Source organism: Equus caballus, unplaced genomic scaffold, assembly GCF_041296265.1.
Source record: "Equus caballus isolate H_3958 breed thoroughbred unplaced genomic scaffold, TB-T2T haplotype1-0000016, whole genome shotgun sequence".
NCBI classification, from domain to species: Eukaryota; Metazoa; Chordata; class Mammalia; order Perissodactyla; family Equidae; genus Equus; species Equus caballus.
In genome coordinates this window covers 6,679,948-6,816,839 of record NW_027222391.1, presented here as the reverse complement: position 1 = coordinate 6,816,839, position 136,892 = coordinate 6,679,948, and positions in this window count along the sequence as shown.

Sequence of the window (136,892 nt, the reverse complement as noted above, 5' to 3'; positions counted from 1 at the left end):
TCCAGCAGGTGGTTCTGGGGAGTGGATCAGGTGGTTCCGGCATACTCGGCAGGTAGTACCGGCGTGTCCGGAACATGGTTGTGGCAAGTCTGAGAGGTGGTTCCGTATGCCCGACAGGTGATGCTGGAGTGTTCGCCTAGTGGTTCTGGCGTAGCCGGCAGGTCATTTTGCATGTCCGGCGGTGATTCCGGCGAGTCGAGCCGGTGGTTCCGGCATAGCCGGCAGTTGATTTTGGCGTGTCCACTAGGTGGTTCTGGGGAGTGGATCATCTGGTTCCGGCATACTCGGCAGGTGGTACCGGCGTGTCCAGAACATGGTTCTGGCAAGTCTGAGAGGTGGTTCCGGCACGCCCGACACGTGATTCCGGAGCGTCCGCCAAGTGTTTCTGGCATACCCGGCAGGTGATTTTGGCATGTCCGACAGGTGTATCTTGCGAGTCGAGCAGGTGGCTCAGGCATGCTCAGCTGGTGCTTCCGGCGTCTCTGGCACGTGGTTCTGCTGTGTCTGAGATCTGGTTCTGGTATGTCCGGCAGATGATTCCGGAGTGTCCACCAAGTGGTTCTGGTATACCTGGCAGGTGATTTTGGCGAGTCAGGAAGGTGGTTCCGGCTAGCTGAGCAGGTGGATCAGGCGTGCTCGCCAGGGGGTTCAGGCGGGTCTGGCAGGTGGTTTCGGTCTGTTCGGGGAGTGGTTCCGGCATCTCAGGCACATGGTTCTGGCACGTCTGATACGTGTTTGCGGCCGGCCCGACAGGTGTTTCCGGAGTGTCCGCCAAGTGGTTCTGGCGTAGCTGAAAGGTGATGTTGGTGTGACCGGCAGGTGGTTACAGCCAGCCCGGCAGGTGATTCCAGAGTGTCTGCCGAGTGGTTCCGGCGTAGCCGGCAGGTGATTTTGGCGTGTCCAGCAGATGGTTCCGGCGAGCTCGGCAGGTGGTACCGGCGTGTCCGGAACATGGTTCTGGCACGTCTGAGAGGTGGTTGCGGCCGGCCCGACAGGTGTTTCCGGAGTGTCCGCCAAGTGGTTCTGGCATAGCTGGCAGGTGATGTTGGCGTGACCGGCAGGTGGTTCCAGCCAGCCCGGCAGGTGATTCCGAAGAGTTCACCAAATGGTTGTGGCGTAGCCGGCAGGTGATTTTGGCATGTCCAGCAGGTGGTTTTGGCGAGTCAAGCAGGTTGTTCTGGCGTGCTCGGCAGGTGCTTCCAGTGTCATTGGCATGTGGTTCCGTCATGTCTGAGAGGTGGTTCCGCCATGCCCGGCAGGTGATTCCGGAGTGTCCGCCAAGTGGTTCTGGCATAGCCGGCAGGTGATTTTGCATGTCCGGCAATGGTTCCGGCGAGTCGAGCCGGTGGTTCCGGCATGTCCGGCAGGTGATTCCGGCATGTACAGCAGGTGGTTCTGGGGAGTGGATCAGGTGGTTCCGGCATGCCGGGCAGGTGATTCCGGAGTGTCCGGCATGTGGTTCTGGCACCTCTGAGAGGTTGTTCTGGCATGCCCGGCAGGTGATACCGGAGTTTCTGGCATTTGGTTCTGGCACCTCTGAGAGGTGGTTCCGGGATGCCTGGCATGTGATTCCGGAGTGTCTGCCGAGTGGTTCTGGCGTGTCCAGCAGGTGTTTCCGGTCTGTCTGGCAGCTGGTTCTGGCGTGTCCGGCACGAGGTTCTGGCACGTCTGAGAGTTGGTTCCGGCATGCCCTACAGGTTATTCCGGAGTGTCGGCCACGTGGTTCTGGCGTACCCGGCAGGTGATTTTGGTGTGTCTGGCAGGTGTTTCTTGCAAGTCGAGCATTTGGCTCAGGCATGATCAGCAGGTGCTTCCGGCGTGTCTGGCACGTGGTTCTGGTGTGTCTGAGAGCTGGTTGTGGCATGTCCGGCAGATGATTCCGGAGTGTCCACCAAGTGGTTGTGGCATACCCGGCATGTGATTTTAGCGTGTCAGGCAGGTGGTTCCAGCGAGTCGAGTAGGTGGTTCCGGCGTTCTCGGCAGGTGGTTCAGGCGGGTCTGGCAGGTGGTTTCGGTCTGTTCGGGGTGTGGTTCCGGCATCTCAGGCACATGTTTCTGGCACGTCTGATAGGTGGTTCCGGCCGGCCCGACAGGTGTTTCCATGGTGTCCGCCAAGTGGTTCTGGCATAGCTGGCAGGTGATGTTGGCGTGACCGGCAGGTGGTTCCAGCCAGCCCGGCAGGTGATTCCGAAGAGTTCACCAAATGGTTGTGGCGTAGCCGGCAGGTGATTTTGGCGTGTAAAGCAGGTGGTTTTGGCAAGTCGAGCAGGTGGTTCTGGCGTGCTCGGCAGGTGCTTCCGGTGTCATTGGCATGTGGTTCCGGCATGTCTGAGAGGTGGTTCCGCCATGCCCGGCAGGTGATTCCGGAGTGTTCGCCAAGTGGTTCTGGCGTAGCCGGCAGGTGATTTTGCATGTCCGGCAATGGTTCCGGCGAGTCGAGCCGGTGGTTCCGGCATGTCCGGCAGGTGGTTCCGGCATGCCCGGCAGGTGATTCCGGAGTGTCCGGCATGTGGTTCTGGAACCTCTGAGAGGTGGTTCCGGCATGCCCGGAAGGTGATACCGGAGTGTCCGGCATTTGGTTCTGGCACCTCTGAGAGGTGGTTCCGGAATGCCTGGCATGTGATTCCGGAGTGTCTGCCGATTGGTTCTGGCGTAGCCTGCAGGTGATTTTGGCGTGTCCAGCAGGTGGTTCCGGCGAGCTCGGCAGGTGGTTCCGGCTTGTCTGGAACATGGTTCTGGCACCTCTGAGAGATGGTTCCGGCAGGCCCCGCAGGTGATTCCGGAGTGTCCGGCATGTGGTTCTGGCACCTCTGAGAGGTGGTTCCGGCATGCCAGGCAGGTGATTCCGGAGTGTTCGCCAAGTGGTTCTGGCGTAGCCGGCAGGTCATTTTGCATGTTCGGCGGTGATTCTGGCGAGTCGAGCCGGTGGTTCCGGCATAGCCAGCAGTTGATTTTGGCGTGTCCACTAGGTGGTTCTGGGGAGTGGATCATCTGGTTCCGGCATACTCGGCAGGTGGTACCGGCGTGTCCAGAACATGGTTCTGGCAAGTCTGAGAGGTGGTTCCGGCATGCCCTTCACGTGATTCCGGCTTGTCCACCAAGTGGTTCTGGTGTAGCGGGCAGGTGATTTTGGTGTGTCCGGCAGGTGGGACCGGTGAGTCAAGTAGGTGGTTCCGGCGAGTGTTTCCTGTGTTTCAGGTCTGTCCGGGAGATGGTTCCGGCCTGTCCGGCACGTGCTTCTGGCACTTCTCAGAGGTTGTGCCATCATGGCCAAAACATTATTCTGCCTTGTATTCAAAGTGGTTCCGGCGTAGCCGTCAGGTGATTTGGGCCTGTCCAGCAGGTGGTTCTGGCGTGCTCAGCACGTGGTTCCAGTCTGTGCAGTACATGTTTCCAGCTTGTCCGGCAAGTGGTTCTGGTACGTCTGAGAGGTGGTTGCATCTTGTTGGGCAGGTGTTTACTCTCTGTCCCGGAGGTGTTTCTGGCATGTCTGTAATGTGGTTCTGGCACGTCTGCGACGTGCTTCAGGCAGCCGGGCACCTGATTCCTGGGTGTCCACCAAGTGGTTCTGGCATCACCAGCAGGTTATTTTGGCATGTCCAGCAGGTCTTTCCTGCTTTTTGTGCTCGTGGCTCTGTCTTCTAAGACAGGTGTTGGTGGCATTTCTGGCCCCCTGTTCTGACATACTCCACAGGAGGTTTCACTGTTTCTGGCACCTGTTTGCGGCATATCCATCAGGTGTTTCCAATGTGTCTGGCATGTTGTGCTGCGTTTGGAATCTGGTTCTGTCGTGTCTGTTGTGTGCAGCTGGCATGTTGAAGAGATGGTTCTGCAGTGTCAGAATTGTTGTTCCACTGTGTTCAGCAGGTGGTGACAGGTGGTTCTGACATGCAACGTGGGTGCTTCTGGTGTGCCTGTTGGGTCGTTCTGGCATGAATGTGTGGTTCTTTGAGAGTGTGCGGAGGGTGTTTTTGGCATGTCTCCCGGGGTTTTCTGGCATCTAAGGGTCATAATTCCTTTTTATGCGTCAGGAGATTTGGTTCTCAACTTCCTAAAGAGATGGAAGAAATATGGTCTGTGGCTTGTCGCCCCTAGAGGGGTGGAGACAATGCATTGTGCATTCCGCGTCTAGAGCAATGGAGGGCAAAACTGAGAGGAAAGGGGCCTTTCTGACATAGGTGTTTTCTGACACTCTCTCCACCAGTGGTCAACTGTGGTTGGTGAAAAGTGTATTGTCTCTCTCCTGCTAAACACATGGTTGCACAATCATTTGGGACTCAGCCCAGTTGCTTAAGGGGAAGATGTAGGCATTTTGTCTGAGCTGGGTTGGCAAGGTGGAATTGCGGCAGAAGCAGAAGTTCTAAAGCTGCGAGTTAAGGGCTGGGAAGAAATGCCATTTGAGCTGCCTTTGTATGAGAAGTTCCCCGGTCTGCTGTAACAGGACTGTGGCAAGCGAGTTGTTTGTCAGCTTCCTAAAGAGCTGGAGGCAAGACAGTTTATGGCTTGTCTCCCATTGAAGGATGGAGGCAGTGCTTTGTGCCTTCCACCTCTAGAGCAATGGAGGGCACGGCTGAGAGCAAAGGGCCCTTTCTGACATAGGTGCATTCTGACACTCTCTGACCCAGTGCACAATGGCGGTTTGTAAAAAGCCTATTGTCTGCTCCTGCTTAGCATGTGGAAGCACAGTCATCTGGGCCTCGTCCCCGTTGCTGAAGGGGAAGATGTAGACATTCCGTTTGAGCCGGGTTGGCAAGGTGGAAATGTGGCAGGAGCAGAAGTTCCAAATCTGCGAGTTAAGCGCTGAAAAGAAATGGCATATCAGCTGCCTTTGTATGAGATGTTGCCCGGACACAGAAAGAGCACTGTTGAAAGCGAGTTCTTGCTCAGCTTCCTAAAGAGATGGAAGGAAGATGGTCTGTGGCTTGTCGCCCCTTGAGGGGGGGAGCCAGTGCATTGTGCATTCCACGTCTAGAGCAATGAAGGGCACGGCTGAGAGCAAAGGGGTCTTTCTGACATAGCTGCTTTCTGACACTCTCCAGCAGTGCACAATGGTGGTTGGAAAAAGGCGTGCAGTCTATCGCCTCTGTAGCACGTGGACGCTCAATCATTTGGGACTCAGCCCAGTTTCTTCAGGGGAAGATGTAGGCATTTCGTCTGAGCCGGGTTGGCAAGGTGGAATTGTGGCAGAAGCAGAAGTCCTAAAGCTGCGAGTGAAGGGCTGGGAAGAAATGCCGTTTGAGCTGCCTTTGTATGAGAGGTTCCTGGTATGCTGTAACTTGACTTTGGAAAGCGAGTTGTTTGTCAGCTTCCTAAAGAGCTGGAGGCAAGACAGTTTATGGCTTGTCTCCCATTGAAGGATGGAGGCAGTGCTTTGTGCCTTTCACCTGCAGAGCAATGGAGGGCACGGCTGAGAGCAAAGGGGGCTTTCTGCCTTAGGTGCTTTCTGATCCCCTTCAGGGGTGGTGCCAGTGCCTTGTGCCTCCTGCCTCTAGAGGAATGGAGGGCACGGCCGAGAGTAAAGGGCCTTTCTGACATTGGTGCTTTCTGACACGCCCCCAACCATTGCTCAAAGGCGGTTTCTTCAAAGCCTATTGTCTGTCTCCTCCTCAGCATGCGGAACCACAATCATCCGGGCCTCGTCCCCATTGCTCAAGGGGAAGATGTAGGCATTTCTTCTGAGCCGGGTTGGCAAGGTGGAAATGCGGCAGAGGCGGATGTTGCAGATTGGCGAGTTAAGGGCTGAAAAGACACGGCGTTCAGCTGCCTTGGTATGAGATGTTCCCAGGACGCTGTAAGAGCACTGTGGAATGCGAGTGCTTTCCCAGCTTCCTAAAGAGCTGGAAGCAGGACAGTTGCTGGCTTGTTTCCCATTGAAGGATGGAGGCAGTGCTTTGTGCCTTCCACCTCTAGAGCAATGGAGGGCACGGCTGAGAGCAAAGGGCCCTTTCTGACATTGGTGCTGTCTGACACTCCCCCAACCATTGCTCAAGGGCGGTTGGTTAAAAGCCTATTGTCTCTCTCCTACTAAGCAGGTGGAACCACAATCATTCGGGCCTCATCCCCATTGTTTAAGGGGAAGTTGTAGGCATTTCGTCTGAGCCGGGTTGACAAGGTGGAAATGTGGCACATGCAGATGTTCCAGACGGCGAGTGATGCGCTGGAAGAAACGGCGTTCAGCTGCCTTTGTATGAGATGTTCCCTGGACGCTCTAAGAGCACTATGGAATGCGAGCTCTTTCTCAGCGTCCTAAAGAGCTGGACGCAAGAAGGTGTGTGGTTCGTCTGCCATTGAGGGGTGGAGCCAGAGGCAGTGCATTGTGCCTTCCTCCTCTAGAGCAATTCAGGGCATGGCTGAGATCAAAGGGACCTTTCTGACATAGGTGCTTTCTGACACTCTCTCCACCAGTGCACAACCGTGATTGTAAAAAGCCTGTCTCTCTCCTCTTAAGTATGTGGAAGCACAGTCATATGGGCCTCGTCCCCGTTGCTGAAGGGGAAGATGTAGGCATTTCGCTGGAGCCTGGGCAGCAAGGTGGAAATGTGGCAGGAGCAGAAGTTCCAAATTGGCAAGTTAAGGGCGGAAAAGAAACGGCATTTCAGCTGCCTTTGTATGAGATGTTCCCTGGACTCTGTAAGATCACTGTTGAAAGTGAGTTCCTTCTCAGCTTCCTAAAGAGATGGAAGCAAGGTGGTCTGTGGCTTGTCGCCCCTTGAGGGGGGAAGCCAGTGCATTGTGCATTCCACGTCTAGAGCAATGGAGGGCACGGCTGAGAGCAAAGGGGTCTTTCTGACATAGCTGCTTTCCGACACTCTCTCCAGCAGTGCACAATGGTGGTTGGAAAAAGGCGTGCAGTCTATCGCCTCCTAAGCACGTGGACGCTCAATCATTTGGGACTCAGCCCAGTTGCTTCAGGGGAAGATGTAGGCATTTCGTCTGAGCCGGGTTCGCAAGGTGCAATTGTGGCAGAAGCAGAAGTTCTAAAGTGGCGAGTTAAGGGCTGGCAAGAAAGGCCGTTTTACCTGCATTTCTATGACAGTTTCCCCAGAGGCGGTTCCCGGGAGTCGAGCAGGTGTTTCCAGAATGCTCAGCAGGTGGTTCCAGTCTTTCACGGAAGTGGTCCGGGGCGTCCAGCACGTGGTTCTGGCACATCTGAGGGGCGGTTCCGGGATGAATGGCAGGTTATTCCGGAGTGTCGGCCAGTGGTTCTGGCGTAGCCGGCAGGTGATTTTGGTGTATCCAGCAGATGGTTCCAGCGAGTCGAGCAGATGGTTCCAGCTTGCTCGTAAGGTGGTTCAGGCATGTCCAAAAGGTGGTTCCGGTTAGTCCGGGAGGTGGTTCCGGCGTGTCCGGCACGTTTTTCAGGCACGTCTGAGGGGTGGTTCCGGCATGCACGGCAGGTGATTCCGGAGTGTCCACCAAGTGGTTCCCGCGTAGCCAGCAGGTGGTTCAGGCGGGTCCAGCAGGTGGTTCTGGGGAGTGGATCGGGTGGTTCTGGCATGCTCGGCAGGTGCTTCTGGCATCTCCTGCACGTGGTTCTGGTACGTATGAGAGGTGGTTCCGGCACGCCAGGCAGGTGATTTTGGAGTGTCCGGCAAGTGGTTCTGGCATAGCCGGCAGCTGATTTTGGCATGTCCGGCAGGTGGCTCCAGCGAGTCGAGCAGGTTGTTCCGGCATGCTCAGCAGGTGGATCCGGCGAGCTCAGCAGGTGGTTCAGGCGGGTCTGGCAGGTGGTTTCGGTCTGTTCGGGGTGTGGTTCCGGCATCTCAGGCACATGGTTCTGGCACTTCTGAGAGTTGTTTGCGGCCGGCACGACTGGTGTTTCCGGAGTGTCCACCAAGTGGTTCTGGCGTAGCTGGCAGGTGATGTTGGCATGACCGGCAGGTGGTTCCAGCCAGAACGGCAGGTGATTCCGAAGTGTTCACCAACTGGTTCTGGCGTAGCCGGTAGGTGATTTTGGCGTGTCCGCCAAGTGGTTCTGGCATAGCCGGCAGGTGATTTTGGTGTGTCCGGCAGGTGGTTCTGGCGAGTCGAGCAGGTGGTTCCGGCGTGCTCGGCAGGTGTTCCGGTGTCATTGGCATGTGGTTGTGGCTTGTCTGAGACGTCGTTGCGGCATGCCCAGCGGGTGATTCCGGAGTGTTCGCCAAGTGGTTGTGGCGTAGCCAGCAGGTGATTTTGCATGTCCGGCGGTGGTTCCGGCGAGTCAAGCCGGTGGTTCCGGCGTGTCCGGCAGGTGGTTCTGGGGTGTCCTGCACGAGGTTCCGGCACGTCTGAGATGTTGTGTAGGCATGCCCTTCACGTGATTCCGGCTTGTCAGCCAAGTGGTTCTGGTGCAGCGGGCAGGTGATTTTGGCGTGTCCGGCAGGTGGGACCGGTGAGTCAAGCAGGTGGTTCCGGAGAGTGTTTCCTGTGTTTCCGGTCTGTCCGGGAGATGGTTCCGGCCTGTCCGGCACGTGCTTCTGGCACTTCTGAGAGGTTGTGCTGGCATGCCCGGCAGGTGATTCTGGAGTGTCCAAGTGGTTCTGGCGTAGCCGGCAGGTGATTTTGGCGTGTCCGGCAGGTGGTTCTGGGGAGTGGATCAGGAACTTCCGGCATTCACGGCAGGTGCTTCCGCCGTATCCGGCATGTGGTTGTGGCACCTCTGAGAGGTGGTTCCAGCATGCCCGGCAGGTGATTCCGGAGTGTGCGACAAGTGGTTTTGGCGTAGCCGGCTGTTGATTCTGGCGTGTCCAGCAGGTGGTTCTGGCGAGTCAAGCAGATGGTCCCGGCGTGTCCGGCAGGTGGTTCCGGCGTGTCAGCACAAGGTTCTGGCACGTCTGAGAGGTGGTTCCGGCATGCCCGGCAGGTGATCCCGGATAGTCCTCCAAGTGGTTCTGGCGTACCCCGCAGGTGTTTCTGGTGTGTCCGGCAGGTGGCTCTGGTGAGTCGAGCAGGTGGTTCCGGCGTGCTCGGCAGGTGGTTGCGGCAGGTCCGGCAGGTGTTTGCCGTCTGTCCATGACGTGGTTCTGGCATGCCCGCAAGTTGATTCTCGAGTGTCCACCCAGTGGTTTTGGCCTAGCCGGCATATGATTTTGGCCTGTGAGGCAGGTGGTTCCGGCATGTCCAGCAGGTGGTTCCGGAGAGCTCGGCAGGTGCTTCCGGTCTCTCCGGCACGTGGTTGTGGCACGTCTGAGAGAAGGTTCCAGCATGCCCGGCAGGTGATTCCAGAGTCTCCGGCATGTGGTTCTGGCACCTTTGATAGGTGGTTCCGGCATGCCCGGCAGGTGATTCCGGAGTCTCCGGCATGTGGTTCTGGCACCTCTGAGAGGTGCTTCCGGAATGCCTGGCATGTGATTCCGGAGTGTCTGCCGTGTGGTTCTGGCATAGCCGGCCGTTGATTTTGGCGTGTCCAGTAGGTGGTTCTGGGGAGTGGATCAGCTGGTTCCGGCATACTCGGCAGGTGGTACCGGCGTGTCCAGAACATGGTTCTGGCAAGTCTGAGAGGTGGTTCCGGCATGCCCGACAGGTGATTCCGGAGTGTCCGCCAAGTGTTTCTGGCGTACCCGGCAGGTGATTTTGGCCTGTCCGACAGGTGTTTCTTGAGAGTCGTGCAGGTGGCTCAGGCATGCTCAGCTGGTGCTTCCAGTGTCTCTGGCACGTGGTTCTGGTGTGTCTGAGAGCTGGTTCTGGCATGTCCGGCAGATGATTCCAGAGTGTCCACCAAGTGGTTCTGGTATACCTGGCAGGTGATTTTGGCGTGTCAGGAAGGTGGTTCCGGCTAGTTGAACAGGTGGAGCAGGCGTGCTCACCAGGGGGTTCAGGCGGGTCTGGCAGGTGGTTTCGGTCTGTTCGGGGTGTGGTTCCGGCATCTCAGGCACATGGTTCTGGCACGTCTGAGAGGTGGTTGCGGCCGGCCGGACAGGTGTTTCCGGAGTGTCCGCCAAGTGGTTCTGGTGTAGCCGGCCGGTGATGTTGGCGTGACCGGAAGGTGGTTCCAGCAAGCCCGGCAGGTGATTCTTGAGTGTCCGCCAAGTGGTTGTGGCGTAGCCGGCAGGTGATTTTGGCGTGTCCAGCAGGTGGTTCCGGCGAGCTCGGCAGGTGGTAGCGGCGTGTCCGGAACATGGTTGTGGCACGTCTGAGAGATGGTTCCGGCATGCCCGGCAGGTGATTCCGGAGTGTCCGTCATGTCGTTCTGGCACCTCTGAGAGGTGGTTCCGGCATGCCCGGCAGGTGGTTCCGGAGTGTCTGCCGAGTGGTTCTGGCGTAGACGGCAGGTGATTCTGGCGTGTCCAGCAGGTGGTTCTGGGGAGTGGATCAGGTGGTTCTGGCATACTCGGCAGGTGGTACCGGCGTGTCTGGAACATGGTTCTGGCAAGCCTGATAGGTGGTTCCGGCATGCCCGGCAGCTGATTCGGGAGTGTTCGCCAAGTGGTTCTGGCGTAGCCGGCAGGTGATTTTGCATGTCCGGCGGTGGTTCCGGCGAGTCGATCTGGTGGTCCCGGCGTGTCCGGCAGGTGGTTCCGGTCTGTCCGGCAGGTGGTTTTGGCGTGTCCGGTACGAGGTTCTGGCACGTCTGAGAGTTGGTTCCGGCATGCCCGACAGGTGATTCCGGCGTGTCCGCCACGTGGTTCTGGCGTACCCGGCAGGTGATTTTGGCCTGTCTGGCAGGTGTTTCTTGCAAGTCGAGCATGTGGCTCAGGCATGCTCAGCACGTGCTTCCGGCGTGTCCGGCACCTGGTTCTGGTGTGTCTGAGAGCTCGTTCTGGCATGTCCGGCAGATGATTCCGGAGTGTCCACCAAGTGGTTCTGGCATACCCGGCAGGTCATATTGGCGTGTCAGGTAGGTGGTTCCAGCGAGTCGTGTAGGTGGTTCCAGCGTGCTCGGCAGGTGGTTCAGGCGGGTCTGGCAGGTGGTTTCGGTCTGTTCGGGGTGTGGTTCCGGCATCTCAGGCACATGGTTCTGGCACGTCTGAGAGGTGGTTCCGGCCGGCCCAACAGGTGTTTCCATGGTGTCCGCCACGTGGTTCTGGCATAGCTGGCAGGTGATGTTGGCGTGACCGGCAGGTGGTTCCAGCCAGCCCAGCAGGTGATTCCGAAGTGTTCACCAAATGGTTGTGGCGTAGCCGGAAGGTGATTTTGGCGTGTCCAGCAGGTGGTTTTGGCGAGTCGAGCAGGTGGTTCTGGCGTGCTCGGCAGGTGCTTCCGGTGTCATTGGCATGTGGTTCCAGCATGTCTGAGAGGTGGTTCCGCTATGCCCGGCAGGTGATTCCGGAGTGTTCGGCAAGTGGTTCTGGCATAGCCGGCAGGTGATTTTGCATGTCCGGCAATGGTTCCGTTGAGTCGAGCCGGTGGTTCTGGCGTGTCCGGCAGGTGGTTCCCGTCTGTCCAGCAGATGTTTCTGGGGTGTCCTGCACGAGGTTCTGGCACGTCTGAGAGGTTGTGTCGGCATGCCCTTCACGTGATTCCGGCTTGTCCACCATGTGGTTCTGGTGTAGCGGGCAGGTGATTTTGGTGTGTCCGGCAGGTGGTTCTCGCGACTCCAGCAGGTGGTTCCGGCGTGCTCAGCAGGTGTTTCAGGCGTGTCCAGCAGGTGGCTCCGGTCTGTCCGGGAGGTGGTTCTGGTCTTTCTGGGAGGTGGTTCTGACATGTCCGGCACGTGCTTCCGGCACGCCTGAGAGGTGGTTCCAGCATGCCCGGCAGTTGATTCCACAGAGTCCGCCAAGTGGTTCTGGGATAGCCATCATGTGATTTGGGCGTGTCTGGCAGCTGCTTCCAGTGAGTAGAGCTGGTGGGTCCGGCGTGCTGTGCAGGTGCTCCCGGTATCTTTGGCACGTGGTGCTGGTATGTCTGAGAGCTGGTTCCGGCATGCCCAACAGGTTATTCCGGAGTGTCCGCCAAGTATTTCTGGCGTAGCCGGCAGGTGAGTTTGCATGTCTGGCGGTGGTTCCGGCAAGTTGAGCATGTAGTTCCGGCATGTCCTGCAGGTGGTTCCGGTCTGTCCTGGACGTGGTTCTGCCGTGTCTGGCATGTGCTCCTGGTACATCTGAGAGTTTATGCCGGCATGCCCGGAACGTTATTCTGGCTTGTATGCCAAGTGGTTCTGGCATAGCTGGCAGGTGATTTTGATATGTCCAGCAGGTGGGTCCGGCGAGTCAAGCTGGTGGTTACGACGAGTCTGGCAGGTGGTTCCGGTCTGTCCAGTAGGCGGTTCTGGGGTGTCCTGCAGGTCCTTCTGGCACGTCTGAGAGGTGGTTCCGGCATTCACGGCATGTGATTCCGGATTGTCCATCAAGTGGTTCTGCCAGAGCCGGCAGGTGATTTTGGCGTGTCCGGCAGGTGGGACCTGGGAGTCGAGCAGGTGGTTCCAGCGTTAACGGCATGTGCTTCCAGCGACTCCAGCATGTGTTTCTGGCACGTCTGAGAGGTGGTTCCGGCATGCCCAGCAGGTGATTCCGGAGTGTCCGACAAGTGGTTCTGGCAGAGCCGGCATACGATTTTGGCATGTCCGGTAAGTGGGTCCTGCGAGTCGAGCAGGTGGTTCCGGTGTGCCCGGCTTATATTTCAGGCAGCTCCAGCAGGTGGTTCCGGTTTGTCTGGTAGGTGGTTCCAGCGTGTACGGCACGTGGTTCTGGCACCTCTGAGAGGTGGTTCCGGCATGACCGGGAGGTGATTCCGGATTGTCCACCAAGTGGTTCTGGTGTAGCCGGAAGGTGATTTTGGCGTGTCCGGCAGGTGGTTCCGGCGAGACGAGCTGGTGGTTTTGCCGAGCTCGGCAGGTGCTTCCAGCGTCTCGGGCATGTGGTTCTGGGACGTCTGAGAGGTGGTTCTGGCATGCCCAGCCTGTGATTCTGGAATGTCCGGCAACTTCTTCTGGCCTAGCCGGCAGGTGATGTTGGCATTTCCAGCAGGTGGGTCCTGGGAGTCGAGCAGGTGGTTACGGTGTGCTCGGCAGGTGGTTCCAGTGTGTTAAGGACGTGGATCTTGCATGTCTGGCACATGGTTCTGGTACGTCTGAGAGGTGGGTCCGGCATGCCCGGCAGGTGATTCAGGACTGTCCGCCACGTGGTTCTGGCATAGCCGGCAGGTGATTTTGGCGTGTCCGGCAGGTGTTTCCGGCAAGCTCGGCAGGTGCTTCCGGCGTCTCCTGAACATGCTTCTGGCACATCTGAGAGGTGGTTCCGGCATGCCCGACAGCTGGTTCTGGAGTGTCCAGCAAGTTGTTATGGCATAGCTGGCAGGTGATTTTGGCATGTCCAGCAGTTGATTTTGGCGTGTCCGGCAGGTGATCCCGGCAAGTCGAGCAGGTGGCTCCGGCATGCTTGGCAGGTGGTTCCGGCGTGTACGGCACGTGGTTCTGGTACGTCTCAGAGGTGGTTGCGCATGCCCAACTGGTGATTCCAGAATGTCCGCCACGTGGTTCTGGCACGTATGAGAGGTGGTTCCAGCATGCCAGGCAGGTCATCCCGGAGAGTTCTACAAGTGGTTCTGGCGTAGCCGGCAGGTGATTTTGGCGTGTCCAGCAGGTGGTTCCGGTCTTTCCAGTAGGTGGTTCCGGCGTTTACGGCACGTGGTTCTGGTACGTCTCAGTGGTGGTTGCGCATGCCCAACTGGTGATTCCGGACTGTCCGCCACGTGGTTCCAGCACATCTGAGAGTTGGTTCCAGCATGCCCGGCAGGTCATCCCGGAGAGTCCTGTACGTTTTTCCAGCTTGTCTGTCACGTGGTTCTGGTACGTCTGAGAGGTGGTTCCGGCATGGCTGGCAGGTGATTCTGGACAGTCCCCCAGGTGGTTCTGGCATAGCCGGCAGTTGAGTTTGTCCTGTATGGCAGGTGGTTCCAGTGGGTCGTGCAGGTGGCTCCGGCGTGTTCAGCAGATGGTTCCGGCATGTCTGGCAGGTCGTTCCGTTCTATCCTATAGGTCGTTCCTGCATGTCCGGCACGTACTTCTGGCATGTCTGAGTGGTGGTTTTGTCATGCCCAGCAGGTGATTCTGGAGTGTCCGGTAAGTAGTTCTGGTGTATCCGGCAGTTCATTTTGCTGTGTCCGGCAGGTTGGTCCCGCAAGTCGAGCAGGTGGTTCCGGCATGCTCGGCAGGTGGTCCAGGAGGGTCTGGCACGTGGTTCCAGTCTGTCCAGGACGTGGTTGCAGCGTGTCCGGCATGTGACTCTGGTACATCTGAGAGGTGGTTCCTGCATGCCCGGCAGGTGATTCTGGACTGTCCGCCAGGTGGTTCTCACATAGCCAGCAGTTGATTTTGGCATGTCCGACAGGTGGTTCCGGCGAGTTGAGCAGGTGGCTCCGGCGTGCTCGGCATGTGGTTCCGGCATGTCTGGCAGGTGGTTCCGGTCTTTCCGCTAGGTGATTCCTGCGTGTCCGGCACATGCTTCTGGCACGTCTGAGTGGTGGTTCCAGCATGCGCGGCAGGTGATTCCGGAGTGTCCGCCAAGTGGTTCTGGCGTACCCGGAAGGTGATTTTGGCGTGTCCGGCAGGTGTTTCTGGCGAGTCGAGCAGGTGGCTCCGGCATGCTCGACAGGTGCTTCCGCCGTCTCCGGCACGTCGTTCTGGTGTGTCTGAGAGCTGGTTCCGTCATGTCTGGCAGATGATTCCGGAGTGTCCGCCAAGTTATTCTGGGATACCCAGCAGGTGATTTTGGCGTGTCAGGTAGGTGGTTCCGGCGAGTCGAGCAGGTGGTTCCGGCATGCTTGGCAGGTGGTTCAGGTGGGTCTGGCAGGTGGTTTGGTTCTATTCGGGGTGTTGTTCCGGCATTTCCGGCACATGGTTCTGGCACGTCTGAGAGGTGGTTCCGGAATGCCTGGCAGGTGATTCCAGAGAATCCACCAAGTGGTTCAGGCATAGCCTGCAGGTGATTTTGGCGTGTCCGGCAGGTGTTTCCGGCGATTCAAGCAGGTGGCTCCGGACTTCTGGGCAGGTGCTTCTGGTCTTTGGCACGTGGTTCTGGCATGTCGGAGAGGTGGTTCCGGCATGCCTGGCAGGTGATTCCAGAATGTCCGCCCTGTGCTTCTGGCTTAGCCAGCTGGTGATTTTGGCATGTCCGGCAGCTGGTTCTGACGAGTCGAGCAGGCGGTTCAGGAGTGCTCGGCAGGTCGTTCAGACGTGTCCGACATTTGGTTCCGGTCTGTCCGGGAGGTGGTTCCAGCGTGTCAGGCACCTGGTTCTGGCACATCTAAAGGTGTTTCCGGCAGGCCTGACAGGTGAGTCCGGAGTCTCCGCCAAGTGGTTCTGACATAGCCGGCATGTTGTTCCGCCGTGCTCCGCAGGTGGTTCAGGCATGTCTAGCAGGTGGTTCCGGTCAGTCTGTGATGTGGTTCCGGCGTGTCCAGCACGTGGTTCTGGCATGTCTGAGAGATGCTTCCGGCATGCCCGGCAGATGATTCCGGAGTGTCCTACAAGTGGTTCTGGCGTAGCCAGCAGGTGATTTTGCCATGTCCGGCAGGGGGTTCCAGCGAGTCGAGCAGTTGGTTCCAGCGCGCTCGGCAGGTGGTTCCGGTCTGTGCTGGAGGTGGTTCCGGGGTGTCCGGCACGTGTTTCTGGTACGTCAGAGAGGTGGATCCTGCATGCCCGTAGGGTGATTCTGGAGTGTCCTGCAAGTTGTTCTGGCGTAGCTGGCAGGTGTTTTTGTCGTGCCTGGCACGTGGTTCCGGCGAGTCATGCAGGTCGTTCCGGCATGCCCGGCAGGTGATTCCCGATTGTCCACTAAGTGGTTCTGGCATAGCTGGCAGGTGATACTGGCAAGTCCGGCAGGTGGGTCCTGCGAGTCGAGCAGGTGGATCCGGCATGCTCGGCAGGTGGTTCAGGCGCCTCCTGCAGGTGGTTCCATTCTGTCCAGTAGGTTGTTCCGGCGTGTCCGGCACGTGTTTCTGGCACGTCTTGAGAGGTGGTTCCGGCATGCCCGGCAGGTGATCCCGGACTGTCTGCCCCGTGGTTCTGGCATAGCTGGCAGTTGATTTTGGTGTGTCCAGCAGGTGTTTCTGTTGATTCGAGCAGGGGGTTCCGGTAGCTGGGCTGGTGGTTCAGCTTAGTCCAGCAGGTGGTTCCTGTGTGTCTGGGAGGTGGTTGTGGCGTGCTCAGGAGGTGCTTCCGGCGTCTCTGGAATGTGCTTCTAGGACGTCTGTGAGGTGGTTCTGGCATGCAAAGCAGGTCATCCCGGAGAGTCCTCCAAGTGGTTCTGGCAAAGCCGTCAGGTGATTTTGGCGTGTCCGGCAGTCGGTTCTGGCGTGGTCGGCAGTTGGTTCAGGCAGGTCCGGCAGGTGGTTCCGGCATGGCTGGCAGGTGATTCTGGACAGTCCCCCAGGTGGTTCTGGCATAGCCGGCAGTTGAGTTTGTCCTGTATGGCAGGTGGTTCCAGTGGGTCGTGCAGGTGGCTCCGGCGTGTTCGGCAGATGGTTCCGGCGTGTCTGGCAGGTGGTTCCAGTCTGTCCAGTACGTGTTTACAGCTTGTCCAGCACGCGGTTCTGGTACGTCTGAGAGGTGGTTCCGGCATGGCTGGCAGGTGCTTCCTGACTGTACCCCAGGTTGTTCTGGCATAGCCAGCAGTTGAGTTTGGCCTGTCCCTCAGGTGGTTCCAGCAAGTCGAGCTGGTGGCTCCGGCATGTTCGGCATGTGGTTCTGGCACCTCTGAGAGGTGGTTACGGCATGCCCGGCAGGTGACACCAGAGAGTCCTCCAAGTGGTTCTGGCGTACCCGGCAGGTGTTTCTGGTGTGTCCGGCAGGTGGCTCCGGCGTGCTCGGCAGGTGGTTCAGGCAGGTCCGTCAGGAGTTTGCAGTCTGTCCATGACGTGGTTTCGGCATGGCCGCAATGAGTTTCTGGAGTGTCCACCAAGTGTTTTTGGCACAGCCGGCATATGATTTTGGCCTGTCAGGCAGGTGGTTCCGGCATGGCCAGCAGGTGGTTCCGGCGAGCTCGGCAGGTGCTTCCGGTCTCTCCAGCACATGGTTGTGGCACGTCTGAGAGATGGTACCGGCATGCACAGCAGGTGATTCCGGAGTGTCCGCCAAGTGGTTCCGGCGTAGCCGGCAGGTGATTTTGGCGTGACCAGCAGGTGGTTCCGGCAAGCGCGGCAGGTGATTCCGAAGTGTTCACCAACTGGTTGTGGCGTAGCCAGCAGGTGATCTTGGCGTGTCCAGCAGGTGGTTGTGGGGCGTGGATCAGGTGGTTCTGGCATACTCGGCAGGTGGTACTGGCGTGTCTGGAACATGGTTCTGGCAAGTCTGACAAGTGGATCCGGCATGCGCAGCAGGTGATTCCAGAGTGTCCGCCAAGTGGTTCTGGCGTTCCCGGCAGGTGATTTTGGCGAGTCCGGCAGGTGTTTCTTGTGAGTCGAACAGGTGGCTCAGGCATGCTCATCAGCTGCTTCTGGAATCTGCGGCACGTGGTTCTGGAGTGTCTGAGAGCTGGTTCTGGCATGCCGGGCAGGTGACCCCAGAGAGTCCTCCAAGTGGTTCTGGCGTACCCCGCAGGTGTTTCTGGTGTGTCTGGCAGGTGGCTCGGGTGAGTCGAGCAGGTGGTTCCGGCGTGCTCGGCAGGTGGTTCAGGCAGGTCCGGCAGGTGTTTGCAGTCTGTCCATGACGTGGTTCCGGCATGCCCGCAAGGTGATTCTGGAGTGTCCACCAAGTGGTTTTGGCATAGCCGGCAGGTGATTTTGGTGTGTCCAGCATGTGCTTCTGGGGAGTGGATCAGGTGGTTCCAGCATACTCGGCAGGTGGTACTGGCGTGTCGGGAACATGGTTCTGGCAAGTCTGAGAGGTGTTTCCGGCATGTCCGACAGGTGATTCCGGAGTGTCCACCATGTGGTTCTGGCGTAGCCAGCAGGTGATTTTGGCGTGACCGGCAGGTGTTTCTTGCGATTCAAGCATGTGGCTCAGGCATTCTCAGCAGGTCCTTCTGGCATCTGCGGCACGTGTTTCTGGCACATCTGACAGGTGGTTCCTGCATGCGCGTCAGGTGATTCCGGAGTGTCCGCCAGGTGGTTCTGGTGTACCTGGCAGGTGATTTTAGTGTGTCCGGCAGGTGTTTCTGGTGAGTCGATCAGGTGGCTCCGGCATGCAAGGCAGGTGCTTCCGGCGTCTCCGGCACGTGGTTCTGGTGTGTCTGAGAGCTGGTTCCGTCATGTCCGGCAGATGATTCCGGAGTGTCTGCCAAGTGGTTCTGGCATACCCGGCAGGTGATTTTGGCACGTCCGGCATGTGGGACCGGTGAGTCGAGCAGGTGGTTCCAGCGAGTGTTTCCTGTGGTTCCGGTCTGTCCGGGAGATGGTTCTGGCCTGTCCGGCACGTGCTTCTGACACTTCTGAGAGTTTGTGCTGGCATGACCGGCACGTGATTCCGGAGTGTCCGCAAAGGGGTTCTGGTGTAGCCGGCAGGTGATTTTGCCATGTCCGGCATGTGGTTGCAGCGAGTCGAGCATGTGGTTCCGGCATGCTCGACAGTTGTTTCAGGCAGGTCCGGCAGGTGGTTCCCTTCTGTCCGAGAGGTGGTTCCATCATGCCCGACAGGTGATTCCAGAGAGTCCACCAACTGGTTGTGGCATAGCCGGCAGGTGATTTTTGCGTGTCCGGCAGGTGGTTCTGGCGAGTCGAGTAGGTGGTTCTGGCGTGCTCGGCAGGTGCATCCGGGGTCATTGGCACATGGTTCTGCCATGTGTGAGAGGGGGTTCCGGCATGCGCGGCAGGTGGTTCCGGCGTGTCCGGCAGGTGCTTCTGGTCTGTCCGTAAGCTGGTTCCGGCATGTCCGGCACGTGGTTCTGCCACGTCTGTGAGGTGCTTCAGGCCTGCCCGGCAGGTGATTCCTGGGTGTCTGCCAAGTGGTTCTGGCGTCACCGGCAGGTTATTTTTGTGTGTCCGGCAGGTCTTTCCTGCTTTTTGGGCTTGTGGCTCTGGCTTGTAAGACAGATGCTTGTGGCATTTCTGGCCCCTGTTCTTTCATACTCCTCAGCTGATTTCAGTGTCTCTGGCTCCTGTTAGTGGCATATCCAACAGGTGTTTACAATATGTCTGACATGTCGTTGTGCTATGTTTGGAATCTGGTTCCGTCATGTCATTGTGTGCAGCTGGCATGTTGAAGAGATGGTTCTGCAGTGTCAGAATTGCTGTTCCACTGTGTCCGGCAGGTGGTTACAGGTGGTTCTGGCATGCAACGTGGGTGCTTCTGGTATGCCTGTTGGGTCATACTGGCATGAATGTGTGGCCCTTTGAGAGTGTGCGGAGGGTGTTTTTGGCCTGTCTCCCAGGGTTTTCTGGCACATAAGTGGCATGATTCCTTTTTATACGTCAGGTGAGTTTGTTCTCAGCTTCCTAAACAGATGGAAGATAAGATGGTCTGTGGCTTGTGGCCCCTTGAGTGGTGGAGCCAATGCATTGTGCATTCCAATCTAGAGCAATGGATGGCATGGCTGAGAGCAAAAGGGTCTTTCTGACATAGCTGCATTCTGACACTCTCTCCACCAGTGCACAATGGTGTTTGGAAAAAGGCTTACAGTCTATCGCCTTCTGAGCAGGTGCATGCTAAATCATTTGGTACTCAGCCCAGTTGCTTCAGGGGAAGGTGTAGGCATTTCGTCTGAGCAAGGTTGGCAAGGTAGAACTGCGGCAGAAGCAGAAGTCCTAAAGTGGCGAGTTAAGCGCTGGGAAGAAATGGCGTTTGAGCTGACTTTGTATGAGAGTTTCCTCGTATGCTGTACAGCACTGTGGAAAGGGAGTTCTTTCTCAGCTTCCTAAAGAGCTGGAGGGAAGACAGTTTATGGCCTGTCTCCCATTGAAGGAAAGAGGCAGTGCTTTGTCCCTTCCACCTGCAGAGCAGTGGAGGCCATGGCTGAGAGCCAAGGGGGCTTTCTGTCATTGGTGCTTTCTGATACCCTTCAGGGGTGGTGCCAGTGCCTTGTGCCTCCTACATCTAGAGGAATGGAGGGCAAGACCAAGAGTAAAGGGACTTTCTGAAATTGGTGGTTTCTGACACTGCCCCAACAATTGCTCAAGGGCGGTTGGTTAAAAGCCTATTGTCTGTCTCCTCCTCAGCATGTGAAACCACAATCATCCAGGCCTCGTACCCATTGCTCAAGGGGAAGATGTAGGCATGTCATCTGAGCCGGGTGCACAAGGTGGAAATGCAGCAGAAGCAGATGTTGCAGATTGGCGAGTTAAGGGCTGAAAAGACAGGGCGTTCAGGTGCCTTTGTATGAGATGTTCCCAGGATGCTGAAAGAGCACTGTGGAATGCGAGTGCTTTCCCAGGTTCCTAAAGAGCTGGAAGCAAGACAGTTTATGGCTTGTCTCCCATTGAAGGATGGAGGTGGTGCTTTGTGCCTTCCACCTCTAGAGCAATGGAGGGCACGGCTGAGAGTAAAGTAAAGGGGTCTTTCTGCCATTGGTGCTTTCTGACACTCTCCCAACCATTGCACTTGGTGGTTAGATAAAAGCCTATTGTCTCTCTCCTCCTCAGCATGTGGAACCACAATCATCCGGGCCTCGTCCCAATTGCTCAAGGGGAAGTTGTAGGCATTTCGTCTGAGCCGGGTTGAAAAACATGGAAATGTGCAGGATGCAGATGTTCCAGACGGGGGGGTGAAGTGCTGGAAAGAAACGGCGTTCAGCCTCCTTTGTATGAGATGTTCCAAGGACGCTGTAAGAGCACTGTGGAAAGGGAGATTTTTCTCAGCTTCCTAAAGAGCTGGAAGCAGGATAAGATGTGGTTTGTCTCCCATTGAGGGGTGGATCCAGAGCCAGTGCCTTGTGCCTTTCACCTCCAGAGCAATGGAGGGCACGGCTGAGAGCAAAGGGGCCTTTCTGACATAGCTGCTTTCTGACACTCTCTCCAGCAGTGCACAATGGTGGTTGGAAAAAGGCATGCAGTCCATTGCCTCCTAAAAGCGTGGAAGCTCAATCATTTGGGACTCAGCCCAGTTGCTTCAGGGGAAGGTGTAGGCATTTCGTCTGAGCCTGGTTGGAAAGGTGGAATTGTGGCAGAAGCAGAAGTCCTAAAGCTGCGAGTTAAGGGCTGGGACAAAATGGCATTTGAGCTGTCTTTGTATGAGAGGTTCCTGGTATGCTGTAACAGGACTGTGGAAAGCGAGTTGTTCGTGAGCTTCCTAAAGAGCTGGAGGCAAGACAGTTTATGGCTTGTCTCCCATTGAAGGATGGAGGCAGTGCTTTGTACCTTCCACCTGCAGAGCAATGGAGGGCTCGGCTAAGGGTAAAGTAAAGGGGCCTTTCAGCCATTGGTGCATTCTGACACTCTCTGCACCAGTGCACAATGGCAGTTTGTAAAAAGCCTATTGTCTGCTCTTGCTAAACATGTGGAGGCACAATCATCTGGGCCTCGTCCCTGTTCCTGAAGGGGAAGATGTAGGCATTTCGTCTGAGCGGGGTTGGCAAGGTGGAAATCTGGCAGAAGCAGAAGTTCTAAATCGGCGAGTTAAGCGCTGAAAAGAAATGGCATATCAGCTGCCTTTGTATGAGATGTTGCCAGGACACAGAAAGAGCACTGTTGAAAGCGAGTTCTTGCTCAGCTTCCTAAAGAGATGGAAGGAAGATGGTCTGTGGCTTGTCACCCCTTGAGGGGTGGAGCCAGTGCATTGTGCATTCCACGTCTAGAGCAATGGAGGGCAGAGCTGAGAGCAAAGGGGTCTTTCTGACATAGCTGCTTTCCAACACTCTCTCCACCAGTGCACAATGGTGGTTGGAAAAAGGCATGCAGTCTATCACCTCCTAAGCACGTGGACGATCAATCATTTGGGACACGGCCCAGTTGCTTCAGGGGAAGATGTAGGCATTTCGTCTGAGCCGGGTTGGCAAGGTGAAATTGCTGCACAAGCACAATTCCTAAAGCGGCGAGTTAAGCACTGGGAAGAAATGGCGTTTGAGCTGCCTTTGTACGAGTGTTTCCTCGTATGCTTTAACAGCACTGTGGAAAGCGAGTTCTTTCTCAGCTTCCTAAAGAGCTGGAAGCAAGACAGTTTATGGCTTGTTTCCCATTGAAGGATTCAGGAAGTCCTTTGTGCCTTCCTGCTCTAGAGCAACGGAGGGCACTGCTGAGAATAAACGGGTCTTTCTGCCATTGGTGCTTTCTGACACTCTCTCAACCATTGCACTTCGTGGTTACTTAAAAGCCTATTGTCTCTCTCCTCCTCAGCATGTGGAACCACAATCATCTGGGCCTTATCCCCATTGCTCAAGGGGAAGATATAGACCTTTCGTCTGAGCCGGGTTGGCAAGGTGGAATTGTGGCAGAAGCAGAAGTTCTAAATTGGCAAGGTAAGGTCTGGCAAGAAAGGCCGTTTGACCTTCATTTCTATGACAGTTTCCCCGTAGGTTTTTCCCGGGAGCCGAGCAGGTGTTTCTGGCATTCTAGGCAGCAGGTTCAGGCATGTATGGCAGGTGGTTCCAGTGTGTCCAGGATGTGGTTCCAGCGTGTCTGGCATGTGGTTCTGGTATGTCTCAGAGGTGGTTCCGGCATGCCCGGCGGGTGATCCCGGAGAGTCCACCAAGTGATTCTGGCGAAACCGGCAGGTGATTTTTGCGTGTCCGGCAGGTTGTTCTGGCGAGTCGAGCAGGTGGTTCCGGTGTGCTCGGCAGGTGCTTCGGGTGTCATTGGCACGTGGTTCTGGCATGTCTGAGAGGTGGTTCCAGCATGCGCGGCAGGTGATTCCGGAGTGTCCTCCAGGTTGTTGTGGCGTACCCGGCAGGTGATTTTGGCCTGTCCGGCAGGTGTTTCTGGCGAGTCAAGCAGATGAGTCCGGCATGCTCGGTAGGTGCTCTCGGCATCTCTGGCACGTGGTTCTGGTGTGTCTGAGAGCTGGTTCCGGCATGTCGGGCACATGATTCTGGAGTGTCCGCCAAGTGGTTCTGGCATACCCAGCAGGTGATCTTGGCATGTCAGGGAGGTGGTTCCGGCGTGCTCGGGAGGTGGTTCCGGCGTGTTTGGCAGGTGGTTCCGTTGTGTCCGATAGGTAGTTCCGGCATGTCCGTCACGTGCTTCTGGCACGGCTGAGAGGTGGTTCTTGCATGCCGGGCAGGTGACTCCGGAGTGTCGGGTAAGTGGTTCTGGTGTAGCCGGCAGTTCATTTTGGCATGTCCGGCACATGGGTCCTGCGAGTCGAGCAGGTGGTTCCGTCATGCTCGGCATGTGGTTCAGGCGTGGCCGCCAGGTGGTTCCAGTCTGTCCAGTACGTGTTTGCAGCTTGTGTGGCACGTGGTTCTGGTACGTCTGAGAGGTGGTTCCGCCATGGCTGGCAGGTGATTCCGGACTGTCCCCTAGGTGGTTCTGCCATAGCCAGCAGTTGATATTGGCGTGTCCAGCAGCTGGTCCAGGCGTGTCCGGCAGGTGGTTCCAGTCTGTCCAGGACGTGGTTCCAGAGTCTCAGGCACACGGTTCTGTTACGTCTGAGAGGTGACTCCTCCATGCACGGCAGATGATTCCGGACAGTCCGCCAGGTGGTTCCCACATAGCCAGCTGTTGATTTTGGCCTTTACGGCAGGTGGCTCTGGCGAGTTGAGCAGGTGGTTCCGACGTCCTCGGCAGGTGCTTCCGGTGTAATTGGCACGTGTTTCTGGCATGTCTGAGAGGTGGTTTCGGCATGCCCGGCAGGTGATTCCGGAGTGTTCGCCAAGTGGTTCTGGCGTATCCGGCAGGTGATTTTGCATGTCCGGCGGTGGTTCCGGCGTGTCCAGCAGGTGGTGGGGCATGTCCGGCAGGTGTTTCTGGGGAGTGGATCAGGTGGTTCCGGCATACTCGGCAGGTGGTTCCGGCGTGCCCGGCACATGGTTCTGGCACGTGTGAGAGGTGGTTCCGGCATGGCCGGCAGGTGATCCCGGAGAGTCCTCCAAGTCGTTCTGGCGTACCCCGCAGGGGTTTCTGGTGTGTCCGGCATGTGGCTCTGGTGAGTCGAGCAGGTGGTTCCGGCTTGCTCGGCAGGTGCTTCAGGCAGTTCCGGCAGGTGTTTACAGTCTGTCCATGACGTTGTTCCGGCATGCCCGCAAGGTGATGCTGGAGTGTCCACCAAGTGGTTTTGGCATAGCCGGCATATGATTTCGGCCTGTCAGGCAGGTGGTTCCGGCATGTCCAGCAGGTGGTTCTGGTGAGCTTGGCAGGTGCTTCCGGTCTCTCTGGCACGTGGTTGTGGCACGTCTGAGACATGGTTCCGGCATGCCCGGCAGGTGATTCCGGAGTCTCCGGCACGTGGTTCTGGCACCTCTGAGAGGTGATTCCGGCATGCCCGGCAGGTGGTACCGGCGTGTCCAAGACATCGTTCTGGCAAGTCTGAGAGGTGGTTCCGGTATGCCCGACAGGTGATTCCGGAGTGTCCGCCAAGTGGTTCTGGCGTACCCGGCAAGTGATTTTGGCATGTCCGGCAGGTGTTTCTTGCGAGTCGAGCAGGTGGCTCAGGCATGCTCAGCAGGTGCTTCCGGCATGTCCGGCACGTGGTTCTGGTTGTCTGAGAACTGGTTCTGGCATGTCCGGCAGATGATTTCGGAGTGTCCACAAAGTGGTTCTGGCATACCCGGCATGTGATTTTGGCGTGTCAGGAATGTTGTTCCGGCGAGTCAAGCAGGTGGTTCAGGCGTGCTCGGCAGGTGGTTCAGGCGGGTCTGGCAGGTGGTTTTGGTCTGTTCGGTGTGTGGTTCCGGCATCTCAGGCACATGGTTCTGGCACGTCTGAGAGGTGGTTCCGGCCGGCCAGACAGGCGTCTGGAGTGTCCAGCAAGTGGTTCTGGGGTAGCTGGCAAGTGATGGTGGCATGAGAGGCTGGTGGTTCCAGCCAGCCCAGCAGGTCATTCCGAAGTGTTCACCAACTGGCTGTGGCGTAGCCGGCAAGTGATTTTGGCATGTCCCGCAGGTGGTTCTGGCGAGTCGAGCAGGTGGTTCCGGTGTCATTGGCATGTGGTTCTGGCATGTCTGAGACGTGGTTCCGGCATGCCCGGCAGGTGATTCCGGAGTGTTCGCCAAGTGGTTCTGGCGTAGCCGGCAGGTGATTTTGCATTTCCGGCGGTAGTTCCGGCGGTTCGAGCCAGTGGTTCCGGGGTGTCCGGCAGGTGGTTGTGGTCTGTCCGGCAGGTGGTTCTGGGCTTCCCGGCACGAGGTTCCGGCACGTCTGAGAGGTTGTGCCGGCATGCCCTTCAAGTGATTCCGGCTTTTCCCCCACGTGGTTCTGGTGTAGTGGGCACGTGATCTTGGTGTTTCCGGCAGGGTGGACCGGTGAGTCAAGCAGGTGGTTCTGGCGAGTGTTTCCTGTGGTTCCGGTTTGTCCGGGAGATGGTTCCGGCCTGTCCGGCACGTGCTTCTGGCACTTGGGAGAGGTTGTGCTGGCATGCCCGGCAGGTGATTCCGGAGTGTCCGCCAAGAGGTTCTGGCGTAGCCGGCAGGGGATTTTGCCATGTCCGGCATGTGCTTCCAGCGAGTTGAGCATGTGGTTCCGGCATGCTCGACAGTTGGTTCAGGCACGTCTGGCAGGTGGTTCTGGTCTGTCCGGGAGGTGGTTCCGGCGTGTCCGGCATGTGGTTCCAGCACGTCTGAGAGGTGGTTCTATCATGCCCGGCAGGTGATTCCAGAGAGTCCACCAAGTGGTTTTGGCATAGCCGGCTGGTGATTTTGGCGTGTCCGGCAGGTGGTTCAGGCGAGATGAGCAGGTGGTTCCGTCGTGCTCGGCAGGTGCTTCTGGTGTCTCCGGCACGTGTTTCTGGCACATCTGACAGGTGGTTCCAGCATGCCCGAAAGCTGATTCCGATCTGTCCGGTAGGTGGTTCGGGCGTGTACGGCACATGGTTCTGGTACGTTTCAGAGGTGGTTGCGCATGCCCAACAGGTGATTCCGGACTGTCCACCACGTGGCTCTTGCATGTCTGAGAGGTGTTTCCAGCATGCCCGGCAGGTCATCCCGGAGAGTCCTCCAAGTGGTTCTGGCGTAGCCCGCAGGTGATTTGGGCATTTCCGGCAGGTGGTTCTGTCGTGCTCGGCATGTGGTTCAGGCGTGGCCGCCAGGTGGTTCCAGTCTGTCCAGTACGTGTTTCCAGCTTGTGCGGCACGTGGTTCTGGTACGTCTGAGAGCGGGTTCCTGCTTGCCCGGCAGGAGATTCCGGACTGTCCGCCATGTGGTTCTGGCATAGCCAGCTGTTGATTTTGGCCTCTCTGGCTGGTGGTTCCGGCGAGTCGAGCAGGTGGTTCCGGCATGCTTGGCAGGTGCTTCAGGAGTGTTCGCCATGTGGTTCTGGCGTAGCCAGTACTTGATTTTTCATGTCCGGCGGTATTTCCGGCAAGTCGAGCCGGTGGTTCCGGCGTGTCTGGCAGGTGGTTCTGGGGTGTCCGGCACGATTTTCTGGCACGTCTGAGAGGTTGTGTCGGCATGCCCTTCACGTGATTCCGGCTTGTCCGCCAAGTGGTTCTGGTGTAGCGGGCAGGTGATTTCGGCGTGTCCGGCAGGTGGGACCGGTGATCAAGCAGGTGGTTCCAGCGAGTGTTTCCTGTGGTTCCGGTCTGTCCGGGAGATGGTTCCGGCGTGTCCGGCACATGGTTCTGGCACCTCTGAGAGGTGGTTTCAGCATGACCGGGAGGTGATTCCGGATTGTCCACCAAGTGGTTCTGGTGTAGCCGGAAGTTGATTTTGGCGTGTCCGGCAGGTGGTTCCGGCGAGACGAGCTGGTGGTTTTGCCGAGCTCGGCAGGTGCTTCCGGCGCCTCGGGCGTGTGGTTCTGGGACGTCTGAGAGGTGGTTCTGGCATGCCCAGCCTGTGATTGCGGAATGTCCGGCAACTTCTTCTGGCCTAGCCAGCAGATGATGTTGGCGTTTCCAGCAGGTGGGTCCTGGGAGTCGAGCAGGTGGTTACGGTGTGCTCGGCAGGTGGTTCCAGTGTGTTAAGGACGTGGATCTTGCATGTCTGGCACATGGTTCTGGTACGTCTGAGAGGTGGGTCCGGCATGCCCGGCAGGTGATTCAGGACTGTCCGCCACGTGGTTCTGGCATAGCCGGCAGGTGATTTTGGCGTGTCCGGCAGGTGTTTCCGGCGAGCTCGGCAGGTGCTTCCGGTCTCTCCAGCACGTGGTTGTGGCAGGTATGAGAGATGGTTCCGGCATGCCCGGCAGGTGATTCCGGAGTGTCTGACAAGTGGTTCTGGCGTAGCCGGCTGGTGATTTTGGCGTGTCCGGCAGGTGGTTCTGACGAGTTACGCAGGTGGTCCCGGCGTGTCCGGCATGTGGTTCCGGTGTGTCCTGGAGGTGGTTCCCACGTGTCCAGCATGTGCTTCTGACAACCTAAAAGGTTGTGCTGTGATGCCCGAAACGTTATTCCGGCTTGTACACAAAGTTGTTCTGACGTAGCTGGCAGGTGCTTCCAGCGAGTCTGGCAGGTGGTTCCGGTCTGTCCGGTAGGTGGGTCCAGCATGTACGGCACGTCATTCTGACACCTCTGAGAGGTGGTTCCGGCATGACTGGCAGGTGATTCCGTATTGTCCATCAAGTGGTTCTGGTGTAGCCTGAAGGTGATTTTGGCGTTTCCGACAGGTGTTTCCGGCTAGTCGAGCAGGTGGCTCTGGCGTGCTTGGCCGGTTGGTTCCGGTGTGTCCAGCAGGTGGTTCCCTTCTCTCCAGTAGGTGGTTCCCGCGTGTCCGGCACGTGGTGCTGGCACGTCTGAGAGGTGATTCCGGCATGCCCAGCAGGTGATTCCCGAGTGTCCGCCAAGTGGTTCTAGCATGGCCTGCAGGTGATTTTGGCGTTTCCGGCAGGTGGTTCTGTGAAGTGGCACAGGTGGTTCTGGCGTGCTTGACACGTACTTCCGGCGTCTCCAGTATGTGGTTCTTCCACATTTGAGAGGTGGTTCCGGCTTGACCGGCATGTGATTCCAGAGTGTCTGCCAAGTGGTTCTGGCGCAGCTGGCAGGTGATTTGGGCGTGTCTGGCAGGTGGTTCTGGCGAGTGGATCAGGTGGTTATGGCATGCCCGGTATTTGAACCTGGACTGTCAGCCACGTGCTTCTGGCATACCCAGCAGGTGATTTTGGCATGTCAGGGATCTGGTTACGGTGAGTCGAGCAGGTGGTTCCGGTGTGCTCGACAGATGGTTCCAGTGTGTCCGGCAGGTGGTTCCGGTCTTTCCGGTAGGTGGTTCTGGCGTGTACGGCACGTGGTTCTGATACGTCTCAAGGTGGTTGCGCATGCCCAACAGGTGATTCCAGATTGTCCGCCCCGTGGTTCTGGCACGTCTGAGAGGTGGTTCCGGCATGCCCGGCAGGTCATCCCGGAGAGTCCTCCAAGTGGTTCTGGCGTAGCCGGCAGGTGATTTTGGCGTGTCTGGCATGTGGTTCCGTCGTGCCCGGCAGGTGGTTCAGGCGTGGCCGGCAGGTGGTTCCAGTCTGTCCAGTACGTGATTCCAGCTCGTCCGGCACATGGCTGTGGTACGTCTGAGAGGTGGTTCCGGCATGGCTTGCAGGTGATTCCGGACTGTCCCCCAGGTGGTTCTGGCATAGGCAGCAGTTGATTTTGGCCTGTCCGGCAGGTGGTTCCGGCGTGTCTGGCAGGTGGTTCCGTTCTGTCCGGTAGGTCGTTCCGGCATGTCCGGCACGTGCTTCTGGGACGTCTGAGAGGTGGTACTGGCATGCCCGGCAGGTGATTCCGGAGTGTCCGGTAAGTGGTTGTGGTGTAGCCGGCAGTTCATTTTGCTGTGTCCAGCATGTGGGTCCTGCGAGTCAAGCAGGTGGTTCCGGCGTGCTCGACAGGTGGTCCAGGCGTGTCCGGCAGGTGGTTCCACTCTGGCCAGTATGTGGTTTCAGCGTGTCCGGCACGTTGTTCTGGTACGTCTGAGAGTTGGTTCCTGCATGTCCGGCAGGTGATTCCGGAGTGTCCGCCTGGTGGTTCTGGCGTAGACAGCAGTTGATTTTGGTGTGTCTGGCAGGTGGTTCTGGCGAGTCGAGCAGGTGGCTCTGGCGTGCTTGGCAGGTGGTTCCGGCGTTTCTGGCAGGTGGTTCCGGTCTGTTCAGTATGTGTTTCCGGCGTGTCCGGCACATGTTTCCGGCACATCTGAGAGGTGGTTCCGGCATGCGTGGTAGGTGATTCCTGAGTGTCCGCCAAGTGGTTCTGGCATAGCCGGCAGGTGATTTTGCATGTCCAGCGGTGATTCCGGCGAGTCGAACATGTGGTTCCGGCATGTCTGCCAGGTGGTTCTGGTGTGTCTGGGAGGTGGTTCCCGCGTCTCCGGCACGTGGTTCTTGCACGTCTGATAGGTTGTGCTGGCATGCCCGGCACGTGATTCCGGCTTGTCCACCAAGTGGTTCTGGTGTAGCCAGCAGGTGATTTTGGCGTGTCTAACAGTTGGGTCTGGAGATTCAAGCAGGTGGTTACGTCGAGTTTGGCGGTAGGTTCCGGTGTGCCCTGGAGGTGGTGGTGGCATGTCCGGCACTTGCTTCTGGCACGTCTGAGACGTTGTTCTGGCATGCCCTCAGGTGATTCTGGAGTATCCGGGTATTGGTTCTGGTGTAGCCGGCAGGTGATTTTGGCGTGTCCGGCAGGTGGGACCGGTGAGTCAAGCAGGTGGTTCCGGTGAGTGTTTCCTGTGGTTCTGGTCTGTCCGGGAGATGGTTCCGGCCTATCCGGCACGTGCTTCTGGCACTTCTGAGAGGTTGTGCTGGCATGCCCGGCAGGTGATTCCGGAGTGTCCGCCAAGTGGTTCTGGCATAGCCGGCAGGTGATTTTGCCATGTCCGGCATGTGGTTCCAACGAGTCGAGCATGTGGTTCCGGCGTGCTCGACAGTTGGTTCAGGCACTTCCAGCAGGTGGTTCTGGTCTGTCTGGGAGGTGGTTTCGGCATGTCCGGCAAGTGGTTCCGGCACGTCTGAGACGTGGTTCTATCATGCCCGGCAGGTGATTCCAGAGAGTCCACCAAGTGGTTTTGGCATAGCCGGCTGGTGATTTTGGCGTGTCCGGCAGGTGGTTCAGGCGAGTTGAGCAGGTGGTTCCGACGTGCTCGGCAGGTGCTTCCGGGGTCTCCGGCATGTGTATCTGGCACATCTGAGAGATGATTCCGGCATGCCGAAGGTGATTCCGGTCTGTCCGGTAGGTGGTTCCAGCATGCATGGCACGTGGTTCTGGTACGTCTCAGAGGTGGTTGCGCATGCCAAACAGGTGATACCAGACTGTCCCCCACGTGGTTCTGGCACGTCTGAGAGGTGGTTCTGGCATGCCCGGCAGGTGATTCCGGACTGTCTGCCAGGTGGTTCCCGCGTAGCCATCTGTTGATTTTGTCCTGTCCGGCAGGTGGTTTCGGCGTGTCGAGAAGGTGGCTTCGGAGTGCTCGGCAGGTCGTTCCCTCATGTCCGGCACGTGCTTCTGGCACATCTGAGAGGTGGTTCTGGCATGCCAGGCAGGGGATTCCAGAGTGTCGGGTAAGTGGTTCTCATGTACCCTGCAGTTCATTTTGGCGTGTCCGGCATGTGGGTCCTGCGAGTCAAGCAGGTGGTTCCAGCGTGCTCGTCGGGTGGTCCAGGGGTGTCCGGCAGGTGGGTCCAGTCTGTCCAGGACGTGGTTCCAGCATGTCCGGCACGTGGTTCTGTCATGTCTGAGAGGTGGTTCCTGCATGCCCGGCAGGTGATTCCAGACTGTCCGCCAGGTGGTTCCCGCGTAGCCAGCTGTTGATTTTGGCCTGTCCGGCAGGTGGTTCAGGCGAGTCGAGAAGGTGGCTGCGGCGTGCTCGGCAGGTGGTTCCAGTCTGTCCGGTAGGTATTTCCGGCGTGTCCGGCACGTGCATCCAGCACGTCGGAGAGGTGGTTCCGGCATGCGCGGCAGGTGATTCCGGAGAGTCTGCCAGGTGGTTCTGGCGTACCCGGCAGCTGATTTTGGCATGTCCGGCAGGTGGGATGGGTGAGTCAAGCAGGTGGTTCCGGCGAGTGTTTCCTGTGGTTCCGGTCTGTCCGGGAGATGATTCTGGCCTGTCTGGCATGTGCTTCTGGCACTTCTGAGAGGTTGTGCTGGCATGCCCGGCAGGGGATTCCGGAGTGTCCGCCAAGTGCTTCTGGCGTAGCCGGCAGCTGATTGTACCATGTCCTGCATGTGGTTGCAGCGAGTCGAGCATGTGGTTCCGGCGTGCTCAACATTTGGTTCAGGCAGGTCCGGCAGGTGGTTCCGGTCTGTCCAGGAGGTGGTTGCGGTGTGTACGGCACGTGGTTCTGGCACGTCTGAGAGGTGGTTCTATCATGCCCGGCAGGTGATTCCAGAGAGTCCACAAAGTGGTTTTGGCATAGCCGGCAGGTGATTTTTGCGTGTCCGGCAGGTGGTTCAGGCGAGTTGAGCAGGTGGTTCCGCCATGCTCGGCAGGTGCTTCCGGCGTCTCCGGCACGTGTTTCTGGCACATCTGACAGGTGGTTCCGGCATGCCCGAAAGGTGATTCCGATCTGTCCGGTAGGTGGTTCCGGCGTGCATGGCATGTGTTTCTGGTACATCTCAGAGGTGGTTGCGCATGCCCAACAGGTGATTCCGGACTGTCCGCCACGTGGTCCTGGCACGCCTGAGAGGTGGTTCCAGCATGCCCGGCATGTCATCCCGGAGAGACCTCCAAGTGGTTCTGGCATAGCCCACAGGTGATTTGGGCATTTCCGGCAGGTGGTTCTGTCGTGCTCGGCAGGTGGTTCAGGCGTGGCCGGCAGGTGGTTCCAGTCTGTCCAGTACGTGTTTCCCGCTTGTGTGGCATGGGGTTCTGGTACGTCTGAGAGGTGGTTCCTGCATGCCCAGCAGGAGATTCCGGACTGTCCGCCAGGTGGTTCTCGCATAGCCAGCTGTTGATTTTGGCCTGTCTGGCTGGTGGTTCCGGCAAATCGAGCAGGTGGCTCCGGCGTTCTCGGCAGGTGGTTCCGGAATGTCTGGCAGGTGGTTCCGGTCTGTCCGGAATGTGTTTCCGGCGTGTCCGGCACGTGCTTCCGGAACATCTGAGAGGTGGTTCCGGCATGCGTGGCAGGTGATTCCGGAGTGTCCGCCAGGTGGTTCTGGCGTACCCAGCAGGTGATTTTGGCTTGTCCGGCAGCTCTTTTTGGCAAGTCGAGCAGGTGTTTCTGGCGTGCTCGGGAGGTGCTTCAGGCGGGTCTGGCGGGTGGTTTCCTTCTGTTCGGGGTGTGGTTCCGGCATCTCATGCACGGTTCGGGCACGTCTGAGATGTGGTTCCGGCCGGCCCGACAGGTGTTTCGCAGTGTCTGCCAAGTGGTTCTGGCGTAGTTGGCAGGTGATTTTGGCATGACCGGCAGGTGGTTCTGGCATCCCCGGTAGGTGATTCCGGAGTGTTCGGCAAGTGGTTCTGGTGTAGCCGGCAGGTGATTTTGCATGTCCGGCGGTGGTTCCGGCGGGTCGAGCAGGTGGTTCCGGCGTGTCCAGCAGGTGGTTGCGGTCTGTCCGGCAGGTGGTTCCGGCGTGTCCGGCACGTGGTTCCGGCACGTCTGAGAGGTGGTTCTGTCATGCCCGGCAGGTGATTCCAGAGAGTCCACCAACTGGTTGTGGCGTAGCAGGCAGGTGATATTTGCGTGTCCAGCAGGTGGTTCTGGCGAGTTGAGTAGGTGGTTCCGGCATGCTCGGCAGATGCTTCCGGGGCCATTGGCACATGGTTCTGGCATGTGTGAGAGGTAGTTCCGGCATGCGTGGCAGGTGGTTCCGGCGTGTCCGGCAGGTGCTTCTTGTCTGTCCGGGAGCTGGTTCTGGCATGGCCGGCACGTGGTTCTGGCACGTCTGTGATGTGCTTCAGGCGTGCCTGGCAGGTGATTACTGGGGTCCGCCAAGTGGTTCTGGCGTCACCGGCAGGTTATTTTGGTGTGTCCGGCAGGTCTTTCCTTCCTTTTGGGCTCGTGGCTCTGGCTTGTAAGACAGATGCTTGCAGCATTTCTGGCCCCCGTTCTTTCATACTCCTCAGCTGGTTTCAGTGTTTCTGGCTCCTGTTAGTGGCATATCCAACAGGTGTTTACAATGTGTCTGGCATGTCGTTGTGCTATGTTTGGAATCTTGTTCCGTCATATCATTGTGTGCAGCTGACATGTTGAAGAGATGGTTCTGCAGTGTCAGAAACGCTGTTCCACTGTGTCCGGCAGGTGGTTACAGGTGGTTCTGGCATGCAACGTGGGTGCTTCTGGTATGCCTGTTGGGTCCTACTGGCATGAAGGTGTGGCCCTTTGAGAGTGTGCGGAGGGTGTTTTTGGCATGTCTCCCGGGGTTTTCTGGCACATAAGTGGCATGATTCCTTTTTATACGTCAGGTGAGTTTGACTCAGCATCCTAAAGAGATGGAAGGAAGATGGTCTGTGGCTTGTCGCCGCTTGAGGGGGGGAGGCAGTGCATTGTGCATTCCACGTCTAGAGCAATGAAGGGCACGGCTGAGAGCAAAGGGGTCTTTCTGACATAGCTGCTTTCCGACACTCTCTCCAGCAGTGCACAATGGTGGTTGGAAAACGGCGTGCAGTCTATCGCCTCCTAAGCACGTGGACGCTCAATCATTTGGGACTCAGCCCAGTTGCTTCAGGGGAAGATGTAGGCATTTCGTCTGAGCCGGGTTGGCAAGGTGGATTTGCGGCAGAAGCAGGAGTCCTAACGCTGCGAGTTAAGGGCTGGGAAGAGATGCCATTTGAGCTGCCTTGGTATGAGAATTTCCCCGGTCTGCTGTAACAGGACTGTGGAAAGCTAGTTGTTTGTCAGCTTCCTAAAGAGCTGGAGGCAAGACATTTTATGGCTTGTCTCCAATTGAAGGATGGAGGCAGTGCTTGGTGCCTTCCACCTCTAGAGCAATGGAGGGCACGGCTGAGAGCAAAGGGCCCCTTCTGACATAGGTGCATTCTGACACTCTCTGACCCAGTGCACAATGGCGGTTTGTAGAAAGCCTATTGTCTGCTCCTGCTAAGCATGTGGCAGCACAATCATGTGGGCTTCGCCCCCGTTGCTTATGGGGAAGATGTAGGCATTTCATCTGAACCGGGTTGGCAAGGTGGAACTGTGGCAGAAGCGGAAGTCCTAAAGCGGCCAGTTAAGCACTGGGAAGAAATGGCGTTTGAGCTGCCTCGGTATGAGAGTTTCCTCGTATGCTGTAACAGCACTGTGGAAAGCGAGTTCTTTCCCAGCTTCCTAAAGAGCTGGAGGCAAGACAGTTTATGGCTTGTCTCCCATTGAAAGATGGAGGCAGTGCTTTGTGCCTTCCACCTCTACAGCAATGGAGGGCGCGGCTGAGAGTAAAGGGGTCTTTCTGCCATTGGTGCTTTCTGACAGTCTCCCAACCGTTGCACTTCGTGGTTAGTTAAAAGCCTATTGTCTCTCTCTTCCTCAGCATGTGGAACCACAATCCTATGGGCCTCATACCAATTGCTCAAGGGGAGGATGTAGGCATTTCGTCTGAGCCGGGATGTCAAGGTGGAAACGTGCAGGATGCAGATGTCCCAGACTGGCGAGTGAAGTGCTGAAAAGAAACGGCGTTCAGCCTCCTTTGTATGAGATGTTCCCAGGACGCTGTAAGAGCACTGTGGAAAGGGAGTTTTTCCTCCACTTCCTAAAGAGCTGGAAGCAGGCCAAGATGTGGTTTGTCTCCCATTGAGGGGTGGATCCAGAACCAGTGCCTTGTGCCTTCCACCTCGAGAGCAATGGAGGGCATGGCTGAGAGCAAAGGGGCCTTTCTGACATAGCTGCTTTCCGACACTCTCTAAGCAGTGTAAAATGGTGGTTTGAAAAAGGCATGCAGTTTATCGCCTCCTAAGCATGTGGATGCTCAATCATTTGGTAATCAGCACAGTCGCTTCAGGGGAAGATGCAGGCATTTCGTCTGAGCCGGGTTGGCAAGGTGGAAATGCGGCAGAAGCAGATGTTGCAGATTGGTGAGTTAAGGGCTGAAAAGACACGGTGTTCAGCTGCCTTTGTATGAGACGTTCCCAGGACGCTGTAAGAGCACTGTGGAATGCGAGTGCTTTCCCAGCTTCCTAAAGAGCTGGAAGCAGGACAGTTGCTGGCTTGTCTCCAATTGAAGGATGGAGGCAGTGCTTTGTGCCTTCCACCTCTAGAGCAATGGACGGCACGCCTGAGATCCAAGGGCCCTTTCTGACATAGGTGCATTCTGACACTCTCTGAGCCAGTGCACAATGGCGGTTTGTAAAAAGCCTATTGTCTGCTCCTGCTAAGCATGCGGAAGCACAGTCATCTGGGCCTCGTCCCCGTTGCTGAATGGGAAGATGTAGACATTTCGTCTGAGCCGGGTTGGCCAGGTGGAAATGTGGCAGGAGCAGAAGTTCCAAATCTGCGAGTTAAGCGCTGAAAAGAAATGGCATATCAGCTGCCTTTGTATGAGATGTTGCCAGGACACAGAAAGAGCACTGTTGAAAGCGAGTTCTTGCTCAGCTTCCTAAAGAGATGGAAGGAAGATGGTCTGTGGCTTGTCGCCGCTTGAGTGGGGGAGCCAGTGCATTGTGCATTCCACGTCTAGAGCAATGAAGGGCACGGCTGAGAGCAAAGGGGTCTTTCTGACATAGCTGCTTTCCGACACTCTCTCCAGCAGTGCACAATGGTGGTTGGAAAACGGCGTGCAGTCTATCGCCTCCTAAGCACGTGGACGCTCAATCATTTGGGACTCAGCCCAGTTGCTTCAGGGGAAGATGTAGGCATTTCGTCTGAGCCGGGTTGGCAAGGTGGAATTGCGGCAGAAGCAGGAGTCCTACAGCTGCGAGTTAAGGGCTGGGAAGAAATGACATTTCAGCTGCCTTGGTATGAGAAGTAGCCCGGTCTGCTGTAACAGGACTGTGGAAAGCGAGTTGTTTGTCAGCTTCCTAAAGAGCTGGAGGCAAGACAGTTTATGGCTTGTCTCCCATTGAAGGATGGAGGCAGTGCTTTGTGCCTTCCACCTCTAGAGCAATGGAGGGCACGGCTGAGAGCAAAGGGCCCTTTCTGACATAGGTGCATTCTGACACTCTCTGACCCAGTGCACAATGGCAGTTTGTAAAAAGCCTATTGTCTGCTCCTGCTAAGCATGTGGCAGCACAATCATGTGGGCTTCGCCCCCGTTGCTTAAGGGGAAGATGTAGGCATTTCGTCTGAGGCGGGTTCGCAAGGTGGAACTGTGGCAGAAGCGGAAGTCCTAAAGTGGCCAGTTAAGCACTGGGAAGAAATGGCGTTTGAGCTGCCTCGGTATGAGAGTTTCCTCGTATGCTGTAACAGCACTGTGGAAAGCGAGTTCTTTACCACCTTCCTAAAGAGCTAGAGGCAAGACAGTTTATGGCTTGTCTCCCATTGAAGGATGGAGGCAGTGCTTTGTGCCTTCCACCTCTACAGCAATGGAGGGCGCGGCTGAGAGTAAAGGGGTCTTTCTGCCATTGGTGCTTTCTGACACTCTCCCAACCGTTGCACTTCGTGGTTAGTTAAAAGCCTATTGTCTCTCTCCTCCTCAGCATGTGGAACCACAATCCTATGGGCCTCATCCCCATTGCTCAAGGGGAAGATGTAGGCATTTCGTCTGAGCCGGGTTGGCAAGGTGGAAACGTGCAGGATGCAGATGTCCCAGACTGGCGAGTGAGGTGCTGAAAAGAAACGGCGTTCAGCCTCCTTTGTATGAGATGTTCCCAGGACGCTGTAAGAGCACTGTGGAAAGGGAGTTTTTTCTCCACTTCCTAAAGAGCTGGAAGCAGGCCAAGATGTGGTTTGTCACCCATTGAGGGGTGGATCCAGAACCAGTGCCTTGTGCCTTCCACCTCGAGAGCAATGGAGGGCATGGCTGAGAGCAAAGGGGCCTTTCTGACATAGCTGCTTTCCGACGCTCTCTAAGCAGTGTAAAATGGTGGTAGGAAAAAGGCATGCAGTTTATCGCCTCCTAAGCATGTGGATGCTCAACCCTTTGGGAATCAGCACAGTCGCTTCAGGGGAAGATGTAGGCATTTCGTCTGAGCCGGGTTGGCAAGGTGGAAATGCGGCAGAAGCAGATGTTGCAGATTGGTGAGTTAAGGGCTGAAAAGACACGGTGTTCAGCTGCCTTTGTATGAGACGTTCCCAGGACGCTGTAAGAGCACTGTGGAATGCGAGTGCTTTCCCAGCTTCCTAAAGAGCTGGAAGCAGGACAGTTGCTGGCTTGTCTCCAATTGAAGGATGGAGGCAGTGCTTTGTGCCTTCCACCTCTAGAGCAATGGACGGCACGCCTGAGATCCAAGGGCCCTTTCTGACATAGGTGCATTCTGACACTCTCTGAGCCAGTGCACAATGGCGGTTTGTAAAAAGCCTATTGTCTGCTCCTGCTAAGCATGCGGAAGCACAGTCACCTGGGCCTCGTCCCCGTTGCTGAAGGGGAAGATGTAGACATTTCGTCTGAGCCGGGTTGGCCAGGTGGAAATGTGGCAGGAGCAGAAGTTCCAAATCTGCGAGTTAAGCGCTGAAAAGAAATGGCATATCAGCTGCCTTTGTATGAGATGTTGCCAGGACACAGAAAGAGCACTGTTGAAAGCGAGTTCTTGCTCAGCTTCCTAAAGAGATGGAAGGAAGATGGTCTGTGGCTTGTCGCCGCTTGAGGGGGGGAGCCAGTGCATTGTGCATTCCACGTCTAGAGCAATGAAGGGCACGGCTGAGAGCAAAGGGGTCTTTCTGACATAGCTGCTTTCCGACACTCTCTCCAGCAGTGCACAATGGTGGTTGGAAAAAGGCGTGCAGTCTATCGACTGCTAAGCACGTGGACGCTCAATCATTTGGGACTCAGCCCAGTTGCTTCAGGGGAAGATGTAGGCATTTCGTCTGAGCCGCGTTGACAAGGTGGAATTGCGGCAGAAGCAGGAGTCCTAAAGCTGCGAGTTAAGGGCTGGGAAGAGATGCCATTTGAGCTGCCTTGGTATGAGAAGTTCCCCGGTCTGCTGTAACAGGACTGTGGAAAGCGAGTTGTTTGTCAGCTTCCTAAAGAGCTGGAGGCAAGACAGTTTATGGGTTGTCTCCAATTGAAGGATGGAGGCAGTGCTTTGTGCCTTCCACCTCTAGAGCAATGGAGGGCACGGCTGAGAGCAAAGGGCCCTTTCTGACATAGGTGCATTCTGACACTCTCTGACCCTGTGCACAATGGCGCTTTGTAAAAAGCCTATTGTCTGCTCCTGCTAAGCAAGTGGCAGCACAATCATGTGGGCTTCGCCCCCGTTGCTTAAGGGGAAGATGTAGGCATTTCGTCTGAGCCGGGTTGGCAAGGTGGAAATGTGGCAGAAGCGGAAGTCCTAAAGCGGCCAGTTAAGCACTGGGAAGAAATGGCGTTTGTGCTGCCTCGGTATGAGAGTTTCCTCGTATGCTGTAACAGCACTGTGGAAAGCGAGTTCTTTCCCAGCTTCCTAAAGAGCTGGAGGCAAGACAGTTTATGGCTTGTCTCCCATTGAAGGATGGAGGCAGTGCTTTGTGCCTTCCACCTCTACAGGAATGGAGGGCGCGGCTGAGAGTTAAGGGGTCTTTCTGCCATTGGTGCTTTCTGACACTCTCCCAACCGTTGCACTTCGTGGTTAGTTAAAAGCCTATTGTCTCTCTCCTCCTCAGCATGTGGAACCACAATCCTATGGGCCTCATCCCCATTGCTCAAGGGGAAGATGTAGGCATTTCGTCTGAGCCGGTTTGGCAAGGTGGAAATGTGCAGGATGCAGATGTCCCAGACTGGCGAGTGAAGTGCTGAAAAGAAACGGCGTTCAGCCTCCTTTGTAGGAGATGTTCCCAGGACGCTGTAAGAGCACTGTGGAAAGGGAGTTTTTTCTCCACTTCCTAAAGAGCTGGAAGCAGGCCAAGATGTGGTTTGTCTCCCATTGAGGGGTGGATCCAGAACCAGTGCCTTGTGCCTTCCACCTCGAGAGCAATGGAGGGCATGGCTGAGAGCAAAGGGGCCTTTCTGACATAGCTGCTTTCCGACGCTCTCTAAGCAGTGTAAAATGGTGGTTGGAAAAAGGCATGCAGTTTATCGCCTCCTAAGCATGTGGATGCTCAATCCTTTGGGAATCAGCACAGTCGCTTCAGGGGAAGATGTAGGCATTTCGTCTGAGCCGGGTTGGCAAGGTGGAAATGCGGCAGAAGCAGATGTTGCAGATTGGTGAGTTAAGGGCTGAAAAGACACGGTGTTCAGCTGCCTTTGTATGAGACGTTCCCAGGACGCTGTAAGAGCACTGTGGAATGCGAGTGCTTTCCCAGCTTCCTAAAGAGCTGGAAGCAGGACAGTTGCTGGCTTGTCTCCAATTGAAGGATGGAGGCAGTGCTTTGTGCCTTCCACCTCTAGAGCAATGGACGGCACGCCTGAGATCCAAGGGCCCTTTCTGACATAGGTGCATTCTGACACTCTCTGAGCCAGTGCACAATGGCGGTTTGTAAAAAGCCTATTGTCTGCTCCTGCTAAGCATGCGGAAGCACAGTCACCTGGGCCTCGTCCCCGTTGCTGAAGGGGAAGATGTAGACATTTCGTCTGAGCCGGGTTGGCCAGGTGGAAATGTGGCAGGAGCAGAAGTTCCAAATCTGCGAGTTAAGCGCTGAAAAGAAATGGCATATCAGCTGCCTTTGTATGCGATGTTGCCAGGACACAGAAAGAGCACTGTTGAAAGCGAGTTCTTGCTCAGCTTCCTAAAGAGATGGAAGGAAGATGGTCTGTGGCTTGTCGCCGCTTGAGGGGGGGAGCCAGTGCATTGTGCATTCCACGTCTAGAGCAATGAAGGGCACGGCTGAGAGCAAAGGGGTCTTTCTGACATAGCTGCTTTCCGACACTCTCTCCAGCAGTGCACAATGGTGGTTGGAAAAAGGCGTGCAGTCTATCGCCTGCTAAGCACGTGGACGCTCACTCATTTGGGACTCAGCCCAGTTGCTTCAGGGGAAGATGTAGGCATTTCGTCTGAGCCGCGTTGGCAAGGTGGAATTGCGGCAGAAGCAGGAGTCCTAAAGCTGCTAGTTAAGGGCTGGGAAGAGATGCCATTTGAGCTGCCTTGGTATGAGAAGTTCCCCGGTCTGCTGTAACAGGACTGTGGAAAGCGAGTTGTTTGTCAGCTTCCTAAAGAGCTGGAGGCAAGACAGTTTATGGGTTGTCTCCAATTGAAGGATGGAGGCAGTGCTTTGTGCCTTCCACCTCTAGAGCAATGGAGGGCACGGCTGAGAGCAAAGGGCCCTTTCTGACATAGGTGCATTCTGACACTCTCTGACCCAGTGCACAATGGCGGTTTGTAAAAAGCCTATTGTCTGCTCCTGCTAAGCAAGTGGCAGCACAACCATGTGGGCTTCGCCCCCGTTGCTTAAGGGGAAGATGTAGGCATTTCGTCTGAGCCGGGTTGGCAAGGTGGAAATGTGGCAGAAGCGGAAGTCCTAAAGTGGCCAGTTAAGCACTGGGAAGAAATGGCGTTTGAGCTGCCTCGGTATGAGAGTTTCCTCGTATGCTGTAACAGCACTGTGGAAAGCGAGTTCTTTCCCAGCTTCCTAAAGAGCTGGAGGCAAGACAGTTTATGGCTTGTCTCCCATTGAAGGATGGAGGCAGTGCTTTGTGCCTTCCACCTCTACAGCAATGGAGGGCGCGGCTGAGAATTAAGGGGTCTTTCTGCCATTGGTGCTTTCTGACACTCTCCCAACCGTTGCACTTTGTGGTTAGTTAAAAGCCTATTGTCTCTCTCCTCCTCAGCATGTGGAACCACAATCCTATGGGCCTCATCCCCATTGCTCAAGGGGAAGATGTAGGCATTTCGTCTGAGCCGGGTTGTCAAGGTGGAAACGTGCAGGATGCAGATGTCCCAGACTGGCGAGTGAAGTGCTGAAAAGAAATGGCGTTCAGCCTCCTTTGTATGAGATGTTCCCAGGACGCTGTAAGAGCACTGTGGAAAGGGAGTTTTTTCTCCACTTCCTAAAGAGCTGGAAGCAGGCCAAGATGTGGTTTGTCTCCCATTGAGGGGTGGATCCAGAACCAGTGCCTTGTGCCTTCCACCTCGAGAGCAATGGAGGGCATGGCTGAGAGCAAAGGGGCCTTTCTGACATAGCTGCTTTCCGACGCTCTCTAAGCAGTGTAAAATGGTGGTTGGAAAAAGGCATGCAGATTATCGCCACCTACGAATGTGGATGCTCAATCCTTTGGGAATCAGCACAGTCGCTTCAGGGGAAGATGTAGGCATTTCGTCTGAGCCGGGTTGGCAAGGTGGAAATGCGGCAGAAGCAGATGTTGCAGATTGGTGAGTTAAGGGCTGAAAAGACACGGTGTTCAGCTGCCTTTGTATGAGACGTTCCCAGGACGCTGTAAGAGCACTGTGGAATGCGAGTGCTTTCCCAGCTTCCTAAAGAGCTGGAAGTAGGACAGTTGCTGGCTTGTCTCCAATTGAAGGATGGAGGCAGTGCTTTGTGCCTTCCACTTCTAGAGCAAAGGAGGGCACGGCTGAGATCCAAGGGCCCTTTCTGACATAGGTGCATTCTGACACTCTCTGAGCCAGTGCACAATGGCGGTTTGTAAAAAGCCTATTGTCTGCTCCTGCTAAGCATGCGGAAGCACAGTCATCTGGGCCTCGTCCCCGTTGCTGAAGGGGAAGATGTAGACATTTCGTCTGAGCCGGGTTGGCCAGGTGGAAATGTGGCAGGAGCAGAAGTTCCAAATCTGCGAGTTAAGCGCTGAAAAGAAATGGCATATCAGCTGCCTTTGTATGAGATGTTGCCAGGACACAGAAAGAGCACTGTTGAAAGCGAGTTCTTGCTCAGCTTCCTAAAGAGATGGAAGGAAGATGGTCTGTGGCTTGTCGCCGCTTGAGGGGGGGAGCCAGTGCATTGTGCATTCCTCGCCTAGAGCAATGAAGGGCACGGCTGAGAGCAAAGGGGTCTTTCTGACATAGCTGCTTTCCGACACTCTCTCCAGCAGTGCACAATGGTGGTTGGAAAAAGGCGTGCAGTCTATCGCCTGCTAAGCACGTGGACGCTCACTCATTTGGGACTCAGCCCAGTTGCTTCAGGGGAAGATGTAGGCATTTCGTCTGAGCCGGGTTGGTAAGGTGGAATTGCGGCAGAAGCAGGAGTCCTAAAGCTGCGAGTTAAGGGCTGGGAAGAGATGCCATTTGAGCTGCCTTGGTATGAGAAGTTCCCCGGTCTGCTGTAACAGGACTGTGGAAAGCGAGTTGTTTGTCAGCTTCCTAAAGAGCTGGAGGCAAGACAGTTGCTGGCTTGTCTCCAATTGAAGGATGGAGGCAGTGCTTTGTGCCTTCCACCTCTAGAGCAATGGTGGGCACGCCTGAGAGCAAAGGGCCCTTTCTGACATGGGTGCATTCTGACACTCTCTGACCCAGTGCACAATGGCGGTCTGTAAAAAGCCTATTGTCTGCTCCTGCTAAGCATGTGGCAGCACAATCATGTGGGCTTCGCCCCCGTTGCTTAAGGGGAAGATGTAGGCATTTCGTCTGAGCCGGGTTGGCAAGGTGGAACTGTGGCAGAAGCGGAAGTCCTAAAGCGGCCAGTTAAGCACTGGGAAGAAATGGCGTTTGAGCTGCCTCGGTATGAGAGTTTCCTCGTATGCTGTAACAGCACTGTGGAATGCGAGTTCTTTCCCAGCTTCCTAAAGAGCTGGAAGCAGGACAGTTGCTGGCTTGTCTCCAATTGAAGGATGGAGGCAGTGCTTTGTGCCTTCCACCTCTAGAGCAATGGACGGCACGCCTGAGATCCAAGGGCCCTTTCTGACATAGGTGCATTCTGACATTCTCTGAGCCAGTGCACAATGGCGGTTTGTAAAAAGCCTATTGTCTGCTCCTGCTAAGCATGCGGAAGCACAGTCACCTGGGCCTCGTCCCCGTTGCTGAAGGGGAAGATGTAGACATTTCGTCTGAGCCGGGTTGGCCAGGTGGAATTGCGGCAGAAGCAGGAGTCCTAAAGCTGCGAATTAAGGGCTGGGAAGAAATGCCATTTGAGCTGCCTTGGTATGAGAAGTTCCCCGGTCTGCTGTAACAGGACTGTGGAAAGCGAGTTGTTTGTCAGCTTCCTAAAGAGCTGGAGGCAAGACAGTTTATGGCTTGTCTCGAATTGAAGGATGGAGGCAGTGCTTTGTGCCTTCCACCTCTAGAGCAATGGTGGGCACGCCTGAGAGCAAAGGGCCCTTTCTGACATGGGTGCATTCTGACACTCTCTGACCCAGTGCACAATGGCGGTCTGTAAAAAGCCTATTGTCTGCTCCTGCTAAGCACGTGGACGCTCAATCATTTGGGACTCAGCCCAGTTGCTTCAGGGGCAGATGTAGGCATTTCGTCTGAGCCGGGTTGGCAAGGTGGAACTGTGGCAGAAGCGGAAGTCCTAAAGCGGCCAGGTAAGCACTGGGAAGAAATGGCGTTTGAGCTGCCTCGGTATGAGAGTTTCCTCGTATGCTGTAACAGCACTGTGGAAAGCGAGTTCTTTACCACCTTCCTAAAGAGCTGGAGGCAAGACAGTTTATGGCTTGTCTCCCATTGAAGGATGGAGGCAGTGCTTTGTGCCTTCCACCTCTACAGCAATGGAGGGCGCGGCTGAGAGTTAAGGGGTCTTTCTGCCATTGGTGCCTTCTGACACTCTCCCAACCGTTGCACTTCGTGGTTAGTTAAAAGCCTATTGTCTCTCTCCTCCTCAGCATGTGGAACCACAATCCTATGGGCCTCATCCCCATTGCTCAAGGGGAAGATGTAGGCATTTCGTCTGAGCCGGTTTGGCAAGGTCGAAACGTGCAGGATGCAGATGTCCCAGACTGGCGAGTGAAGTGCTGAAAAGAAACGGCGTTCAGCGTCCTTTGTATGAGATGTTCCCAGGACGCTGTAAGAGCACTGTGGAAAGGGAGTTTTTTCTCCACTTCCTAAAGAGCTGGAAGCAGGCCAAGATGTGGTTTGTCTCCCATTGAGGGGTGGATCCAGAACCAGTGCCTTGTGCCTTCCACCTCGAGAGCAATGGAGGGCATGGCTGAGAGCAAAGGGGCCTTTCTGACATAGCTGCTTTCCGACGCTCTCTAAGCAGTGTAAAATGGTGGTTGGAAAAAGGCATGCAGTTTATCGCCTCCTAAGCATGTGGATGCTCAATCCTTTGGGAATCAGCACAGTCGCTTCAGGGGAAGATGTAGGCATTTCGTCTGAGCCGGGTTGGCAAGGTGGAAATGCGGCAGAAGCAGATGTTGCAGATTGGTGAGTTAAGGGCTGAAAAGACACGGTGTTCAGCTGCCTTTGTATGAGACGTTCCCAGGACGCTGTAAGAGCACTGTGGAATGCGAGTGCTTTCCCAGCTTCCTAAAGAGCTGGAAGCAGGACAGTTGCTGGCTTGTCTCCAATTGAAGGATGGAGGCAGTGCTTTGTGCCTTCCACCTCTAGAGCAATGGACGGCACGCCTGAGATCCAAGGGCCCTTTCTGACATAGGTGCATTCTGACATTCTCTGAGCCAGTGCACAATGGCGGTTTGTAAAAAGCCTATTGTCTGCTCCTGCTAAGCATGCGGAAGCACAGTCACCTGGGCCTCGTCCCCGTTGCTGAAGGGGAAGATGTAGACATTTCGTCTGAGCCGGGTTGGCCAGGTGGAAATGTGGCAGGAGCAGAAGTTCCAAATCTGCGAGTTAAGCGCTGAAAAGAAATGGCATATCAGCTGCCTTTGTATGAGATGTTGCCAGGACACAGAAAGAGCACTGTTGAAAGCGAGTTCTTGCTCAGCTTCCTAAAGAGATGGAAGGAAGATGGTCTGTGGCTTGTCGCCGCTTGAGGGGGGGAGCCAGTGCATTGTGCATTCCACGTCTAGAGCAATGAAGGGCACGGCTGAGAGCAAAGGGGTCTTTCTGACATAGCTTCTTTCCGACACCCTCTCCAGCAGTGCACACTGGTTGTTGGAAAAAGGCGTGCAGTCTATCGCCTCCTAAGCACGTGGACACTCAATCATTTGGGACTCAGCCCAGTTGCTTCAGGGGAAGATGTAGGCATTTCGTCTGAGCCGGGTTGGCAAGGTGGAACTGTGGCAGAAGCGGAAGTCCTAAAGCGGCCAGTTAAGCACTGGGAAGAAATGGCGTTTGAGCTGCCTCGGTATGAGAGTTTCCTCGTATGCTGTAACAGCACTGTGGAATGCGAGTGCTTTCCCAGCTTCCTAAAGAGCTGGAAGCAGGACAGTTGCTGGCTTGTCTCCAATTGAAGGATGGAGGCAGTGCTTTGTGCCTTCCACCTCTAGAGCAATGGACGGCACGCCTGAGATCCAAGGGCCCTTTCTGACATAGGTGCATTCTGACATTCTCTGAGCCAGTGCACAATGGCGGTTTGTAAAAAGCCTATTGTCTGCTCCTGCTAAGCATGCGGAAGCACAGTCACCTGGGCCTCGTCCCCGTTGCTGAAGGGGAAGATGTAGACATTTCGTCTGAGCCGGGTTGGCCAGGTGGAATTGCAGCAGAAGCAGGAGTCCTAAAGCTGTGAGTTAAGGGCTGGGAAGAAATGCCATTTGAGATGCCTTTGTATGAGAAGTTCCCCGGTCTGCTGTAACAGGACTGTGGAAAGCGAGTTGTTTGTCAGCTTCCTAAAGAGCTGGAGGCAAGACAGTTTATGGCTTGTCTCCAATTGAAGGATGGAGGCAGTGCTTTGTGCCTTCCACCTCTAGAGCAATGGTGGGCACGCCTGAGAGCAAAGGGCCCTTTCTGACATGGGTGCACTCTGACACTCTCTGACCCAGTGCAGAATGGCGGTCTGTAAAAAGCCTATTGTCTGCTCCTGCTAAGCATGTGGCAGCACAATCATGTGGGCTTCGCCCCCGTTGCTTAAGGGGAAGATGTAGGCATTTCGTCTGAGCCGGGTTGGCAAGGTGGAACTGTGGCAGAAGCGGAAGTCCTAAAGCGGCCAGTTAAGCACTGGGAAGAAATGGCGTTTGAGCTGCCTCGGTATGAGAGTTTCCTCGTATGCTGTAACAGCACTGTGGAAAGCGAGTTCTTTCCCAGCTTCCTAAAGAGCTGGAGGCAAGACAGTTTATGGCTTGTCTCCCATTGAAGGATGGAGGCAGTGCTTTGTGCCTTCCACCTCTACAGCAATGGAGGGCGCGGTTGAGAGTTAAGGGGTCTTTCTGCCATTGGTGCCTTCTGACACTCTCCCAACCGTTGCACTTCGTGGTTAGTTAAAAGCCTATTGTCTCTCTCCTCCTCAGCATGTGGAACCACAATCCTATGGGCCTCATCCCCATTGCTCAAGGGGAAGATGTAGGCATTTCGTCTGAGCCGGGCTGGCAAGGTGGAAACGTGCAGGATGCAGATGTCCCAGACTGGCGAGTGAAGTGCTGAAAAGAAACGGCGTTCAGCGTCCTTTGTATGAGATGTTCCCAGGACGCTGTAAGAGCACTGTGGAAAGGGAGTTTTTTCTCCACTTCCTAAAGAGCTGGAAGCAGGCCAAGATCTGGTTTGTCTCCCATTGAGGGGTGGATCCAGAACCAGTGCCTTGTGCCTTCCACCTCGAGAGCAATGGAGGGCATGGCTGAGAGCAAAGGGGCCTTTCTGACATAGCTGCTTTCCGACGCTCTCTAAGCAGTGTAAAATGGTGGTTGGAAAAAGGCATGCAGTTTATCGCCTCCTAAGCATGTGGATGACCAATCCTTTGGGAATCAGCACAGTCGCTTCAGGGGAAGATGTAGGCATTTCGTCTGAGCCGGGTTGGCAAGGTGGAAATGCGGCAGAAGCAGATGTTGCAGATTGGTGAGTTAAGGGCTGAAAAGACACGGTGTTCAGCTGCCTTTGTATGAGACGTTCCCAGGACGCTGTAAGAGCACTGTGCAATGCGAGTGCTTTCCCAGCTTCCTAAAGAGCTGGAAGCAGGACAGTTGCTGGCTTGTCTCCAATTGAAGGATGGAGGCAGTGCTTTGTGCCTTCCACCTCTAGAGCAATGGACGGCACGCCTGAGATCCAAGGGCCCTTTCTGACATAGGTGCATTCTGACATTCTCTGAGCCAGTGCACAATGGCGGTTTGTAAAAAGCCTATTGTCTGCTCCTGCTAAGCATGCGGAAGCACAGTCACCTGGGCCTCGTCCCCGTTGCTGAAGGGGAAGATGTAGACATTTCGTCTGAGCCGGGTTGGCCAGGTGGAATTGCGGCAGAAGCAGGAGTCCTAAAGCTGCGAGTTTAGGGCTGGGAAGAAATGCCATTTGAGCTGCCTTTGTATGAGAAGTTCCCCGGTCTGCTGTAACAGGACTGTGGAAAGCGAGTTGTTTGTCAGCTTCCTAAAGAGCTGGAGGCAAGACAGTTTATGGCTTGTCTCCAATTGAAGGATGGAGGCAGTGCTTTGTGCCTTCCACCTCTAGAGCAATGGTGGGCACGCCTGAGAGCAAAGGGCCCTTTCTGACATGGGTGCATTCTGACACTCTCTGACCCAGTGCAGAATGGCGGTCTGTAAAAAGCCTATTGTCTGCTCCTGCTAAGCATGTGGCAGCACAATCATGTGGGCTTCGCCCCCGTTGCTTAAGGGGAAGATGTAGGCATTTCGTCTGAGCCGGGTTGGCAAGGTGGAACTGTGGCAGAAGCGGAAGTCCTAAAGCGGCCAGTTAAGCACTGGGAAGAAATGGCGTTTGAGCTGCCTCGGTATGAGAGTTTCCTCGTATGCTGTAACAGCACTGTGGAAAGCGAGTTCTTTCCCAGCTTCCTAAAGAGCTGGAGGCAAGACAGTTTATGGCTTGTCTCCCATTGAAGGATGGAGGCAGTGCTTTGTGCCTTCCACCTCTACAGCAATGGAGGCCGCGGCTGAGAGTTAAGGGGTCTTTCTGCCATTGGTGCCTTCTGACACTCTCCCAACCGTTGCACTTCGTGGTTAGTTAAAAGCCTATTGTCTCTCTCCTCCTCAGCATGTGGAACCACAATCCTATGGGCCTCATCCCCATTGCTCAAGGGGAAGATGTAGGCATTTCGTCTGAGCCGGGCTGGCAAGGTGGAAACGTGCAGGATGCAGATGTCCCAGACTGGCGAGTGAAGTGCTGAAAAGAAACGGCGTTCAGCGTCCTTTGTATGAGATGTTCCCAGGACGCTGTAAGAGCACTGTGGAAAGGGAGTTTTTTCTCCACTTCCTAAAGAGCTGGAAGCAGGCCAAGATGTGGTTCGTCTCCCATTGAGGGGTGGATCCAGAACCAGTGCCTTGTGCCTTCCACCTCGAGAGCAATGGAGGGCATGGCTGAGAGCAAAGGGGCCTTTCTGACATAGCTGCTTTCCGACGCTCTCTAAGCAGTGTAAAATGGTGGTTGGAAAAACGCATGCAGTTTATCACCTCCTAAGCATGTGGATGACCAATCCTTTGGGAATCAGCACAGTCGCTTCAGGGGAAGATGTAGGCATTTCGTCTGAGCCGGGTTGGCAAGGTGGAAATGCGGCAGAAGCAGATGTTGCAGATTGGTGAGTTAAGGGCTGAAAAGACACGGTGTTCAGCTGCCTTTGTATGAGACGTTCCCAGGACGCTGTAAGAGCACTGTGGAATGCGAGTGCTTTCCCAGCTTCCTAAAGAGCTGGAAGCAGGACAGTTGCTGGCTTGTCTCCAATTGAAGGATGGAGGCAGTGCTTTGTGCCTTCCACCTCTAGAGCAATGGACGGCACGCCTGAGATCCAAGGGCCCTTTCTGACATAGGTGCATTCTGACATTCTCTGAGCCAGTGCACAATGGCGGTTTGTAAAAAGCCTATTGTCTGCTCCTGCTAAGCATGCGGAAGCACAGTCACCTGGGCCTCGTGCCCGTTGCTGAAGGGGAAGATGTAGACATTTCGTCTGAGCCGGGTTGGCCAGGTGGAATTGCGGCAGAAGCAGGAGTCCTAAAGCTGCGAGTTAAGGGCTGGGAAGAAATGCCATTTGAGCTGCCTTTGTATGAGAAGTTCCCCGGTCTGCTGTAACAGGACTGTGGAAAGCGAGTTGTTTGTCAGCTTCCTAAAGAGCTGGAGGCAAGACAGTTTATGGCTTGTCTCCAATTGAAGGATGGAGGCAGTGCTTTGTGCCTTCCACCTCTAGAGCAATGGTGGGCACGCCTGAGAGCAAAGGGCCCTTTCTGACATGGGTGCATTCTGACACTCTCTGACCCAGTGCACAATGGCGGTCTGTAAAAAGCCTATTGTCTGCTCCTGCTAAGCATGTGGCAGCACAATCATGTGGGCTTCGCCCCCGTTGCTTAAGGGGAAGATGTAGGCATTTCGTCTGAGCCGGGTTGGCAAGGTGGAACTGTGGCAGAAGCGGAAGTCCTAAAGCGGCCAGTTAAGCACTGGGAAGAAATGGCGTTTGAGCTGCCTCGGTATGAGAGTTTCCTCGTATGCTGTAACAGCACTGTGGAAAGCGAGTTCTTTCCCAGCTTCCTAAAGAGCTGGAGGCAAGACAGTTTATGGCTTGTCTCCCATTGAAGGATGGAGGCAGTGCTTTGTGCCTTCCACCTCTACAGCAATGGAGGGTGCGGCTGAGAGTAAAGGGGTCTTTCTGCCGTTGGTGCTTTCTGACACTCTCCCAACCGTTGCACTTCGTGGTTAGTTAAAAGCCTATTGTCTCTCTCCTCCTCAGCATGTGGAACCACAATCCTATGGGCCTCATCCACATTGCTCAAGGGGAAGATGTAGGCATTTCCTCTGAGCCGGTTTGGCAAGGTGGAAACGTGCAGAATGCAGATGTCCCAGACTGGCGAGTGAGGTGCTGAAAAGAAACGGCGTTCAGCGTCCTTTGTATGAGATGTTCCCAGGACGCTGTAAGAGCACTGTGGAAAGGGAGTTTTTTCTCCACTTCCTAAAGAGCTGGAAGCAGGCCAAGATGTGGTTCGTCTCCCATTGAGGGGTGGATCCAGAACCAGTGCCTTGTGCCTTCCACCTCGAGAGCAATGGAGGGCATGGCTGAGAGCAAAGGGGCCTTTCTGACATAGCTGCTTTCCGACGCTCTCTAAGCAGTGTAAAATGGTGGTTGGAAAAAGGCATGCAGTTTATCGCCTCCTAAGCATGTGGATGACCAATCCTTTGGGAATCAGCACAGTCGCTTCAGGGGAAGATGTAGGCATTTCGTCTGAGCCGGGTTGGCAAGGTGGAAATGCCGCAGAAGCAGATGTTGCAGATTAGTGAGTTAAGGGCTGAAAAGACACGGTGTTCAGCTGCCTTTGTATGAGACGTTCCCAGGACGCTGTAAGAGCACTGTGCAATGCGAGTGCTTTCCCAGCTTCCTAAAGAGCTGGAAGCAGGACAGTTGCTGGCTTGTCTCCAATTGAAGGATGGAGGCAGTGCTTTGTGCCTTCCACCTCTAGAGCAATGGACGGCACGCCTGAGATCCAAGGGCCCTTTCTGACATAGGTGCATTCTGACACTCTCTGAGCCAGTGCACAATGGCGGTTTGTAAAAAGCCTATTGTCTGCTCCTGCTAAGCATGCGGAAGCACAGTCATCTGGGCCTCGTCCCCGTTGCTGAAGGGGAAGATGTAGACATTTCGTCTGAGCCGGGTTGGCCAGGTGGAAATGTGGCAGGAGCAGAAGTTCCAAATCTGCGAGTTAAGCGCTGAAAAGAAATGGCATATCAGCTGCCTTTGTATGAGATGTTGCCAGGACACAGAAAGAGCACTGTTGAAAGCGAGTTCTTGCTCAGCTTCCTAAAGAGATGGAAGGAAGATGGTCTGTGGCTTGTCGCCCCTTGAGGGGGGGAGCCAGTGCATTGTGCATTCCACGTCTAGAGCAATGAAGGGCACGGCTGAGAGCAAAGGGGTCTTTCTGACATAGCTGCTTTCCGACACTCTCTCCAGCAGTGCACACTGGTTGTTGGAAAACGGCGTGCAGTCTATCGCCTCCTAAGCACGTGGACGCTCAATCATTTGGGACTCAGCCCAGTTGCTTCAGGGGAAGATGTAGGCATTTCGTCTGAACCGGGTTGGCAAGGTGGAACTGTGGCAGAAGCCGAAGTCCTAAAGCGGCCAGTTAAGCACTGGGAAGAAATGGCGTTTGAGCTGCCTCGGTATGAGAGTTTCCTCGTATGCTGTAACAGCACTGTGGAAAGCGAGTTCTTTCCCAGCTTCCTAAAGAGCTGGAGGCAAGACAGTTTATGGCTTGTCTCCCATTGAAGGATGGAGGCAGTGCTTTGTGCCTTCCACCTCTACAGCAATGGAGGGCGCGGCTGAGAGTAAAGGGGTCTTTCTGCCATTGGTGCTTTCTGACACTCTCCCAACCGTTGCACTTCGTGGTTAGTTAAAAGCCTATTGTCTCTCTCCTCCTCAGCATGTGGAACCACAATCCTATGGGCCTCATCCCCATTGCTCAAGGGGAAGATGTAGGCATTTCGTCTGAGCCGGGTTGGCAAGGTGGAAATGCGGCAGAAGCAGATGTTGCAGATTGGTGAGTTAAGGGCTGAAAAGACACGGTGTTCAGCTGCCTTTGTATGAGACGTTCCCAGGACGCTGTAAGAGCACTGTGGAATGCGAGTGCTTTCCCAGCTTCCTAAAGAGCTGGAAGCAGGACAGTTGCTGGCTTGTCTCCAATTGAAGGATGGAGGCAGTGCTTTGTGCCTTCCACCTCTAGAGCAATGGACGGCACGCCTGAGATCCAAGGGCCCTTTCTGACATAGGTGCATTCTGACATTCTCTGAGCCAGTGCACAATGGCGGTTTGTAAAAAGCCTATTGTCTGCTCCTGCTAAGCATGCGGAAGCACAGTCACCTGGGCCTCGTGCCCGTTGCTGAAGGGGAAGATGTAGACATTTCGTCTGAGCCGGGTTGGCCAGGTGGAATTGCGGCAGAAGCAGGAGTCCTAAAGCTGCGAGTTAAGGGCTGGGAAGAAATGCCATTTGAGCTGCCTTTGTATGAGAAGTTCCCCGGTCTGCTGTAACAGGACTGTGGAAAGCGAGTTGTTTGTCAGCTTCCTAAAGAGCTGGAGGCAAGACAGTTTATGGCTTGTCTCCAATTGAAGGATGGAGGCAGTGCTTTGTGCCTTCCACCTCTAGAGCAATGGTGGGCACGCCTGAGAGCAAAGGGCCCTTTCTGACATGGGTGCATTCTGACACTCTCTGACCCAGTGCACAATGGCGGTCTGTAAAAAGCCTATTGTCTGCTCCTGCTAAGCATGTGGCAGCACAATCATGTGGGCTTCGCCCCCGTTGCTTAAGGGGAAGATGTAGGCATTTCGTCTGAGCCGGGTTGGCAAGGTGGAACTGTGGCAGAAGCGGAAGTCCTAAAGCGGCCAGTTAAGCACTGGGAAGAAATGGCGTTTGAGCTGCCTCGGTATGAGAGTTTCCTCGTATGCTGTAACAGCACTGTGGAAAGCGAGTTCTTTCCCAGCTTCCTAAAGAGCTGGAGGCAAGACAGTTTATGGCTTGTCTCCCATTGAAGGATGGAGGCAGTGCTTTGTGCCTTCCACCTCTACAGCAATGGAGGGTGCGGCTGAGAGTAAAGGGGTCTTTCTGCCGTTGGTGCTTTCTGACACTCTCCCAACCGTTGCACTTCGTGGTTAGTTAAAAGCCTATTGTCTCTCTCCTCCTCAGCATGTGGAACCACAATCCTATGGGCCTCATCCCCATTGCTCAAGGGGAAGATGTAGGCATTTCGTCTGAGCCGGGTTGGCAAGGTGGAAATGCGGCAGAAGCAGATGTTGCAGATTGGTGAGTTAAGGGCTGAAAAGACACGGTGTTCAGCTGCCTTTGTATGAGACGTTCCCAGGACGCTGTAAGAGCACTGTGGAATGCGAGTGCTTTCCCAGCTTCCTAAAGAGCTGGAAGCAGGACAGTTGCTGGCTTGTCTCCAATTGAAGGATGGAGGCAGTGCTTTGTGCCTTCCACCTCTAGAGCAATGGACGGCACGCCTGAGATCCAAGGGCCCTTTCTGACATAGGTGCATTCTGACATTCTCTGAGCCAGTGCACAATGGCGGTTTGTAAAAAGCCTATTGTCTGCTCCTGCTAAGCATGCGGAAGCACAGTCACCTGGGCCTCGTCCCCGTTGCTGAAGGGGAAGATGTAGACATTTCGTCTGAGCCGGGTTGGCCAGGTGGAAATGTGGCAGGAGCAGAAGTTCCAAATCTGCGAGTTAAGCGCTGAAAAGAAATGGCATATCAGCTGCCTTTGTATGAGATGTTGCCAGGACACAGAAAGAGCACTGTTGAAAGCGAGTTCTTGCTCAGCTTCCTAAAGAGATGGAAGGAAGATGGTCTGTGGCTTGTCGCCCCTTGAGGGGGGGAGCCAGTGCATTGTGCATTCCACGTCTAGAGCAATGAAGGGCACGGCTGAGAGCAAAGGGGTCTTTCTGACATAGCTGCTTTCCGACACTCTCTCCAGCAGTGCACAATGGTGGTTGGAAAAAGGCAGGAGGCTCAGGCATGCTCAGCTGGTGCTTCCGGCGTCTCTGGCATGTGGTTCTGGTGTGTCTGAGAGCTGGTTCTGGCATATCCGGCAGATGATTCCGGAGTGTCCACCAAGTGGTTCTTGTATACCTGGCAGGTGATTCTGGCGTGTCAGGAAGTTGGTTCCGGCTAGTTGAGCAGGTGGATCAGGCGTGCTCGCCAGGGTGTTCAGGCAGCTCTGGCAGGTGGTTTCGGTCTGTTCGGGGAGTGGTTCCGGCATCTCAGGCTCATGGTTCTGGCACGTCTGAGAGGTGGTTCCGGCCGGCCCGAAAGGTGTTTCCATGGTGTCCGCCAAGTGGTTCTGGCATAGCTGGCAGGTGATGTTGGCGTGACCGGCAGGTGGTTCCAGCAAGCCCGGCAGGTGATTCCGAAGAGTTCACCAAATGGTTGTGGCGTAGCCGGCAGGTGAGTTTGGCGTGTCCAGCAGGTGGTTTTGGCGAGTCGAGCAGGTGGTTCTCGCGTGCCCGGCAGGTGCTTCCGGTGTCATTGGCATGCGGTTCCGGCATGTCTGAGAGGTGGTTCCGGCATGCCCGGCAGGTGGTTCCGGAGATTCTGCCGAGTTGTTCTGGAGCCAGCCCGGCAGGTGATTCCGAAGAGTTCACCAAATGATTGTGGCGTAGCCGGCAGGTGATTTTGGCGTGTCAGGAAGGTGGTTCCGTCTAGTTGAGCAGGTGGATCAGGCGTGCTCGCCAGGGGGTTCAGGCAGGTCTGGCAGGTGGTTTCGGTCTGTTCGGGGAGTGGTTCCGGCATCTCAGGCACATGGTTCTGGCACGTCTGAGAAGTGGTTCCGGCCGGCCGGAGAGGTGTTTCCGGAGTGTCCGCCAAGTGGTTCTGGCGTAGCTGAAAGGTGATGTTGGCGTGACCGGCAGGTGGTTCCAGCCAGCCCGGCAGGTGATTCCGGAGTGTCTGCCGTGTGGTTCTGGCGTAGCTGGCAGGTGATTTTGGCGTGTCCAGCAGGTGGTTCCGGCGAGCTCGGCAGGTGGTACCAGTGTGTCCTGAACATGGTTCTGGCACGTCTGAAAGATGGTTCCGGCATGCCCGGCAGGTGATTCGGGAGTGTCCGGCATGTGGTTCTGGCACCTCTGAGAGGTGGTTCCGGCATGCCCGGCAGGTGATTCCGGAGTGTTCGGCATGTGGTTGTGGCACCTCTGAGAGGTGTTTCCGGCATGCCCGGCAGGTGGTTCCGGAGTGTCTGCCAAGTGGTTCTGGCGTAGTCGGCAGGTGATTCTGGCGTTTCCAGCAGGTGGTTCTGGGGAGTGGATCAGGTGGTTCCGGCATACTCGGCAGGTGGTACCGGCGTGTCCGGAACATGGTTCTGGCAAGTCTGAAAGGCGGTTCCGGCATGCCCGACAGGTGATTCCGGAATGTTCGCCAAGTGGTTCTGGCGTAGCCGGCAGGTCATTTTGCATGTCCGGCGGTGGTTCCGGCGAGTCGAGCCGGTGGTTCCGGCGTGTCCGGCAGGTGGTTGTGACGTGACCGGCACGAGGTTCTGGCACGTCTGAGAGGTGGTTCCGGCCGGCCCGACGGGTGTTTCCATGGTCTACTCCAAGTGGTTCTGGCATAGCTGGCAGGTGATGTTGGCGTGACCGGCAGGTGGTTCCAGCAAGCCCGGCAGGTGATTCCGAAGAGTTCACCAAATGGTTGTGGCATTGCCGGCAGGTGATTTTGGCGTGTCCAGCAGGTGGTTTTGGCGAGTCGAGCAGGTGGTTCTCGCGTGCTTGGCAGGTGCTTCCGGTGTCATTGGCATGTGGTTCCGGCATGTCTGAGAGGTGGTTCCGGCATGTCCGGCAGGTGGTTCCGGAGAGTCTGCCGAGTGGTTCTGGAGCCAGCCCGGCAGGTGATTCGGAAGAGTTCACCAAATGATTGTGGCGTAGCCGGCAGGTGATTTTGGCGTGTCAGGAAGTTGGTTCCGGCTAGTTGAGCAGGTGGATCAGGACTGCTCGCCAGGGGGTTCAGGCGGGTCTGGCAGGTGGTTTCGGTCTGTTCGGGTAGTGGTTCCGGCATCTCAGGCACATGTGTCTGGCACGTCTGAGAGGTGGTTACCGCCGGCCGTAGAGGTGTTTCCAGAGTTTCCGCCAAGTGGTTCTGGCGTGGCTGAAAGGTGATTTTGGCGTGACCAGCAGGTGGTTCCAGAGAGCCCCGCAGGTGATTCCGGAGTGTCTGCCATGTGGTTCTGGCGTAGCTGGCAGGTGATTTTGGCGTGTCCAGCAGGTGGTTCCGGCGAGCTCGGCAGGTGGTTCCAGCGTGTCCGGAACATGGTTCTGGCATGTCTGAGAGATGGTTCCGTCATGCCAGGCAGGTCATTCGGGAGTGTCCGGCATGTGGTTCTGGCACCTCTGAGAGGTGGTTCCGGCACGCCCGACAGGTGATTCTGCAGCGTCCGCCAAGTGTTTCTGGCGTACCCGGAAGGTGATTTTGGCTTGTCCGACAGGTGTTTCTTGCGAGTCGAGCAGGTGGCTCAGGCATGCTCAGCTGGTGCTTCCGGCGTCTCTGGCACGTGGTTCTGGTGTGTCTGAGAGCTGGTTCTGGCATGTCTGTCAGATGATTCCGGAGTGTCCACCAAGTGGTTCTCGTATACCTGGCAGGTGATTTTGGCGTGTCAGGAAGGTGGTTCCGGCTAGTTGATCAGGTGGATCAGGCGTGCTCGCCAGGGGGTTCAGGCGGGTCTGGCAGGTGGTTTCGGTCTGTTCGGGGAATGGTTCCGGCATCTCAGGCACATGGTTGTGGCACGTCTGATAGGTGGTTTCGGCCGGCCCGACAGGTGTTTACATGGTGTGCGCCAAGTGGTTCTGGCATAGCTGGCAGGTGATGTTGGCGTGACCGGCAGGTGGTTCCAGCCAGCCCGGCAGGTGATTCCGAAGTGTTCACCAAATGGTTGTGGCGTAGCCGGAAGGTGATTTTGGCGTGTCCAGCAGGTGGTTTTGGCGAGTCGAGCAGGTGGTTCTGGCGTGCTCGGCAGGTGCTTCCGGTGTCATTGGCATGTGGTTCCGGCATGTCTGAGAGGTGGTTCGGCCATGCCCGGCAGGTGATTCCGGAGTGTTCCCCAAGTGGTTCTGGCATAGCCGGCAGGTGATTTCGCATGTCCGGCAATTTTTCCGGCGAGTCGAGCCGGTGGTTCCGGCATGTCCGGCAGGTGGTTCCGGCATGCCCGGCAGGTGATTCCGGAGTGTCCTGCATGTGGTTTTGGCACCTCTGAGAGGTGGTTCCGGCATGCCCGGCCGGTGATACCGGAGTGTCCGGCATTTGGTTCTGGCACCTCTGAGAGGTGGTTCCGGAATGCCTGGCATGTGATTCTGGAGTGTCTGCCGAGTGGTTCTGGCGTAGCCTGCAGTTGATTTTGGCGTTTCCACTACGTGGTTCTTGGGTGTGGATCAGCTGGTTCCGGCATACTCGGCAGGTGGTACCGGCGTGTCCAGAACATGGTTCTGGCAAGTCTGAGAGGTGGTTACGGCACGCCCAACAGGTGATTCCGGAGCGTCGGCGAAGTGTTTCTGGCGTATCCGGCAGGTGATTTTCGCCTGTCCGACAGGTGTATCTTGCGAGTCGAGCAGCTGGCTCAGGCATGCTCAGCTGGTGCTTCCGGCGTCTCTGGCACGTGGTTCTGGTGTGCCTGAGAGCTGGTTCTGGCATCTCCGGCAGATGATTCCGGAGTGTCCACCAAGTGGTTCTTGTATACCTGGCAGGTGATTTTGGCGTGTCAGGAAGTTGGTTCCGGCTAGTTGAGCAGGTGGATCAGGCGTGCTCGCCAGGGGGTTCAGGCGGGTCTGGCAGGTGGTTTCGGTCTGTTCGGGGAGTGGTTCCGGCATCTCAGGCACATAGTTCTGGCACGTCTGAGAGGTGGTTCCGGCCGGCCCGACAGGTGTTTCCATGGTGTCCGCCAAGTGGTTCTGGCATAGCTGGCAGGTGATGTTGGCGTGACCGGCAGGTGGTTCCAGCAAGCCCGACAGGTGATTCCGAAGAGTTCACCAAATGGTTGTGGCGTAGCCGGCAGGTGATTTTGGCGTGTCAGGAAGGTGGTTCCGGCTAGTTGAGCAGGTGGATCAGGCGTGCTCGCCAGGGGGTTCAGGCGGGTCTGGCAGGTGGTTTCGGTCTGTTCGGGGAGTGGTTCCGGCATCTCAGGCACATGGTTCTGGCATGTCTGAGAAGTGGTTCCGGCCGGCCGGAGAGGTGTTTCCGGAGTGTCCGCCAAGTGGTTCTGGTGTAGCTGAAAGGTGATGTTGGCGTGACCGGCAGGTGGTTCCAGCCAGCCCGGCAGGTGATTCCGGAGTGTCTGCCGTGTGGTTCTGGCGTAGCTGGCAGGTGATTTTGGCGTGTCCAGCAGGTGGTTCCGGCGAGCTCGGCAGGTGGTACCAGTGTGTCCGGAACATGGTTCTGGCACGTCTGTGAGATGGTTCCGGCATGCCCGGCAGGTGATTCCGGAGTGTCCGGCATGTGGTTCTGGCACCTCTGAGAGGTGGTTCCGGCATGCCCGGCAGGTGATTCCGGAGTGTTCGGCATGTGGTTGTGGCACCTCTGAGAGGTGGTTCCGGCATGCCCGGCAGGTGGTTCCGGAGTGTCTGCCAAGTGGTTCTGGCGTAGTCGGCAGGTGATTCTGGCGTGTCCAGCAGGTGGTTCTGGGGAGTGGATCAGATGGTTCCGGCATACTCGGCAGGTGGTACCGGCGTGTCCGTAACATGGTTCTGGCAAGTCTGAGAGGCGGTTCCGGCATGCCCGACAGGTGATTCAGGAGTGTTCGCCAAGTGGTTCTGGCGTAGCCGGCAGGTCATTTAGCATGTCCGGCGGTGGTTCCGGCGAGTCGAGCCGGTGGTTCCGGCGTGTCCGGCAGGTGGTTGTGACGTGACCGGCACGAGGTTCTGGCACGTCTGAGAGTTGGTTCCTGCATGCCCGACATGTGATTTCGGAGTGTCCTCCACGTGGTTCTGGCGTAGCCGGCAGGTCATTTTGCATGTCCGGCGGTGGTTCCGGCGAGTCGAGCCGGTCGTTGCGGCTTATCCAGCAGGTGTTTCCGGTCTGTCCGGCAGGTGGTTCAGGCATGACCGGCACGAGGTTCTGCCACGTCTGAGAGTTGGTTCCGGCATGCCCGACAGGAGATTCCGGAGTGTCCGCCACATGGTTCTGGCGTACCCGGCAGGTGATTTTCGCGTGGCAGGCAGGTGTTTCTTGCAAGTCGAGCATTTGGCTCAGGCATGCTCAGCAGGTGCTTCCGGCGTGTCTGGCACGTGGTTCTGGTGTGTCTGAGAGCTGCTTCTGGCATGTCCGGCAGATGATTCCGGAGTGTCCAACAAGTGGTTGTGGCATACCCGGCAGTTGATTTTAGTGTGTCAGGTAGGTGGTTCCGGCGAGTCGAGTAGGCGGTTCCGGCGTGCTCGCCAGGGGGTTCAGGCAGGTCTGGCAGGTGGTTTCGGTCTGTTCGGGGAGTGGTTCCGTCATCTCAGGCACATGGTTCTGGCACCTCTGAGAGATGGTTCCATCATGCCAGGCAGGTGATTCCGGAGTGTCCGGCATGTGGTTCTGGCACCTCTGAGAGGTGGTTCCGGCCGGCCCGACAGGTGTTTCCATGGTGTCCGCCAAGTGGTTCTGGCATAGCCGGCAGGTGACGTTGGCGTGACCGGCAGGTGGTTCCAGCCAGCCTGGCAGGTGATATCAAAGAGTTCACCAAATGGTTGTGGCGTAGCCGGCAGGTGATTCTGGCGTGTCCAGCAGGTGGTTCTGGGGAGTGGATCAGGTGGTTCCGGCATACTCGGCAGGTGGTACCGGCGTGTCCTGAACATGGTTCTGGCAAGTCTGAGAGGTGGTTCCGGCATGCCCGACACGTGATTCCGGAGTGTTCGCCATGTGGTTCTGGCGTAGTCTGCAGGTTATTTTGCATGTCCGGTGGTGGTTCCGGTGAGTCGAGCCGGTGGTTCCGGCGTGTCCAGCAGGTGTTTCCGGTCTGTCCGGCAGGTGGTTCTGGCGTGACCGGCACGAGGTTCTGGCACGTCTGAGAGTTGGTTCCGGCATGCCCGACAGGTGATTCCGGAGAGTCTGCCACGGGGTTCTGGCGTACCCGGCAGGTGATTTTCACGTGTCTGGCAGGTGTTTCTTGCTAGTCGAGCATTTGTCTCAGGCATGCTCAGCAGGTGCTTCCGGCGTGTCTGGCACGTGGTTCTGGTGTGTCTGAGAGCTGGTTCTGGCATGTCCGGCAGATGATTCTGGAGTGTCTGCCGAGTGGTTCTGGCGTAGCCGGCAGGTGATTTTGCATCTCCGGCAATGGTTCCGGCGAGTCGAGCCGGTGGTTCCGGCATGTCCGGCAGGTGGTTCCGGCATGTCCAGCAGGTGGTTCCGGCATGCCCGGCAGGTGATTCCGGAGTGTCCGGCATGTGGTTCTGGCACCTCTGAGAGGTGGTTCCGGCATGCCCGGCAGGTGATACCGGAGTCTCCGGCATTTGGTTCTGCTACCTCTGAGAGGTGGTTCCGGAATGCCTGGCATGTGATTCCGGAGTGTCAGCCGAGTGGTTCTGGCGTAGCCGGCAGGTGTTTTTGGCGTGTCCAGAAGGTGGTTTTGGCGAGTCGAGCAGGGGGTTCTGGCGTGCTCGGCAGGTGCCTCCTGTGTCATTGGCATGTGGTTCCGGCATGTCTGAGAGGTGGTTCCACCATGCCCTGCAGGTGATTCCGGAGTGTTCGCCAAGTGGTTCTGGCGTAGCCGGCAGGTGATTTTGCATGTCCGGCAATGGTTCCGGCGAGTCGAGCCGGTGGTTCCGGCATGTCCGGCAGGTGTTTCCAGCCTGCCCGGCAGGTGATACCGGAGTGTCCGGCATGTGGTTCTGGCACCTCTGAGAGGTGGTTCCGGCATGCCCGGCAGGTCATACCGGAGTGTTCGCAAAGTGGTTCTGGCGTAGACGACAGGTGATTTTGCATGTCCGGCAATGGTTCCTGCGAGTCGAGCCGGTGGTTCCGGAATGTCCGGCAGGTGGTTCCGGCATGTCCGGCAGGTGGTTCCAGCATGCCCTGCAGGTGATTCCGGAGTGTCCGGCATGTGGTTCTGGCACCTCTGATAGGTGGTTCCGGCATGTCCGGCCGGTGATACCGGAGTCTCCGACATTTGGTTCTGGCACCTCTGTGATGTGGTTCCGGAATGCCTGGCCTGTGATTCTGGAGTGTCTGCCGAGTGGTTCTGGCGTAGCCGGCAGTTGTTTTTGGCGTGTCCACTAGGTGGTTCTGGGGAGTGGATCAGCTGGGTCCGGCATACTCGGCAGGTGGTACCGGCTTGTCCAGAACATGGTTCTGGCAAGTCTGAGAGGTGGTTCCGGCACGCCCGACAGGTGATTCCGGAGCGTCCGCCAAGTGTTTCTGGCATACCCGGCAGGTGATTTTGGCATGTCCGACAGGTGTATCTTGCGAGTCGAGCAGGTGGCTGAGGCATGCTCAGCTGGTGCTTCCAGCCTCTCTGGCACGTGGTTCTGGTGTGTCTGAGAGCTGGTTCTGGCATGTCCGGCAGATGATTTCGGAGTGTCCACCAAGTGGTTCTTGTATACCTGGCAGGAGATTTTGGCGTGTCAGGAAGTTGGTTCCGGCTAGTTGAGCAGGTGGATCAGGCGTGCTCGCCATGGTGTTCAGGCGGGTCTGGCTGGTGGTTTCGGTCTGTTCGGGGTGTGGTTCCGGCATCTCAGGCTCATGGTTCTGGCACGCCTGAGAGGTGGTTCCGGCCGGCCCGACAGGTGTTTCCATGGTGTCCGCCAAGTGGTTCTGGCATAGCTGGCAGGTGATGTTGGCGTGACCTGCAGGTGGTTCCAGCAAGGCCGGCAGGTGATTCCGAAGAGTTCACCAAATGGTTGTGGCGTAGCCGGCCGGTGATTTTGGCGTGTCCAGCAGGTGGTTTTGGCGAGTCGAGCAGGTGGTTCTGGCGTGCTCGGCAGGTGCTTCCGGTGTCATTGGCATGTGGTTCCAGCATGTCTGAGAGGTGGTTCCTGCATGCCCGGCAGGTGGTTCCGGAGTGTCTGCCGAGTGGTTCTGGAGCCAGCCCGGCAGGTGATTCCGAAGAGTTCACCAAATGGTTGTGGCGTAGCCGGCAGGTGATTTCGGCGTGTCAGGAAGTTGGTTCCGGCTAGTTGAGCAGGTGGATCAGGCGTGCTCGCCAGGGGGTTCAGGCGGGTCTGGCAGGTGGTTTCGGTCTGTTCGGGGAGTGGTTCTGGCATCTCAGGCACATGGTTCTGGCACGTCTGAGAGGTGGTTCCGGCCGGCCCGACGGGTGTTTCCATGGTGTCCGCCAAGTGGTTGTGGCATAGCTGGCAGGTGATGTTGGCGTGACCAGCAGGTGGTTCCAGCAAGCCCGGCAGGTGATTCCGAAGAGTTCACCAAATGGTTGTAGCATTGCCGGCAGGTGATTTTGGCGTGTCCAGCAGGTGGTTTTGGCGAGTCGAGCAGGTGGTTCTGGCGTGCTCGGCAGGTGCTTCCGGTGTCATTGAAATGTGGTTCCGGCATATCTGAGAGGTGGTTCCGGCATGCCCGACAGGTGATTCCGGAGTGTCCGCCACGTGGTTCTGGCGTACCCGGCAGGTGATTTTGGCGTGTCTGGCAGGTGTTTCTTGCAAGTCGAGCATTTGGCTCAGGCATGCTCAGCAGGTGCTTCCGGCGTGTCTGGCACGTGGTTCTGCTGTGTCTGAGAGCTGGTTCTGGCATGTCCGTCAGATGATTCCGGAGTATCCACCAAGTGGTTGTGGCATACCCGGCAGGTGATTTTAGCGTGTCAGGTAGGTGGTTCCAGCGAGTCGAGTAGGTGGTTCCGGCGTGCTCGGCAGGTGGTTCAGGCGGGTCTGGCAGGTTGTTTCGGTCTGTTCGGGGTGTGGTTCCGGCATCTCAGGCACATGGTTCTGGCACGTCTGAGAGGTGGTTCCGGCCGGCCGGACAGGTGTTTCCGGAGTGTCCGCCAAGTGGTTCTGGCGTAGCTGAAAGGTGATGTTGGCGTGACCGGCAGGTGGTTCCAGCCAGCCCGGCAGGTGATTCCGGAGTGTCTGCCGTGTGGTTCTGGCTTAGCTGGCAGGTGATTTTGGCGTGTCCAGCAGGTGGTTCCGGCGAGCTCGGCAGGTGGTACCAGCGTGTCCGGAACATGGTTCTGGCACGTCTGAGAGATGGTTCCGGCATGCCCGGCAGGTGATTCGGGAGTGTCCGGCATGTGGTTCTGGCACCTCTGAGAGGTGGTTCCGTCATGCCCGGCAGGTGATTCCGGAGTGTTCGGCATGTGGTTCTGGCACCTCTGAGAGGTGGTTCCGGCATGCCCGGCAGGTGGTTCCGGAGTGTCTGCCGAGTGGTTCTGGCGTAGTCGGCAGGTGATTCTGGCGTGTCCAGCAGGTGGTTCTGGGGAGTGGATCAGGTGGTTCCGGCATACTCGGCAGGTGGTACCGGCGTGTCCGGAACACGGTTCTGGCAAGTCTGAGAGGCGGTTCCGGCGTGCCCGACAGGTGATTCCGGAGTGTTCGCCAAGTGGTTCTGGCGTAGCCGGCAGGTCATTTTGCATGTCCGGCGGTGGTTCCGGCGAGTCGAGCCGGTGGTTCCGGCGTGTCCGGCAGGTGGTTCTGGCGTGACCGGCACGAGGTTCTGGCACGTCTGAGAGTTGGTTCCGGCATGCCCGACGGGTGATTCCGGAGTGTCCGCCACGTGGTTCTGGCGTACCCGGCAGGTGATTTTGGCGTGTCTGGCAGGTGTTTCTTGCAAGTCGAGCATTTGGCTCAGGCATGCTCAGCAGGTGCTTCCGGCGTGTCTGGCACGTGGTTCTGGTGTGTCTGAGAGCTGGTTCTGGCGTGTCCGGCAGATGATTCCGGAGTGTCCACTAAGTGGTTGTGGCATACCCGGTAGGTGATCTTAGCGTGTCAGGTAGGTGGTTCCAGCGAGTCGAGTAGGTGGTTCCGGCGTGCTCGGCAGGTGGTTCAGGCGGGTCTGGCAGGTGGTTTCGGTCTGTTCGGGGTGTGGTTCCGGCATCTCAGGCACATGGTTCTGGCACGTCTGAGAGGTGGTTCCGGCCGGCCCGACAGGTGTTTCCATGGTGTCCGCCAAGTGGTTCTGGCATAGCTGGCAGGTGATGTTGGCGTGACCGGCAGGTGGTTCCAGCCAGCCCGGCAGGTGATTCCGAAGTGCTCACCAAATGGTTGTGGCGTAGCCGGAAGGTGATTTTGGCGTGTCCAGCAGGTGGTTTTGGCGAGTCCAGCAGGTGTTTCTGGCGTGCTCGGCAGGTGCTTCCGGTGTCATTGGCATGCGGTTCCGGCGTGTCTGAGAGGTGGTTCCGCCATGCCCGACAGGTGATTCCGGAGTGTTCCCCAAGTGGTTCTGGCGTAGCCGGCAGGTGATTTTGCTTGTCCGGCAATGGTTCGGGCGAGTCGAGCCGGTGGTTCCGGCATGTCCGCCAGGTGGTTCCAGCATGCCCGGCAGGTGATTCCGGAGTGTCCGGCATGTGGTTCTGGCACCTCTGAGATGTGGTTCCGGCATGCCCGGCAGGTGATATCGGAGTGTTCGCCAAGTGCTTCTGGCGTAGCCGGCAGGTGATTTGGCATGTCCGGCAATGGTTCCGGCGAGTCGAGCCGGTGGTTCCGGAATGTCCGGCAGGTGGTTCCGGCATGTCCGGCAGGTGGTTCCGGCATGTCCTGCACGTGGTTCCAGGATGCCCGGCAGGTGATTCCGGAGTGTCCGGCATGTGGTTCTGGCACCTCTGAGAGGTGGTTCCGGCATGCCCGGCAGGTGATACCGGAGTCTCCGGCATTTGGTTCTGGCACCTCTGAGAGGTGGTTCCGGAATGCCTGGCCTGTGATTCCGGAGTGTCTGCAGAGTGGTGCTGGCGTAGCCGGCAGTTGATGTTGGCGTGTCCACTAGGTGGTTCTGGGGAGTGGATCAGCTGGTTCCGGCATACTCGGCAGGTGGTACCGGCGTGTCCAGAACGTGGTTCTGGCAAGTCTGAGAGGTGGTTCCGACAGGCCCGACAGGTGATTCCGGAGCTTCCGCCAAGTGTTTCTGGCGTACCCAGTGTGTGATTTACGCCTGTCTGACAGGTGTATCTTGCCAGTCGAGCAGGTGGCTGAGGCATGCTCAGCAGGTGCTTCCGGCGTCTCTGGCACGTGGTTCTGGTGTGTCTGAGAGCTGGTTCTGGCATCTCCGGCAGATGATTCCGGAGTGTCCACCAAGTGGTTCTTGTATACCTGGCAGGTGATTTTGGCGTGTCAGGAAGGTGGTTCCAGCTAGTTGAGCAGGTGGAACAGGCGTGCTCGCCAGGGGGTTCAGGCGGGTCTGGCAGGTGGTTTCGGTCTGTTCGGGGAGTGGTTCCGGCATCTCAGGCTCATGGTTCTGGCACGTCTGAGAGGTGGTTCCGGCCGGCCCGACGGGTGTTTCCATGGTGTCCGCCAAGTGGTTGTGGCATAGCTGGCAGGTGATGTTGGCGTGACCAGCAGGTGGTTCCAGCAAGCCCGGCAGGTGATTCCGAAGAGTTCACCAAATGGTTGTAGCATTGCCGGCAGGTGATTTTGGCGTGTCCAGCAGGTGGTTTTGGCGAGTCGAGCAGGTGGTTCTGGCGTGCTCGGCAGGTGCTTCCGGTGTCATTGAAATGTGGTTCCGGCATATCTGAGAGGTGGTTCCGGCATGCCCGACAGGTGATTCCGGAGTGTCCGCCACGTGGTTCTGGCGTACCCGGCAGGTGATTTTGGCGTGTCTGGCAGGTGTTTCTTGCAAGTCGAGCATTTGGCTCAGGCATGCTCAGCAGGTGCTTCCGGCGTGTCTGGCACGTGGTTCTGCTGTGTCTGAGAGCTGGTTCTGGCATGTCCGTCAGATGATTCCGGAGTATCCACCAAGTGGTTGTGGCATACCCGGCAGGTGATTTTAGCGTGTCAGGTAGGTGGTTCCAGCGAGTCGAGTAGGTGGTTCCGGCGTGCTCGGCAGGTGGTTCAGGCGGGTCTGGCAGGTTGTTTCGGTCTGTTCGGGGTGTGGTTCCGGCATCTCAGGCACATGGTTCTGGCACGTCTGAGAGGTGGTTCCGGCCGGCCGGACAGGTGTTTCCGGAGTGTCCGCCAAGTGGTTCTGGCGTAGCTGAAAGGTGATGTTGGCGTGACCGGCAGGTGGTTCCAGCCAGCCCGGCAGGTGATTCCGGAGTGTCTGCCGTGTGGTTCTGGCTTAGCTGGCAGGTGATTTTGGCGTGTCCAGCAGGTGGTTCCGGCGAGCTCGGCAGGTGGTACCAGCGTGTCCGGAACATGGTTCTGGCACGTCTGAGAGATGGTTCCGGCATGCCCGGCAGGTGATTCGGGAGTGTCCGGCATGTGGTTCTGGCACCTCTGAGAGGTGGTTCCGGCATGCCCGGCAGGTGATTCCGGAGTGTTCGGCATGTGGTTCTGGCACCTCTGAGAGGTGGTTCCGGCATGCCCGGCAGGTGGTTCCGGAGTGTCTGCCGAGTGGTTCTGGCGTAGTCGGCAGGTGATTCTGGCGTGTCCAGCAGGTGGTTCTGGGGAGTGGATCAGGTGGTTCCGGCATACTCGGCAGGTGGTACCGGCGTGTCCGGAACACGGTTCTGGCAAGTTTGAGAGGCGGTTCCGGCGTGCCCGACAGGTGATTCCGGAGTGTTCGCCAAGTGGTTCTGGCGTAGCCGGCAGGTCATTTTGCATGTCCGGCGGTGGTTCCGGCGAGTCGAGCCGGTGGTTCCGGCGTGTCCGGCAGGTGGTTCTGGCGTGACCGGCACGAGGTTCTGGCACGTCTGAGAGTTGGTTCCGGCATGCCCGACGGGTGATTCCGGAGTGTCCGCCACGTGGTTCTGGCGTACCCGGCAGGTGATTTTGGCGTGTCTGGCAGGTGTTTCTTGCAAGTCGAGCATTTGGCTCAGGCATGCTCAGCAGGTGCTTCCGGCGTGTCTGGCACGTGGTTCTGGTGTGTCTGAGAGCTGGTTCTGGCGTGTCCGGCAGATGATTCCGGAGTGTCCACTAAGTGGTTGTGGCATACCCGGTAGGTGATCTTAGCGTGTCAGGTAGGTGGTTCCAGCGAGTCGAGTAGGTGGTTCCGGCGTGCTCGGCAGGTGGTTCAGGCGGGTCTGGCAGGTGGTTTCGGTCTGTTCGGGGTGTGGTTCCGGCATCTCAGGCACATGGTTCTGGCACGTCTGAGAGGTGGTTCCGGCCGGCCCGACAGGTGTTTCCATGGTGTCCGCCAAGTGGTTCTGGCATAGCTGGCAGGTGATGTTGGCGTGACCGGCAGGTGGTTCCAGCCAGCCCGGCAGGTGATTCCGAAGTGCTCACCAAATGGTTGTGGCGTAGCCGGAAGGTGATTTTGGCGTGTCCAGCAGGTGGTTCTGGCGTGCTCGGCAGGTGCTTCCGGTGTCATTGGCATGCGGTTCCGGCGTGTCTGAGAGGTGGTTCCGCCATGCCCGACAGGTGATTCCGCAGTGTTCCCCAAGTGGTTCTGGAGTAGCCGGCAGGTGATTTTGCTTGTCCGGCAATGGTTCGGGCGAGTCGAGCCGGTGGTTCCGGCATGTCCGCCAGGTGGTTCCAGCATGCCCGGCAGGTGATTCCGGAGTGTCCGGCATGTGGTTCTGGCACCTCTGAGATGTGGTTCCGGCATGCCCGGCAGGTGATATCGGAGTGTTCGCCAAGTGGTTCTGGCGTAGCCGGCAGGTGATTTGGCATGTCCGTCAATGGTTCCGGCGAGTCGAGCCGGTGGTTCCGGAATGTCCGGCAGGTGGTTCCGGCATGTCCGGCAGGTGGTTCCGGCATGTCCTGCACGTGGTTCCAGGATGCCCGGCAGGTGATTCCGGAGTGTCCGGCATGTGGTTCTGGCACCTCTGAGAGGTGGTTCCGGCATGCCCGGCAGGTGATACCGGAGTCTCCGGCATTTGGTTCTGGCACCTCTGAGAGGTGGTTCCGGAATGCCTGGCCTGTGATTCCGGAGTGTCTGCAGAGTGGTGCTGGCGTAGCCGGCAGTTGATGTTGGCGTGTCCACTAGGTGGTTCTGGGGAGTGGATCAGCTGGTTCCGGCATACTCGGCAGGTGGTACCGGCGTGTCCAGAACGTGGTTCTGGCAAGTCTGAGAGGTGGTTCCGACACGCCCGACAGGTGATTCCGGAGCGTCCGCCAAGTGTTTCTGGCGTACCCTGTGTGTGATTTACGCCTGTCTGACAGGTGTATCTTGCCAGTCGAGCAGGTGGCTGAGGCATGCTCAGCAGGTGCTTCCGGCGTCTCTGGCACGTGGTTCTGGTGTGTCTGAGAGCTGGTTCTGGCATCTCCGGCAGATGATTCCGGAGTGTCCACCAAGTGGTTCTTGTATACCTGGCAGGTGATTTTGGCGTGTCAGGAAGGTGGTTCCAGCTAGTTGAGCAGGTGGAACAGGCGTGCTCGCCAGGGGGTTCACGCGGGTCTGGCAGGTGGTTTCGGTCTGTTCGGGGAGTGGTTCCGGCATCTCAGGCTCATGGTTCTGGCACGTCTGAGAGGTGGTTCCGGCCGGCCCGACGGGTGTTTCCATGGTGTCCGCCAAGTGGTTGTGGCATAGCTGGCAGGTGATGTTGGCGTGTCCACTAGGTGGTTCTGGGGAGTGGATCAGCTGGTTCCGGCATACTCGGCAGGTGGTACCGGCGTGTCCAGAACGTGGTTCTGGCAAGTCTGAGAGGTGGTTCCGACACGCCCGACAGGTGATTCCGGAGCGTCCGCCAAGTGTTTCTGGCGTACCCGGCAGGTGATTTTGGCATGTCCGACAGATGTATCTTGCGAGTCGAGCAGGTGGCTGAGGCATGCTCAGCTGGTGCTTCCGGCGTCTCTGGCACGTGGTTCTGGTGTGTCTGAGAGCTGATTCAGGCATGTCCGGCAGATGATTCCGGAGTGTCCACCAAGTGGTTCTGGTATACCTGGCAGGTGATTTTGGCGTGTCAGGAAGTTGGTTCTGGCTAGTTCAGCAGGTGGATCAGGCGTGCTCGCCAGGGGGTTCCGGCGGGTCTGGCAGGTGGTTTCGGTCTGTTCGGGGAGTGGTTCCGGCATCTCAGGCTCATGGTTCTGGCGCGTCTGAGAGGTGGTTCCGGCCGGCCGGAGAGGTGTTTCCTGAGTGTCCGCCAAGTATTTCTGGCGTAGCTGAAAGGTGATGTTGGCGTGACCGGCAGATGGTTCCAGCCAGCCTGGCAGGTGATTCCTGAGTGTCTGCCGTGTGGTTCCGGCGTAGCTGGCAAGTGATTTTGGTGTGTCCAGCAGGTGGTTCTGGCGAGCTCAGCAGGTGGTACCAGCGTGTCCGGAACATGGTTCTGGCACGTCTGAGAGATGGTTCCGGCATGCCAGGCAGGTGATTCCGGAGACTCCGGCATGTGGTTCTGGCACCTCTGAGAGGTGGTTCCGGCATGCCCGGCAGTTGGTTACGGAGTGTCTGCCGATTGGTTCTGGCGTAGTCGGCAAGTGATTCTGGCGTGTCCAGCAGGTGGTTCTGGGGAGTGGATCAGGTGGTGCCGGCATACTCGGCAGGTGGTACCGACGTGTCCGGAACATGGTTCTGGCAATTCTGAGAGGTGGTTCCGGCACGCCCGACAGGTGATTCCGGAGTGTTCGCCAAGTGGTTCTGGCGTAGCCGGCAGGTCATTTTGCATGTCCGGCGGTGGTTCCGGCGAGTCGAACCGGTGGTTCCGGCGTGTCTGGCAGGTGATTCTGGCATAACCAGCAGGTGGTTCCGGCGTGTCCGGCAGGTGATTCTGGCATGTCCAGCAGGTGGTTCCGGCATGTCCGGCAGGTGGTTGTGACGTGACCGGCACGAGGTTCTGGCACGTCTGAGAGTTGGTTCCGGCATGCCCGACAGGTGATTCCGGAGTGTCCACCAAGTGGTTGTGGCATACCCGGCAGGTGATTTTAGCGTGTCAGGTAGGTGGTTCCAGCGAGTCGAGTAGGTGGTTCCGGCGTGTTCGGCAGGTGGTTCAGGCGGGTCTGGCAGGTGGTTTCGGTCTGTTCGGGGTGTGGTTCCGGCATCTCAGGCACATGGTTCTGGCACGTCTGATAGGTGGTTCCGGCCGGCCCGACAGGAGATTCCATGGTGTCCGCCAAGTGGTTCTGGCATAGCTGGCAGGTGATGTTGGCGTGACCGTCAGGTGGTTCCAGCCAGCCCGGCAGGTGATTCCGAAGTGTTCACCAAATGGTTGTGGCGTAGCCGGCAGGTGATTTAGCATGTCCGGCAATGGTTCCGGCTAGTCGAGCCGGTGGTTCCGGCATGTCCGGCAGGTGGTTCCGGCATGTCCGGCAGGTGGTTCCGGCATGTCCAGCACATGGTTCCTGCATGCCCGGTAGGTGATTCCGACGAGTTCACCAAATGGTTGTGGCATAGCCGGCAGGTGATTTTGGCGTGTCCAGCAGGTGGTTTTGGCGAGTCGAGCAGGTGGTTCTGGCGTGCTCGCAGGTGCTTCCGGTGTCATTGGCATGTGGTCCCGGCATGTCTGAGAGGTGTTTCCGGCATGCCCGGCAGGTGGTTCCGGAGAGTCTGCCGAGTGGTTCTGGAACCAGCCCGGCAGGTGATTCCGAAGAGTTCACCAAATGCTTGTGGCGTAGCCGGCAGGTGATTTTGGCGTGTCAGGAAGGTGGTTCCGGCTAGTTGAGCAGGTGGATCAGGCGTGCTCGTCAGGGGGTTCAGGCGGGTCTGGCAGGTGGTTTCGGTCTGGTCGGGGAGTGGTTCCGGCATCTCAGGCACATGGTTCTGGCACGTCTGAGAGGTGGTTCCGTCCGGCCAGACAGTTGTTTCCGGAGTGTCCGCCAAGTGGTTCTGGCACCTCTGAGAGGTGGTTCCGGCATGCCCGGCAGGTGGTTCCGGAGTGTTCGCCAAGTGGTTCTGGCGTAGCCGGCAGGTCATTTTGCATGTCCGGCGGTGGTTCCGGCGAGTCGAGCCGGTGGTTCCAGCGTGTCCGGCAGGTGCTTCTGGGGTGACCGGCACGAGGTTCTGGCACGTCTGAGATTTGGTTCCGGCATGCCCGACAGGTGATTCCGGTTGTCCACCACGTGGTTCTGGCGTACCCGGCAGGTGATTTTGGCGTGACAGGTACGTGGTTCCAGCGAGTCGAGTAGGTGGTTCCGGCGTGATCGGCAGGTGGTTCAGGCGGGTCTGGCAGGTGGTTTTGGTCTGTTCGGGCTGTGGTTCCGGCATCTCAGGCACATGGTTCTGGCATGTCTGATAGGTGGTTCCGGCCGGCCCGACAGGTGTTTCCATGGTGTCCGCCAAGTGGTTCTGGCATAGCTGGCAGGTGATGTTGGCGTGACCGGCAGGTGGTTCCAGCCTGCCCGGCAGGTGATCCCGAAGAGTTCACCAAATGGTTGTGGCGTAGCCGGCAGACAATTTTGGCATGTCCAGGAGGTGGTTTTGGCGAGACGAGCAGGTGGTTCTGGCGTGCTCGGCTGGTGCTTCCGGTGTCATTGGCATGTGGTTCCGGCATGTCTGAGAGGTGGTTCCGCCATGCCCGGCAGGTGATTCCGGAGTGTTCGCCAAGTGGTTCTGGCGTAGCCGGCAGGTGATTTTGCATGTCCGGCAATGGATCCGGGGAGCCGAGCCGGTGGGTCCTGCATGTCCGGCAGGTGGTTCCGGCATGCCCGGCAGGTGATTCCGGAGTGTCCGGCATGTGGTTCTGGCACCTCTGAGAGGTGGTTCCGGGATGCCGGGCAGGTGATACCGGAGTGTCCGGCATTTGGTTCTGGCACCTCTGAGAGGTGGTTCCGGAATGCCTGGCATGTGATTCCGGAGTGTCTGCCGAGTGGTTCTGGCGTAGCCGGCAGGTGATTTTGGCGTGTCCAGCAGGTGGTTCCGGCGAGCTCGGCAGGTGGTTCCAGCATGTCTGGAATATTGTTCTGGCAAGTCTGAGAGGTGGTTCCGACACGCCCGACAGGTGATTCCGGAGCGTCCGCCAAGTGTTTCTGGCGTACCCAGTGTGTGATTTACGCCTGTCTGACAGGTGTATCTTGCGAGTCGAGCAGGTGGCTGAGGCATGCTCAGCTGGTGCTTCCGGCGTCTCTGGCACGTGGTTCTGGTGTGTCTGAGAGCTGGTTCTGGCATCTCCGGCAGATGATTCCGGAGTGTCCACCAAGTGGTTCTTGTATACCTGGCAGGTGATTTTGGCGTGTCAGGAAGGTGGTTCCAGCTAGTTGAGCAGGTGGAACAGGCGTGCTCGCCAGGGGGTTCAGGCGGGTCTGGCAGGTGGTTTCGGTCTGTTCGGGGAGTGGTTCCGGCATCTCAGGCTCATGGTGCTGGCACGTCTGAGAGGTGGTTCCGGCCGGCCCGACGGGTGTTTCCATGGTGTCCGCCAAGTGGTTGTGGCATAGCTGGCAGGTGATGTTGGCGTGACCAGCAGGTGGTTCCAGCAAGCCCGGCAGGTGATTCCGAAGAGTTCACCAAATGGTTGTAGCATTGCCGGCAGGTGATTTTGGCGTGTCCAGCAGGTGGTTTTGGCGAGTCGAGCAGGTGGTTCTGGCGTGCTCGGCAGGTGCTTCCGGTGTCATTGGCATGTGGTTCCGGCATGTCTGAGAGGTGGTTCCGCCATGCCCGGCAGGTGATTCCGGAGTGTTCCCCAAGTGGTTCTGGCGTAGCTGAGAGGTGATGTTGGCGTGACCGGCTGGTGTTTCCAGCCAGCCCGGCAGGTGATTCCAGAGTGTCTTCCATGTGGTTCTGGCGTAGCTGGCAGGTGATTTTGGCGTGTGCAGCAGGTGGTTCCGGCGAGCTCGGCAGGTGGTACCAGAGTGTCCGGAACATGGTTCTGGCACGTCTGAGAGATGGTTCCGGCATGCCCGGCAGGTGATTCCGGAGTGTCCGGCATGTGGTTCTGGGACCTCTGAGAGATGGTTCCGGCATGCCCGGCAGGTGATTCCGGAGTGTCCGGCATGTGGTTCTGGCACCTCTGAGAGGTGGTACCGGCATGCCCGGCAGGTGATTCCGGAGTGTCCGGCATGTGGTTCTGGCACCTCTGAGAGGTGGTTCCGGCATGCCCGGCAGGTGGTTCTGGAGTGTCTGCCGAGTGGTTCTGGCCTAGTCGGCAGGTGATTCTGTCGTGGCCAGCTGGTGGTTGTGGGGAGTGGATCAGGTGGTTCCGGCATACTCGGCAGGTGGTACCGGCGTGTCCGGAACATGGTTCTGGCAAGTCTGAGAGGCGGTTCCAGCATGCCCGACAGGTGATTCCGGAGTGTACGCCAAGTGGTTCTGGCGTAGCCGGCAGGTCATTTTGCATGTCCAGCGGTGGTTCCGGCGAGTCGAGCCGGTGGTTCCGGCATTTCCGGCAGATGGTTCTGGCGTGACCGGCACATGGTTCTGGCACGTCAGAGAGATTGTTCCGTCATGCCAGGCAGGTGATTCCGGAGTGTCCGGCATGTGGTTCTGGCACCTCTGAGATGTGGGTCCGACATGCCCGGCAGGTGGTTCCGCAGTGTCTGGCGAGTAGTTCTGGCGTAGTCGGCAGGTGATTCTGGCGTGTCCAGCAGGTGGTTCTGGGGAGAGGATCAGGTGGTTCCAGCATACTCGGCAGGTGGTACCGGCGTGTCCAGAACATGGTTCTGGCAAGTCTGAGAGGTGGTTCCGGCACGCCCGACAGGTGATTCCGGAGCGTCCACCAAGTGGTTCTGGTATTCCTGGCAGGTGACTTTGGCGTGTCAGGAAGTTGGTTCCGGCTAGTTGAGCAGGTGGATCAGGCGTGCTCGCCAGGGGGTTCAGGCGGGTCTGGCAGGTGGTTTCGGTCTGTTCGGGGAGTGGTTCCGGCATCTCAGGCACATGGTTATGGCACGTCTGAGAGGTGGTTCCGGCCGGCCCGACAGGTGTTTCCATGGTGTCCGCCAAGTGGTTCTGGCATAGCTGGCAGGTGATGTTGGCGTGACCGGCAGGTGGTTCCAGCAAGCCCGGCAGGTGATTCCGAAGAGTTCACCAAATGGTTGTGGCGTAGCCGTCAGGTGATTTTGGCGTGTCCAGCAGGTGGTTTAGGAGAGTCGAGCAGGTGGTTCTCGCGTGCTCGGCAGGTGCTTCCGGTGTCATTGGCATGTGGTTCCGGCATGTCTGAGAGGTGGTTCCGGCATGCCCGGCAGGTGGTTCCGGAGTGTCTGCCGAGTGGTTCTGGAGCCAGACCGGCAGGTGATTCTGAAGAGTTCACCAAATGGTTGTGACGTAGCCGGCAGGTTATTTTGGCGTGTCAGGAAGGTGGTTCCTGCTAGTTGAGCAGGTGGATCAGGCGTGCTCGCCAGGGGGTTCAGGCGGGTCTGGCAGGTGGTTTCGGTTTGTTCGGGGAGTGGTTCCGGCATCTCAGGCACATGGTTCTGGCACGTCTGAGAGGTGGTTACGGCCGGCCGGAGAGGTGTTTCCGGAGTGTCCGCCAAGTGGTTCTGGCGTAGCTGAGAGGTGATGTTGGCGTGACCGGCTGGTGTTTCCAGCCAGCCCGGCAGGTGATTCCGGAGTGTCCGGCATGTGGTTCTGGCACCTCTGAGAGGTGGTTCCGGCATGCCCGGCAGGTGATACCGGAGTCTCCGGCATGTGGTTCTGGCACCTCTGAGAGGTGGTTCCGGCATGCCCGGCTGGTGGTTACGGAGTGTCTGCCGAGTGGTTCTGGCGTAGTCGGCAGGTGATTCTGGCATGTCCACTAGGTGGTTCTGGGGAGTGGATCAGGTGGTTCCGGCAACTCGGCAGGTTCTACCGGCATGTCCAGAACATGGTTCTGGCAAGACTGAGAGGTGGTTCCGGCATGCCCGACAGGTGATTCCCGAGTGTTCGCCAAGTGGTTCTGGCGTAGCCGGCAGGTCATTTTGCATGTCCGGCGGTGGTTCCGGCGAGTCAAGCCGGTGGTTCCGGCATGTCCGGCAGGTGGTTACGGCATGCCCGGCAGGTGATTCCGGAGTGTCCGGCATGTGGTTCTGGCACCTCTGCGAGGTGGTTCCGGCATGCACGACAGGTGATTCCGGAGTGTTCCCCAAGTGGTTCTGGCATAGCAGGCAGGTGATTTTGCATGTCCGGCAATGGTTCCGGTGAGTCGAGCTGGTGGTTCCGGCATGTCCTGCAGGTGGTTCCGGCATGCCCGGCAGGTGATTCCGGAGTGTCCGGCATGTGGTTCTGGCACCTCTGAGAGGTGTTTCCGGCATGCCCGGCAGGTGATACCGGAGTGTTCGCAAAGTGGTTCTGGCGTAGTCGGCAGGTCATTTTGCATGTCGGGTGGTGGTTCCGGCGAGTCGAGCCGGTGGTTCCGGCGTTTCCAGCAGGTGGTACTAGCGTGACCGGCACGAGGTTCTGGCAGGTCTGAGAGTTGGTTCCGGCATGCCCGACAGGTGATTCCGGAGTGTCCGCCACGTGGTTCTGGCGTACCCGGCAGGTGATTTTGGCGTGTCTGGCAGGCGTTTCTTGCAAGTCGAGCATTTGGCTCAGGCATGCTCAGCAGGTGCTTCCGGCGTGTCCGGCACGTGGTTCTGGTGTGTCTGAGAGGTGGTTCTGGCATGTCCGGCGGTTGATTCCGGAGTGTCCAGCAAGTGGTTGTGGCATACCCGGCAGGTGATTTTAGCGTGTCAGGTAGGTGGTTCCAGCGAGTCGAGTAGGTGGTTCCGGCGTGCTCGGCAGGTGGTTCAGGCTGGTCTGGCAGGTGGTTTCGGTCTGTTCGGGGTGTGGTTCCGGCATCTCAGGCACATGGTTCTGGCATGTCTGATAGGTGGTTCCGGCCAGCCCGACAGGTGTTTCCATGGTGTCCGCCAAGTGGTTCTGGCATAGCTGGCAGGTGATGTTGGCGTGACCGGCAGGTGGTTCCAGCCAGCCCGGCAGGTGATTCCGAAGTGTTCACGAAATGGTTGTGGCGTAGCCGGAAGGTGATTTTGGCGTGTCCAGCGGGTGGTTTTGGCGAGTCGAGCAGGTGGTTCTGGCGTGCTCGGCAGGTGCTTCCGGTGTCATTGGCATGTGGTTCCGGCATGTCTGAGAGGTGGTTCCGCCATGCCTGGAAGGTGATTCTGGAGTGTTCCCCAAGTGGTTCTGGCATAGCCGGCAGGTGATTTTGCATGTCCGGCAATGGTTCCGGCGACTCGAGCCGGTGGTTCCGGCATGTCCGGCAGGTGGTTCCGGCATGCCCGGCAGGTGATTCCGGAGTGTCCGGAATGTGGTTCTGGCACCTCTGAGAGGTGCTTCCGGCATTCCCGGCAGGTGATACCGGATTGTTTGCCAAGTGGTTCTGGCGTAGCCGGCAGGTGATTTTGCATGTCCGGCAATGGTTCCGGCGAGTCGAGCCGGTGGTTCCGGAATGTGCGGCAGGTGGTTCCGGCATGTCCGGCATGTGGTTCCGGCATGTCCAGCACGTGGTTCCAGCATGCCCGGCAGGTGATTCCGGAGTGTCCGGCATGTGGTTCTGGCACCTCTGAGAGGTGGTTCCGGCATGCCCGGCAGGTGATACCGGGGTCTCCGGCATTTGGTTCTGGCACCTCTGAGAGGTGGTTCCGGACTGCCTGGCCTGTGATTCCGGAGTGTCTGCCGAGAGGTTCTGGCGTAGCCGGCAGTTGATTTTGGCGTGTCCACTAGGTGGTTCTGGGGAGTGGATCAGCTGGTTCCGGCATACTCGGCAGGTGGTACCGGCGTGTCCAGAACATGGTTCTGGCAGGTCTGACAGGTGGTTCCGGCACGCCCGACAGGTGATTCCGGAGCGTCCGCCAAGTGTTTCTGGCGTACCCGGCAGGTGATTTTGTCATGTCCGACAGGTGTATCTTGCGAGTCGAGCAGGTGGCTTAGGCATGCTCAGCTGGTGCTTCCGGCGTCTCTGGCACGTGGTTCTGGTGTGTCTGAGAGCTGGTTCTGGCATGTCCGGCAGATGATTCCGGAGTGTCCACCAACTGGTTCTTGTATACCTGGCACGTGATTTTGGCGTGTCAGGAAGTTGGTTCCGGCTAGTTGAGCAGGTGGATCAGGCGTGCTTGCCAGGGGGTTCAGGTGGGTCTGGCAGGTGGTTTCGGTCTCTTCGGGGAGTGGTTCCGGCATCTCAGGCTCATGGTTCTGGCACGTCTGAGAAGTGGTTCCGGCCGGCCCGACAGGTGTTTCCATGGTGTCTGCCAAGTGGTTCTGGCATAGCTGGCAGGTGATGTTGGCGTGAACGGCAGGTGGTTCCAGCAAGCCCGGCAGGTGATTCCGAAGACTTCACCAAATGGTTGTGGCGTAGCCGGAATGCGATTTTGGCCTGTCAGGAAGTTGGTTCCGGCTAGTTGAGCAGGTGGATCAGGCGTGCTCGCCAGGGGTTCAGGCGCATCTGGCATGTTGTTTCGGTCTGTTCGGGGAGTGGTTCCGGCATCTCAGGCACATGGTTATGGCACGTCTGAGAGGTGGTTCCGGCCGGTCGGAGAGGTGTTTCCGGAGTGTCCGCCAAGTGGTTCTGGCCTAGCTGAAAGTTGATGTTGGCGTGACCAGCAGGTGGTTCCAGCCAGACCGGCAGGTGATTCCGGAGTGTCAGCCATGTGGTTCTGGCGTAGCTGGCAGGTGATTTTGGCGTGTCCAGCATGTGGTTCCGGCGAGCTCGACAGGTGGTACCAACGTGTCCGGAACATGGTTCTGGCACGTCAGAGAGATGGTTCCGTCATGCCAGGCCGGTGATTCCGGAGTGTCCGGCATGTGTTTCTGGCACCTCTGAGAGGTGGTTCCAGCATGCCCGGCAGGTGGTTCCGGAGTGTCTGCCGAGTGGTTCTGGCGTAGTCGGCAGGTGATTCTGGCATGTCAAGCAGGTGGTTGTGGGGAGTGGATCAGGTGGTTCCGGCATACTCGGCAGGTGGTACCGGCGTGTCCGGAACATGGTTCTGGCAAGTCTGAGAGGCGGTTCCGGCATGCCCGACAGGTGATTCCGGAGTGTTCGCCAAGTGGTTCTGGCGTAGCCGGCAGGTCATTTTGCATGTCCGGGGGTGGTTCCGGCGAGTCGAGCCGGTGGTTCCGGCGTGCTCGGCAGGTGGTTCAGGCGGGTCTGGCAGGTGGTTTCGGTCTGTTCGGGGTGTGGTTCCGGCATCTCAGGCACATGGTTCTGGCACGTCTGATAGGTGGTTCCGGCCGGCCCGACAGGTGTTTCCATGGTGTCCGCCAAGTTGTTCTGGCATAGCTGGCAGGTGATGTTGGCGTGACCGGCAGGTGGTTCAAGCAAGCCCGGCAGGTGATTCTGAAGTGTTCACCAAATGGTTGTGGCGTAGGCGGAAGGTGATTTTGGCGTGTCCATCAGGTGGTTTTGGCGAGTCGAGCAGGTGGTTCTGGCGTGCTCGGCAGGTGATTCCGGTGTCATTGGCATGTGGTTCCGGCATGTCTCAGAGGTGGTTCCGCCATGCCCGGCAGGTGATTCCGGAGTGTTCGCCAAGTGGTTCTGGCGTAGCCCGCAGGTGATTTTGCATGTCCGGCAATGGTTCCGGCGAGTCGAGCCGGTGGTTCCGGCATGTCCGGCAGGTGGTTCCGGCATGCCCGCCAGGTGATTCCGGAGTGTCCGGCATGTGGTTCTGGCCCCTCTGAGAGGTGGTTCCGGCATGCCCGGCAGGTGATACCGGAGTGTTCGCCAAGTGGTTCTGGCGTAGCCCGCCGGTGATTTTGCATGTCCGGCAATGGTTCCGGCGACTCGAGCCGGTGAGTCCTGAATGTCCGGCAGGTGGTTCCGGCATGTCCGGCAGGTGGTTCTGGAATGTCCAGCACGTCGTTCCAGCATGCCCTGCAGGTGATTCCGCAGTGTCCGGCATGTGGTTCTGTCACCTCTGAGAGGTGGTTCCGGCATGCCCGGCAGGTGATACCGGAGTCTCCGGCATTTGGTTCTGGCCCCTCTGAGAGGTGGTTCCGGAATGCCTGGCCTGTGATTCCGGATTGTCTGCTGAGTGGTTCTGGAGTAGCCGGCAGTTGACTTTGACGTGTCAACAAGGTGGTTCTGGGGAGTGGATCAGCTGGTTCCGGCATACTCGGCAGGTGGTACCGGCGTGTCCAGAACATGGTTCTGGCAAGTCTGAGAGGTGGTTCCGGCACGCCCGACAGGTGATTCCGGAGCGTCCGCCCAGTGTTTCTGGCATACCCGGCAGGTGATTTTGGCATGTCCGAGAGGTGTATCTTGCGAGTCGGGCAGGTGCCTCAGGCATGCTCAGCTGGTGCTTCCGGCGTCTCAGGCACGTGATTCTGGTGTGTCTGAGAGCTGGTTCTGGCATGTCCAGCAGATGATTCCGGAGTGTCCACCAAGTGGTTCTTGTATACCTGGCAGGTGATTTTGGCGTGTCAGGAAGTTGGTACCAGCTATTTGAGCAGGTGGATCAGGTGTGCTTGCCAAGGGCTTCAGGCCGGTCTGGCAGGTGGTCTCGGTCTTTTCGGGGAGTGGTTCCGGCATCTCAGGCTCATGGTTCTGGCACGTCTGAGAGGTGGTTCCGGCCGGCCCGACAGGTGTTTCCATGGTGTCCGCCAAGTGGTTCTGGCATAGCTGGCAGGTGATATTGGCGTGACCGTCAGGTGGTTCCAGCAAGCCCGGCAGGCGATTCCGAAGAGTTCTCCAAATGGTTGTGGCGTAGCCGGCAGGTGATTTTGGAGTGTCCAGCAGGTGGTTTTGGCGAGTCGAGCAGGTGGTTCTGGCGTGCTTGGCAGGTGCTTCCGGTGTCATTGGCATGTGGTTCCGGCATGTCTGAGAGGTGGTTCCGGCATGCCCGGCAGGTGGTTCCAGAGTGTCTGCCGAGTGGTTCTGGAGCCAACCCGGCAGGTCATTCCGAAGAGTTCACCAAATGGTTGTGGCGTAGCCGCCAGGTGATTTTGACGTGTCAGGAAGTTGGTTCCGGCTAGTTGAGCAGGTGGATCAGGCGTGCTCGCCAGGGGGTTCAGGCGGGTCTGCCAGGTGTTTTCGGTCTTTTCGGGGAGTGGTTCCGGCATCTCAGGCACATGGTTCTGGCATGTCTGTGAGGTGGTTCCGGCCGGCCGGAGAGGTGTTTCCGGAGTGTCCGCCAAGTGGTTCTGGCGTAGCTGAAAGGTGATGTTGGCGTGACCGGCAGGTGGTTCCAGCCAGCCCGGCAGGTGATTCCGGAGTGTCTGCCGTGTGGTTCTGGCGTAGCTGGCAGAGGATTACGGCGTGTCCAGCAGGTGGTTTTGGCGAGTCGAGCAGGTGGTTCTGGCGTGCTCGGCAGGTGCTTCCGGTGTCATTGGCATGTGGTTCCGGCATGTGTGAGAGGTGGTTCCGCCATGCACGGCAGGTGATTCCGGAGTGTTCGCCAAGTGGATCTGGCGTAGCCAGCAGGTGATTTTGCATGTCCGGCAATTGTTCTGGCGAGTCGAGCCGGTGGTTCCGGCATGTCCAGAAGGTGGTTCCGGCATGCCCGGCAGGTGATTGTGGAGTGAACGGCATGTGGTTCTGGCACCTCTGAGAGGTGGTTCCGGCATGCCCGGCAGGTGATACCGGAGTGTCCGGCATTTGGTTCTGGCACCTCTGAGAGGTGGTTCCGGAATGCCTGGCATGTGATTCCGGAGTGTCTGCCGAGTGGTTCTGGCGTAGCCGGCAGGTGATTTTGGCGTGTCCAGTGGTGGTTCCGGCAAGCTCGGCAGGTGGTTCCGGCATGCCCGGAACATGGTTCTGGCAAGTCTGAGAGATGGTTCCGGCATGCCAGGCAGGTGATTCCGGAGTCTCAGGCATGCGGTTCTGGCACCTCTGAGAGGTGGTTCCGGCATGCCCGGCAGTTGGTTACGGAGTGTCTGTCGAGTGGTTCTGGAGTAGCCGGCAGGTGATTCAGGCGTATCCAGCAGGTGGTTCTGGGGAGTGGATCAGGTGCTTCTGGCATACTCGGCAGGTCGTACCGGCGTGTCCGGAACATGGTTCTGGCAAGTCTGAGAGGTGGTTCCGGCATGCCCGACAGGTGATTCCGGAGTGTTCGCCAATTGGTTCTGGCGTAGCCGGCAGGTCATTTTGCATGTCCGGCGGTGGTTCCGGCGAGTCGAGCCGGTGGTTGCGGCGTATCCAGCAGGTGTTTCCGGTCTGTCCGGCAGGTGGTTCTGGCGTGACCGGCACGAGGTTCTGGCACGTCTGAGAGTTGGTTCCGGCATGCCCGACAGGTGATTCCGGAGTGTCCGCCACGTGGTTCTGCCGTACCCGGCAGGTGATTTTGGCGTGTCTGGCAGGTGTTTCTTGCAAGTCGAGCATTTGGCTCAGGCATGCTCAACTGGTGCTTCCCGCGTGTCTGGCACGTGGTTCTGGTGTGTCTGAGAGCTGGTTCTGGCATGTCTGGCAGATGATTCCGGAGTGTCCAACAAGAGGTTGTGGCATACCCGGCAGGTGATTTTAGCGTGTCACGTAGGTGGTTTCGGCGAGTCGAGTAGGCGGTTCCGGTGTGCTCGGCAGGTGGTTCAGGCGGGTCTGGCAGGTGGTTTCGGTCTGTTCGGGGTGTGGTTCCGGCATCTCAGGCACATGGTTCAGGCACGTCTGATAGGTGGTTCCGGCCGGCCCGACAGGTGTTTCCATGGTGTCCGCCAAGTGGTTCTGGCATAGCTGGCAGGTGATGTTGGCGTGACCGTCAGGTGGTTCCAGCCAGCCCGGCAGGTGATTCCGAAGAGTTCACCAAATGGTTGTGGCGTAGCCGGCAGGTGATTTTGGCGTGTCCAGCAGGTGGATTTGGCGAGTCGAGAAGGTGGTTCTGGTGTGCTCGGCAGGTGCTTCCGGTGTCATTGGCATCTGGTTACGGCATGTCTGAGAGGTGGTTCCGCCATGCCCGGCAGGTGATTCCGGAGTGTTCGCCAAGTGGTTCTGGCGTAGCCGGCAGGTGATTTTGCATGTCCGGCAATGGTTCCGGCGAGTCGAGCCGGTGGTTCCGGCATGTCCGGCAGGTGGTTCCGGCATGCCCGGCAGGTGATTCCAGAGTGTCCGGCATGTGGTTCTGGCACCTCTGAGAGGTGGTTCCGGCATGCCCGGCAGGTGTTTCCGGAGTGTCCGCCAAGTGGTTCTAGCGTAGCTGAAAGGTGATGTTGGCGTGACCGGCAGGTGGTTCCAGCCAGCCCGGCAGGTGATTACGGAGTGTCTGCCGTGTGGTTCTGGCGTAGCTGGCAGGTGATTTTGGCGTGTACAGCAGGTGGTTCTGGCGAGCTCAGCAGGTGGTACCAGCATGTCCGGAACAAGGTTCTTGCACGTCTGAGAGATGGTTCCGGCATGCCCGGCAGGTGATTCCGGAGTGTCCGGCATGTGGTTCTGGCACCTCTGAGAGGTGGTTCCGGCATGCCCGGCAGGTGATACCGGAGTGTTCGCCAAGTGGTTCTGCCGTAGCCCGCAGGTGATTTTGCATGTCCGGCAATGGTTCCGGCGAGTCGAGCCGGTGAGTCCTGAATGTCCGGCAGGTGGTCCCGGCATGTCCGGCAGGTGGTTCTGGAATGTCCAGCACGTGGTTCCAGCATGCCCTGCAGGTGATTCCGCAGTGTCCGGCATGTGGTTCTGGCACCTCTGAGAGGTGGTTCCGGCATGCCCGGCAGGTGATACCGGAGTCTCCGGCATTTGGTTCTGGCACCTCTGAGAGGTGGTTCCGGAATGCCTGGCCTGCGATTCTGCAGTGTCTGCCGAGTGGTTCTGGCATAGCCGGCAGTTGATTTTGGCATGTCCACTATGTGGTTCTGGGGAGTGGATCAGCTGGTTCCGGCATACTCGGCAGGTGGTACCGGCGTGTCCAGAACATGGTTCTGGCAAGTCTGAGAGGTGGTTCCGGCACGCCCGACAGGTGGTTCCGGAGCGTCCGCCAAGTGTTTCTGGCGTACCCGGCAGGTGATTTTGGCATGTCCGACAGGTGTTTCTTGCGAGTCGAGCAGGTGGTTCAGGCATGCTCAGCAGGTGCTTCCGGCGTGTCTGGCACGTGGTTCTGGTGTGTCTGAGAGCTGGTTCTGGCATGTCCGGCAGATGATTCCGGAGTGTCCACCAAGTGGTTGTGGCATACCCGGCAGGTGATTTTAGCGTGTCAGGTAGGTGGTTCCAGCGAGTCGAGTAGGTGGTTCCGGCGTGCTCAGAAGGTGGTTCAGGCTGGTCTGGCAGGTGGTTTCGTCTGTTCAGGGTGTGGTTCCGGCATCTCATGCACACGGTTCTGGCACCTCTGAGAGATGGTTCCGGCATGCCCGGCAGATGATTCGGAAGTGTCCGGCATGTGGTTCTGGCCTCTCTGAGAGGTGGTTCCGGCATGCCCGGCAGGTGATTCCGGAGTGTCCGGCATGCGGTTCTGGCAACTCTGAGACGCGGTTCCGGCATGCCCGGCAGTTGGTTACGGAGTGTCTGCCAAGTGGTTCTGGACTAGCCGGCAGGTGATTCTGGCGTATCCAGCAGGTGGTTCTGGGGAGTGGAGCAGGTGGTTCCGGCATACTCAGCAGGTGGTACCGGCGTGTCCGGAACATGGCTCTGGCAAGTCTGAGAGGTGGTTCCGGCAGGCCCGACAGGTGATTTCGGAGTGTTCGCCATGTGGTTGTGGCGTAGCCGGCAGGTCATTTTGCATGTCCGGCGGTGGTTCCGGCGAGTCGAGCCGGTGGTTGCGGCGTATCCAGCAGGTGTTTCCGGTCTGTCCGGCAGGTGGTTCTGGCGTGACCGGCACGAGGTTCTGGCACGTCTGAGAGTTGGTTCCGGCATGCCCGACAGGTGATTCCGGAGTGTCCGCAACGTGGTTCTGGCGTACCCGGCAGGTGATTTTGGCGTGCCAGGCACGTGTTTCTTGCAAGTCGAGCATTTGGCTCAGGCATGCTCAGCAGGTGCTTCCGGCGTGTCTGGCACGTGGTTCTGGTGTGTCTGAGAGCTGGTTCTGGCATGTCCGGCAGATGATTCCGGAGTGTCCACCAAGTGGTTGTGGCATACCTGGCAGGTGATTTTAGCGTGTCAGGTAGGTGGTTCCAGCGAGTCGAGTAGGCGGTTCCGGCGTGCTCGGCAGGTGGTTCAGGCAGGTCTGGCAGGTGGTTTCGGTCTGTTCGGGGTGTGGTTCCGGCATCTCAGGCTCATGGTTCTGGCACGTCTGATACGTGGTTCCGGCCGGCCCGACAGGTGTTTCCATGGTGTCCGCCAAGTGGTTCTGGCATAGCTGGCAGGTGATGTTGGCGTGACCGGCAGGTGGTTCCAGCCAGCCCGGCAGGTGATTCCGAAGCGTTCACCAAATGGTTGTGGCGTAGCCGGCAGGTGATTTTGGCGTGTCCAGCAGGTGGATTTGGCGAGTCGAGCAGGTGGTTCTGGCGTGCTCGGCAGGTGCTTCCGGTGTCATTGGCATGTGGCTCCGGCATGTCTGAGAGGTGGTTCCGCCATGCCCGGCAGGTGATTCCCGAGTGTTCGCCAAGTGGTTCTGGCGTAGCCGGCAGGTGATTTTGCATGTCCAGCAATGGTTCCGACGAGTCGAGCCGGTGGTTCCGGCATGTCGGGCAGGTGGTTCCGGCATGCCCGGCAGTTGATTCCGGAGTGTCCGGCATGTGGTTCTGGCACCTCTGAGAGGTGGTTCCGACATGCCCGGCAGGTGATACCGGAGTGTTCGCCAAGTGGTTCTGGCATAGCCGGCAGGTGATTTTGCATGTCCAGCAATGGTTCCGGCGAGTCGAGCCGGTGGTTCCGGAATGTCCGGCAGGTGGTTCCTGAATGTCCGGCAGGTGGTTCTGGCACCTCTGAGAGGTGGTTCTGGCATGCCTGGCTGGTGATTCCGGAGTGTTCGCCAAGTGGTTCTGGCGTAGCCGGCAGGTGATTTTTCATGTCCGGCAATGGTTCCGGCGAGTCGAGCCGGTGGTTCCGGAATGTCCGGCAAGTGATTCCGGCATGTCCGGTAGGTGGTTCCGGCATGTCAAGCACGTGGTTCCAGCATGCCCGGCAGGTGATTCCGGAGTGTCCCGCATGTGGTTCTGGCACCTCTGAGAGTTGGTTCCGGCATGCCCTGCAGGTGATACCGGAGTCTCCGGCATTTGGTTCTGGAACCTCTGAGAGGTGGTTCCGGAATGCCTGGCCTGTGATTCCGGAGTGTCTGCCAAGTGGTTCCGGCGTAGCCGGCAGTTGATTTTGGCGTGTCCACTAGGTGGTTCTGGGGAGTGGATCAGCTGGTTCCGGCATACTCGGCAGGTGGTACCGGCGTGTCCAGAACATGGTTCTGGCAAGTCTGAGAGGTGGTTCCGGCACGCCCGACAGGTGATTCCGGAGTGTTCGCCAAGTGGTTCTGGCGTAGCCGGCAGGTCATTCTGCATGTCCGGCGGTGATTCCGGCGAGTCGAGCCGGTGGTTCCGGCGTGTCCGGCAGGTGGATCTGGCGTGACCGGCACGAGGTTCTGGCACGTCTGAGAGTTGCTTCCAGCATGCCCGACAGGTGATTCCGGAGTGTCCGCCACGTGGTTCTACGTACCCGGCAGGTGATTTTGGCGTGTCTGGCAGGTGCTTCTTGCAAATCGAGCATTTGGCTCAGGCATGCTCAGCAGGTGCTTCCGGCGTGTCTGGCACGTGGTTCTGGTGTGTCTGAGAGCTGGTTCTGGCATCTCCGGCAGATGATTCCGGAGTGTCCACCAAGTGGTTCTTGTATACCTGGCAGGTAATTTTCGCGTGTCAGGAAGTTGGTTCCGGCTAGTTGAGCAGGTGGATCAGGCGTGCTCGCCAGGGGGTTCAGGCGGGTCTGGCAGGTGGTTTCGGTCTGTTCGGGGAGTGGTTCCGGCATCTCAGGCTCATGGTTCTGGCACGTCTGAGAGGTGGTTCCGGCCGGCCCGACAGGTGTTTCCATGGTGTCCGCCAAGTGCTTCTGGCATAGCTGGCAGGTGATATTGGCGTGACCGGCAGGTGGTTCCAGCCAGCCCGGCAGGTGATTACGGAGTGTCTGCCGTGTGGTTCTGGCGTAGCTGGCAGGTGATTTTGGGGTGTCCAGCAGGTGGTTCCGGCGAGCTCCGCAGGTGGTAGCAGCGTGTCTGGATCATGGTTCTGGCACGTCTGAGAGATGGTTCCGGCATGCCCGGCAGGTGATTCGGGAGTGTCCGGCATGTGGTTCTGGCACCTCTGAGAGGTGGTTCCGGCATGCCCGGCAGGTGATTCTGGAGTGTTCGGCATGTGGTTCTGGCACCTCTGAGAGGTGGTTCCGGCATGCCCAGCAGGTGGTTCCGGAGTGTCTGCCGAGTGGTTCTGGCGTAGGCGGCAGGTGATTCTGGCGTGTCCAGCAGGTGGTTCTGGGGAGTGGATAAGGTGGTTCCGGCGTACTCGGAAGGTGGTACCGGCGTGTCCGGAACATGGTTCTGGCAAGTCTGAGAGGCGGTTCCGGCACGCCCGACAGGTGATTCCGGAGTGTTCGCCAAGTGGTTCTGGTGTAGCCGGCAGGTGATTTTGCATGTCTGGCAATGGTTCCGGCGTGTCGATCCGGTGGTTCCGGCATGTCCGGCAGGTGGTTCCGGCATGCCCGGCAGGTGATTCCGGAGTGTCCGGCATGTGGTTCTGGCACGTCTGAGAGGTGGTTCCGGCCGGCCGGAGATGTGTTTCCGGAGTGTCTGCAAAGTGGTTCTGGCGTAGCTGAAAGGTGATGTTGGCGTGACAGGCAGGTGGTTCCAGCCAGCCCGGCAGGTGATTCTGGAGTGTCTGCCGTGTGGTTCTGGCGTAGCTGGCAGGTGATTTTGGCGTGTCCAGCAGGTGGTTCCGGCGAGCTCGGCAGGTGGTACCAGCGTGTCCGGAACATGGTTCTGGCACGTCTGAGAGATGGTTCCGGCATGCCAGGCAGGTGATTCCGGAGTGTCCGGCATGTGGTTCTGGCGTACCCGGCAGGTGATTTTGGCGTGTCTGGCAGGTGTTTCCTGCAAGTCGAGCATTTGGCTCAGGCATGCTCAGCAGGTGCTTCCGGCGTGTCTGGCACGTGGTTCTGGTGTGTCTGAGTGCTGGTTCTGGCATGTCCGGCAGATGATTCCGGAGTGTCCACCAAGTGGTTGTGGCATACCCGGCAGGTGATTTTAGCGTGTCAGGTAGGTGGTTCCAGCGAGTCGCCTAGGTGGTTCCGGCGTGCTCGGCAGGTGGTTCAGGCAGGTCTGGCAGGTGGTTTCGGTCTGTTCGGGGTGTGGTTCCGGCATCTCAGGCACATGGTTCTGGCACGTCTGAGAGTTGGTTCCGGCCGGCCCGACAGGTGTTTCCGGAGTGTCAGCCAAGTGGTTCTGGCGTAGCTGAAAGGTGATGTTGGCGTGAGCGGCCGGTGGTTCCAGCCAGCCCGGCAGGTGATTCCGGAGTGTCTGCCGAGTGGTTCTTGCATAGCCGGCAGGTGATTTTGGGGTGTCCAGCAGGTGGTTCCGGCGAGCTCGGCAGGTGGTACCAGCGTGTCCGGAACATGGTTCTGGCACGTCTGAGAGATGGTTCCGGCATGCCCGACAGGTGATTCCGGAGTGTTCGCCAAGTGGTTCTGGCGTAGCCGGCAGGTCATTTTGCATGTCCGGCGGTGGTTCCGGCGAGTCGAGCCGGTGGTTCCGGCGTGTACAGCAGGTGTTTCCTGTCTGTCCGGCAGGTGCTTCTGGCGTGTCCGGCACGAGGTTCTGGCATGTCTGAGAGTTGGTTCCGGCATGCCCGTCAGGTGATTCTGGAGTGTCCGCCACGTGGTTCTGGCGTACCCGGCAGGTGATTTTAGCGTGTCAGGTAGGTGGTTCCAGTGAGTCGAGTAGGTGGTTCCGGCGTGCTCGGCAGGTGGTTCAGGCGGGTCTGGCAGGTGGTTTCGGTCTTTTCGGGGTGTGGTTCCGGCATCTAAGGCACATGGTTCTGGCACGTCTGACACATGTTTCCGGCCGGCCCGACAGGTGTTTCCATGGTGTCCGCCAAGTGGTTCTGGCATAGCTGGCAGGCGATGTTGGCGTGACCGGCAGGTGGTTCCAGCCAGCCCGGCAGGTGATTCCGAAGAGTTCACCAAATCGTTGTGGCGTAGCCGGAATGTGATTTTGGCGTGTCCAGCAGGTGGTTTTGGCGAGTCGAGCAGGTGGTTCTGGCGTGCTCGGCAGGTGCTTCCGGTGTCATTGGCATGTGGTTCCGGCATGTCTGAGAGGTGGTTCCGCCATGCCCGGCAGGTGATTACGGAGTGTTCGCCAAGTGTTTCTGGCGTAGCCGGCAGGTGATTTTGCATGTCCGGCAATGGTTCCGGCAAGTCGAGCCGGTGGTTCCGGCATGTCCGGCAGGTGGTTCCGGCATGCCCGGCAGGTGATTCCGGAGTTTCCGGCATGTGGTTCTGGCACCTCTGAGAGGTGGTTCCGGAATGCCTGGCATGTGATTCCGGAGTGTCTGACGAGTGGTTCTGGAGTAGCCGGCAGGTGATTTTGGCGTGTCTGGCAGGTGTTTCTTGCAAGTCGAGCATTTGGCTCAGGCATGCTCAGCAGGTGCTTCCGGCATGTCTGGCACGTGGTTCTGGTGTGTCTGACAGCAGGTTCTGGCATGACCGGCAGATGATTCCGGAGTGTCCACCAAGTGGTTGTGGCATACCCGGCAGGTCATTTTAGCGTGTCAGGTAGGTGGTTCCGGCGAGTCAAGTAGGTGGTTCCGGTGTGCGCGGCAGGTGGTTGAGGTGGGTCTGGCAGGTGGTTTCGGACTGTTCGGGGTGTGGTTCCGGCATCTCAGGCACATGGTTCTGGCACGTCTGGTAAGTGGTTCCGGCTGGCCCGACAGGTGTTTCCATGGTGTCCGTCAAGTGGTTCTGGCATAGCTGGCAGGTGATGTTGGCGTGACCGGCAGGTGGTTCCAGCCAGCCCGGCAGGTGATTCCGAAGAGTTCACCAAATGGTTGTGGCGTAGCCGGCAGGTGATTTTTCGTGTGCACGAGGTGTTTCCGGTCTGTCCGGCAGGTGGTTCTGGCGTGACCGGCATGAGGTTCTGGCACGTCTGAGAGTTGGTTCCGGGATGCCCGACAGGTGATTCCGGAGTGTCCGCTGCGTGGTTCTGGCGTACCCGGCAGGTGATTTTGGCGTGTCTGGCAGGTGCTTCTTGCAAGTCGAGCATTTGGCTCAGGTATGCTCAGCAGGTGCTTCCGGCGTGTCTGACACGTGGTTCTGGTGTGTCTGAGAGCTGGTTCTGGCATGTCCGGCAGATGATTCCGGAGTGTCCACCAAGTGGTTGTGGCATAACCGGCAGGTGATTTTAGCGTGTCAGGTAGGTGGTTCCAGCGAGTCGAGTAGGTGGTTCCGGCGTGGTCGGCATTTGGTTCAGTCGGGTCTGGCAGGTGTTTTCGGTCTGTTCGGGGTGTGGTTCCGGCATCTCAGGCACATGGTTATGGCACGTCTGATAGGTGGTTCCGGCCGGCCCGACAGGTGTTTCCATGGTGTCCGCCAAGAGCTTCTGGAATAGCTGGCAGGTGATGTTTGCATGACCGGCAGGTGGTTCAAGCCAGTCCGGCAGGTGATTCCGAAGTGTTCACCAAATGGTTGTGGCGTAGCCGGCAGGTGATTTTGGCGTGTCAAGCAGGTGGTTTTGGCGACTCGAGCAGTTGGTTCTGGCGTGCTCGGCAGGTGCTTCCGGTGTCATTGGCATGTGGTTCCGGCATGTCTGAGAGGTGGTTCCGCCATGCTCGGCAGGTGAATCCGGAGTGTTCGCCTAGTGGTTCTGGCGTAGCCGGGAGGTGATTTTGCATGTCCGGCAATGGTTCCGGCGAGTCGAGCCGGTGGTTCCGGCATGTCCGGGAGGTGGTTCCGGTATGCCCGGCAGGTGATTCCGGAGTGTTCGGCATGTGGTTCTGGCACCTCAGAGAGGTGGTTCCGGCATGCCCGGCAGGTGATACCGGAATGTCCGGCATTTGGTTCTGGCACCTCTGAGAGGTGGTTGCGGAATGCCTGGCATGTGATTCCGGAGTGTCTGCCGAGTGGTTCTGGCGTAGCCGGCAGTGGATTTTGGGGTGTCCACTAGGTGGTTCTGGGGAGTGGATCAGCTGGTTCCGGCATACTCGGCAGGTGGTACCGGCGTGTCCAGAACATGGTTCTGGCAAGTCTGAGAGGTGGTTCCAGCACGCCCGACAGGTTAATCCGGAGCGTCCGCCAAGTGGTTCTGGCATAGCTGGCAGGTGATGTTGGCGTGACCGGCAGGTGGTTCCAGCCAGCCCGGCAGGTGATTCCGAAGCGTTCACCAAATGGTTGTGGCGTAGCCGGCAGGTGATTTTGGCGTGTCCAGCAGGTGGATTTGGCGAGTCGAGCAGGTGGTTCTGGCGTGCTCGGCAGGTGCTTCCGGTGTCATTGGCATGTGGCTCCGGCATGTCTGAGAGGTGGTTCCGCCATGCCCGGCAGGTGATTCCCGAGTGTTCGCCAAGTGGTTCTGGCGTAGACGGCAGGTGATTTTGCATGTCCGGCAATGGTTCCGACGAGTCGAGCCGGTGGTTCCGGCATGTCGGGCAGGTGGTTCCGGCATGCCCGGCAGTTGATTCCGGAGTGTCCGGCATGTGGTTCTGGCACCTCTGAGAGGTGGTTCCGGCATGCCCGGCAGGTGATACCGGAGTGTTTGCCAAGTGGTTCTGGCGTAGCCGGCAGGTGATTTTGCATGTCCAGCAATGGTTCCGGCGAGTCGAGCCGGTGGTTCCGGAATGTCCGGCAGGTGGTTCCTGAATGTCCGGCAGGTGGTTCTGGCACCTCTGAGAGGTGGTTCTGGCATGCCTGGCTGGTGATTCCGGAGTGTTCGCCAAGTGGTTCTGGCGTAGCCGGCAGGTGATTTTTCATGTCCGGCAATGGTTCCGGCGAGTCGAGCCGGTGGTTCCGGAATGTCCGGCAAGTGATTCCGGCATGTCCGGTAGGTGGTTCCGGCATGTCAAGCACGTGGTTCCAGCATGCCCGGCAGGTGATTCCGGAGTGTCCCGCATGTGGTTCTGGCACCTCTGAGAGTTGGTTCCGGCATGCCCTGCAGGTGATACCGGAGTCTCCGGCATTTGGTTCTGGAACCTCTGAGAGGTGGTTCCGGAATGCCTGGCCTGTGATTCCGGAGTGTCTGCCAAGTGGTTCCGGCGTAGCCGGCAGTTGATTTTGGCGTGTCCACTAGGTGGTTCTGGGGAGTGGATCAGCTGGTTCCGGCATACTCGGCAGGTGGTACCGGCGTGTCCAGAACATGGTTCTGGCAAGTCTGAGAGGTGGTTCCGGCACACCCGACAGGTGATTCCGGAGTGTTCGCCAAGTGGTTCTGGCGTAGCCGGCAGGTCATTCTGCATGTCCGGCGGTGATTCCGGCGAGTCGAGCCGGTGGTTCCGGCGTGTCCGGCAGGTGGATCTGGCGTGACCGGCACGAGGTTCTGGCACGTCTGAGAGTTGCTTCCAGCATGCCCGACAGGTGATTCCGGAGTGTCCGCCACGTGGTTCTACGTACCCGGCAGGTGATTTTGGCGTGTCTGGCAGGTGCTTCTTGCAAATCGAGCATTTGGCTCAGGCATGCTCAGCAGGTGCTTCCGGCGTGTCTGGCACGTGGTTCTGGTGTGTCTGAGAGCTGGTTCTGGCATCTCCGGCAGATGATTCCGGAGTGTCCACCAAGTGGTTCTTGTATACCTGGCAGGTAATTTTCGCGTGTCAGGAAGTTGGTTCCGGCTAGTTGAGCAGGTGGATCAGGCGTGCTCGCCAGGGGGTTCAGGCGGGTCTGGCAGGTGGTTTCGGTCTGTTCGGGGAGTGGTTCCGGCATCTCAGGCTCATGGTTCTGGCACGTCTGAGAGGTGGTTCCGGCCGGCCCGACAGGTGTTTCCATGGTGTCCGCCAAGTGCTTCTGGCATAGCTGGCAGGTGATATTGGCGTGACCGGCAGGTGGTTCCAGCCAGCCCGGCAGGTGATTCCGGAGTGTCTGCCGTGTGGTTCTGGCGTAGCTGGCAGGTGATTTTGGGGTGTCCAGCAGGTGGTTCCGGCGAGCTCCGCAGGTGGTAGCAGCGTGTCTGGATCATGGTTCTGGCACGTCTGAGAGATGGTTCCGGCATGCCCGGCAGGTGATTCGGGAGTGTCCGGCATGTGGTTCTGGCACCTCTGAGAGGTGGTTCCGGCATGCCCGGCAGGTGATTCTGGAGTGTTCGGCATGTGGTTCTGGCACCTCTGAGAGGTGGTTCCGGCATGCCCAGCAGGTGGTTCCGGAGTGTCTGCCGAGTGGTTCTGGCGTAGGCGGCAGGTGATTCTGGCGTGTCCAGCAGGTGGTTCTGGGGAGTGGATAAGGTGGTTCCGGCGTACTCGGAAGGTGGTACCGGCGTGTCCGGAACATGGTTCTGGCAAGTCTGAGAGGCGGTTCCGGCACGCCCGACAGGTGATTCCGGAGTGTTCGCCAAGTGGTTCTGGTGTAGCCGGCAGGTGATTTTGCATGTCTGGCAATGGTTCCGGCGTGTCGATCCGGTGGTTCCGGCATGTCCGGCAGGTGGTTCCGGCATGCCCGGCAGGTGATTCCGGAGTGTCCGGCATGTGGTTCTGGCACGTCTGAGAGGTGGTTCCGGCCGGCCGGAGATGTGTTTCCGGAGTGTCCGCAAAGTGGTTCTGGCGTAGCTGAAAGGTGATGTTGGCGTGACAGGCAGGTGGTTCCAGCCAGCCCGGCAGGTGATTCTGGAGTGTCTGCCGTGTGGTTCTGGCGTAGCTGGCAGGTGATTTTGGCGTGTCCAGCAGGTGGTTCCGGCGAGCTCGGCAGGTGGTACCAGCGTGTCCGGAACATGGTTCTGGCACGTCTGAGAGATGGTTCCGGCATGCCAGGCAGGTGATTCCGGAGTGTCCGGCATGTGGTTCTGGCGTACCCGGTAGGTGATTTTGGCGTGTCTGGCAGGTGTTTCCTGCAAGTCGAGCATTTGGCTCAGGCATGCTCAGCAGGTGCTTCCGGCGTGTCTGGCACGTGGTTCTGGTGTGTCTGAGAGCTGGTTCTGGCATGTCCGGCAGATGATTCCGGAGTGTCCACCAAGTGGTTGTGGCATACCCGGCAGGTGATTTTAGCGTGTCAGGTAGGTGGTTCCAGCGAGTCGCCTAGGTGGTTCCGGCGTGCTCGGCAGGTGGTTCAGGCAGGTCTGGCAGGTGGTTTCGGTCTGTTCGGGGTGTGGTTCCGGCATCTCAGGCACATGGTTCTGGCACGTCTGAGAGTTGGTTCCGGCCGGCCCGACAGGTGTTTCCGGAGTGTCAGCCAAGTGGTTCTGGCGTAGCTGAAAGGTGATGTTGGCGTGAGCGGCCGGTGGTTCCAGCCAGCCCGGCAGGTGATTCCGGAGTGTCTGCCGAGTGGTTCTTGCATAGCCGGCAGGTGATTTTGGGGTGTCCAGCAGGTGGTTCCGGCGAGCTCGGCAGGTGGTACCAGCGTGTCCGGAACATGGTTCTGGCACGTCTGAGAGATGGTTCCGGCATGCCCGACAGGTGATTCCGGAGTGTTCGCCAAGTGGTTCTGGCGTAGCCGGCAGGTCATTTTGCATGTCCGGCGGTGGTTCCGGCGAGTCGAGCCGGTGGTTCCGGCGTGTACAGCAGGTGTTTCCTGTCTGTCCGGCAGGTGCTTCTGGCGTGTCCGGCACGAGGTTCTGGCATGTCTGAGAGTTGGTTCCGGCATGCCCGTCAGGTGATTCTGGAGTGTCCGCCACGTGGTTCTGGCGTACCCGGCAGGTGATTTTAGCGTGTCAGGTAGGTGGTTCCAGTGAGTCGAGTAGGTGGTTCCGGCGTGCTCGGCAGGTGGTTCAGGCGGGTCTGGCAGGTGGTTTCGGTCTTTTCGGGGTGTGGTTCCGGCATCTAAGGCACATGGTTCTGGCACGTCTGACACATGTTTCCGGCCGGCCGGACAGGTGTTTCCATGGTGTCCGCCAAGTGGTTCTGGCATAGCTGGCAGGCGATGTTGGCGTGACCGGCAGGTGGTTCCAGCCAGCCCAGCAGGTGATTCCGAAGAGTTCACCAAATCGTTGTGGCGTAGCCGGAATGTGATTTTGGCGTGTCCAGCAGGTGGTTTTGGCGAGTCAAGCAGGTGGTTCTGGCGTGCTCGGCAGGTGCTTCCGGTGTCATTGGCATGTGGTTCCGGCATGTCTGAGAGGTGGTTCCGCCATGCCCGGCAGGTGATTACGGAGTGTTCGCCAAGTGTTTCTGGCGTAGCCGGCAGGTGATTTTGCATGTCCGGCAATGGTTCCGGCGAGTCGAGCCGGTGGTTCCGGCATGTCCGGCAGGTGGTTCCGGCATGCCCGGCAGGTGATTCCAGAGTGTCCGGCATGTGGTTCTGGCACCTCTGAGAGGTGGTTCCGGAATGCCTGGCATGTGATTCCGGAGTGTCTGACGAGTGGTTCTGGAGTAGCCGGCAGGTGATTTTGGCGTGTCTGGCAGGTGTTTCTTGCAAGTCGAGCATTTGGCTCAGGCATGCTCAGCAGGTGCTTCCGGCGTGTCTGGCACGTGGTTCTGGTGTGTCTGACAGCAGGTTCTGGCATGACCGGCAGATGATTCCGGAGTGTCCACCAAGTGGTTGTGGCATAACCGGCAGGTGATTTTAGCGTGTCAGGTAGGTGGTTCCAGCGAGTCGAGTAGGTGGTTCCGGCGTGGTCGGCATTTGGTTCAGTCGGGTCTGGCAGGTGTTTTCGGTCTGTTCGGGGTGTGGTTCCGGCATCTCAGGCACATGGTTATGGCACGTCTGATAGGTGGTTCCGGCCGGCCCGACAGGTGTTTCCATGGTGTCCGCCAAGAGCTTCTGGCATAGCTGGCAGGTGATGTTTGCATGACCGGCAGGTGGTTCAAGCCAGTCCGGCAGGTGATTCCGAAGTGTTCACCAAATGGTTGTGGCGTAGCCGGCAGGTGATTTTGGCGTGTCAAACAGGTGGTTTTGGCGACTCGAGCAGTTGGTTCTGGCGTGCTCGGCAGGTGCTTCCGGTGTCATTGGCATGTGGTTCCGGCATGTCTGAGAGGTGGTTCCGCCATGCTCGGCAGGTGAATCCGGAGTGTTCGCCAAGTGGATCTGGCGTAGCCAGCAGGTGATTTTGCATGTCCGGCAATTGTTCTGGCGAGTCGAGCCGGTGGTTCCGGCATGTCCAGAAGGTGGTTCCGGCATGCCCGGCAGGTGATTGTGGAGTGAACGGCATGTGGTTCTGGCACCTCTGAGAGGTGGTTCCGGCATGCCCGGCAGGTGATACCGGAGTGTCCGGCATTTGGTTCTGGCACCTCTGAGAGGTGGTTCCGGAATGCCTGGCATGTGATTCCGGAGTGTCTGCCGAGTGGTTCTGGCGTAGCCGGCAGGTGATTTTGGCGTGTCCAGTGGTGGTTCCGGCAAGCTCGGCAGGTGGTTCCGGCATGCCCGGAACATGGTTCTGGCAAGTCTGAGAGATGGTTCCGGCATGCCAGGCAGGTGATTCCGGAGTCTCAGGCATGCGGTTCTGGCACCTCTGAGAGGTGGTTCCGGCATGCCCGGCAGTTGGTTACGGAGTGTCTGTCGAGTGGTTCTGGAGTAGCCGGCAGGTGATTCAGGCGTATCCAGCAGGTGGTTCTGGGGAGTGGATCAGGTGCTTCTGGCATACTCGGCAGGTCGTACCGGCGTGTCCGGAACATGGTTCTGGCAAGTCTGAGAGGTGGTTCCGGCATGCCCGACAGGTGATTCCGGAGTGTTCGCCAATTGGTTCTGGCGTAGCCGGCAGGTCATTTTGCATGTCCGGCGGTGGTTCCGGCGAGTCGAGCCGGTGGTTGCGGCGTATCCAGCAGGTGTTTCCGGTCTGTCCGGCAGGTGGTTCTGGCGTGACCGGCACGAGGTTCTGGCACGTCTGAGAGTTGGTTCCGGCATGCCCGACAGGTGATTCCGGAGTGTCCGCCACGTGGTTCTGCCGTACCCGGCAGGTGATTTTGGCGTGTCTGGCAGGTGTTTCTTGCAAGTCGAGCATTTGGCTCAGGCATGCTCAACTGGTGCTTCCCGCGTGTCTGGCACGTGGTTCTGGTGTGTCTGAGAGCTGGTTCTGGCATGTCTGGCAGATGATTCCGGAGTGTCCAACAAGAGGTTGTGGCATACCCGGCAGGTGATTTTAGCGTGTCACGTAGGTGGTTTCGGCGAGTCGAGTAGGCGGTTCCGGTGTGCTCGGCAGGTGGTTCAGGCGGGTCTGGCAGGTGGTTTCGGTCTGTTCGGGGTGTGGTTCCGGCATCTCAGGCACATGGTTCAGGCACGTCTGATAGGTGGTTCCGGCCGGCCCGACAGGTGTTTCCATGGTGTCCGCCAAGTGGTTCTGGCATAGCTGGCAGGTGATGTTGGCGTGACCGTCAGGTGGTTCCAGCCAGCCCGGCAGGTGATTCCGAAGAGTTCACCAAATGGTTGTGGCGTAGCCGGCAGGTGATTTTGGCGTGTCCAGCAGGTGGATTTGGCGAGTCGAGAAGGTGGTTCTGGTGTGCTCGGCAGGTGCTTCCGGTGTCATTGGCATCTGGTTACGGCATGTCTGAGAGGTGGTTCCGCCATGCCCGGCAGGTGATTCCGGAGTGTTCGCCAAGTGGTTCTGGCGTAGCCGGCAGGTGATTTTGCATGTCCGGCAATGGTTCCGGCGAGTCGAGCCGGTGGTTCCGGCATGTCCGGCAGGTGGTTCCGGCATGCCCGGCAGGTGATTCCAGAGTGTCCGGCATGTGGTTCTGGCACCTCTGAGAGGTGGTTCCGGCATGCCCGGCAGGTGTTTCCGGAGTGTCCGCCAAGTGGTTCTAGCGTAGCTGAAAGGTGATGTTGGCGTGACCGGCAGGTGGTTCCAGCCAGCCCGGCAGGTGATTACGGAGTGTCTGCCGTGTGGTTCTGGCGTAGCTGGCAGGTGATTTTGGCGTGTACAGCAGGTGGTTCTGGCGAGCTCAGCAGGTGGTACCAGCATGTCCGGAACAAGGTTCTTGCACGTCTGAGAGATGGTTCCGGCATGCCCGGCAGGTGATTCCGGAGTGTCCGGCATGTGGTTCTGGCACCTCTGAGAGGTGGTTCCGGCATGCCCGGCAGGTGATACCGGAGTGTTCGCCAAGTGGTTCTGCCGTAGCCCGCAGGTGATTTTGCATGTCCGGCAATGGTTCCGGCGAGTCGAGCCGGTGAGTCCTGAATGTCCGGCAGGTGGTCCCGGCATGTCCGGCAGGTGGTTCTGGAATGTCCAGCACGTGGTTCCAGCATGCCCTGCAGGTGATTCCGCAGTGTCCGGCATGTGGTTCTGGCACCTCTGAGAGGTGGTTCCGGCATGCCCGGCAGGTGATACCGGAGTCTCCGGCATTTGGTTCTGGCACCTCTGAGAGGTGGTTCCGGAATGCCTGGCCTGCGATTCTGCAGTGTCTGCCGAGTGGTTCTGGCATAGCCGGCAGTTGATTTTGGCATGTCCACTATGTGGTTCTGGGGAGTGGATCAGCTGGTTCCGGCATACTCGGCAGGTGGTACCGGCGTGTCCAGAACATGGTTCTGGCGAGTCTGAGAGGTGGTTCCGGCACGCCCGACAGGTGATTCCGGAGCGTCCGCCAAGTGTTTCTGGCGTACCCGGCAGGTGATTTTGGCATGTCCGACAGGTGTTTCTTGCGAGTCGAGCAGGTGGTTCAGGCATGCTCAGCAGGTGCTTCCGGCGTGTCTGGCACGTGGTTCTGGTGTGTCTGAGAGCTGGTTCTGGCATGTCCGGCAGATGATTCCGGAGTGTCCACCAAGTGGTTGTGGCATACCCGGCAGGTGATTTTAGCGTGTCAGGTAGGTGGTTCCAGCGAGTCGAGTAGGTGGTTCCGGCGTGCTCAGAAGGTGGTTCAGGCTGGTCTGGCAGGTGGTTTCGTCTGTTCAGGGTGTGGTTCCGGCATCTCATGCACACGGTTCTGGCACCTCTGAGAGATGGTTCCGGCATGCCCGGCAGATGATTCGGAAGTGTCCGGCATGTGGTTCTGGCCTCTCTGAGAGGTGGTTCCGGCATGCCCGGCAGGTGATTCCGGAGTGTCCGGCATGCGGTTCTGGCAACTCTGAGACGCGGTTCCGGCATGCCCGGCAGTTGGTTACGGAGTGTCTGCCAAGTGGTTCTGGACTAGCCGGCAGGTGATTCTGGCGTATCCAGCAGGTGGTTCTGGGGAGTGGAGCAGGTGGTTCCGGCATACTCAGCAGGTGGTACCGGCGTGTCCGGAACATGGCTCTGGCAAGTCTGAGAGGTGGTTCCGGCAGGCCCGACAGGTGATTTCGGAGTGTTCGCCATGTGGTTGTGGCGTAGCCGGCAGGTCATTTTGCATGTCCGGCGGTGGTTCCGGCGAGTCGAGCCGGTGGTTGCGGCGTATCCAGCAGGTGTTTCCGGTCTGTCCGGCAGGTGGTTCTGGCGTGACCGGCACGAGGTTCTGGCACGTCTGAGAGTTGGTTCCGGCATGCCCGACAGGTGATTCCGGAGTGTCCGCAACGTGGTTCTGGCGTACCCGGCAGGTGATTTTGGCGTGCCAGGCACGTGTTTCTTGCAAGTCGAGCATTTGGCTCAGGCATGCTCAGCAGGTGCTTCCGGCGTGTCTGGCACGTGGTTCTGGTGTGTCTGAGAGCTGGTTCTGGCATGTCCGGCAGATGATTCCGGAGTGTCCACCAAGTGGTTGTGGCATACCTGGCAGGTGATTTTAGCGTGTCAGGTAGGTGGTTCCAGCGAGTCGAGTAGGCGGTTCCGGCGTGCTCGGCAGGTGGTTCAGGCAGGTCTGGCAGGTGGTTTCGGTCTGTTCGGGGTGTGGTTCCGGCATCTCAGGCTCATGGTTCTGGCACGTCTGATACGTGGTTCCGGCCGGCCCGACAGGTGTTTCCATGGTGTCCGCCAAGTGGTTCTGGCATAGCTGGCAGGTGATGTTGGCGTGACCGGCAGGTGGTTCCAGCCAGCCCGGCAGGTGATTCCGAAGCGTTCACCAAATGGTTGTGGCGTAGCCGGCAGGTGATTTTGGCGTGTCCAGCAGGTGGATTTGGCAAGTCGAGCAGGTGGTTCTGGCGTGCTCGGCAGGTGCTTCCGGTGTCATTGGCATGTGGCTCCGGCATGTCTGAGAGGTGGTTCCGCCATGCCCGGCAGGTGATTCCCGAGTGTTCGCCAAGTGGTTCTGGCGTAGCCGGCAGGTGATTTTGCATGTCCAGCAATGGTTCTGGCGAGTCGAGCCGGTGGTTCCGGAATGTCCGGCAGGTGGTTCCTGAATGTCCGGCAGGTGGTTCTGGCACCTCTGAGAGGTGGTTCTGGCATGCCTGGCTGGTGATTCCGGAGTGTTCGCCAAGTGGTTCTGGCGTAGCCGGCAGGTGATTTTTCATGTCCGGCAATGGTTCCGGCGAGTCGAGCCGGTGGTTCCGGAATGTCCGGCAAGTGATTCCGGCATGTCCGGTAGGTGGTTCCGGCATGTCAAGCACGTGGTTCCAGCATGCCCGGCAGGTGATTCCGGAGTGTCCCGCATGTGGTTCTGGCACCTCTGAGAGTTGGTTCCGGCATGCCCTGCAGGTGATACCGGAGTCTCCGGCATTTGGTTCTGGAACCTCTGAGAGGTGGTTCCGGAATGCCTGGCCTGTGATTCCGGAGTGTCTGCCAAGTGGTTCCGGCGTAGCCGGCAGTTGATTTTGGCGTGTCCACTAGGTGGTTCTGGGGAGTGGATCAGCTGGTTCCGGCATACTCGGCAGGTGGTACCGGCGTGTCCAGAACATGGTTCTGGCAAGTCTGAGAGGTGGTTCCGGCACGCCCGACAGGTGATTCCGGAGTGTTCGCCAAGTGGTTCTGGCGTAGCCGGCAGGTCATTCTGCATGTCCGGCGGTGATTCCGGCGAGTCGAGCCGGTGGTTCCGGCGTGTCCGGCAGGTGGATCTGGCGTGACCGGCACGAGGTTCTGGCACGTCTGAGAGTTGCTTCCAGCATGCCCGACAGGTGATTCCGGAGTGTCCGCCATGTGGTTCTACGTACCCGGCAGGTGATTTTGGCGTGTCTGGCAGGTGCTTCTTGCAAATCGAGCATTTGGCTCAGGCATGCTCAGCAGGTGCTTCCGGCGTGTCTGGCACGTGGTTCTGGTGTGTCTGAGAGCTGGTTCTGGCATCTCCGGCAGATGATTCCGGAGTGTCCACCAAGTGGTTCTTGTATACCTGGCAGGTAATTTTCGCGTGTCAGGAAGTTGGTTCCGGCTAGTTGAGCAGGTGGATCAGGCGTGCTCGCCAGGGGGTTCAGGCGGGTCTGGCAGGTGGTTTCGGTCTGTTCGGGGAGTGGTTCCGGCATCTCAGGCTCATGGTTCTGGCACGTCTGAGAGGTGGTTCCGGCCGGCCCGACAGGTGTTTCCATGGTGTCCGCCAAGTGCTTCTGGCATAGCTGGCAGGTGATATTGGCGTGACCGGCAGGTGGTTCCAGCCAGCCCGGCAGGTGATTCCAGAGTGTCTGCCGTGTGGTTCTGGCGTAGCTGGCAGGTGATTTTGGGGTGTCCAGCAGGTGGTTCCGGCGAGCTCCGCAGGTGGTAGCAGTGTGTCTGGATCATGGTTCTGGCACGTCTGAGAGATGGTTCCGGCATGCCCGGCAGGTGATTCGGGAGTGTCCGGCATGTGGTTCTGGCACCTCTGAGAGGTGGTTCCGGCATGCCCGGCAGGTGATTCTGGAGTGTTCGGCATGTGGTTCTGGCACCTCTGAGAGGTGGTTCCGGCATGCCCAGCAGGTGGTTCCGGAGTGTCTGCCGAGTGGTTCTGGCGTAGGCGGCAGGTGATTCTGGCGTGTCCAGCAGGTGGTTCTGGGGAGTGGATAAGGTGGTTCCGGCGTACTCGGAAGGTGGTACCGGCGTGTCCGGAACATGGTTCTGGCAAGTCTGAGAGGCGGTTCCGGCACGCCCGACAGGTGATTCCGGAGTGTTCGCCAAGTGGTTCTGGTGTAGCCGGCAGGTGATTTTGCATGTCTGGCAATGGTTCCGGCGTGTCGATCCGGTGGTTCCGGCATGTCCGGCAGGTGGTTCCGGCATGCCCGGCAGGTGATTCCGGAGTGTCCGGCATGTGGTTCTGGCACGTCTGAGAGGTGGTTCCGGCCGGCCGGAGATGTGTTTCCGGAGTGTCTGCAAAGTGGTTCTGGCGTAGCTGAAAGGTGATGTTGGCGTGACAGGCAGGTGGTTCCAGCCAGCCCGGCAGGTGATTCTGGAGTGTCTGCCGTGTGGTTCTGGCGTAGCTGGCAGGTGATTTTGGCGTGTCCAGCAGGTGGTTCCGGCGAGCTCGGCAGGTGGTACCAGCGTGTCCGGAACATGGTTCTGGCACGTCTGAGAGATGGTTCCGGCATGCCAGGCAGGTGATTCCGGAGTGTCCGGCATGTGGTTCTGGCGTACCCGGCAGGTGATTTTGGCGTGTCTGGCAGGTGTTTCCTGCAAGTCGAGCATTTGGCTCAGGCATGCTCAGCAGGTGCTTCCGGCGTGTCTGGCACGTGGTTCTGGTGTGTCTGAGAGCTGGTTCTGGCATGTCCGGCAGATGATTCCGGAGTGTCCACCAAGTGGTTGTGGCATACCCGGCAGGTGATTTTAGCGTGTCAGGTAGGTGGTTCCAGCGAGTCGCCTAGGTGGTTCCGGCGTGCTCGGCAGGTGGTTCAGGCAGGTCTGGCAGGTGGTTTCGGTCTGTTCGGGGTGTGGTTCCGGCATCTCAGGCACATGGTTCTGGCACGTCTGAGAGTTGGTTCCGGCCGGCCCGACAGGTGTTTCCGGAGTGTCAGCCAAGTGGTTCTGGCGTAGCTGAAAGGTGATGTTGGCGTGAGCGGCCGGTGGTTCCAGCCAGCCCGGCAGGTGATTCCGGAGTGTCTGCCGAGTGGTTCTTGCATAGCCGGCAGGTGATTTTGGGGTGTCCAGCAGGTGGTTCCGGCGAGCTCGGCAGGTGGTACCAGCGTGCCCGGAACATGGTTCTGGCACGTCTGAGAGATGGTTCCGGCATGCCCGACAGGTGATTCCGGAGTGTTCGCCAAGTGGTTCTGGCGTAGCCGGCAGGTCATTTTGCATGTCCGGCGGTGGTTCCGGCGAGTCGAGCCGGTGGTTCCGGCGTGTACAGCAGGTGTTTCCTGTCTGTCCGGCAGGTGCTTCTGGCGTGTCCGGCACGAGGTTCTGGCATGTCTGAGAGTTGGTTCCGGCATGCCCGTCAGGTGATTCTGGAGTGTCCGCCACGTGGTTCTGGCGTACCCGGCAGGTGATTTTAGCGTGTCAGGTAGGTGGTTCCAGTGAGTCGAGTAGGTGGTTCCGGCGTGCTCGGCAGGTGGTTCAGGCGGGTCTGGCAGGTGGTTTCGGTCTTTTCGGGGTGTGGTTCCGGCATCTAAGGCACATGGTTCTGGCACGTCTGACACATGTTTCCGGCCGGCCCGACAGGTGTTTCCATGGTGTCCGCCAAGTGGTTCTGGCATAGCTGGCAGGCGATGTTGGCGTGACCGGCAGGTGGTTCCAGCCAGCCCGGCAGGTGATTCCGAAGAGTTCACCAAATCGTTGTGGCGTAGCCGGAATGTGATTTTGGCGTGTCCAGCAGGTGGTTTTGGCGAGTCGAGCAGGTGGTTCTGGCGTGCTCGGCAGGTGCTTCCGGTGTCATTGGCATGTGGTTCCGGCATGTCTGAGAGGTGGTTCCGCCATGCCCGGCAGGTGATTACGGAGTGTTCGCCAAGTGTTTCTGGCATAGCCGGCAGGTGATTTTGCATGTCCGGCAATGGTTCCGGCGAGTCGAGCCGGTGGTTCCGGCATGTCCGGCAGGTGGTTCCGGCATGCCCGGCAGGTGATTCCGGAGTGTCCGGCATGTGGTTCTGGCACCTCTGAGAGGTGGTTCCGGAATGCCTGGCATGTGATTCCGGAGTGTCTGACGAGTGGTTCTGGAGTAGCCGGCAGGTGATTTTGGCGTGTCTGGCAGGTGTTTCTTGCAATTCGAGCATTTGGCTCAGGCATGCTCAGCAGGTGCTTCCGGCATGTCTGGCACGTGGTTCTGGTGTGTCTGACAGCAGGTTCTGGCATGACCGGCAGATGATTCCGGAGTGTCCACCAAGTGGTTGTGGCATACCCGGCAGGTCATTTTAGCGTGTCAGGTAGGTGGTTCCGGCGAGTCAAGTAGGTGGTTCCGGTGTGCGCGGCAGGTGGTTGAGGTGGGTCTGGCAGGTGGTTTCGGACTGTTCGGGGTGTGGTTCCGGCATCTCAGGCACATGGTTCTGGCACGTCTGGTAAGTGGTTCCGGCTGGCCCGACAGGTGTTTCCATGGTGTCCGTCAAGTGGTTCTGGCATAGCTGGCAGGTGATGTTGGCGTGACCGGCAGGTGGTTCCAGCCAGCCCGGCAGGTGATTCCGAAGAGTTCACCAAATGGTTGTGGCGTAGCCGGCAGGTGATTTTTCGTGTGCACGAGGTGTTTCCGGTCTGTCCGGCAGGTGGTTCTGGCGTGACCGGCATGAGGTTCTGGCACGTCTGAGAGTTGGTTCCGGGATGCCCGACAGGTGATTCCGGAGTGTCCGCTGCGTGGTTCTGGCGTACCCAGCAGGTGATTTTGGCGTGTCTGGCAGGTGCTTCTTGCAAGTCGAGCATTTGGCTCAGGTATGCTCAGCAGGTGCTTCCGGCGTGTCTGACACGTGGTTCTGGTGTGTCTGAGAGCTGGTTCTGGCATGTCCGGCAGATGATTCCGGAGTGTCCACCAAGTGGTTGTGGCATAACCGGCAGGTGATTTTAGCGTGTCAGGTAGGTGGTTCCAGCGAGTCGAGTAGGTGGTTCCGGCGTGGTCGGCATTTGGTTCAGTCGGGTCTGGCAGGTGTTTTCGGTCTGTTCGGGGTGTGGTTCCGGCATCTCAGGCACATGGTTATGGCACGTCTGATAGGTGGTTCCGGCCGGCCCGACAGGTGTTTCCATGGTGTCCGCCAAGAGCTTCTGGCATAGCTGGCAGGTGATGTTTGCATGACCGGCAGGTGGTTCAAGCCAGTCCGGCAGGTGATTCCGAAGTGTTCACCAAATGGTTGTGGCGTAGCCGGCAGGTGATTTTGGCGTGTCAAGCAGGTGGTTTTGGCGACTCGAGCAGTTGGTTCTGGCGTGCTCGGCAGGTGCTTCCGGTGTCATTGGCATGTGGTTCCGGCATGTCTGAGAGGTGGTTCCGCCATGCTCGGCAGGTGAATCCGGAGTGTTCGCCTAGTGGTTCTGGCGTAGCCGGGAGGTGATTTTGCATGTCCGGCAATGGTTCCGGCGAGTCGAGCCGGTGGTTCCGGCATGTCCGGGAGGTGGTTCCGGTATGCCCGGCAGGTGATTCCGGAGTGTTCGGCATGTGGTTCTGGCACCTCAGAGAGGTGGTTCCGGCATGCCCGGCAGGTGATACCGGAATGTCCGGCATTTGGTTCTGGCACCTCTGAGAGGTGGTTGCGGAATGCCTGGCATGTGATTCCGGAGTGTCTGCCGAGTGGTTCTGGCGTAGCCGGCAGTGGATTTTGGGGTGTCCACTAGGTGGTTCTGGGGAGTGGATCAGCTGGTTCCGGCATACTCGGCAGGTGGTACCGGCGTGTCCAGAACATGGTTCTGGCAAGTCTGAGAGGTGGTTCCAGCACGCCCGACAGGTTAATCCGGAGCGTTCGCCAAGTGGTTCTGGCATAGCTGGCAGGGGATGTTGGCGTGACCGGCAGGTGGTTCCAGCCAGCCCGGCAGGTGATTCCGAAGCGTTCACCAAATGGTTGTGGCGTAGCCGGCAGGTGATTTTGGCGTGTCCAGCAGGTGGATTTGGCGAGTCGAGCAGGTGGTTCTGGCGTGCTCGGCAGGTGCTTCCGGTGTCATTGGCATGTGGCTCCGGCATGTCTGAGAGGTGGTTCCGCCATGCCCGGCAGGTGATTCCCGAGTGTTCGCCAAGTGGTTCTGGCGTAGACGGCAGGTGATTTTGCATGTCCGGCAATGGTTCCGACGAGTCGAGCCGGTGGTTCCGGCATGTCGGGCAGGTGGTTCCGGCATGCCCGGCAGTTGATTCCGGAGTGTCCGGCATGTGGTTCTGGCCCCTCTGAGAGGTGGTTCCGGCATGCCCGGCAGGTGATACCGGAGTGTTCGCCAAGTGGTTCTGGCGTAGCCAGCAGGTGATTTTGCATGTCCAGCAATGGTTCTGGCGAGTCGAGCCGGTGGTTCCGGAATGTCCGGCAGGTGGTTCCTGAATGTCCGGCAGGTGGTTCTGGCACCTCTGAGAGGTGGTTCTGGCATGCCTGGCTGGTGATTCCGGAGTGTTCGCCAAGTGGTTCTGGCGTAGCCGGCAGGTGATTTTTCATGTCCGGCAATGGTTCCGGCGAGTCGAGCCGGTGGTTCCGGAATGTCCGGCAAGTGATTCCGGCATGTCCGGTAGGTGGTTCCGGCATGTCAAGCACGTGGTTCCAGCATGCCCGGCAGGTGATTCCGGAGTGTCCCGCATGTGGTTCTGGCACCTCTGAGAGTTGGTTCCGGCATGCCCTGCAGGTGATACCGGAGTCTCCGGCATTTGGTTCTGGAACCTCTGAGAGGTGGTTCCGGAATGCCTGGCCTGTGATTCCGGAGTGTCTGCCAAGTGGTTCCGGCGTAGCCGGCAGTTGATTTTGGCGTGTCCACTAGGTGGTTCTGGGGAGTGGATCAGCTGGTTCCGGCATACTCGGCAGGTGGTACCGGCGTGTCCAGAACATGGTTCTGGCAAGTCTGAGAGGTGGTTCCGGCACGCCCGACAGGTGATTCCGGAGTGTTCGCCAAGTGGTTCTGGCGTAGCCGGCAGGTCATTCTGCATGTCCGGCGGTGATTCCGGCGAGTCGAGCCGGTGGTTCCGGCGTGTCCGGCAGGTGGATCTGGCGTGACCGGCACGAGGTTCTGGCACGTCTGAGAGTTGCTTCCAGCATGCCCGACAGGTGATTCCGGAGTGTCCGCCACGTGGTTCTACGTACCCGGCAGGTGATTTTGGCGTGTCTGGCAGGTGCTTCTTGCAAATCGAGCATTTGGCTCAGGCATGCTCAGCAGGTGCTTCCGGCGTGTCTGGCACGTGGTTCTGGTGTGTCTGAGAGCTGGTTCTGGCATGTCCGGCAGATGATTCCGGAGTGTCCACCAAGTGGTTCTTGTATACCTGGCAGGTAATTTTCGCGTGTCAGGAAGTTGGTTCCGGCTAGTTGAGCAGGTGGATCAGGCGTGCTCGCCAGGGGGTTCAGGCGGGTCTGGCAGGTGGTTTCGGTCTGTTCGGGGAGTGGTTCCGGCATCTCAGGCTCATGGTTCTGGCACGTCTGAGAGGTGGTTCCGGCCGGCCCGACAGGTGTTTCCATGGTGTCCGCCAAGTGCTTCTGGCATAGCTGGCAGGTGATATTGGCGTGACCGGCAGGTGGTTCCAGCCAGCCCGGCAGGTGATTCCGGAGTGTCTGCCGTGTGGTTCTGGCGTAGCTGGCAGGTGATTTTGGGGTGTCCAGCAGGTGGTTCCGGCGAGCTCTGCAGGTGGTAGCAGCGTGTCTGGATCATGGTTCTGGCACGTCTGAGAGATGGTTCCGGCATGCCCGGCAGGTGATTCGGGAGTGTCCGGCATGTGGTTCTGGCACCTCTGAGAGGTGGTTCCGGCATGCCCGGCAGGTGATTCTGGAGTGTTCGGCATGTGGTTCTGGCACCTCTGAGAGGTGGTTCCGGCATGCCCAGCAGGTGGTTCCGGAGTGTCTGCCGAGTGGTTCTGGCGTAGGCGGCAGGTGATTCTGGCGTGTCCAGCAGGTGGTTCTGGGGAGTGGATAAGGTGGTTCCGGCGTACTCGGAAGGTGGTACCGGCGTGTCCGGAACATGGTTCTGGCAAGTCTGAGAGGCGGTTCCGGCACGCCCGACAGGTGATTCCGGAGTGTTCGCCAAGTGGTTCTGGTGTAGCCGGCAGGTGATTTTGCATGTCTGGCAATGGTTCCGGCGTGTCGATCCGGTGGTTCCGGCATGTCCGGCAGGTGGTTCCGGCATGCCCGGCAGGTGATTCCGGAGTGTCCGGCATGTGGTTCTGGCACGTCTGAGAGGTGGTTCCGGCCGGCCGGAGATGTGTTTCCGGAGTGTCCGCAAAGTGGTTCTGGCGTAGCTGAAAGGTGATGTTGGCGTGACAGGCAGGTGGTTCCAGCCAGCCCGGCAGGTGATTCTGGAGTGTCTGCCGTGTGGTTCTGGCGTAGCTGGCAGGTGATTTTGGCGTGTCCAGCAGGTGGTTCCGGCGAGCTCGGCAGGTGGTACCAGCGTGTCCGGAACATGGTTCTGGCACGTCTGAGAGATGGTTCCGGCATGCCAGGCAGGTGATTCCGGAGTGTCCGGCATGTGGTTCTGGCGTACCCGGCAGGTGATTTTGGCGTGTCTGGCAGGTGTTTCCTGCAAGTCGAGCATTTGGCTCAGGCATGCTCAGCAGGTGCTTCCGGCGTGTCTGGCACGTGGTTCTGGTGTGTCTGAGAGCTGGTTCTGGCATGTCCGGCAGATGATTCCGGAGTGTCCACCAAGTGGTTGTGGCATACCCGGCAGGTGATTTTAGCGTGTCAGGTAGGTGGTTCCAGCGAGTCGCCTAGGTGGTTCCGGCGTGCTCGGCAGGTGGTTCAGGCAGGTCTGGCAGGTGGTTTCGGTCTGTTCGGGGTGTGGTTCCGGCATCTCAGGCACATGGTTCTGGCACGTCTGAGAGTTGGTTCCGGCCGGCCCGACAGGTGTTTCCGGAGTGTCAGCCAAGTGGTTCTGGCGTAGCTGAAAGGTGATGTTGGCGTGAGCGGCCGGTGGTTCCAGCCAGCCCGGCAGGTGATTCCGGAGTGTCTGCCGAGTGGTTCTTGCATAGCCGGCAGGTGATTTTGGGGTGTCCAGCAGGTGGTTCCGGCGAGCTCGGCAGGTGGTACCAGCGTGTCCGGAACATGGTTCTGGCACGTCTGAGAGATGGTTCCGGCATGCCCGACAGGTGATTCCGGAGTGTTCGCCAAGTGGTTCTGGCGTAGCCGGCAGGTCATTTTGCATGTCCGGCGGTGGTTCCGGCGAGTCGAGCCGGTGGTTCCGGCGTGTACAGCAGGTGTTTCCTGTCTGTCCGGCAGGTGCTTCTGGCGTGTCCGGCACGAGGTTCTGGCATGTCTGAGAGTTGGTTCCGGCATGCCCGTCAGGTGATTCTGGAGTGTCCGCCACGTGGTTCTGGCGTACCCGGCAGGTGATTTTAGCGTGTCAGGTAGGTGGTTCCAGTGAGTCGAGTAGGTGGTTCCGGCGTGCTCGGCAGGTGGTTCAGGCGGGTCTGGCAGGTGGTTTCGGTCTTTTCGGGGTGTGGTTCCGGCATCTAAGGCACATGGTTCTGGCACGTCTGACACATGTTTCCGGCCGGCCCGACAGGTGTTTCCATGGTGTCCGCCAAGTGGTTCTGGCATAGCTGGCAGGCGATGTTGGCGTGACCGGCAGGTGGTTCCAGCCAGCCCGGCAGGTGATTCTGAAGAGTTCACCAAATCGTTGTGGCGTAGCCGGAATGTGATTTTGGCGTGTCCAGCAGGTGGTTTTGGCGAGTCAAGCAGGTGGTTCTGGCGTGCTCGGCAGGTGCTTCCGGTGTCATTGGCATGTGGTTCCGGCATGTCTGAGAGGTGGTTCCGCCATGCCCGGCAGGTGATTACGGAGTGTTCGCCAAGTGTTTCTGGCGTAGCCGGCAGGTGATTTTGCATGTCCGGCAATGGTTCCGGCGAGTCGAGCCGGTGGTTCCGGCATGTCCGGCAGGTGGTTCCGGCATGCCCGGCAGGTGATTCCAGAGTGTCCGGCATGTGGTTCTGGCACCTCTGAGAGGTGGTTCCGGAATGCCTGGCATGTGATTCCGGAGTGTCTGACGAGTGGTTCTGGAGTAGCCGGCAGGTGATTTTGGCGTGTCTGGCAGGTGTTTCTTGCAAGTCGAGCATTTGGCTCAGGCATGCTCAGCAGGTGCTTCCGGCGTGTCTGGCACGTGGTTCTGGTGTGTGTGACAGCAGGTTCTGGCATGACCGGCAGATGATTCCGGAGTGTCCACCAAGTGGTTGTGGCATAACCGGCAGGTGATTTTAGCGTGTCAGGTAGGTGGTTCCAGCGAGTCGAGTAGGTGGTTCCGGCGTGGTCGGCATTTGGTTCAGTCGGGTCTGGCAGGTGTTTTCGGTCTGTTCGGGGTGTGGTTCCGGCATCTCAGGCACATGGTTATGGCACGTCTGATAGGTGGTTCCGGCCGGCCCGACAGGTGTTTCCATGGTGTCCGCCAAGAGCTTCTGGCATAGCTGGCAGGTGATGTTTGCATGACCGGCAGGTGGTTCAAGCCAGTCCGGCAGGTGATTCCGAAGTGTTCACCAAATGGTTGTGGCGTAGCCGGCAGGTGATTTTGGCGTGTCAAGCAGGTGGTTTTGGCGACTCGAGCAGTTGGTTCTGGCGTGCTCGGCAGGTGCTTCCGGTGTCATTGGCATGTGGTTCCGGCATGTCTGAGAGGTGGTTCCGCCATGCTCGGCAGGTGAATCCGGAGTGTTCGCCTAGTGGTTCTGGCGTAGCCGGGAGGTGATTTTGCATGTCCGGCAATGGTTCCGGCGAGTCGAGCCGGTGGTTCCGGCATGTCCGGGAGGTGGTTCCGGTATGCCCGGCAGGTGATTCCGGAGTGTTCGGCATGTGGTTCTGGCACCTCAGAGAGGTGGTTCCGGCATGCCCGGCAGGTGATACCGGAATGTCCGGCATTTGGTTCTGGCACCTCTGAGAGGTGGTTGCGGAATGCCTGGCATGTGATTCCGGAGTGTCTGCCGAGTGGTTCTGGCGTAGCCGGCAGTGGATTTTGGGGTGTCCACTAGGTGGTTCTGGGGAGTGGATCAGCTGGTTCCGGCATACTCGGCAGGTGGTACCGGCGTGTCCAGAACATGGTTCTGGCAAGTCTGAGAGGTGGTTCCAGCACGCCCGACAGGTTAATCCGGAGCGTCCGCCAAGTGGTTCTGGCATAGCTGGCAGGTGATGTTGGCGTGACCGGCAGGTGGTTTCAGCCAGTCAGGCAGGTGATTCCGAAGTGTTCACCAAATGGTTGTTGCGTATCCGGAAGGTAATTTTGGCGTTTCCAGCAGGTGGTTTTGGTGAGTCGAGCAGGTGGTTCTGGCGTGCTCGGCAGGTGCTTCCGGTGTCATTGGCATGTGGTTCCGGCATGTCTGAGAGGCGGTTCCGGCACGCCCGACAGGTGATTCCGGAGCGTCCGCCAAGTGTTTCTGGCGTACCCGGCAGGTGATTTTGGCATGTCCGACAGGTGTTTCTTGCGAGTCGAGCAGGTGGCTCAGGCATGCTCAGCTGGTGCTTCCGGCGTCTCTGGCACGTGGTTCTGGTGTGTCTCAGAGCTGGTTCTGGCATGTCCGGCAGATGATTCCGGAGTGTCCACCAAGTGGTTCTGGTATACCCGGCAGGTGATTTTAGCGTGTCAGGTAGGTGGTTCCAGCGAGTCGAGTAGGCGGTTCCGGCGTGCTAGCCAGGGGGTTCAGGCGGGTCTGGCAGGTGGTTTCGGTCTGTTCGGGTAGTGGGTCCGGCATCTCAGGCACATGGTTCTGGCACGTCTGAGAGGTGGTTCCGGCCGGCCCGACAGGTGTTTCCATGGTGTCCGCCAAGTGGTTCTGGCATAGCTGGCAGGTGATGTTGGCGTGACCGGCAGGTGGTTCCAGCCAGCCCGGCAGGTGATTCCGAAGCGTTCACCAAATGGTTGTGGCGTAGCCGGCAGGTGATTTTGGCGTGTCCAGCAGGTGGTTTTGGCGAGTCGAGCAGGTGGTTCTGGCGTGCTCGGCAGGTGCTTCCGGTGTCATTGGCATGTGGCTCCGGCATGTCTGAGAGGTGGTTCCGCCATGCCCGGCAGGTGATTCCCGAGTGTTCGCCAAGTGGTTCTGGCGTAGACGGCAGGTGATTTTGCATGTCCGGCAATGGTTCCGACGAGTCGAGCCGGTGGTTCCGGCATGTCGGGCAGGTGGTTCCGGCATGCCCGGCAGTTGATTCCGGAGTGTCCGGCATGTGGTTCTGGCACCTCTGAGAGGTGGTTCCGGCATGCCCGGCAGGTGATACCGGAGTGTTCGCCAAGTGGTTCTGGCGTAGCCGGCAGGTGATTTTGCATGTCCAGCAATGGTTCTGGCGAGTCGAGCCGGTGGTTCCGGAATGTCCGGCAGGTGGTTCCTGAATGTCCGGCAGGTGGTTCTGGCACCTCTGAGAGGTGGTTCTGGCATGCCTGGCTGGTGATTCCGGAGTGTTCGCCAAGTGGTTCTGGCGTAGCCGGCAGGTGATTTTTCATGTCCGGCAATGGTTCCGGCGAGTCGAGCCGGTGGTTCCGGAATGTCCGGCAAGTGATTCCGGCATGTCCGGTAGGTGGTTCCGGCATGTCAAGCACGTGGTTCCAGCATGCCCGGCAGGTGATTCCGGAGTGTCCCGCATGTGGTTCTGGCACCTCTGAGAGTTGGTTCCGGCATGCCCTGCAGGTGATACCGGAGTCTCCGGCATTTGGTTCTGGAACCTCTGAGAGGTGGTTCCGGAATGCCTGGCCTGTGATTCCGGAGTGTCTGCCAAGTGGTTCCGGCGTAGCCGGCAGTTGATTTTGGCGTGTCCACTAGGTGGTTCTGGGGAGTGGATCAGCTGGTTCCGGCATACTCGGCAGGTGGTACCGGCGTGTCCAGAACATGGTTCTGGCAAGTCTGAGAGGTGGTTCCGGCACGCCCGACAGGTGATTCCGGAGTGTTCGCCAAGTGGTTCTGGCGTAGCCGGCAGGTCATTCTGCATGTCCGGCGGTGATTCCGGCGAGTCGAGCCGGTGGTTCCGGCGTGTCCGGCAGGTGGATCTGGCGTGACCGGCACGAGGTTCTGGCACGTCTGAGAGTTGCTTCCAGCATGCCCGACAGGTGATTCCGGAGTGTCCGCCACGTGGTTCTACGTACCCGGCAGGTGATTTTGGCGTGTCTGGCAGGTGCTTCTTGCAAATCGAGCATTTGGCTCAGGCATGCTCAGCAGGTGCTTCCGGCGTGTCTGGCACGTGGTTCTGGTGTGTCTGAGAGCTGGTTCTGGCATCTCCGGCAGATGATTCCGGAGTGTCCACCAAGTGGTTCTTGTATACCTGGCAGGTAATTTTCGCGTGTCAGGAAGTTGGTTCCGGCTAGTTGAGCAGGTGGATCAGGCGTGCTCGCCAGGGGGTTCAGGCGGGTCTGGCAGGTGGTTTCGGTCTGTTCGGGGAGTGGTTCCGGCATCTCAGGCTCATGGTTCTGGCACGTCTGAGAGGTGGTTCCGGCCGGCCCGACAGGTGTTTCCATGGTGTCCGCCAAGTGCTTCTGGCATAGCTGGCAGGTGATATTGGCGTGACCGGCAGGTGGTTCCAGCCAGCCCGGCAGGTGATTCCGGAGTGTCTGCCGTGTGGTTCTGGCGTAGCTGGCAGGTGATTTTGGGGTGTCCAGCAGGTGGTTCCGGCGAGCTCTGCAGGTGGTAGCAGCGTGTCTGGATCATGGTTCTGGCACGTCTGAGAGATGGTTCCGGCATGCCCGGCAGGTGATTCGGGAGTGTCCGGCATGTGGTTCTGGCACCTCTGAGAGGTGGTTCCGGCATGCCCGGCAGGTGATTCTGGAGTGTTCGGCATGTGGTTCTGGCACCTCTGAGAGGTGGTTCCGGCATGCCCAGCAGGTGGTTCCGGAGTGTCTGCCGAGTGGTTCTGGCGTAGGCGGCAGGTGATTCTGGCGTGTCCAGCAGGTGGTTCTGGGGAGTGGATAAGGTGGTTCCGGCGTACTCGGAAGGTGGTACCGGCGTGTCCGGAACATGGTTCTGGCAAGTCTGAGAGGCGGTTCCGGCACGCCCGACAGGTGATTCCGGAGTGTTCGCCAAGTGGTTCTGGTGTAGCCGGCAGGTGATTTTGCATGTCTGGCAATGGTTCCGGCGTGTCGATCCGGTGGTTCCGGCATGTCCGGCAGGTGGTTCCGGCATGCCCGGCAGGTGATTCCGGAGTGTCCGGCATGTGGTTCTGGCACGTCTGAGAGGTGGTTCCGGCCGGCCGGAGATGTGTTTCCGGAGTGTCCGCAAAGTGGTTCTGGCGTAGCTGAAAGGTGATGTTGGCGTGACAGGCAGGTGGTTCCAGCCAGCCCGGCAGGTGATTCTGGAGTGTCTGCCGTGTGGTTCTGGCGTAGCTGGCAGGTGATTTTGGCGTGTCCAGCAGGTGGTTCCGGCGAGCTCGGCAGGTGGTACCAGCGTGTCCGGAACATGGTTCTGGCACGTCTGAGAGATGGTTCCGGCATGCCAGGCAGGTGATTCCGGAGTGTCCGGCATGTGGTTCTGGCGTACCCGGCAGGTGATTTTGGCGTGTCTGGCAGGTGTTACCTGCAAGTCGAGCATTTGGCTCAGGCATGCTCAGCAGGTGCTTCCGGCGTGTCTGGCACGTGGTTCTGGTGTGTCTGAGAGCTGGTTCTGGCATGTCCGGCAGATGATTCCGGAGTGTCCACCAAGTGGTTGTGGCATACCCGGCAGGTGATTTTAGCGTGTCAGGTAGGTGGTTCCAGCGAGTCGCCTAGGTGGTTCCGGCGTGCTCGGCAGGTGGTTCAGGCAGGTCTGGCAGGTGGTTTCGGTCTGTTCGGGGTGTGGTTCCGGCATCTCAGGCACATGGTTCTGGCACGTCTGAGAGTTGGTTCCGGCCGGCCCGACAGGTGTTTCCGGAGTGTCAGCCAAGTGGTTCTGGCGTAGCTGAAAGGTGATGTTGGCGTGAGCGGCCGGTGGTTCCAGCCAGCCCGGCAGGTGATTCCGGAGTGTCTGCCGAGTGGTTCTTGCATAGCCGGCAGGTGATTTTGGGGTGTCCAGCAGGTGGTTCCGGCGAGCTCGGCAGGTGGTACCAGCGTGTCCGGAACATGGTTCTGGCACGTCTGAGAGATGGTTCCGGCATGCCCGACAGGTGATTCCGGAGTGTTCGCCAAGTGGTTCTGGCGTAGCCGGCAGGTCATTTTGCATGTCCGGCGGTGGTTCCGGCGAGTCGAGCCGGTGGTTCCGGCGTGTACAGCAGGTGTTTCCTGTCTGTCCGGCAGGTGCTTCTGGCGTGTCCGGCACGAGGTTCTGGCATGTCTGAGAGTTGGTTCCGGCATGCCCGTCAGGTGATTCTGGAGTGTCCGCCACGTGGTTCTGGCGTACCCGGCAGGTGATTTTAGCGTGTCAGGTAGGTGGTTCCAGTGAGTCGAGTAGGTGGTTCCGGCGTGCTCGGCAGGTGGTTCAGGCGGGTCTGGCAGGTGGTTTCGGTCTTTTCGGGGTGTGGTTCCGGCATCTAAGGCACATGGTTCTGGCACGTCTGACACATGTTTCCGGCCGGCCCGACAGGTGTTTCCATGGTGTCCGCCAAGTGGTTCTGGCATAGCTGGCAGGCGATGTTGGCGTGACCGGCAGGTGGTTCCAGCCAGCCCGGCAGGTGATTCCGAAGAGTTCACCAAATCGTTGTGGCGTAGCCGGAATGTGATTTTGGCGTGTCCAGCAGGTGGTTTTGGCGAGTCGAGCAGGTGGTTCTGGCGTGCTCGGCAGGTGCTTCCGGTGTCATTGGCATGTGGTTCCGGCATGTCTGAGAGGTGGTTCCGCCATGCCCGGCAGGTGATTACGGAGTGTTCGCCAAGTGTTTCTGGCGTAGCCGGCAGGTGATTTTGCATGTCCGGCAATGGTTCCGGCAAGTCGAGCCGGTGGTTCCGGCATGTCCGGCAGGTGGTTCCGGCATGCCCGGCAGGTGATTCCAGAGTGTCCGGCATGTGGTTCTGGCACCTCTGAGAGGTGGTTCCGGAATGCCTGGCATGTGATTCCGGAGTGTCTGACGAGTGGTTCTGGAGTAGCCGGCAGGTGATTTTGGTGTGTCTGGCAGGTGTTTCTTGCAAGTCGAGCATTTGGCTCAGGCATGCTCAGCAGGTGCTTCCGGCGTGTCTGGCACGTGGTTCTGGTGTGTCTGACAGCAGGTTCTGGCATGACCGGCAGATGATTCCGGAGTGTCCACCAAGTGGTTGTGGCATAACCGGCCGGTGATTTTAGCGTGTCAGGTAGGTGGTTCCAGCGAGTCGAGTAGGTGGTTCCGGCGTGGTCGGCATTTGGTTCAGTCGGGTCTGGCAGGTGTTTTCGGTCTGTTCGGGGTGTGGTTCCGGCATCTCAGGCACATGGTTATGGCACGTCTGATAGGTGGTTCCGGCCGGCCCGACAGGTGTTTCCATGGTGTCCGCCAAGAGCTTCTGGCATAGCTGGCAGGTGATGTTTGCATGACCGGCAGGTGGTTCAAGCCAGTCCGGCAGGTGATTCCGAAGTGTTCAAATGGTTGTGGCGTAGCCGGCAGGTGATTTTGGCGTGTCAAGCAGGTGGTTTTGGCGACTCGAGCAGTTGGTTCTGGCGTGCTCGGCAGGTGCTTCCGGTGTCATTGGCATGTGGTTCCGGCATGTCTGAGAGGTGGTTCCGCCATGCTCGGCAGGTGAATCCGGAGTGTTCGCCTAGTGGTTCTGGCGTAGCCGGGAGGTGATTTTGCATGTCCGGCAATGGTTCCGGCGAGTCGAGCCGGTGGTTCCGGCATGTCCGGGAGGTGGTTCCGGTATGCCCGGCAGGTGATTCCGGAGTGTTCGGCATGTGGTTCTGGCACCTCAGAGAGGTGGTTCCGGCATGCCCGGCAGGTGATACCGGAATGTCCGGCATTTGGTTCTGGCACCTCTGAGAGGTGGTTGCGGAATGCCTGGCATGTGATTCCGGAGTGTCTGCCGAGTGGTTCTGGCGTAGCCGGCAGTGGATTTTCGGGTGTCCACTAGGTGGTTCTGGGGAGTGGATCAGCTGGTTCCGGCATACTCGGCAGGTGGTACCGGCGTGTCCAGAACATGGTTCTGGCAAGTCTGAGAGGTGGTTCCAGCACGCCCGACAGGTTAATCCGGAGCGTCCGCCAAGTGGTTCTGGCATAGCTGGCAGGTGATGTTGGCGTGACCGGCAGGTGGTTTCAGCCAGTCAGGCAGGTGATTCCGAAGCGTTCACCAAATGGTTGTTGCGTATCCGGAAGGTAATTTTGGCGTTTCCAGCAGGTGGTTTTGGTGAGTCGAGCAGGTGGTTCTGGCGTGCTCGGCAGGTGCTTCCGGTGTCATTGGCATGTGGTTCCGGCATGTCTGAGAGGCGGTTCCGGCACGCCCGACAGGTGATTCCGGAGCATCCGCCAAGTGTTTCTGGCGTACCCGGCAGGTGATTTTGGCATGTCCGACAGGTGTTTCTTGCGAGTCGAGCAGGTGGCTCAGGCATGCTCAGCTGGTGCTTCCGGCGTCTCTGGCACGTGGTTCTGGTGTGTCTCAGAGCTGGTTCTGGCATGTCCGGCAGATGATTCCGGAGTGTCCACCAAGTGGTTCTGGTATACCCGGCAGGTGATTTTAGCGTGTCAGGTAGGTGGTTCCAGCGAGTCGAGTAGGCGGTTCCGGCGTGCTAGCCAGGGGGTTCAGGCGGGTCTGGCAGGTGGTTTCGGTCTGTTCGGGTAGTGGGTCCGGCATCTCAGGCACATGGTTCTGGCACGTCTGAGAGGTGGTTCCGGCCGGCCCGACAGGTGTTTCCATGGTGTCCGCCAAGTGGTTCTGGCATAGCTGGCAGGTGATGTTGGCGTGACCGGCAGGTGGTTCCAGCCAGCCCGGCAGGTGATTCCGAAGCGTTCACCAAATGGTTGTGGCGTAGCCGGCAGGTGATTTTGGCGTGTCCAGCAGGTGGATTTGGCGAGTCGAGCAGGTGGTTCTGGCGTGCTCGGCAGGTGCTTCCGGTGTCATTGGCATGTGGCTCCGGCATGTCTGAGAGGTGGTTCCGCCATGCCCGGCAGGTGATTCCCGAGTGTTCGCCAAGTGGTTCTGGCGTAGACGGCAGGTGATTTTGCATGTCCGGCAATGGTTCCGACGAGTCGAGCCTGTGGTTCCGGCATGTCGGGCAGGTGGTTCCGGCATGCCCGGCAGTTGATTCCGGAGTGTCCGGCATGTGGTTCTGGCACCTCTGAGAGGTGGTTCCGGCATGCCCGGCAGGTGATACCGGAGTGTTCGCCAAGTGGTTCTGGCGTAGCCGGCAGGTGATTTTGCATGTCCAGCAATGGTTCCGGCGAGTCGAGCCGGTGGTTCCGGAATGTCCGGCAGGTGGTTCCTGAATGTCCGGCAGGTGGTTCTGGCACCTCTGAGAGGTGGTTCTGGCATGCCTGGCTGGTGATTCCGGAGTGTTCGCCAAGTGGTTCTGGCGTAGCCGGCAGGTGATTTTTCATGTCCGGCAATGGTTCCGGTGAGTCGAGCCGGTGGTTCCGGAATGTCCGGCAAGTGATTCCGGCATGTCCGGTAGGTGGTTCCGGCATGTCAAGCACGTGGTTCCAGCATGCCCGGCAGGTGATTCCGGAGTGTCCCGCATGTGGTTCTGGCACCTCTGAGAGTTGGTTCCGGCATGCCCTGCAGGTGATACCGGAGTCTCCGGCATTTGGTTCTGGAACCTCTGAGAGGTGGTTCCGGAATGCCTGGCCTGTGATTCCGGAGTGTCTGCCAAGTGGTTCCGGCGTAGCCAGCAGTTGATTTTGGCGTGTCCACTAGGTGGTTCTGGGGAGTGGATCAGCTGGTTCCGGCATACTCGGCAGGTGGTACCGGCGTGTCCAGAACATGGTTCTGGCAAGTCTGAGAGGTGGTTCCGGCACGCCCGACAGGTGATTCCGGAGTGTTCGCCAAGTGGTTCTGGCGTAGCCGGCAGGTCATTCTGCATGTCCGGCGGTGATTCCGGCGAGTCGAGCCGGTGGTTCCGGCGTGTCCGGCAGGTGGATCTGGCGTGACCGGCACGAGGTTCTGGCACGTCTGAGAGTTGCTTCCAGCATGCCCGACAGGTGATTCCGGAGTGTCCGCCACGTGGTTCTACGTACCCGGCAGGTGATTTTGGCGTGTCTGGCAGGTGCTTCTTGCAAATCGAGCATTTGGCTCAGGCATGCTCAGCAGGTGCTTCCGGCGTGTCTGGCACGTGGTTCTGGTGTGTCTGAGAGCTGGTTCTGGCATCTCCGGCAGATGATTCCGGAGTGTCCACCAAGTGGTTCTTGTATACCTGGCAGGTAATTTTCGCGTGTCAGGAAGTTGGTTCCGGCTAGTTGAGCAGGTGGATCAGGCGTGCTCGCCAGGGGGTTCAGGCGGGTCTGGCAGGTGGTTTCGGTCTGTTCGGGGAGTGGTTCCGGCATCTCAGGCTCATGGTTCTGGCACGTCTGAGAGGTGGTTCCGGCCGGCCCGACAGGTGTTTCCATGGTGTCTGCCAAGTGCTTCTGGCATAGCTGGCAGGTGATATTGGCGTGACCGGCAGGTGGTTCCAGCCAGCCCGGCAGGTGATTCCGGAGTGTCTGCCGTGTGGTTCTGGCGTAGCTGGCAGGTGATTTTGGGGTGTCCAGCAGGTGGTTCCGGCGAGCTCCGCAGGTGGTAGCAGCGTGTCTGGATCATGGTTCTGGCACGTCTGAGAGATGGTTCCGGCATGCCCGGCAGGTGATTCGGGAGTGTCCGGCATGTGGTTCTGGCACCTCTGAGAGGTGGTTCCGGCATGCCCGGCAGGTGATTCTGGAGTGTTCGGCATGTGGTTCTGGCACCTCTGAGAGGTGGTTCCGGCATGCCCAGCAGGTGGTTCCGGAGTGTCTGCCGAGTGGTTCTGGCGTAGGCGGCAGGTGATTCTGGCGTGACCAGCAGGTGGTTCTGGGGAGTGGATAAGGTGGTTCCGGCGTACTCGGAAGGTGGTACCGGCGTGTCCGGAACATGGTTCTGGCAAGTCTGAGAGGCGGTTCCGGCACGCCCGACAGGTGATTCCGGAGTGTTCGCCAAGTGGTTCTGGTGTAGCCGGCAGGTGATTTTGCATGTCTGGCAATGGTTCCGGCGTGTCGATCCGGTGGTTCCGGCATGTCCGGCAGGTGGTTCCGGCATGCCCGGCAGGTGATTCCGGAGTGTCCGGCATGTGGTTCTGGCACGTCTGAGAGGTGGTTCCGGCCGGCCGGAGATGTGTTTCCGGAGTGTCCGCAAAGTGGTTCTGGCGTAGCTGAAAGGTGATGTTGGCGTGACAGGCAGGTGGTTCCAGCCAGCCCGGCAGGTGATTCTGGAGTGTCTGCCGTGTGGTTCTGGCGTAGCTGGCAGGTGATTTTGGCGTGTCCAGCAGGTGGTTCCGGCGAGCTCGGCAGGTGGTACCAGCGTGTCCGGAACATGGTTCTGGCACGTCTGAGAGATGGTTCCGGCATGCCAGGCAGGTGATTCCGGAGTGTCCGGCATGTGGTTCTGGCGTACCCGGCAGGTGATTTTGGCGTGTCTGGCAGGTGTTTCCTGCAAGTCGAGCATTTGGCTCAGGCATGCTCAGCAGGTGCTTCCGGCGTGTCTGGCACGTGGTTCTGGTGTGTCTGAGAGCTGGTTCTGGCATGTCCGGCAGATGATTCCGGAGTGTCCACCAAGTGGTTGTGGCATACCCGGCAGGTGATTTTAGCGTGTCAGGTAGGTGGTTCCAGCGAGTCGCCTAGGTGGTTCCGGCGTGCTCGGCAGGTGGTTCAGGCAGGTCTGGCAGGTGGTTTCGGTCTGTTCGGGGTGTGGTTCCGGCATCTCAGGCACATGGTTCTGGCACGTCTGAGAGTTGGTTCCGGCCGGCCCGACAGGTGTTTCCGGAGTGTCAGCCAAGTGGTTCTGGCGTAGCTGAAAGGTGATGTTGGCGTGAGCGGCCGGTGGTTCCAGCCAGCCCGGCAGGTGATTCCGGAGTGTCTGCCGAGTGGTTCTTGCATAGCCGGCAGGTGATTTTGGGGTGTCCAGCAGGTGGTTCCGGCGAGCTCGGCAGGTGGTACCAGCGTGTCCGGAACATGGTTCTGGCACGTCTGAGAGATGGTTCCGGCATGCCCGACAGGTGATTCCGGAGTGTTCGCCAAGTGGTTCTGGCGTAGCCGGCAGGTCATTTTGCATGTCCGGCGGTGGTTCCGGCGAGTCGAGCCGGTGGTTCCGGCGTGTACAGCAGGTGTTTCCTGTCTGTCCGGCAGGTGCTTCTGGCGTGTCCGGCACGAGGTTCTGGCATGTCTGAGAGTTGGTTCCGGCATGCCCGTCAGGTGATTCTGGAGTGTCCGCCACGTGGTTCTGGCGTACCCGGCAGGTGATTTTAGCGTGTCAGGTAGGTGGTTCCAGTGAGTCGAGTAGGTGGTTCCGGCGTGCTCGGCAGGTGGTTCAGGCGGGTCTGGCAGGTGGTTTCGGTCTTTTCGGGGTGTGGTTCCGGCATCTAAGGCACATGGTTCTGGCACGTCTGACACATGTTTCCGGCCGGCCCGACAGGTGTTTCCATGGTGTCCGCCAAGTGGTTCTGGCATAGCTGGCAGGCGATGTTGGCGTGACCGGCAGGTGGTTCCAGCCAGCCCGGCAGGTGATTCCGAAGAGTTCACCAAATCGTTGTGGCGTAGCCGGAATGTGATTTTGGCGTGTCCAGCAGGTGGTTTTGGCGAGTCGAGCAGGTGGTTCTGGCGTGCTCGGCAGGTGCTTCCGGTGTCATTGGCATGTGGTTCCGGCATGTCTGAGAGGTGGTTCCGCCATGCCCGGCAGGTGATTACGGAGTGTTCGCCAAGTGTTTCTGGCGTAGCCGGCAGGTGATTTTGCATGTCCGGCAATGGTTCCGGCGAGTCGAGCCGGTGGTTCCGGCATGTCCGGCAGGTGGTTCCGGCATGCCCGGCAGGTGATACCGGAGTGTTCGCCAAGTGGTTCTGGCGTAGCCGGCAGGTGATTTTGCATGTCCAGCAATGGTTCCGGCGAGTCGAGCCGGTGGTTCCGGAATGTCCGGCAGGTGGTTCCTGAATGTCCGGCAGGTGGTTCTGGCACCTCTGAGAGGTGGTTCTGGCATGCCTGGCTGGTGATTCCGGAGTGTTCGCCAAGTGGTTCTGGCGTAGCCGGCAGGTGATTTTTCATGTCCGGCAATGGTTCCGGCGAGTCGAGCCGGTGGTTCCGGAATGTCCGGCAAGTGATTCCGGCATGTCCGGTAGGTGGTTCCGGCATGTCAAGCACGTGGTTCCAGCATGCCCGGCAGGTGATTCCGGAGTGTCCCGCATGTGGTTCTGGCACCTCTGAGAGTTGGTTCCGGCATGCCCTGCAGGTGATACCGGAGTCTCCGGCATTTGGTTCTGGAACCTCTGAGAGGTGGTTCCGGAATGCCTGGCCTGTGATTCCGGAGTGTCTGCCAAGTGGTTCCGGCGTAGCCGGCAGTTGATTTTGGCGTGTCCACTAGGTGGTTCTGGGGAGTGGATCAGCTGGTTCCGGCATACTCGGCAGGTGGTACCGGCGTGTCCAGAACATGGTTCTGGCAAGTCTGAGAGGTGGTTCCGGCACGCCCGACAGGTGATTCCGGAGTGTTCGCCAAGTGGTTCTGGCGTAGCCGGCAGGTCATTCTGCATGTCCGGCGGTGATTCCGGCGAGTCGAGCCGGTGGTTCCGGCGTGTCCGGCAGGTGGATCTGGCGTGACCGGCACGAGGTTCTGGCACGTCTGAGAGTTGCTTCCAGCATGCCCGACAGGTGATTCCGGAGTGTCCGCCACGTGGTTCTACGTACCCGGCAGGTGATTTTGGCGTGTCTGGCAGGTGCTTCTTGCAAATCGAGCATTTGGCTCAGGCATGCTCAGCAGGTGCTTCCGGCGTGTCTGGCACGTGGTTCTGGTGTGTCTGAGAGCTGGTTCTGGCATCTCCGGCAGATGATTCCGGAGTGTCCACCAAGTGGTTCTTGTATACCTGGCAGGTAATTTTCGCGTGTCAGGAAGTTGGTTCCGGCTAGTTGAGCAGGTGGATCAGGCGTGCTCGCCAGGGGGTTCAGGCGGGTCTGGCAGGTGGTTTCGGTCTGTTCGGGGAGTGGTTCCGGCATCTCAGGCTCATGGTTCTGGCACGTCTGAGAGGTGGTTCCGGCCGGCCCGACAGGTGTTTCCATGGTGTCCGCCAAGTGCTTCTGGCATAGCTGGCAGGTGATATTGGCGTGACCGGCAGGTGGTTCCAGCCAGCCCGGCAGGTGATTCCGGAGTGTCTGCCGTGTGGTTCTGGCGTAGCTGGCAGGTGATTTTGGGGTGTCCAGCAGGTGGTTCCGGCGAGCTCCGCAGGTGGTAGCAGCGTGTCTGGATCATGGTTCTGGCACGTCTGAGAGATGGTTCCGGCATGCCCGGCAGGTGATTCGGGAGTGTCCGGCATGTGGTTCTGGCACCTCTGAGAGGTGGTTCCGGCATGCCCGGCAGGTGATTCTGGAGTGTTCGGCATGTGGTTCTGGCACCTCTGAGAGGTGGTTCCGGCATGCCCAGCAGGTGGTTCCGGAGTGTCTGCCGAGTGGTTCTGGCGTAGGCGGCAGGTGATTCTGGCGTGTCCAGCAGGTGGTTCTGGGGAGTGGATAAGGTGGTTCCGGCGTACTCGGAAGGTGGTACCGGCGTGTCCGGAACATGGTTCTGGCAAGTCTGAGAGGCGGTTCCGGCACGCCCGACAGGTGATTCCGGAGTGTTCGCCAAGTGGTTCTGGTGTAGCCGGCAGGTGATTTTGCATGTCTGGCAATGGTTCCGGCGTGTCGATCCGGTGGTTCCGGCATGTCCGGCAGGTGCTTCCGGCATGCCCGGCAGGTGATTCCGGAGTGTCCGGCATGTGGTTCTGGCACGTCTGAGAGGTGGTTCCGGCCGGCCGGAGATGTGTTTCCGGAGTGTCCGCAAAGTGGTTCTGGCGTAGCTGAAAGGTGATGTTGGCGTGACAGGCAGGTGGTTCCAGCCAGCCCGGCAGGTGATTCTGGAGTGTCTGCCGTGTGGTTCTGGCGTAGCTGGCAGGTGATTTTGGCGTGTCCAGCAGGTGGTTCCGGCGAGCTCGGCAGGTGGTACCAGCGTGTCCGGAACATGGTTCTGGCACGTCTGAGAGATGGTTCCGGCATGCCAGGCAGGTGATTCCGGAGTGTCCGGCATGTGGTTCTGGCGTACCCGGCAGGTGATTTTGGCGTGTCTGGCAGGTGTTTCCTGCAAGTCGAGCATTTGGCTCAGGCATGCTCAGCAGGTGCTTCCGGCGTGTCTGGCACGTGGTTCTGGTGTGTCTGAGAGCTGGTTCTGGCATGTCCGGCAGATGATTCCGGAGTGTCCACCAAGTGGTTGTGGCATACCCGGCAGGTGATTTTAGCGTGTCAGGTAGGTGGTTCCAGCGAGTCGCCTAGGTGGTTCCGGCGTGCTCGGCAGGTGGTTCAGGCAGGTCTGGCAGGTGGTTTCGGTCTGTTCGGGGTGTGGTTCCGGCATCTCAGGCACATGGTTCTGGCACGTCTGAGAGTTGGTTCCGGCCGGCCCGACAGGTGTTTCCGGAGTGTCAGCCAAGTGGTTCTGGCGTAGCTGAAAGGTGATGTTGGCGTGAGCGGCCGGTGGTTCCAGCCAGCCCGGCAGGTGATTCCGGAGTGTCTGCCGAGTGGTTCTTGCATAGCCGGCAGGTGATTTTGGGGTGTCCAGCAGGTGGTTCCGGCGAGCTCGGCAGGTGGTACCAGCGTGTCCGGAACATGGTTCTGGCACGTCTGAGAGATGGTTCCGGCATGCCCGACAGGTGATTCCGGAGTGTTCGCCAAGTGGTTCTGGCGTAGCCGGCAGGTCATTTTGCATGTCCGGCGGTGGTTCCGGCGAGTCGAGCCGGTGGTTCCGGCGTGTACAGCAGGTGTTTCCTGTCTGTCCGGCAGGTGCTTCTGGCGTGTCCGGCACGAGGTTCTGGCATGTCTGAGAGTTGGTTCTGGCATGCCCGTCAGGTGATTCTGGAGTGTCCGCCACGTGGTTCTGGCGTACCCGGCAGGTGATTTTAGCGTGTCAGGTAGGTGGTTCCAGTGAGTCGAGTAGGTGGTTCCGGCGTGCTCGGCAGGTGGTTCAGGCGGGTCTGGCAGGTGGTTTCGGTCTTTTCGGGGTGTGGTTCCGGCATCTAAGGCACATGGTTCTGGCACGTCTGACACATGTTTCCGGCCGGCCCGACAGGTGTTTCCATGGTGTCCGCCAAGTGGTTCTGGCATAGCTGGCAGGCGATGTTGGCGTGACCGGCAGGTGGTTCCAGCCAGCCCGGCAGGTGATTCCGAAGAGTTCACCAAATCGTTGTGGCGTAGCCGGAATGTGATTTTGGCGTGTCCAGCAGGTGGTTTTGGCGAGTCGAGCAGGTGGTTCTGGCGTGCTCGGCAGGTGCTTCCGGTGTCATTGGCATGTGGTTCCGGCATGTCTGAGAGGTGGTTCCGCCATGCCCGGCAGGTGATTACGGAGTGTTCGCCAAGTGTTTCTGGCGTAGCCGGCAGGTGATTTTGCATGTCCGGCAATGGTTCCGGCGAGTCGAGCCGGTGGTTCCGGCATGTCCGGCAGGTGGTTCCGGCATGCCCGGCAGGTGATTCCAGAGTGTCCGGCATGTGGTTCTGGCACCTCTGAGAGGTGGTTCCGGAATGCCTGGCATGTGATTCCGGAGTGTCTGACGAGTGGTTCTGGAGTAGCCGGCAGGTGATTTTGGCGTGTCTGGCAGGTGTTTCTTGCAAGTCGAGCATTTGGCTCAGGCATGCTCAGCAGGTGCTTCCGGCGTGTCTGGCACGTGGTTCTGGTGTGTCTGACAGCAGGTTCTGGCATGACCGGCAGATGATTCCGGAGTGTCCACCAAGTGGTTGTGGCATACCCGACAGGTCATTTTAGCGTGTCAGGTAGGTGGTTCCGGCGAGTCAAGTAGGTGGTTCCGGTGTGCTCGGCAGGTGGTTGAGGTGGGTCTGGCAGGTGGTTTCGGACTGTTCGGGGTTTGGTTCCGGCATCTCAGGCACATGGTTCTGGCACGTCTGGTAAGTGGTTCCGGCTGGCCCGACAGGTGTTTCCATGGTGTCCGTCAAGTGGTTCCGGCATAGCTGGCAGGTGATGTTGGCGTGACCGGCAGGTGGTTCCAGCCAGCCCGGCAGGTGATTCCGAAGAGTTCACCAAATGGTTGTGGCGTAGCCGGCAGGTGATTTTTCGTGTGCACGAGGTGTTTCCGGTCTGTCCGGCAGGTGGTTCTGGCGTGACCGGCATGAGGTTCTGGCACGTCTGAGAGTTGGTTCCGGGATGCCCGACAGGTGATTCCGGAGTGTCCGCTGCGTGGTTCTGGCGTACCCGGCAGGTGATTTTGGCGTGTCTGGCAGGTGCTTCTTGCAAGTCGAGCATTTGGCTCAGGTATGCTCAGCAGGTGCTTCCGGCGTGTCTGACACGTGGTTCTGGTGTGTCTGAGAGCTGGTTCTGGCATGTCCGGCAGATGATTCCGGAGTGTCCACCAAGTGGTTGTGGCATACCCGGCAGGTGATTTTAGCGTGTCAGGTAGGTGGTTCCAGCGAGTCGAGTAGGTGGTTCCGGCGTGGTTGGCATTTGGTTCAGTCGGGTCTGGCAGGTGGTTTCGGTCTGTTCGGGGTGTGGTTCCGGCATCTCAGGCACATGGTTATGGCACGTCTGATAGGTGGTTCCGGCCGGCCCGACAGGTGTTTCCATGGTGTCCGCCAAGAGGTTCTGGCATAGCTGGCAGGCGATGTTTGCGTGACCGGCAGGTGGTTCAAGCCAGCCCGGCAGGTGATTCCGAAGTGTTCACCAAATGGTTGTGGCGTAGCCGGCAGGTGATTTTGGCGTGTCAAGCTGGTGGTTTTGGCGACTCGAGCAGTTGGTTCTGGCGTGCTCGGCAGGTGCTTCCGGTGTCATTGGCATGTGGTTCCGGCATGTCTGAGAGGTGGTTCCGCCATGCTCGGCAGGTGAATCCGGAGTGTTCGCCTAGTGGTTCTGGCGTAGCCGGGAGGTGATTTTGCATGTCCGGCAATGGTTCCGGCGAGTCGAGCCGGTGGTTCCGGCATGTCCGGGAGGTGGTTCCGGTATGCCCGGCAGGTGATTCCGGAGTGTTCGGCATGTGGTTCTGGCACCTCAGAGAGGTGGTTCCGGCATGCCCGGCAGGTGATACCGGAATGTCCGGCATTTGGTTCTGGCACCTCTGAGAGGTGGTTGCGGAATGCCTGGCATGTGATTCCGGAGTGTCTGCCGAGTGGTTCTGGCGTAGCCGGCAGTGGATTTTGGGGTGTCCACTAGGTGGTTCTGGGGAGTGGATCAGCTGGTTCCGGCATACTCGGCAGGTGGTACCGGCGTGTCCAGAACATGGTTCTGGCAAGTCTGAGAGGTGGTTCCAGCACGCCCGACAGGTTAATCCGGAGCGTCCGCCAAGTGGTTCTGGCATAGCTGGCAGGTGATGTTGGCGTGACCGGCAGGTGGTTTCAGCCAGTCAGGCAGGTGATTCCGAAGTGTTCACCAAATGGTTGTTGCGTATCCGGAAGGTAATTTTGGCGTTTCCAGCAGGTGGTTTTGGTGAGTCGAGCAGGTGGTTCTGGCGTGCTCGGCAGGTGCTTCCGGTGTCATTGGCATGTGGTTCCGGCATGTCTGAGAGGCGGTTCCGGCACGCCCGACAGGTGATTCCGGAGCGTCCGCCAAGTGTTTCTGGCGTACCCGGCAGGTGATTTTGGCATGTCCGACAGGTGTTTCTTGCAAGTCGAGCAGGTGGCTCAGGCATGCTAAGCTGGTGCTTCCGGCGTCTCTGGCACGTGGTTCTGGTGTGTCTCAGAGCTGGTTCTGGCATGTCCGGCAGATGATTCCGGAGTGTCCACCAAGTGGTTCTGGTATACCCGGCAGGTGATTTTAGCGTGTCAGGTAGGTGGTTCCAGCGAGTCGAGTAGGCGGTTCTGGCGTGCTCGGCAGGTGGTTCAGGCGGGTCTGGCAGGTGGTTTCGGTCTGTTCGAGGAGTGGGTCCGGCATCTCAGGCACATGGTTCTGGCACGTCTGAGAGGTGGTTCCGGCCGGCCCGACAGGTGTTTCCATGGTGTCCGCCAAGTGGTTCTGGCATAGCTGGCAGGTGATGTTGGCGTGACCGGCAGGTGGTTCCAGCCAGCCCGGCAGGTGATTCCGAAGCGTTCACCAAATGGTTGTGGCGTAGCCGGCAGGTGATTTTGGCGTGTCCAGCAGGTGGATTTGGCGAGTCGAGCAGGTGGTTCTGGCGTGCTCGGCAGGTGCTTCCGGTGTCATTGGCATGTGGCTCCGGCATGTCTGAGAGGTGGTTCCGCCATGCCCGGCAGGTGATTCCCGAGTGTTCGCCAAGTGGTTCTGGCGTAGACGGCAGGTGATTTTGCATGTCCGGCAATGGTTCCGACGAGTCGAGCCGGTGGTTCCGGCATGTCGGGCAGGTGGTTCCGGCATGCCCGGCAGTTGATTCCGGAGTGTCCGGCATGTGGTTCTGGCACCTCTGAGAGGTGGTTCCGGCATGCCCGGCAGGTGATACCGGAGTGTTCGCCAAGTGGTTCTGGCGTAGCCGGCAGGTGATTTTGCATGTCCAGCAATGGTTCCGGCGAGTCGAGCCGGTGGTTCCGGAATGTCCGGCAGGTGGTTCCTGAATGTCCGGCAGGTGGTTCTGGCACCTCTGAGAGGTGGTTCTGGCATGCCTGGCTGGTGATTCCGGAGTGTTCGCCAAGTGGTTCTGGCGTAGCCGGCAGGTGATTTTTCATGTCCGGCAATGGTTCCGGCGAGTCGAGCCGGTGGTTCCGGAATGTCCGGCAAGTGATTCCGGCATGTCCGGTAGGTGGTTCCGGCATGTCAAGCACGTGGTTCCAGCATGCCCGGCAGGTGATTCCGGAGTGTCCCGCATGTGGTTCTGGCACCTCTGAGAGTTGGTTCCGGCATGCCCTGCAGGTGATACCGGAGTCTCCGGCATTTGGTTCTGGAACCTCTGAGAGGTGGTTCCGGAATGCCTGGCCTGTGATTCCGGAGTGTCTGCCAAGTGGTTCCGGCGTAGCCGGCAGTTGATTTTGGCGTGTCCACTAGGTGGTTCTGGGGAGTGGATCAGCTGGTTCCGGCATACTCGGCAGGTGGTACCGGCGTGTCCAGAACATGGTTCTGGCAAGTCTGAGAGGTGGTTCCGGCACGCCCGACAGGTGATTCCGGAGTGTTCGCCAAGTGGTTCTGGCGTAGCCGGCAGGTCATTCTGCATGTCCGGCGGTGATTCCGGCGAGTCGAGCCGGTGGTTCCGGCGTGTCCGGCAGGTGGATCTGGCGTGACCGGCACGAGGTTCTGGCACGTCTGAGAGTTGCTTCCAGCATGCCCGACAGGTGATTCCGGAGTGTCCGCCACGTGGTTCTACGTACCCGGCAGGTGATTTTGGCGTGTCTGGCAGGTGCTTCTTGCAAATCGAGCATTTGGCTCAGGCATGCTCAGCAGGTGCTTCCGGCGTGTCTGGCACGTGGTTCTGGTGTGTCTGAGAGCTGGTTCTGGCATGTCCGGCAGATGATTCCGGAGTGTCCACCAAGTGGTTCTTGTATACCTGGCAGGTAATTTTCGCGTGTCAGGAAGTTGGTTCCGGCTAGTTGAGCAGGTGGATCAGGCGTGCTCGCCAGGGGGTTCAGGCGGGTCTGGCAGGTGGTTTCGGTCTGTTCGGGGAGTGGTTCCGGCATCTCAGGCTCATGGTTCTGGCACGTCTGAGAGGTGGTTCCGGCCGGCCCGACAGGTGTTTCCATGGTGTCCGCCAAGTGCTTCTGGCATAGCTGGCAGGTGATATTGGCGTGACCGGCAGGTGGTTCCAGCCAGCCCGGCAGGTGATTCCGGAGTGTCTGCCGTGTGGTTCTGGCGTAGCTGGCAGGTGATTTTGGGGTGTCCAGCAGGTGGTTCCGGCGAGCTCCGCAGGTGGTAGCAGCGTGTCTGGATCATGGTTCTGGCACGTCTGAGAGATGGTTCCGGCATGCCCGACAGGTGATTCGGGAGTGTCCGGCATGTGGTTCTGGCACCTCTGAGAGGTGGTTCCGGCATGCCCGGCAGGTGATTCTGGAGTGTTCGGCATGTGGTTCTGGCACCTCTGAGAGGTGGTTCCGGCATGCCCAGCAGGTGGTTCCGGAGTGTCTGCCGAGTGGTTCTGGCGTAGGCGGCAGGTGATTCTGGCGTGTCCAGCAGGTGGTTCTGGGGAGTGGATAAGGTGGTTCCGGCGTACTCGGAAGGTGGTACCGGCATGTCCGGAACATGGTTCTGGCAAGTCTGAGAGGCGGTTCCGGCACGCCCGACAGGTGATTCCGGAGCGTCCGCCAAGTTTTTCTGGCGTACCCGGCAGGTGATTTTGGCATGTTCGACAGGTGTTTCTGGCGAGTCGAGCAGGTGGCTCAGGCATGCTCAGCTGGTGCTTCCGGCGTCTCTGGCACGTGGTTCTGGTGTGTCTGAGAGCTGGTTCTGGCATCTCCGGCAGATGATTCCGGAGTGTCCACCAAGTGCTTCTGGTATACCTGGCAGGTGATTTTGGCGTGTCAGGAAGGTGGTTCCGGCTAGTTGAGCAGGTGGATCAGGCGTGCTCGCCAGGGGGTTCAGGCGGGTCTTGCAGGTGGTTTCGGTCTGTTCGGGGTGTGGTTCCGGCATCTCAGGCACATGGTTCTGGCACGTCTGATAGGTGGTTCCGGCCAGCCCGACATTTGTTTCCATGGTGTCAGCCAAGTGTTTCTGGCATAGTTGGCAGGTGATGTTGGCGTGACCGGCAGGTGGTTCCAGCCAGCCCGGCAGGTGATTCCGAAGCGTTCACCAAGTGGTTGTGGCGTAGCCGGCAGGTGATTTTGGCGTGTCCAGCAGGTGGATTTGGCGAGTCGAGCAGGTGGTTCTGGCGTGCTCGGCAGGTGCTTCCGGTGTCATTGGCATGTGGTTCCGGCAGGTCTGAGAGGTGGTTCCGCCATGACCGGCAGGTGATTCCGGAGTGTTCGCCAAGTGGTTCTGGCGTAGCCGGCAGGTGATTTTGCATGTCCGGCAATGGTTCCGGCGAGTCGAGCCAGTGGTTCCGGCATGTCCGGCAGGTGGTTCCGGAGTGTCCGGCATGTGGTTCTGGCACCTCTGAGAGGTGGTTCCGGAATGCCCGGCAGGTGATTCCGGAGTGTCCGGCATTTGGTTCTGGCACCTCTGAGAGGTGGTTCCGGAATGCCTGGCATGTGATTCCGGAGTGTCTGCCGAGTGGTTCTGGCGTAGCCGGCAGGTGATTCTGGCGTGTCCAGCAGGTGGTTCCAGCGAGCTCGGTATGTGGTTCCGGCATTTCCGGAACATTGTTCTGGCACGTCTGAGAGATGGTTCTGGCATTCCCGGCAGTTGGTTACGGAGTGTCTGCCGAGTGGTTCTGGAGTAGCCGGCAGGTGATTCTGGCGTATCCAGCTGGTGGTTCTGGGGAGTGGATCAGGTGGGTCGGGCATACTCGGCAGGTGGTACTGGCGTGTCCGGAACATGGTTCTGGCAAGTCTGAGAGGTGGTTCCGGCATGCCCGACAGGTGATTCCGGAGTGTTCGCCAAGTGTTTCCGGCGTAGCCGGCAGGTGATTTTGCATGTCCAGCGGTCGTTCCGGCGGGTCGAGCCGGTGGTTACGGCGTGTCCGGCAGGTGGTTCAGGTCTGTCCGGCAGGTGGTTCTGTGGTGTCCGGCACGAGGTTCAGTCTGAGAGGCTCTGCCGGCATGCCCCTCACGTGATTCCGGCTTGTCCCCGAAGTGGTGCTGGTGTTGCGGGCAGGTGATTTTGGCGTGTCCGGCAGGTGGTTCAGGCGAGTTGAGCAGGTGGTTGCGACGTGCTCGGCAGGTGCTTCCGGCGTCTCCGGCACGTGTTTCTGGCACATCTGACTGGTGGTTCCGGCATGCCCAAAAGTTGATTCCGGTCTGTCCGGTAGGTGGTTCCGGCGTGCCCAGCACGTGGTTCTGGTACGTCTCAGAGGTGGTTGCGTATGCCCAACAGGTGATTCCGGACTGTCCACCACGTGCTTCTGGCACGTCTGAGAGGTGGTTCCAACATGCCCGGCAGGTCATTTCGGAGAGTCGTCCAAGTGGTTCTGGCGTAGCCCGCAGGTGATTTTGGCGTGTCCGGCAGGTGGTTCCGCCCTGCTCGGCAGGTGGTTCAGGCATGGCCGTCACGTGGTTCCAGTCTGTCCAGGACGTGTTTCCAGCTTCTCCGGCAGGTGGTTCTGGTACGTCTGAGAGGTGGTTCCGCCATGGCTGGCAGGTGATCCCGGACTGTCCCCCAGGTGGTTCTGGCATAGCCAGCAGTTGATATTGGCCTGTCCGGCAGGTGGTACCAGCGAGTCGAACAGGTGGCTCCGGCGTTCTTGGCAGGTGGTTCCGGTCTGTCCGGTAGGTGTTTCCGGCGTGTCTGGCACGTCCTTCCGGCACGTCTGAGAGGTGGTTCCGGCATGCGCGGCAGGTGATTCCGTAGTGTCCGCCAGGTGGTTCTGGCATACCCGGCAGGTGATTTTGGCGTGTCTGGCAGGTGTTTCTGGCGAGTCGAGCAGGTGGCTCCGGCATGCTCGGCAGGTGCTTCCGGCGTCTCCGGCACGTGGTTCTGGTGTGTCTGAGAGCTGGTTCCGGCATGTCCGGCAGATGATTCCGGAGTGTCCGCCAAGTGGTTCTGGCATACCCAGGAGGTGATTTTGGCGTGTCAGGGAGGTGGTACCGGTGAGTCGAGCAGGTGGTTCCGGCGTGCTCAGCAGGTGGTTCAGGCGGTTCTGGCAGGTGGTATCCGTCTGTTCGGGGTGTGGTTCCAGCATCTCATGAACACGTTTCTGGCACGTCTGAGATGTGGTTCCAGCCGGCCCTACAGGTGTTTCCGCAGTGTCCGCCAAGCGGTTCTGGCGTAGTTGGCCGGTGATTTTGGCATGACCGGCAGGTGGTTCCAGCAAGCCTGGCAGGTGATTCCGAAGTGTTCACCAACTGGTTGTGGCGTAGCCGGCAGGTGATTTTTGCGTGATCGGCAGGTGGTTCTGGCGAGTCGAGCAGGTGGTTCCGGCGTGCTCGGCTGGTGCTTCCGGGGTCATTGGCACGGGGTTCTGGCATGTCTGAGAGGTGGTTCCTGCATGCCCGGCAAGTGATTCCGGAGTGTTCGCCAAGTGGTTCTGGCATAGTCGGCAGGTGATTTTGGCATGTCCGGCAGGTGGTTCAGGCGAGTTGAGCAGGTGGTTCCAACGTGCTTGGCAGGTGCTTCCGGCGTCTCCAGCACGTGTTTCTGGCACATCTGACAGGTGGTTCCGGCATGCCCGAAAGGTGATTCCGGTCTGTCCGGTAGGTGGTTCCAGCCTGCACGGCATGTGGTTCTGGTACGTCTCAGAGGTGGTTGCGCATGCCCAACAGGTGATTCCGGACTGTCCGCCACATGGTTCTGGCATGTCTGAGAGGTGGTTCCGGCATGCCCGGCAGGTCATCCCAGAGAGTCCTCCAAGTGGTTCTGGCATAACACGCAGGTGATTTTGGCGTGTCTGGCAGGTTGTTCCGTTGTGCTTGGCAGGTGGTTCAGGCTTGGCCGGCAGGTGGTTCCAGACTGTCCAGGACGTGTTTCCAGCTTCTCCGGCAGGTGGTTCTGGTACGTCTGAGAGGTGGTTCCGCCATGGCTGGCAGGTGATTCCGGACCGTCCCCCAGGTGGTTCTGGCATAGCCAGCAGTTGATATTGGCCTGTCCGGCAGGTGGTTCCAGCGAGTCGAACAGGTGGCTCCGGCGTGCTCGGCAGGTGGTTCCGGTCTGTCCGGTAGGTGATTCCGGCGTGTCCGGCACGTGCTTCCGGCACGTCTGAGAGGTGGTTCCGGCATGCGCGACAGGTGATTTCGGAGTGTCCGCCAGGTGGTTCTGGCGTACCCGGCAGGTGATTTTGGCGTGTCCGGCAGGTGTTCCTGGCGAGTCGAGCAGGTGGCTCCGGCATGCTCGGCAGGTGCTTCCGGCGTCTCCGGCACGTGGTTCTGGTGTGTCTGAGAGCTGGTTCCGGCATGTCCGGCAGATGATTCCGGAGTGTCCGCCAAGTGGTTCTGGCATACCCGGCTGTTGATTTTGGCATGTCAGGTAGGTGGTTCCGGCGAGTCGAGCAGGTGGCTCCGGCGTGCTCGGCAGGTTGTTCAGACGGGTCTGGCAGGTGTTTTCCGTCTGTTCGGGGTGTGGTTCCAGCATCTCATGCACATGGTTCTGGCACGTCTGAGATGTGGTTCCGGCCGGCCCGACAGGTGTTTCCACAGTGTCCGCCAAGTGGTACTGGCGTAGTTGGCAGGTGATTTTGGCATGACCGGCAGGTGGTTCCAGCAAGCCCGGCAGGTGATTCCGAAGTGTTCCCCAACTGGTTGTGGCGTAGCCGGCAGGTGAATTTTGCGGGTCCGGCAGGTGGTTCTGGGGAGTCGAGCAGGTGGTTCCGGCGTGCTCGGCAGGTGCTTCCGGGGTCATTGGCACGTGGTTCTGGCATATCTGAGAGGTGGTTCCGGCATGCCCAAAAGTTGATTCCGGTCTGTCCGGTAGGTGGTTCCGGCGTGCCCGGCACGTGGTTCTGGTACGTGTCAGAGGTAGTTGCGTATGCCCAACAGGTGATTCCGGACTGTCCGCCACGTGCTTCTGGCACGTCTGAGAGGTGGTTCCAACATGCCCGGCAGGTCATTTCGGAGAGTCGTCCAAGTGGTCCTGGCGTAGCCCGCAGGTGATTTTGGCGTGTCCGGCAGTTGGTTCCGCCGTGCTTGGCAGGTGGTTCAGGCATGGCCGTCACGTGGTTCCAGTCTGTGAAGGACGTGTTTCCAGCTTCTCCGGCAGGTGGTTCTGGCACGTCTGAGAGGTGGTTCCGGCATGCCCGGCAAGTGATTCCGGAGTGTTCGCCAAGTGTTTCCGGCGTAGCCGGCAGGTGATTTTGCATGTCCAGCGGTCGTTCCGGCGGGTCGAGCCGGTGGTTCCGGCGTGTCAGGCAGGTGGTTCCGGTCTGTCCGGCAGGTGGTTCTGTGGTGTCCGGCACGAGGTTCAGTCCGAGAGGCTGTGCCGGCATGCCCCTCACATGATTCCAGCTTGTCCCCGAAGTGGTGCTTGTGTAGCGGGCAGGTGATTTTGGCGTGACCGGCAGGTGGTTCAGGCGAGTTGATCAGGTGGTTGCGACGTGCTCGGCAGGTGCTTCCGGCGTCTCCGGCACGTGTTTCTGGCACATCTGACTGTTGGTTCCGGCATGCCCAAAAGTTGATTCCGGTCTGTCCGGTAGGTGGTTCCGGCGTGCACGGCACGTGGTTCTGGTACGTGTCAGAGGTGGTTGCGTATGCCCAACAGGTGATTCCGGACTGTCCGCCACATTGTTCTGGCACGTCTGAGAGGTGGTTCCAACATGCCCGGCAGGTCATCCCAGAGAGTCCTCCAAGTGGTTCTGGCATAACACGCAGGTGATTTTGGCGTGTCTGGCAGGTTGTTCCGTTGTGCTTGGCAGGTGGTTCAGGCTTGGCCGGCAGGTGTTTCCAGACTGTCCAGGACGTGTTTCCAGCTTCTCCGGCAGGTGGTTCTGGTACGTCTGAGAGGTGGTTCCGCCATGGCTGGCAAGTGATTCCGGACCGTCCCCCAGGTGGTTTTGGCATAGCCAGCAGTTGATATTGGCCTGTCCGGCAGGTGGTTCCAGCGAGTCGAACAGGTGGCTCCGGCGTGCTCAGCAGGTGGTTCCGGTCTGTCCGGTAGGTGATACCCGCGTGTCCGGCACGTGCTTCCGGCACGTCTGAGAGGTGGTTCCGGCATGCGCGACAGGTCATTTCGGAGTGTCCGCCAGGTGGTTCTGGCGTACCCGGCAGGTGATTTTGGCGTGTCCGGCAGGTGTTTCTGGCGAGTCGAGCAGGTGGCTCCGGCATGCTCGGCAGGTGCTTCCGGCGTCTCCGGCACGTGGTTCTGGTGTGTCTGAGAGCTGGTTCCGGCATGTCCGGCAGATGATTCCGGAGTGTCCGCCAAGTGGTTCTGGCATACCCGGCTGGTGATTTTGGCATGTCAGGTAGGTGGTTCCGGCGAGTCGAGCAGGTGGCTCCGGCGTGCTCGGCAGGTTGTTCAGACGGGTCTGGCAGGTGTTTTCCGTCTGTTCGGGGTGTAGTTCCAGCATCTCATGAACACGTTTCTGGCACGTCTGAGATGTGGTTCTGGCCGGCCCGACAGGTGTTTCCGCAGTGTCCGCCAAGCGGTTCTGGCGTAGTTGGCAGGTGATTTTGGCATGACTGGCAGGTGGTTGAACAAGCCAGGCAGGTGATTCCAAAGTCTTCACCAACTGGTTGTGGCGTAGCCGGCAGGTGATTTTTGCGTGATCGGCAGGTGGTTCTGGCGAGTCGAGCAGGTGGTTCCGGCGTGCTCGGCTGGTGCTTCCGGGGTCATTGGCACGGGGTTCTGGCATGTCTGAGAGGTGGTTCCTGCATGCCCGGCAAGTGATTCCGGAGTGTTCGCCAAGTGGTTCTGGCATAGTCGGCAGGTGATTTTGGCATGTCCGGCAGGTGGTTCAGGCGAGTTGAGCAGGTGGTTCCAACGTGCTTGGCAGGTGCTTCCGGCGTCTCCGGCACGTGTTTCTGGCACATCTGACAGGTGGTTCTGGCATGCCCGAAAGGTGATTCCGGTCTGTCCGGTAGGTGGTTCCAGCCTGCACGGCATGTGGTTCTGGTACGTCTCAGAGGTGGTTGCGCATGCCCAACAGGTGATTCCGGACTGTCCGCCACATGGTTCTGGCACGTCTGAGAGGTGGTTCCGGCATGCCCGGCAGGTCATCCCAGAGAGTCCTCCAAGTGGTTCTGGCATAGCACGCAGGTGATTTTGGCGTCTCTGGCAGGTTGTTCCGTTGTGCTTGGCAGGTGGTTCAGGCTTGACCGGCAGGTGGTTCCAGACTGTCCAGGACTTGTTTCCAGCTTCTTCGGCAGGTGGTTCTGGTACGTCTGAGAGGTGGTTCCGCCATGGCTGGCAAGTGATTCCGGACCGTCCCCCAGGTGGTTCTGGCATAGCCAGCAGTTGATATTGGCCTGTCCGGCAGGTGGTTCCAGCGAGTCGAACAGGTAGCTCCGGCGTGCTCGGCAGGTGGTTCCGGTCTGTCCGGTAGGTGATACCCGCGTTTCCGGCACGTGCTTCCGGCACGTCTGAGAGGTGGTTCCGGCATGCGCGACAGGTGATTTCGGAGTGTCCGCCAGGTGGTTCTGGCGTACCCGGCAGGTGATTTTGGCGTGTCCGGCAGGTGTTTCTGGCGAGTCGAGCAGGTGGCTCCGGCATGCTCGGCAGCTGCTTCCGGCGTCTCCAGCACGTGGTTCTGGTGTGTCTGAGAGCTGGTTCCGGCATGTCCGGCAGATGATTCCGGAGTGTCCGCCAAGTGGTTCTGGCATACCCGGCTGGTGATTTGGGCATGTCAGGTAGGTGGCTGCGGCGTGCTCGGCAGGTTGTTCAGACGGGTCTGGCAGGTGTTTTCCGTCTGTTCGGGGTGTGGTTCCAGCATCTCATGCACATGGTTCTGGCACGTCTGAGATGTGGTTCCGGCCAGACCGACAGGTGTTTCCACAGTGTCCGCCAAGTGGTACTGGCGTAGTTGGCAGGTTATTTTGGCATGACCGGCAGGTGGTTCCAGCAAGCCCGGCAGGTGATTCCGAAGTGTTCCCCAACTGGTTCTGGCGTACCCGGCAGGTGATTTTGGCGTGTCCGGCAGGTGTTTCTGGCGAGTCGAGCAGGTGGCTCCGGCATGCTCGGCAGGTGCTTCCGGTGTCTCCAGCACGTGGTTCTGGTGTGTCTGAGAGCTGGTTCCGTCATGTCCGGCAGATGATTCCGGAGTGTCCGCCAAGTGGTTCTGGCATACCCGGCTGGTGATTTGGGCATGTCAGGTAGGTGGCTGCGGCGTGCTCGGCAGGTTGTTCAGACGGGTCTGGCAGGTGTTTTCCGTCTGTTCGGGGTGTGGTTCCAGCATCTCATGCACATGGTTCTGGCACGTCTGAGATGTGGTTCCGGCCAGACCGACAGGTGTTTCCACAGTGTCCGCCAAGTGGTACTGGCGTAGTTGGCAGGTGATTTTGGCATGACCGGCAGGTGGTTCCAGCAAGCCCGGCAGGAGATTCCGAAGTGTTCCCCAACTGGTTGTGGCGTAGCCGGCAGGTGATTTTTGCGTGTCCGGCAGGTGGTTCTGGCGAGTCGAGCAGGTGGTTCCGGCGTGCTCGGCAGGTGCTTCCGGGGTCATTGGCACGTGGTTCTGGCATATCTGAGAGGTGGTTCCGGCATGCCCGGCAGGTGATTCCGGAGTGTTCGCCAAGTGTTTCCGGCGTAGCCGGCAGGTGATTTTGCATGTCCAGCGGTCGTTCCGGCGGGTCGAGCCGGTGGTTCCGGCGTGTCAGGCAGGTGGTTCCGGTCTGTCCGGCAGGTGGTTCTGTGGTGTCCGGCACGAGGTTCAGTCCGAGAGGCTGTGCCGGCATGCCCCTCACGTGATTCCAGCTTGTCCCCGAAGTGGTGCTGGTGTAGCGGGCAGGTGATTTTGGCGTGACCGGCAGGTGGTTCAGGCGAGTTGAGCAGGTGGTTGCGACGTGCTCGGCAGGTGCTTCTGGCGTCTCCGGCACGTGTTTCTGGCACATCTGACTGGTGGTTCCGGCATGCCCAAAAGTTGATTCCGGTCTGTCCGGTAGGTGGTTCCGGCGTGCACGGCACGTGGTTCTGGTACGTGTCAGAGGTGGTTGCGTATGCCCAACAGGTGATTCCGGACTGTCCGCCACGTGCTTCTGGCACGTCTGAGAGGTGGTTCCAACATGCCCGGCAGGTCATTTCGGAGAGTCGTCCAAGTGGTTCTGGCGTAGCCCGCAGGTGATTTTGGCGTGTCCGGCAGGTGGTTCCGCCGTGCTCGGCGGCTGGTTCAGGCATGGCCGTCACGTGGTTCCAGTCTGTCCAGGACGTGTTTCCAGCTTCTCTGGCAGGTGGTTCTGGTACGTCTGAGAGGTGGTTCCCCCATGGCTGCCAGGTGATTCCGGACCGTCCCCCAGGTGGTTCTGGCATAGGCAGCAGTTGATATTGGCCTGTCCGGCAGGTGGTTCCAGCGAGTCGAACAGGTGGCTCCGTCGTGCTCGGCAGGTGGTTCCGGTCTGTCTGGTAGGTGATACCCACGTGTCCGGCACGTGCTTCCGGCACGTCTGAGAGGTGGTTCCGGCATGCGCGGCAGGTGATTCCGTAGTGTCCGCCAGGTGGTTCTGGCATACCCGGCAGGTGATTTTGGTGTGTCCGGCAGGTGTTTCTGGCGAGTCGAGCAGGTGGCTCCGGCATGCTCGGCAGGTGCTTCCGGCGTCTCCGGCACTTGGTTCTGATGTGTCTGAGAGATGGTTCCGGCATGTCCGGCAGATGATTCCGGAGTGTCCGCCAAGTGGTTCTGGCATACCCGGCTGGTGATTTGGGCATGTCAGGGAGGTGGTACCGGTGAGTCGAGCAGGTGGTTCCGGTGTGCTCAGCAGGTGGTTCAGGCGGTTCTGGCAGGTGGTATCCGTCTG